Genomic DNA, 144,179 nt, shown 5'->3' with positions numbered 1-144,179 from the left:
CACTCTGCCAATTTTCCTCCCAATTTTTCTTTTTCAAAAATATTAATTTTAACACACACTAAAATTTTTATTTTCGAAAACTATTTAACAAAACTATACTGCCGAAATTAAATTCTTTAACACTTTAAAATTTTTCTAACTATTATCTTTTTTTACAATTTTCCAATTTACAATCCTTATTCTGGGCTTGCCAGTTTAAAAGTGAACGCCAGAAATTTTTCTTCCTGGACGATCCTTTTTCGCTCCCATACCCCCAGTGCTTTCGGCCAATCCGGAGCAGCCGATTCCGATCACGTCATTCAGCAACTCTCAGCTCATTGGCTGCAGAGCGCCCATGTCTGAATCAAATGGTCCTACCTACTCGCACTCTCGTTCTCCCATGGTTTTGCGTAATTATCATGGAATTCGCCGGCAGCTGAATCGTTTCCAGTGGCGGGAATTCCATGAACGCATTCAGCCATTCATCGCCATTTTTTTTTTACAAGATAAAAAGAAAGAAAAGAATTAAAGTTAAAACAATCTAATTTCGGCTAACAAAATGCATTTGTCCCCACCAGGATTACTAATGAGAAAAACTTGGCAAAGATGGCACCCAACCCCATTCATTTTTTTCTTTTGTAGGAAAGTTGGCAATCATTTGTTTTTCACCGCGATTCTAAAATTAATACCAGTGGACTTTTGTTAGATTTGGGGGAATAGAAAAATAACCTTAGCGTTCCATCTTTTACAAAATTATATATAGATATGTTGGGCCCTCGGCCATACTCAAATTTGAGTGTCTTCAGTAATCGGGAACTAAGTGTAACCCGTGCTTTTGCTCGTATACCAATAAACTTTTATGTCGACCATCTTTTGGTCAGTCTTCTGCATCAACCAGTTTTTGTTAGGCCATCTGTGGGCGGTTTTAATTATGTGTTTGGTTTGACCCCCTCTGGGCCGATTTTTGAAGTTAAGGCACGACCATCTGTCGGCATATTTACATAATTAAGGCTCGACCACCTGTCGGCAGAGTGCACTTCGTCGATTCGCACACCAATCCAATTTAGGTGTTAAGATCAAGTTTATTGTTTCTACAAATTTACTGAAAGGGATTACCAATGGCTGATGACCCATGGCTGCCCTTGTCTCTCTCAGTAAATCGAAGGAAACACCTGCAAAGCAAACGGGAAGAAAGGGACAGAACCCGAGTCGAACATTTGGCACTATTTAAAACATATTTTAATCCCAAACATTCTCTATTAATATTAAATAGACCATAAATATCACTTAATTTCTAAAGAAAATAACCTCTACTTTAGACTTCAAATAGTGGGTTATCGAAAAAAATTTCATTTTGGGTAGTTATTTAGGACAAAAAAAATATAATTAAACCCTTATTAGAACCTTAATATAATACAAAATCTCATTTGGTCCTATGTATTCTACTTGTTTCCCAAAAATTCTATAGTCCTTATTGTTCTCACTAGGGACTAGATGTAATAACTATGTCCTACAAATTCTAATTTAGCTATAATAGCTGTGTTTTATTTTGCTCGTGATATAGATCAATGCATTTATTTGCAAAACAATAACAAAACAAAATCTTGCTTTTGTTGTAAAGCTAATAAAAACATTGATCTGATCTAGATCACGAGTAAAATAAAACACAGCTAATAATTAATGCTCAGGTTAAATAAATTGAATATTTTATATGCATTAATATGATATTATTATGAAAAAATGAAAGACTGCTCACTTAATAATTTTGTCATTGACTTTTTATTAAAAAAAAATGCGATTTCATTGCTAGAATCCATCGGCGGCTGGCGCTACAGACATAGTAACATAAATTCACAGGTCAGTTTTAAGACGTTATCAATGAAAAACAAAAGGATTAATTCTGGTTAATCCAATAATGTGCCACTTAATTGTATCCTGATACAACTTCGGAATGTTTTAAATTATTTTACGCAAGTCCATTCATGTAAAAACAAATAAAATGCACGACTGGGTCGCACGTACTAGCAGCATCACCATAATAAATTAAATCAAAAAAATTAGAGCCGTTTTCTCTCTAAAGGAGATATTACAAAAAAAAAATCACCATTTCGCAAATTAAAAAAATCTCCCGCTCCAATTTTAAAGAAAATTCGTCCACTCGTTTAGTCTTCAGCTTCTTGTTTAGAAGAACTCACGAAGGGACGCACTGACACGATCCGACCGCAATCTCCTCACAGACCGACAAAAGTCATGACGAAAAATTTTCATTCACTGTCACTTCCACTTTCTTTTTGTATTTTTTCACAAAAAGAATTTTTTTTCACATTTTCCTTTTTTTTTTTTCAAAAATCAAAAGAAAATTTTAACTGAAACCGATCCGATCCGCACACGCCGAAAGACAATGACGAATGAATTGCACGTACCAATGACCATGCCCAAGATCCTGTCTGAACTTGTATTATTAGGACTTAACTAGTATTTATAGTTCAAATAGCCTCAACCTAGATTTAAGAGTACAAATTGAGAGGTTAAACATTTTCGACACATGAAGAATATTTATGACTTCAAAAGTGTTTGGTGTCTTAGTAGTCTGGACCTAGCTTAAATAGTGTTAATAGTTTCTATCAAGCTTAAAAAGCCTTACAAGTACATAGTAGGGTCCTAAATTTTGGACACAAATAGAATATTTAGGATTAAGCTAGTGTTTTCAGTTTTAAAAGTCGTTATTTATCAGTTCTGCAAGTTTCTCAGGAGATACTAAGCTTGATAAGTAGAAAAAGTTCATATTTAGGTTCATTTTAAAATGAAAAGTACTTGAATAGAATCTATTTAGTATTCTGAATACTAAATTCGTACATAAAGTTCGACTCGGGAAAGACCAGTCATTGTTGCGGTAAATTTTACCGTAACAAATCCCACCCTTTCCTCCTTGGAAATGAGCTTAATTTTGAGAAAAATTAAGCCATTTCCTGCGGATGAAATTGGAGAACAACACGACAAATGAAAGGAATTCATCAGGCCAAATATGGCAGTCTTCTCAACCAAACTAAGAATTTAAGTATATAAAAAAAGTAAAATTATAACATACGAAGCAATCAAAAAAAATTTAAAAAGAAAATGACAAAAAAAATATCGTTACTCTACTTTGAAAAGGGGCTTAGACTTAATCATTTTCAGATAGTGAAGTAAAAGGTTTCAGATCTTTTGTGTACCAAAAGCCACGATCTTTTCCAGTGTCATCTTCGAGAACATAGGTCCAAGGAGAGTTTTTTCATTATTCTAAAAGGGCCCACAAATTTTGGTGCCAACTTTGCTGCATAATAATTGGCAGCGTCCGAAAGAACAAAGTTCCTGCGCCATACAATATCGTTTGGAAGATATTCAGCCCTATTCTGCTGTTCCCGTGAATCTCAGATCCGATTCACACATTCGGTTCACTTTAACTCTACCTTGCCATCCTGCTATCCATCGGGTAAACTGCATTATCATCCCTCAATTTGACGTCCAGGTGAACGTCAAATTAAAAAAAAAATGGCGACGAAGTAAATTGAAAGGAAAAAAAAATTTTTTGTTTGTGTTTATTTGCATAGAAAAAATAAAAGCAGCCGATTAAATTTTAAGAAATAATTAAAAATTTATGAAAAGTGGCATTTTGCTTAATTTCAACGATGGTGCATTTATTTTTACAAACAAAAGTGACAGATCCGCAACATTTTTTATGCGGATTGCAAATGTATGGAGCAAGTTCATTCACGTGATTAGTGGAATACTGAACAACATTACCGATATTACCGAAGTGAGTTTGGATTCCCCCCGATGAATAGCAGAATGGTAATTGGTGAATATTTAGCGATTTTTCCCTCCGATGGATAGCAGAATAGGGCTGTATATGCTTCTGCTGATTTCTTTGATGCTGCTCGAATTTTAACAGCGATATCGGCCCTTAGTTTTCTAAACTTTTCCCCTGTGTCCCCTACTGATTTTTCACTACTATCCCTATCCAAAACTCCATCACTAATTCTTATTTCATCCCTCCCACTTGTACACATATCCCTTCCAAAATTAGCATAATACGGTGTAACTCCTAAAACTTCATGCTGCGATGTGCGGATGGCACAAGCAACTTTCGCAAGTTGAGAATCCCAAATTCGATGATTTTCCGAAACATAAGCCCTCAATGTTGTTTTTATAATCTGATTGATCCTCTCCGCAGGATTTTCCTGAGGATGATAATGCGATGTAAATCTTATCTTCGACGAATATCCCTCACAGAGTGCCCTAAGTTCCCTACTCTTAAATTGTGGTCCATTGTCGCAAATGACAACTTTTGGAACTCCAAACAAAAGAAAAACCCCATCTTCTAACTCCTTGCACACAGCCTTTGCCGTGGCAGACCTTAAAGGAAACAATAACGGAAATTTGGTTAAATAATCTACTACTGTTAGAATGTACATAAAACCTTTATTTGATTTGGGCAGAGGGCCCACTAAGTCGACACTAATCATCTCCCACGGAGCGGATGCTCCTACTCTCTCCATCATAAGACCGGCTGGCTTGTCTTTAATAGGTTTCACTTGTTGACATTATACTACATTTCCTAACATATTTTGTTATGTCTGACCTCATCTTAGGCCAGTAATATTTTGCTGCTACTCTCGCGAACGTTTTTCTTACCCCCATATAAGCAGCTAATGGACTATAGTGACATTCTTTTAAAATATTAATCCTATCCTTTTTCCCCACAACTAACTTCCACTCATCATTGTTTTCATGAACGACTACATGAGTTGATTTAACAAACTTATATAGTCGGCCATTCTCCACCCTCCAAGCTGGATAACCTAACGGATTCGATTCGACGGATTCGATCATTCTCTTCACCCACGGGTCTATATCCTCTTCTGCGATCCCAGCCACTGCTGGAACTCCGCGAGATAACATGTCTCGAACGACATGATCTTTCCCTTTACGATGAATGATTTTAAAATCAAACTGCTGAAGCCTAACTGCCCAGCGAGCGGGACTTCTCTGCGGATCCTTTAGATTACTAAGCCAAACTAATGAGTAGTGATCGGTTATGACAGTAAATCGAACACCTTCGATATACGGCCTTAACTTCTCAATTGCCCACAAAACTCCCAAGCACTCCTTCTCTGTAGTGGAGTAGTTCCTTTCGTTTCTGTTTAAAGACCTACTTAAATAACATATTACTTTTTCTCCTTCCTCAAAAGTCTGTGTGAGTACGGCCCCAATACCGTCGTCGGACGCGTCGGTTTGGACAACAAATGGAAGATTAAAATCCGGGCATGTCAAAATGGGAGCAGTAATTAAGCACTCTTTGGCTTTCCTAAAACTATCTTCGCATTCTTGTGTCCATGAAAACTTTTTGTTCTTTTTCAGCAAATCTGTTAAGGGCCTGACAAGTGTTGCAAAATTTGGTACGAAACTTCTGTACCTACAAAACTTCTAACCTCTTTTGAATTTTTAGGTGCAGGTATCCTAATCATACTATCCACTTTTTCCGGATCAACATGTAACCCGTTACGATCAACTACATATCCCAAAAATTTTAAAGACGGTCTGCAAAAGTTGCATTTCTCCCTACCTACTTTAAGCCCTGCCTCCCGTAATCTCCTAAAAACTTCGTTAAGAATTTCGAGATGCTTCTCGAATGTATCCGTAACAATAATAATATCGTCCAGATACACAAAAACGTATGGCTCTAACTCAGCTCCCAACACACTATCTATAAATCGTTGCCACGTTGCTGGTGCATTGTGCAACCCGAATGGCATTCTTTTAAAATGGAATAATCCCCTCCCCGGTACTGTAAAGACCGTAAACTTTCGAGATTCCTGCGACATCGGAATCTGCCAATAAGCCGACTTGATATCAAGCGACATTAAAAATTTCGCGTTCCTAAGCTTGTCTAAAATTGCTGAAATAATCGGAAGTGGATATGCATCACGCTCAGTGACCAAATAAAGTTTCCTATAGTCGACGTAAAACCTATAAGTTCCATCTTTCTTCTTAATTAAAACTATTGGGGAAGCCCATGGACTGTTTGATTTCTCAATTACACCCTCTTCCAACATTTCCTTCAACGCCTTGTCTATATGTACCTGGAATGCAGGTGAAACGGGATAGTACCTCTGCTTTATAGGTTCGGCCGACGCACAGTGTGGTAATTCACCAATCTGACTGGACAAAATAGAAAAAAAAAGTTTAGCCACATGATTTTAAATCATGAGTTGAGCTTCTCAATACAATGGGAAACTGTAATTCATGTTTTGTTTTTTTGTTTTCATCTTGGATTAGCGTAAGCTAAGCTTGAAAGTTGGTTCTTGTCAACAGTTGGATGGAGATAATACAAAGTATTCTATTTTACGCTTGAGTTTGGTTGCCGATTAAAAACGCCGTGGTACTTTTTTTGTTGTAATTGTTTTTTTTTTTACTGTCAATCTACATTTGGAGGTAAAGTATTATAATTTTTATTTATTAATTACCATTTCAACTATTTAAAAAAAAAATAAATTCTGTAAGAAGGCTAGGAAGTGCAAAAAAAAATATCTTTGTTTTTCAAATAGAGGTAAAGTTTATTTTTCCGCATTTTTCCGGTCTGAAATTAATTAATTAATGTTTTGTGGAGTGTTGTCATTAAGATTAGTTAGTTACATGTCTCGCGTTTTCTCGACCGCAATACAACTTTTCAAAATGAAGTCAAGATTTTCAAAAAAACAAATTTTCGAAAAATTTGTCAAAACTGCCAAATAAGATCGAAAAGACAGTTTTTTTGAACTTTTAATGAGCAGGTATCATCTTTGGAACATTTTTGACGATAAACAAAAATTAAAAACATATATAAAAGTTTTGTGCTTCAAGTTAAGCGAACACGAATTTCATTTTACTTGACCAATATTATGTGGTAACTAAACAAACAAATACAGTAGATAGTGAAACAAAAGTAGAAAAGAATTTTTAAAAATTAAAAAACGGGAAAAATATAACAAACGGAAGGTTAAAAGTCTCCTAAGTGCACCTATCCATAAGGAAATAGTTAAAATCAGTAGAATCGCTCTCCGCAAAAATGAAAAAGCATATTCCAATAAAACCGATAAGGATTTATCGAAATTTTCTTTGAGTGAAGGATCAAAATGTATAAAAGATTAAGTTCTGATCATATGGAACCACTAAACAACTGGAATTTTCAACTTATGAGGCATTATCATTGATGAATGATGCTTTTCTGTCGGAACATCTTAAACAAGTTCAATGCAAAAAGCAAGCAAGTGTAAAAGGCCAGAAATAGGGTCACGAAGAAATTCAGAGAATTATTAGCTTGAAAAACATCGAAAATATAAACACAGCTGTTTTTAATAGGCCCTTATGTTTCAAGTTTGCATTGCACAAAAAGGAGTTACTTTTTTAAATTATCTGCAGATATTTTTAAAGGTGATGCCATTTTGTATGATTGTGAAACATTTAATTAAAATCATTGCTAAAATTTTAATTTAAAGCATGATATTGAGAAAATAAAACATGTATGTCACCTGTCAAAAACGTGTGTAAAAGTTCTATTTCTTAATACAAACTAATTATTCTGCCTCTCTTTTTTCGTGAATAGCAATAGAGTTTTTATTTATTGAGATTTTTCAAGCGTTTTTTAAAATAATTAAGTATGTAAAATCATAGAATATGTTTATGGAAACATAAGTTCAAATACTATAAAAATGCGTTTTCTTCATCACTATTTTGACCCACTTTTTGCAGAAATTATAGATTTCTTTTTCAAAAATCTTTCTTTTTATAGAATTTTATCTATTCACATTCATTTGTTTAAAACTGTTTAGAAAAAAAGTCGATTTAACGCGAGTTATTAATTTTGTCCAGCTAGATTCGTGATTGGCCACACTGTGCGACGTCCTAATAATGTGCTCTACCATTGTTGTCACCCCCAGCCCTTCTGGCATATCTCTGAACAAATGCTCAATTAAACCGTTTAGTTTACCCCTCTGATCCTCGTCTAACTCAGCCTCCTCTGTGATAGACGTAGTTTCTATCGAAGCCACCATATCCTGACTCGAAAAACTCCACATACGTGAACGAAGATCCGGAACTATTCCCGACAGTGCCCAAAAATCTGCACCAAGTATCATCGCATGCGGTAGGGTAGGTATCACCAAACACTCCATTAAAACTGACTTGCCCTCGACAACAATTGGTAGATTTATAACCCCCAAAACTCCTACTCCTACACCATCTGCTAACTGAACCTGCCTAGTATTTGATTTATCTAATTTTAGATCTAAATCTTTAAAAACCCTCCAAGCGTCCCTACAAATTATCGTTCGCGATGCCCCGGAATCTAATAATCCCAAAAACCTAATCCCATAAATATTTACCCCTAAATATGGACGTCTATCGTCCCCACTACTATCCAATGTGAAACCCAATTTTACATTTTCTGCCAGCTGGTCGTCAGCAGGCGACCTAACTAATTCCGACGACGGTGCTCTTGTCCTGCTGGCCCAAGAGACCGTTGACCGTTTCCCGAGCAACGCCTACAGTTACTCCGGGTTACACCAATAGCCCCACATCCAAAACAACGCCTAGGAGCGGAACAGGTATCTGAAAAATGTCCTTCCCTATTGCAGTTAAAGCAGCGAAAGCCTGGTACGAAAGCCTTCTACCCAACGCAACAAGTTCGCTGACTGACTTAATATCAGCCAACCCCAATTGCGTTTGGTAAATGGGAGCTATATTCTTCATGAGAATAGTCAACTTCCTATTCTCACTCAGTGGCTCAGAGAATCTTTTAAAAAGAGTCTGCATGAGAGCGATGTACATCCCCATCGTCTCATCTCTACCCTGGGTACGCCGCCTGACCTCGTCCAACAAGAGGTCGTCATAGTTGGAGGGCAAAAACTCCAACTTTAATTCCCTAACCAATTCTTTCCATGTTGTAATCGTATCCCTAACCGACCTAAACCAAAGAAGACCCTTCCCAGTAAATAAATCCACCGCTGACCTGAAAACCCTAGCCTCCGAAACTCCGCGCGATTCCCTAAGTTCTTCAACCCTTTCAATAAAAGAATTCACTGATGAGCCAGACTGCTCACCAGAGAATTTCACATTCCACTTTTCAATACGCTCAGAATTCCGGTCACAGGGCTCACCCTGTATTTGAAATTCTGAGCTCGCACGTTGGCCGACCTGTGCAGCTGGTAACGCACCCACGACTGCTGTCGACTGTTGATTGTTGTTGTTGTTGTTATTATTATTGTTTGTATTTGAAACCCCACTATTTTTACTAGAACCTTTAGGTGGCTCCTCGGCCCCTTCAACCAACGTTGCCATTAACAGAAGAAGCTCCCCCCTTATATCGGCCACATCATTCACCTCCTCAGAGGATTCTGCCTTTGCCCTAGTAATCCTACCTAACGACCATTCAATTTTGGTTTGAATCTTCAAATATTCTAACGATTTCGGATCTTTCGGAGGAATTTTTAACAAATCCTTAATTTCAACTATTTTGGCTTGAACTGCCTTAAAATCCTCGCCAAAAGAAAAAGGGTAGTGAGGATATTCCGATGGAATGGAACCCGCGCGCTCAAGAATCCTTGAAGACCTTAACGTGGTCCTCATGCTGTCGACGGTGCTCTCTTTCAGTCCACGAGCCTTCAACTCATACGAGAGTTCCTCTTTATTTAATTTATTAATATCCAAGTAAAACTAATTTAATTTAATTGACCTTATAAAAAACCGAAATAATAAAAAAAAATTATGTTAATATTAAAAAAAAAACCGAAAGTTAAAAATAATTTAATTTAAAATTAAAAAAAAATAATTAAACAACCCGAAAATAATTTAATTTAATTAAAAAAAATATAAAAAAGTGTATCCAACTAGACGCACCACAGTGTAAATCTCAATTGAAAATCTTATTTAAATTTAAAAACAAATATAAAAAAAATTATTTATTAAAAAAAAATCTATTAATTTAAAAAAAAATATATGGATCTAATTTTAGTCACCAGACTGTAAATAAACTTCTCTTTTAATTAAAATTTAATTAGGTACAAGTAAAAACAAACCAAAAATAAATCCAAATAAAACTTCTATTGAAATAATAATAAAAAAATTTAAATAAAAGTGGTTCTAATTTTTAGCACTGGAGTGTAAGTAAACTTCTATTGTGGTTTGAATTAAATATTCACTTCAAAACAAAAAAAAAATAAAGAACAAAAAATTAAATTAACTTGCCCAAAAAAAAAATAATTAAAAATGAGGTCTAGTTTTAAGCACCGGAGTGTAAATAAATTTATCAAACGATTTGTATTGCGTACTTAATTCGTACCCAAAATATAAACAAAAATCAAATAAAATTCCCTACAAAAAAAAATAATTAAAAAAAATTGACCAAATGTTCGCACCTGACTGTAAATGCAACACGAAATTAATTCCAAATATCGATTCAAGGCCGACAATGTAAACAACTGATTCTTATCAGTTGTAAGCAAGAAAAAAAAAACAATTTGATCTTATAATGACTTCTGATCATTAACAAGTAAAAAAAAATTGAAGGCGAAATGCTACGTAATTTAAACGACACGAAGTATGCAATATGTTAGACAGGGACAAATGTATCCTATCAATATGTAAAGTACCGATGTGAATATTAGAAAAGGTATGTGAATATTGGTATGTAAAAACACAAGAAATAATAAAAAAAACAATCAAAACACCGTAATGGATTATAAAAAAAAATTAAATTGAATTTTGGTGTAATTTGTATAAAAAATGAATATGTAGGTAAAATGATTTTATTTAAATTTTCAGAATAAAAATTTTCAGAATAAAAAAAAAGAAAAAGAAAAAAAAACTTACATGGACTCCCGGTGTGTGTTATACCTTTTGTTTCGATAAACCAAATTTTCTGCTCACAATTTTATCAAATTTGATATCCAATCAAATAAAACGAAGAAAAAAGAAACACCACTCAATTTATTTTGAATTCAGTTTTCAAAGCTATATTGCACTGGGGAAAAAGAGAAAAACAAAATATAATTAAAAAAACAAGATGAAAGGGTTATTTTTTTTAAATTTTCCTAAAACAAATTATATGCTATATATTTTTTTTTTTTTTTTAATTTTCCACAATTAACAATGAAATTTATTACAACTTCCAAAATTCAAATGCCCCACGTTGGGCGCCAATTTGTTACACTTTTTCCCGACGATATTATTTAAAAAAAATAATTAGGTAGATTTTATAACGCGAGGGACAACTATGATGACGATGAGCTGAATTTGTTCAGCGAATTCAAAGAAACAAAAAAAAGTGTAACACACACAGCAAATTTATATGCTGCCACCACGGCTAAATCAGCAAGGGATGGGTTCAGCGAATATTATGATTTGATGATTATAATTTAATGAGCGAATTAAAATAAAAAAAAAGGTAATAATAAAATTTTTGAATTCCAACTTACTTTCACCAGGAGCGTCGCAAGCTGAAATTTAAAAATGAAAAGGGCGCCAGCAATTTTTTTTGGAAAGGAAATTACAAACCTTTTGGAGCGAAAAACGACGATTTAAAATTAAAAATAAAAAAAAGAACGAATTTACTTTCTCTTGAAAGCTTTTATTTGTTTGGGAAACCTTGCAATTAAGTAGGGCAAAAACCCAAAATCTTTTCAACCAATTCAACAAAGAGTTTTAACTTATTAAAATGGAACGCTAAGTTCAGTTTTTCGAACTGTTAAAAATTGAAACTAACTGGGTCGTGTGTCCCGCAATTTCGGGAAAATAAACCGAAACAAAAGCCAACGGATTTTTATGAAAAGGTTATCAAAATTCACCAACAATAAAACGAGTTATAATACCAAATATATATTCAAATTCTACTTATCTTTTTTTTTTCCTGGATTGCCAACGATCCTATGTAACTTTTCAACCCCAATTTCACCCTTGACCACTCTGCCAATTTTCCTCCCAATTTTTCTCTTTCAAAAATATTAATTTTAACACACACTAAAATTTTTATTTTCGAAAACTATTTAACAAAACTATACTGCCGAAATTAAATTCTTTACCACTTTAAAATTTTTCTAACTATTATCTTTTTTTACAATTTTCCAATTTACAATCTTTATTCTGGGCTTGCCAGTTTAAAAGTGAACGCCAGAAATTTTTCTTCCTGCACGATCCTTTTTCGCTCTCATACCCCCAGTGCTTTCGGCCAATCTGGAGCAGCCGATTCCGATCACGTCATTCAGCAACTCTCAGCTCATTGGCTGCAGAGCGCCCATGTCGGAATCAAATGGTCCTACCTACTCGCACTCTCGTTCTCCCATGGTTTTGCGTAATCATCATGGAATTCGCCGGCAGCTGAATCGTTTCCAGTGGCGGAAATTCCATGAACGCATTCAGCCATTCATAGCCAGAACAGAACAGAACAGAACAGAACAGAACAGAACAGAACAGAACAGAACAGAACAGAACAGAACAGAACAGAACAGAACAGAACAGAACAGAACAGAACAGAACAGAACAGAACAGAACAGAACAGAACAGAACAGAACAGAACAGAACAGAACAGAACAGAACAGAACAGAACAGAACAGAACAGAACAGAACAGAACAGAACAGAACAGAACAGAACAGAACAGAACAGAACAGAACAGAACAGAACAGAACAGAACAGAACAGAACAGAACAGAACAGAACAGAACAGAACAGAACAGAACAGAACAGAACAGAACAGAACAGAACAGAACAGAACAGAACAGAACAGAACAGAACAGAACAGAACAGAACAGAACAGAACAGAACAGAACAGAACAGAACAGAACAGAACAGAACAGAACAGAACAGAACAGAACAGAACAGAACAGAACAGAACAGAACAGAACAGAACAGAACAGAACAGAACAGAACAGAACAGAACAGAACAGAACAGAACAGAACAGAACAGAACAGAACAGAACAGAACAGAACAGAACAGAACAGAACAGAACAGAACAGAACAGAACAGAACAGAACAGAACAGAACAGAACAGAACAGAACAGAACAGAACAGAACAGAACAGAACAGAACAGAACAGAACAGAACAGAACAGAACAGAACAGAACAGAACAGAACAGAACAGAACAGAACAGAACAGAACAGAACAGAACAGAACAGAACAGAACAGAACAGAACAGAACAGAACAGAACAGAACAGAACAGAACAGAACAGAACAGAACAGAACAGAACAGAACAGAACAGAACAGAACAGAACAGAACAGAACAGACAGACAGACAGACAGACAGACAGACTAGTCGTGGTACCCCATATCACGTACCACCCGAAAAATTTGGGTTTCTGATAATTTGTAGGGGATGCGACATCTTTGTATTCTATAATCTTTGGTGGTATTCACCTCTACATTATTACCTATCAAATAAGTCATAGATGATTTTTGTACCTCCAATAATTTATTTTTAATTGCAAAATAACCTAAGTGCTAAGATAATCGCCTAAGATCATGAAAAAATATTTAATGCAACATTTTTCGACAACATTTGTTTTAGGCCGTGTGTGAATTGCGTTAAATAGTTAACACCGTGTAAAATTTTTGACCCTATTGAGGTGAATACAAAATTTTCAGCCGTTAAAAATTTATTGGGCTCTGGGACCTGGTTAAATTTGAGTTAAATTTTTTTTTGTAGATGGTTTTGTTTTGTTTTTTTTTTATTAAAAAAGAGTTTTATGGCAGAAAAGAGGAAGAGAAAAATATTAAGCAATAAGCTATACAGCTGAAATTTTTTTGTTCACCTCAAAATTTTACATGGTGTTAACTATTTAACGCAATTCACACACGGCCTTAATGCAAAATATTTTCAGTTGCAATAAAAACTTTATTTTCAATGCAAATATTCTTCAGTTGCAATATTTTTTTTAATGCAAAATGTTTTTGGTTGCAATAAATTTTTTTTAAATTTCAAATGCATTTTTTTTAATAGAAATCTTTCAATATCAATACATTACCTACCTCACTAAAGAAAATACCTAACAACAAACCAAGAATGATCATTTTTATCACTACCTACCACTTGTTTGAATTTCGTTTTCAACCAAAATAAAATGAACTACATTTTTTAAGGACGATTGTTCTCGCAAAGGAAAAAAAAATCCTTATTATGTGTGTAAACTGTAAACCTAGAAGCAATGCGCCTGTGCCTTGCGATTATTTAAAAAGAGAAACAAATATAGAAATAGAAAACCACCCTCGTTTTAAAAAAAAATATACCTAAATATCTAATAGTCCAGTGCATTTATGATGTTCATATATGGGCGACCCAGCAGTTTGTACCACTCCCAATTTTTTTTTGCTCATTTGATAGAGCATTGGCTGAATATCATTACCCTGATTTTTCGCACTCGCGAAATTCACCTTTCGGCCACCATCTTGGATTTTAGTTTTTGTTGTATATCTCGATTTCTATTTATCTTACATAAAAGTTATGTATATTGCCTACGTTTCTTGTATACAAAACTTTTATGTAGGATAAATAGAAATCGAGATATTCAACAAAAACTAAAATCCAAGATGGCGGCCGAAAGGTGAATTTCGCGAGTGCCAAAAATCATTGTAATGATTTTCAGCCAATGCTCTATCGAATGAGCAAAAAAAAATTGGGGGTGGTACAAACTGCTGGGTCAAATTATAAATGCACTGCACTATAACTACCATCGAAAAAAAAATTTAAAACCAAAAAAAAACTATCAACCTGCTTCTGCTTACACATACCTACCCATGTCAAGCACACCAGTCGCTTTTCTTCTTTTTTCATCAATCTTTAAAACTAGCCATCTGTTGCTAAAAAAATCTATACCAGCATGGCAAAACGATTCTTTTTGTTTTCATTTCATTTTCATTTGTTCCTATTCAACTTACACCTCAGTCCTTCGCACTTAAGAAATGTATTTAAAATTAACTCTCTCTTTCCCACTCATTAGAAGAACTTTTTGAAATGTTGCAAAGGATTTTTCGTTGTTATGATTTGGAGTGTACCGTCGACAAACTATACCAAGACTGGAAACATAAACAAAAAATACCAAGACTGGAACATTTCGTACGTCTTCCCCCCCAAAACCCCTTTGTGTTCAGTGTTGTCTGTGAATATATGTGAAAGCCACCACGTTGGTAAATGACGTTAACACGCACACATTTATAGATTCACGACATTCACCACTATCAGGGTTCGGACTTCAGTTTCAAAATTTCGAAGCAACTTTGAAAAAAAAGTGAAGTAGATCCAAAATTTCGGAAGCAGATCTCAAAATTAAACTTTCAGAACATTTATTTACAAAAATTTATTCTAAAAAAAATTATTTTCAACAAAATTATCTTTCTTATCTTTTTTTTATTATGTTCTCTTCCTAAAAAACCTCCCTCATCTAGTGGTTGCAACGGTACTGTGGGGTAAAACGGTTAGTTCAGCATAATCTAACAAATTTTTTATCAGGAATTCTTCAAAGTTAGTCAAAATTATTTTGATACACTTTATTTACCTATATCTTGAATTCGAATAATAAATTGACCTCCATTCAGCTTTTGATATTTCAGTGGAACTTTATTTCTTAATGCCTCAACTAGATTCAAAATTGAAGTTATATCCCTTTCTCTAATTTCTCTAAATTTATTGTTTGAAAAATATTTTTCAATCAAGAAATAGAAGTAGTTCTTGAAAAAGTGATGTAGGGAAATTGATTTTATTTTTTTTCCTAAAATCGAAGTAAATCTACTTCGATCGAAGTAAGGTCCGAGCCCTGCCACACATTCAACATGAACACAACACAACACATTTTCGCAGGAGCCTTCTAAAAATATGTTTTTTTTTTTTCGTCCCACCAACAAAAAATCTCTGAGCGCTCAATGTCATTTTGAAAGAGAGAAAAATAATTTTGTTAAACAAGTTCCTCATATGAATTCAATTTTTTTTTCAACTGCAACTTCACACAATTGCAACTTTTCTTTAAATATTATTGCGATACAAAATTATTTCAAAATAAGTTATTTCGTGAAGTGAGCTCAAAATAATAATATTTTCTTTAAATTTTCATTAAAATTTTCATGTTTTTAGCACTTTTATAACTACACACCACCAAAAAAAAACATCAAAACAATAACAAAAAAAATTAAAGAAAGAGAAAGAAAACTGAGAAATTGAATACAAAAAATTTTCGTCTCAAAAATCTCAGAAAAAAAAGTGAGCGCTCAGCTGAGATTTTTTGTCTTACCGAAAAAATCTCTGAGCGCTCAGAGATCTCACTTGGAGGGACACACCTATTGTTATATGTGAACTAGAAAATTTTTTGGTCTAAAAAAAAAATGTATATACTCTTTTTCACAAAAAACTTGCGCATTACAAATGGAAATGGAAAGATTAATTTCACAAATTGGCGCCCGGCGCACAGTGGGGCAGCCCCATATAGTGTGGTGATATAAAGGTTATTTTTTAAGCTAAAGCTATGGGAAAAAAGATCACGAGTTCTTAACTTAACAGTGAAATTGATAAGATGAGCATATTTGTTTTGTTAAAAGTCTTTGATTTGAAGTCGAGAGTTTAAGAGCAAAAATTCAGTTAAATAAGTAATAAAAAAGGTGTTCTTTTGTTTTTTTGTTTAAACTCAAAATTATTTGAGAAAAAATTTTTTTAAATTTCTTATATTTAAAAATTGAATGAGAAAATAATGAATTTTTTGAAACGCATCTTAAAGTTTTTTCTCAAAATCTTCTGTTTAGGCAAATATTTAGCAAGTCTAAAAATGGAGAAAGTATGATAAGTAATTACTCTATAAGTCCATATAAACACTTTTGCTAAATATTTGCCTAAAATATTTTTAATGAAATTTTTAACTTCAAAAAACGGTTTTTGTAAAAGAAAGTGCTTTTTTGTTTTTATTAAAATATATTACCAAATCATTCTTTTCTGACAATAATGCATTGATTACTTATAAACATTTTTTTTTCTTTTTAAAAGTTATTTTTTTTTTTATTTTATTATAAGAAGTTTCGTGAAACAGATTTGATATATAAAGTTAGTGCTTTTGTTTTTTACTTTTTTTTTATTAAAATATTTTTTAATTAAATTTATTATTAATTTTTTTCCAATTAAAATTGATGCGGCTATAAGGTTTTAAAAAAAAAGTCCTACCTTTCAAAGCAAATTAAAAAAAAAAAAACTTGAACACCAAATTTGACAATTTTTTTCAAAGTTTTGACTTTGAAATTTTATTTCACAACAAGTATTCGCAAAAACTTCTTAAATAAAAAAGCATTTGAAGAATGCAAAATAAGCTTTCAAAAAAGCTATTGCACAGTATTCTATGTCTTTTTCTTGATTTTATGTATTTTTTTTATTTAAGGTTAAATTTTCAGAAAATTGCCCCTCCCACCGGAACGAGGGGTGATACAGCCCCCTTCCCATACAATTTTTTTCTTATGTTAAACTGAAGAACTATTTCTTAAAATAAAGTTCACTTTTTAAACAAAAAAAAAAAAAAAAAAAATCAAAATTATAGGTTTTTCAAATGTATTTATATTTAAAGTTATATGTATTTCCAAAATAAATGTAAAATATTTGGTTTTATTATTTTACAATTGAAATTTTTGTCGTAAAAAAAAAATAATAACAAACAGTTAATCCTTGTGAAAGTTCTTTGCAGAAGAGTAAATTTTCATATGTCGCCGCTAAAGAAGTGTAAAGGCTTGGCCACAAGGAAGGATGCGGTAGCGGAACTGGTAATTGTATGAAAAAAATTCCAAACTGACACATCAACGTTCAGATGTGGAATTTTTTTCAAACAATTACCCGTACCGATACCGCAAATACCCTTCGGTGTGGCCAAGCCTTAAAGGCTTCACCACATCGGAAGGTATTTGGTAGCGGTACGGGTAGCGGTAACGATATTTTTGCATTAAAAAAAATTCCACATCTGAACGTTGATGTGTCAGTTTGGATTGGAAGTTTTTTCATATAAGTATCCGTACCGTCAAGCCGACTTTTCACGAGTCGATTTTAGCCGCACGATATGTCGGTCGACTAGGATTTTTCTATGGGGAATGTCACTTTATTCGCCTGCGACTTACGTTCACATGAGTCGAAAAGCTTCGCAGCACGGCAAAAATCGACTCGTGAAAAGTCCCCATTACCCGTACCGCTACCGCGTACCTTCTGGTGTGACCAAGTCTTAATTACGAAAAGATTATTTGAATCACCCTATGTGTAGTTACTACCTTGCTGAAAATTTTTTTGTTTTGATTTCATGTGATTAGAGCACCGTTAATCCCTTTCACATTCTTGTCAAAAAAGAAATTTTTACTCAAACACAAGAAGTTATAACTTCAAAAATTAATTCATAACTCGAAGAGAAGTGTACCTACCTACATTTTTCTTTTCCTTGTTGGTATCAACATCAACAGTACAGATACAAACACAAGAGGTGAGTCACTTTTTGAATTTATTATTAAAAACAATATGGTGATACACAACAGAGGTAATGAACCCACCTTCATTACAAAAATCAGAAAAGAAGTACTAGACGTGACACTTTCCACGAACTCTAACTCTATTGAGATAAGTAACTGGAATGTGTCAAGTAATGTTACATTCTCAGACCATAGAATGTTAACATTCCAAATAAGGCATGATGCTGTAAGCCCCAAACCCCTTAGAAATCCTAGGAAAACTAACTGGGAAGCCTATAATAGTAAAATTAAGGCCTCATCGTTGGGCCAATATGTTAGTCAACCTCTGTTAGACAGCTCAGCTATAGAAAAACTTGTAATTGAATTTACATCAGACATAATTAAAGCGTACGAAAGCTCTTGCCCCTTGCCCAAAGCTAAAAGAAAGCTCAACCCCGTATGGTGGTCAAACGAACTTTCCATTTTGAGGCTACATTCTAGGAGGCTTTACAATAGAGCTAAAAACAGTAACAATCCAGCCGATTGGGATCTCTTCAAAATCAGCAAAAACGCATATAAAAACCGAACTACCTATGCCAAAAGAGCAGCCTGGCGGCAATTCTGCACCGACATCGAGTCCACAAACGATGCAGCTAGGCTTAGAAAAGTTATGTCAAAGGTCTATTCCCCTCCGGGCTTCCTAAAATGCCCAGATGAAACCTGGACAGAATCTAGCTCTGAAACTATCGAATTACTTATGCGCACTCATTTCCCAGGCTGTGACAAGGTCACAACTCTTGATGAAAATGGTCCCAATATAATAAACAACAATATAGGTACCCAAATAGTAGACAATAGAAAAGTGGCATGGGCCATTGATTCTTTCTCAGCTTTCAAGTCTCCAGGGCCTGATGGAATAATTCCAATCATGTTACAAAGCTCTAAAGACTTGTTAGTCCCAATCCTTACGGACATTTTTAGAGGTTGTTTAAACACAACTTATGTTCCCTCTAGTTGGAGAGAAGTTAAAGTAATCTTCATTCCCAAAGCTGGTAAGCCTTCCCACACGGAACCTAAAGACTTCAGGCCGATTAGCCTATCTTCCTTTCTTTTAAAGACCTTAGAAAGACTAATTGAAACGCACATTCGGTTTAAAATCGACGACAATGTTCTCTCACAGGCCCAACATGCATATATGAAGGGCAAATCTGTTGAGACGGCATTACATGAAGTTGTGGGTACGATTGAACATTCAATCCACCACAAAGAATTCACTCTGGGAGCATTCCTGGACATTGAAGGGGCCTTCAACAATGTTGAAAATGCAGCCATACGGCAAGCCCTAGACACCAGCGGTGTCGATTCAAATCTGTCAAACTGGATTGATTCGATGCTTCAAACTAGACTTGTAAATGCAGAAATGGGTAGCAGCAAGCTGAAGGTAAGAACTTGTAGGGGAACTCCACAAGGAGGAGTCCTATCACCCCTACTCTGGCTCTTAGTTGTTAACCAGATCTTAACCAAGCTTAGCCAAAACGGTGTTAAAGTTGTGGCTTATGCCGACGACATTATCATCATGGCCTCGGGCAAATTTGTTCCGACCCTGCGAGATCTTCTTCAAACAGCCCTTAACAAGCTCAACAACTGGGCCTCAGGCTGCGGTCTCAATGTAAACCCACTTAAAACAGAACTAGTATTATTTACTAGGAAAAGAAATATCCCAAATATTAACCCTCCCACAATAAATGGGACTCCTCTCACCATTACTGGTAAAGCCAAATATCTTGGGTTGATAATTGATAGAAAACTTAATTGGAAAGAAAATATAAAGGAACGTGAAAAGAAAGCTTCTATTGCCTTTTACACCTGTAGTAGAATTTTTGGTAAAAAATGGGGGCTCGATCCCAAAACGATTCATTGGATGTATACAGCCATTATAAGGCCAATTCTGACGTATGCATGCCTGGTCTGGTGGCCAGCCCTAGATAAAACAGTCAACCTTAAAATTATGACCAAAATTCAAAGACTCGCGTGTATAGGTACCACTAGTGCCATGAGAACTACACCCACATCAGCCCTAGAAACATTCCTTTCACTTGCCCCGATCGACCTTTTTACAAAAGAATCGGCGGCCATAAGTGCCCTTCGTTTGAAGGAGGGCAAGAACTGGAAAGGGGGCCTCTTGGGTCATAAAACAATATTGAACTATGTTGCAAGTAACATTCAAACTGATTATAATCTTCCATTCAATGATTTCAACCCAGTAGCGCTGACAGACTTCCCTACAAGGGAACTCTGGGAGTCAAACAGGGTCATTATTACAGATCATGTCTCGGTTTTCACTGACGGGTCTAAAACAGACCTAGGCGTAGGGTCAGGCATCTTTTCAGATAACCCTCCCATAAACAAATCACTGAAACTCCCTGACTTCTGTAGTGTTTTTCAAGCCAACGACATCCCGAACCCAGATACCTTAGTGCTTTGGATATTCTGGATGAGCACATAATCCCAACCGACAACGAGGAAGTAGTTTACTTTTACGCCGATACGCAATCGGCCTACTACCGCGGCTAAATGCCATACCACCCAACCCACCATTATCAATACCACAACTGGACAACCGGGACGGAACACCCCGAGGATAACCTAGTCAGCAGACTTGTAAAATTAAGCCTATTCATGTACTATATTTATATATATTTTATCTTTTATCCATTGTATAAGGTTAGGCCCCATATGTGCCAACAAATTTTATATCAATCAATGTATCTTATTAGAAATAAGTTAAGCTTAAGTCAATTGTATATAGTATGTTCAATAAAACAAAATTGAAATTGAATTGAAGCGGAAGTTTTTGCAGTTTGCGAAGCAGCAAACATACTCTCCGCACTCAATTTAATGAACAAAAATATTGATATCTTTATAGACAGCCAGGCAGCAATTAAAGCCATTTCCTCTATTGTCACGAAGTCCAAACTAGTTGACCAGTGTCGTAAGGCACTAAGGTCCCTAAACATAACGAACATAGTTACCCTTCGATGGGTCCCAGGACATCGTGATATACAGGGGAATGAAAGGGCAGATGAATTGGCCAAAACAGGATCAACACTTGATCCGTGCCAAACCGCTTCATGGGTGCTTATGCCAATGGAACACGAAAAAAGCAGAATAAAGCAAAGCTTCTTGAACTCTGCAAACGATAGATGGTCAGCTCTTGAAACCTGTCGTGTTTCAAGAAATCTATGGCCGACCTTTCTAAGAACAAAACTGAAACCATACTTAAGCTAAGCAGGCCTCAGTTGTCCCTATTGATTAGTATCCTTACAGGTCACAACTCAATGGGAAACCACATGAGTAGAATGGGTATTGTCTCATCAGACTTATGTAGAGGGTGTCAAGACGAAGAGGCGGAGGAGGGCTCATACCACTTCCTTTGTGAATGCCCCAGCTTAGCAAAAAGTAGGAAAACAACTCTCGGAAATTACTTCTTCGATGAGTTAGATGACGTCTCGTCCTTGCCACTGAAAAACATAATGAAATTTATCCAAATTTCAGGATGGTTCAGGGAGGCCCACAACACTAACTCCAACCCGTAATTCCCTAAACCCTTCCCTTACCCATCCTCACTCCTGCCCACCCTAACCCTGGGGATCACAATGGATCCATCGAGATCCGAGTGGGATAACTCGACTTGTCGGATTATTACCCCGTTCAACCTAACCTAACCTATCAACATTTAAATACTATCTCGCTCTCTCCCATTCAATGCATTCCATCCATCTATAAAAATCAACCCTCTCTTTTCTGCTTCATAATGAAAGAATTTTAAAATGTTGATAAGCACAGAATTTTGTTCTACGGCCGTGTGTGAATTGCGTTAAATAGTTAACACCGTGTAAAATTTTTGACACTATTGAGGTGAACAAAAAAAATTCAGCTGTATGGCTTATTGTTTAATATTTTTATCTGCCTCTTTTCTGTCATAAAACATTTTTTACTATGGGAGGGTGGTCTATATCACCCCCCTTAGGAGGGAGGGGTAATTTTCTAAAAAAATATTAAAATAAAAAAAAAATGATTAAAACTAACGGCAACACTTACAGTTTTAAATGATACCATTTCCGAAAGACAGAATTGTACATTTAATTCTAATTTTTAAATCAATATATTTCAACCAACTGTTTTTGAAATAATCGATTTCAAAGTTAAAAATGGACAAAAAAAAATTTTTTAACTCATTAATTACTATTTTTTTCCAGACTGTGAATTTTAATAAAAAATTGATCCATGGAGAAAACTGCCTCAATTGATTCCTTATCGAATAGTGAAAATTATATGTTTCTATGCCTTCTAGGTTTTGAGAAAATTGAAAAATAGTTTTATCAGATTTGTTCTTTTTTCAAATTATTTTTAAAAACTTTTTTTTTATTTTTCAATTTTCTCAGGTTTCTTTGGTGGTTTACCTATTAAAAAAACTTACTTCCAAAATAATTTAAAATAAAATGCACGACTGGGGTCGCACGTACTTGCTCTTATGCTTAAAGTAACTCTAATGCTAAAGCTTTTTTTTTCAAGAATATTAGGAAAAATTTGATATTTTCAAGAAATTTCTTAGGTAGTGTAAAAAAATAAAATCTGTTTTTATAATTACCTAATTAAACACCGTTTTAAATGATGTTTAAAAAAAACCAAGTATGCCATTTTATTACTTGTATAATAAGGTATTTTTAGAAAAAAAATTCGAAAATCGTAGGAGCCGTTTTTTTAAAAAATAATTTTTTATACATATATACAAAATTTCTAACATTTTTCAACAAAATAATTGGTATGCCATTTTGAAGAAATAATTAATTTACAGATAAAAACTAAATTTCAAAATTTTTCATTAATCCGTTTTCAAAAAATTGATTTTCAAAAAAAAAATTTTGAAATATTTTTTAAAAATACAAAAATGCGTTTTTTGAAAATTTTCTAAAATTTGCAAAATATTGCCTTTACTTAAACACTTTTGTATAAAAATTTTTATTAAAATCGGGTTAATGTTGTACGAGATATTCAGAAACGAAAAAAACCGTTCTATGACAGGTACCGTTAATAACGGTACAAAAATTTTTTTTTTTTATTTTAAAAGTTGGCTCTTATGTGTAATACTACAAACAAAAATTTTAATCAAAATCGTTAGAGCCGTTTTTGAAAAAATTAACTTTTGTATTTCCGTTATATGGCAGGTACCGTTAGTTTTGGTCATAAAAAAAAATTTCAATTTCCCCTCTAGGGAATCACCGAAAACTGCTTACTACCAAGTTTGAACAAAATAACTTCACTTGTTTAGGCTGTAGCTCCAGATAGAGACAGACACACAGACAGACAGAATTGCCGGACCCACTTTTTTGGCATTCTCCATCATCGTAATGTCATGTAAAATTGTTATCTCAAGTTCGATTTTTTTTCCTAAACTTGCCCTATAGTACCTATATCGCAAGTAAAAAATGGTCAAGTGCTCAAAATAGATGCTAAATTTTAGCTAACATAAAAAATTATATCCAAAATCTTATATCAAATGCATTTTCGAGAGGATTTTGTTTCGGAGCTTAAATTAAGCTAAATTTTTGACAATACATTTTTTTAGAAAAAAGTATTCAGCTGTCAAACATTTACCTTGCTCTGGGACCCGGTTAAACTTTTATCTTCAGAGTAAAAATTGTTTGCAGAAGGATTGATGTATTTTTTTAATAAATAATCAAAAACTGAAAATAAAAAAAGAAAATTGGGAAAGTAATGCCGACTTTTCACGAGTCGATTTAAGCCGCACGATAGATTACAATAATAGCAGGATTTTGTTTTGTTATTGTTTCGCAAATAAATACAATGATCTGATCTGGATCACTAGAAAAATAAAACACAGCTTTAATTGATGATGAAAAAAATTTTAAGTGAATGTAAATGCAAAAATAAAATTCACAGGTCAACGCTTGTTTCTTTCAATCAACGTTGACCATACTATATTTTATTGTTGCAATCTTGTATTGCCTATATTTTACATTGCGATTGCAGTTGATTGTTTTTATCAAAATCGCAGGGACCGGTTTGGAGAAAATTACCTATATTTTTACAAAATTCTTACGTGGAAGGTACCTTAATTTATGGTTCAACTGTACTAAAAGTACGAATACAATTTTCTTCCACATTCGTGTTTTGGGTAGAACTCGCCTGGTGTGCTTCACTTAAAAAAAAAAACCGATGTTTCGATTACATCGATGTTTCCAAGAGTGATGTTTTCAGCATCATTATTTTATTGCGGAAACATCAAACCATAAATATTTTTTTCTATAAAAAAGTATCGAGTAAAAATAGTATAATTATAACTATGTTTAATAAGCATTTTAAGAAATGTGATCTCTGAAAGCAAAAGTTAGCATTAAAAAGAAAAAAAAAATGTACATATTAAAAAATACATAGGTATGTTTAGGATGAAATAAATTTCCTCCACACAGATTTGTTACAAAGAAAAGCGTATATCTTCTTAAACCTAAATATCAAATTAAGTTATTGCGATTAGTTATGATAAGGGCCCGGATTTGAATGCCCTAAAAAATACGAAATATGCGCCTAAAATATGCGCTTAAAATTACTAAATATGCCATCAAAAATCTAAAATATGCCTTAATAAATCCAAAATACGCTGCAAAATACTCAAAAAGTAAACAAAAAAAAATTTAAATAAAATAAAAAATAATTCAATCTTTTATTAATGAAAAGTTTTCACAGCAAATAGTAAATAAAATTAACATTAAATTCATGTAGGTTTAATAAAAAATATATCATTTATATAATATCTTAGTACATTAGTTTCGTAAATAGGTTTTGTTAGCATGAATCATGAAATATTTCCTGAAGTTTCCAAAACTTAACCAAAACTTAATCAAAACTTATAATCCAGTCAAATAAGGGTTTAACTGTTACACATGCCTCCAATAAAAATATCATTTAATAAACAAGTTCATTGCACTTTGCAACGAACTACATATTAATGTTACAAATATCAATTATTCCTAGAATTTTGCATTTTATTTTCCATTCACACAATTTATAATAATTATTCTAAGAAATATTTTATTTCAACATGTGAATGCAATCTTGCACATTGTTAATGCAAGCTTGCATATCACACGTTGAAAACCGAAGTATAACGAACAATAAAATTAAATACAAATGTTAGTCTTAAGATAGATTCCGAATTGAACAAATAAAAATTATTTTTTTAAATTTCAATTTTGATAAAATTATTACTTTTAACCTCGGAATGAATGTTAGTAGACATTTTTTTTGCTCAATATCTTCCTTTTGCCATTCTATAACATATCTCAAAAGTCTAGAAAAAAATATATATACCTACGAAATAATGGTTTTTTTTATGGAGGGGCAAATTTTAGGATATGCACTAAAGAAGATTCTTGTTCATCTTAGGAATAAGTGCTAATAGGCTAATTTTTTCATTTTAATCTTTGTTTGGATATTCTTTAACTACCCTCAAAAATCTAAAAAAATCTCATGTCCGCAAGTCCTACTTTTCTTGGTTTGAAGATAAGTTGCAGATTTAAAAAAATTGAAAAACTACACTTCAGATATTTGTGTCAGATCAACATGAATAAGGTGCATTACTTTTCAAGGATGGTCAGGTTGACTTGTTTGTGAGTTTTATTGGAATAAGTGTTAAAGAATACCTTTATATCATGTCGCTTATGTTGGTATACATATAAAAATTTAAACTTTTCTTATTAATTTTTTAAAATCTGCACCTTATTTTCAAACCAAGAAAATTAGGACTTGTGGACATGAGATGTTTTTAGATTTTTGAGGTAATTTTGAAAATCTCCATTTCGCGATTTGACCTTGAAATAGCGACAAGCGGACATGAGATTTTTCTAGACTTTTGAGATATGTTATAGAATGGCAAAAGGAAGATATTGAGCAAAAAAAATTTCTACTAACATTCATTCCGAGATTTACCCCTTTTTTCTCCTTATTTGACTGTATTATTAACCCTAGACAAAATCTCTAGCGTAGCTAGACATTTTGTCTAGGGTGGGCCCGATGATATCGTTCACCTGAAGCCATGCATTTTTTTTTTACTTTGCTCCCTACAATGGCAAATTATTCGCCCAGCTCTGTTGTTTTAAATAATTTAAAATTTGTCAAAATTAATGGTTGTGTAACTCAATTTTTTTGAAAAAAGGTGTTTTTTGATTAATGGTATCGTATTTTGTTAATATCATTCAATATAAAGAGGTATCAACTCCAATTACGCAATATATCTTTAATAGTTACTGTTTTTTGTTTTTATATTGTGTGGTGTTATGTATATGGAATTCCTTTTTTTAAAAGCTTGTTATCTCGAAATGCAATTGGATGGAGTTACAGCACTTTTATTTTGATGGACACACATGTTGAATTCATTCAAAATATATGACAGCGATTGGCTTTAAAAACTGCTTTATATTTTTACTTAAGGTGCTCTTGAAACCTAAACCGAAATGTAGGAAATTAAATTTTGGACATTGGGTTGAGTTAGGAAATTTGAATGTCTGGTTAGTAAAAAAATTATCTTTGGCTTAATTTACCTGTGTGAATTTAAATAAAGTTTTAACGTAGATATATTTTTTTTTTCTGCAAAACAAAAGAATTAATGATGTTTAATTAATTTATAAATATTAACATAAGCTTCACAGAGAAAAATATGACCCGCTAAAAACTAACAGATTGCCATATTGTTTTACCGTCCATACATTTCATAAGGAAATCTTATTAAAATCAACGATTAATAAGGTTTTTTTAAGGAGATTTCTTATTATTTCTTATTTTTTTTTGCAACTTAGCACTAGAACAAAAATCGCGATCAATATTTTCATGGCAGGTTGGTTCAGGTGGTAAGGTGGGCGACTAATGATTTGAAGTCTCCAGTTCGATTCCCAGCCTGGTTATCGTTTTTTTATTTTTTTTGCAGATTTTAAAACAATAAGGAAAACCCGATTGTTTTAATAAGGTTTCCTTCTTGGATGAAATCTATAGAGAAATCTTATTGTTTTTGTTCTATTTTATGTGGTCTATTTTTCTCTGTGTTCCAACACACATTGTCCTGTGAATTTTATTTTTGTGTTGCCATTCACTAACAATTCATCAATAAAATAAAATATGTATATTGAAAAATATTAATTTTCCCTAATACACACTCATAATGTTTCTTTCTTTATTTTCAGTTCTTGATTAGATATTGAAAAAAATACACAAAATATTCTGCAAAATATTTCACCTCTGAAGATAAAAATTAAAATTTAAGCAAGATAAATTTTTGACAACTGAAATTATCTTTTCACCTCAAAAGTGTCAAAAATATATTCTCGTCTAAATATTTTACCCGATTCACACACGGCCTAAATATCAAAATAAAGCCTTGTGCCAAAATTTTAAGTTGAAAAAGCTAATTATTGAATCCGGCCTTTGAGGGCCAGTTGTACAAATATTTAATCCATGGTTCAGCAACTTTTATCTTCTGAATTCGGTGGTAAATTTGACTTTTAGCACTGGTTCTAAGTCCATATAGGTTGAAAGAGCTAGATCCATTCTTTAAATAAAGTTGATCCACTGCTAATCCGCCGAAATCGGCGAGTTAAATTCCTGATCCGAAGCTGACCCACATTTGTACAACTGGCCCCGAGTCTGCTCATATAAACGAGGTATGTACTTACTTATACTATAGCAAACAACCTTATAATTCTCAGCAAGCGATATTATGAAAAAAAAACTGTTAGTGGGAGCTAATACCAGACTAAAGCCAGAACTATAATTGTCGGATGAACATGAAACGGACGGCAACAGCGCTCGCAACCGCACTCGACGGATGAAAACTTATCAAAAAGACAAAGAAAACAACAACAAAAACGTGAATTCGACATAAGCTTCCGACTGCTTCCTCCAATTATAGTTCTGGCTTAAAAGTTCCATAGTACTGTCAATTTTTCTAGAGTGGGCCATGGATTTTCTAGGGTGGGCCTGGCCCACCCAGGACCCCCCTTCCTACGCACATGGTTGGGATTTGGTCTTAATAAACTTTTATACATTTAAGATGACTTCTCCAAGTCCACAGACGTTAGTGGAGCATTTATTAAAGAGCTAATCTGATTTATAGAATATTGACTATCCAGGCACTCTTCATTTTCATTTAGGGATAACATGGTGGAGAAATTCTTCATTTTTATGTATCCTTCGTTTTTTTTTTTAAGAACATTTTATATTTTTTTTACAAATAAACTGACCCATTGAAGACTCTACTGCATTTATTTTCAAAATTGCTTCCTTCATTAAACTTACTTGTTTACTAAGCGAGTTCCAACCCTCTAGTTTTACTATAGTCGCACTGAGAAACCCATATAGTTTAAACTTATGAAAGTCAGCTGGAATTGTGTGTAGTGCTGCCAAGTTCTCAACAGTATTCTTTTCCAGATGAAGATAGAAATGTTTTGTCGGAGAAATTAGTTTAAGGTCCTTAAAATTTATTTTTCTTAAAATATGCTCGAAAAATATGCATTTATTGTGAAAATATGGTCACTGAGCCAGAATATGCATTTATACTATCTAACTATCTAAACTATCTAAAACTATCTGATTCATTTGTTTCTAAGGCTGTCCAAAAAAAAATATGCATTTGTATAAAAATCCGGGCCCTGGTATGATATAGTGTTCGTGGATCGGAATACATGTAATCATGTAATAGTTATTATATCATGGAAAATTATATAATTTTTCAGGTTTTAAAAGTTTTCATTAAAAAAATGTGTAAGTAATCAAAAGTTTTTTTTCATGGCCTCATTATATTTACAACTAAAAACGACTTCTTGCTAATATGCCCATGAATCATTTCCTAAAGCATAGTCATAACAATAAAGAAACCCTTGTTATGGTTTAAAAGCTCGTTTCCACCTTTTTGCCTTATGATTTTCTGTTTTTCATCTGAGGTTTTGGGGACTATTCACAAATAGTCCGGTCAAATTAGACATCCGAGGTTACATTAATTCCCAGCAAGTTGAAAATTGGTAGGATTGTTGGAAACACCATCATAAATTAAATCTAAAAAGTCCTCATCGATCCGAGGCCTGGAAAAAAATTTACGGGGGGCCAAAGGTAACAAAAACTGGTTTTTCACGATTTTCAGCAAAACGGTTAGTCTTATCAAAAAAATTTCAATCCAAGAATTGTAGACCCGATTATTATGTATAAAAAGTGTCATGTCACTTTTTTTCCTAAGACCCACCGTTTCTTAGGTATAACGATTCAAAAAGTTGAAGTTGAGTTGTAATCGTCATAATCAGGCCTATAACTGAAAAGTGCCTGAAATTTCATTATTTTTACTTGCGATATAGGTACTATAGGGCAAGTTTAGGATTCGTAAAAAAAATCGAACTCGAGATAACAATTTTACATGACATTACGATGATGGAGAATGCCAAAAAAGTGGGTCCGGCAATTCTGTCTGTCTGTCTGTCTGTCTGTCTCTATCTGGAGCTGCAGCCTAAACGAGTGAAGTGATTTTCTTCAAACTTGGTAGTTAGCAGTTTTTGGTGATTCCCTAGAGGGGAAATTGAAATTTTTTTTTATGACCAAAACTAACGGTACCTGCCATATAACGGAAATAGAAAAGTTAATTTTTTTCAAAAACGGCTCTAACGATTTTGATTAAAATTTTTGTGGGTAGTACAACACATAAGAGCCAACTTTTTAAATAAAAAAAATATTTTTTGTACTGTTATTAACGGTACCTGTCATAGAACGGTTTTTTTCGTTTCTGAATATCTCGTACAACATTAACCCGATTCAAATGAAAATTTTTATACAAAAGTGTGTAAGTAAAGATAATATTAAAATTTTAGAAAATTTTCAAAAAACGCATTTTTGGTTTTTTAAAAAATATTTCAAATTTTTTTTTTGAAAAATCAATTTTTTGAAAACGGATTAATGAAAAATTTTGAAATTTAGTTTTAATGTGTAAATTAATTATTTCTTCAAAATGGCATCCCAACTTTTTTTTTGAAAAATGTTAAAAAATTTTTATATTTAAAAAACTATTTTTTTAAAAAACGGCTCCTACAATTTTCGAAAATTTTTTTCTAAAAATACCTTTTTATACAAGAAATAAAATGGCATATTTGTTTTTTTTTTTAAGATAATTTAAAACGGAGTTTAATTAATTATAAAAACAGATTTAATTTTTTTATACTACTTATGAAATTTCTTCAAAATATCAAATTTTTAATTTCTTGAAAAAAAAAGCTTTAGCATTAGAGTTACTTTAAGCATAAGAACAAGTACGTGCGACCCCAGTCGTGCAATTTATTTTAGCTTGAATTTCGTTCTTCTATGGTTAAGAATATAAGTCTAAGATCCCGCCATAGGACGACCTACCCTCATCGTTATACCAGTTGAGAGTTATATTTTCTGAAAGCTAGTGTCTAAGGAAATAAATTGCACATGGGTTGCCTAGCGATATCCTGTCAAGACATAGGGTTGCCAGGCCTTAAAGTTTATTTTTGCGTATTTTTGAATACGTGACCCTGCTTATATGGCAACCCTAAGAGTTATAAAAAAAATATTATGTCATAGGAAATTTAATTTAAAAATTTTAATTTTCAGGATTTTTGAAAATTTGAGGTTTGAGTAGGGTAAACAAAGGTGAATTTAGAAAAAGGGCAAAAATCTATTATCTAAACAAAACGTGATAAAAATAAAATTGAAATTGGAATCGATGATATTATAAATATATGAAAGCCACACATATGTATAAATAAAATATGTAAAAAATCTAAAACTCGAGATATAGTCTTTTTAGAGGCATTACGCTCAAATTTGATATTTGAGAAATAATTCACCAAAAATCAGAGTAAAAGTTTTTTTAAATAATTTTTATTTGATAAGTTAGGAAAAATAAAATAATTTGACACGTATCTGTCAAATTTTTAATATTACTTACCGTTTTTGCGGAGGGATTTTTTTAAAAAGTACTTATTTTCGTATTTCAACATATTGAAGGAAAAAATCCCGTCATAGGACGACCTATCCACGTCGTTATACCAGTTGAGAGTTATATTTTCTAAAAGATAGTGACTACGGAAATAATTTGCACATGGGTTGCCTAGCGATATCCTGTCAAGGCATAGGGCTGCCACGCTTTAAAGTTCATTTTTTGAGTTTTTTCGAAAAATTATCGTCAAATTATTTTGTTTTTGCTCTCTAATAACATAAACATTATTTCAAATACCTTTCGTGCTGATTTTTGGTGAATTATTTCTCAAACATCGAATTTCACGGTTTTGACTTTTAAACGTCTAAATCTCGAGTAGCAGATTTTTTACATTTTTGGTTTGTATGTGTGACTTTTATAACTTCACAATATCTATCGATTCCAGTATAATCTTTTTTTATCACTCTTTGTTAAGGAAATAGCTTTTTCACCTTTTTTTAAATTTACCTCAGTTTTCCCTTCTTATATGTCAAATTTCTAAAAATTCTGAATATTAAAATTTTTAAATGTAATTTTCTCTGACATAATTTTTTTTACACCTCTAACACTTACCATATAAACAGGGTGGTGCGGTCGATTGCCCCTATAATAATGAATTAGGAAAGAGAAGGGAAACGGACAGAATCCCGAAATTAAAAATCCAGAAAGCCCAAAATCCAGAAAACCCTAAATTCCGAAAACCCAAAAACACAAAATCCCGAAAACCCACAATCCCAAAATCCCGAAAACCCAAAATCCAGAAATGCCAAAAATTGACAGCTTCTCCATTTCTCATAAAAACTACGTTTGTGTGTGAGAATAAAAAAATAGGTCTGTTCGTTGTTCCCCCCTCCAGGGCACTCTAAGTCATTTCAATTAACTGTCAAAAAAATCAGAGTTTCTCGGGTTTTCATTTTACATCGAACACCTCAAAGACTTAGTTTCATCAGCGAACATCGAACACAGAAGAAATAACTCTGTTTGAAAAAGGAGCTACAAAAAACGCTTGACAACGAATTCGGAGCGACCCAGAGTGCCCTAGAGCTCACAACGAACAAACCTTATACTTATAAAGGTATGTTGTTTTCGATTGGCCGTCCGAAAGCGCGTGGAATCATTAAGAAGCGTGCTGCAAGTTTTTTATTCTCCTAGTGAAAAAACAAAAACAAAATATTTGATTTTTCACCAATACAGATATTAAATTTTAGAATTGGGTGGAAGCGATTCAAAGTTTTTTATTGGATTTCAGAATGAGTGAATCATTGAGTGATTCCAATCGAAAACGACATTAATGTACCTAGTTGAAAAGTTTTTTGAAAAAATGTTGTTCAAATAAAACCAACTGTACCTAATCTTTAAATGTGTTTAAACAAAAAAGTCAGAGATAAGGGTAGTCTTGTCAATTGAGCCTAAATGACATGAATAATTAATTTTTTTTTCAGTTAACCTTTTTAAGTTATTACACTGCACATTTTTAATAAATGCATTAACAAGTATATGAGAGGTAAGACATAATCTGCTATTGCTTTTTTTCGTGATTTAAAAAAATTGTTTTTAGATGAATTTTTTTTTAGAGGTGCCACGTGCAATCTTGCCAAGGGGCGCCGGTAGTGCTTAAACCGGCACTGCATATGTATGTTATTGAATTTGATTTCGTATAATTATTGTACTCACTAAAAAATGTCTTGAAATATTATTTGGTTCAAATAAACAAGTATTAGTCGGACATAATATCGTGTGAACTACTAATGTGTTTGTAAAGTTCTTGTTTTATGAAATTAAATAATTGATAAAAGCCTTAACTACATTGACCAAAAAAGTGAAAAAGTTGGAAATTTACAAAAGTAAACATTTTTTATTTCTCTCTAGCGCTATTTGTTTGGAAAAAACAACAAAAATTGTTTTTTAAACCAAAGCATAAGCTTTCTGCATCATTTTTTTTAGTAAGTAAGTAAGTAAGTAAAGAATTCGTTTATTTACAATTTACAATATTTTGTTACAAAAGATATTTGAATTTATAAGCTTTGGCTTTGCCGTCAGCTCGACTAGCAACCTCAATAATAATTTAGTGTTTTAATTACACTGTGCAAGTCGAAATTCTTGACAGGCGCGCGAATAACTGTTTCGCCCTATTTCGGACCCGAGAAATCCATTGGCATCATTAGTTTTTCGATTTATCGGTACGACTTCGCACAAAATTTTTTATGAAAGTTTTTTCAATTATTTTGAGAGTTTCCCACTGTTTTTAGTCATTTTTCAACCAAAAACAATATTTATATTGCTAATAATTCTGCTCAAACGTTATTTGCTACCAGTAGAAAGAAATTATAAACAATTTTGAACAATTTATTTGAAAATTTAGTGATTTTTTTTGAAAAAATTTAAAAAAATCGAAATATTTTACATTGTTAATCGTTTTTTCGCTGTTTTTGTTCTCTTTTGCACAAATACATAGCATGTTTTCCATTAAAAATTAATTTAACTGTTAATTTAGCGTTGGTTAAACTTCGACAGTCTATCGATAGCATCGATAACAAAAAATATCGAGTATATCGATACTTCACAAAACTATCGATAGTTTCAATACTTCCAAATTATTTTACCACAAGGCTACTGATATTATCGATAGCTTTGAAATTAATTAAACACAATTTGAACTACAAGTTGAGTTTTCGTTTGACATTGGATAAAAACAACGAATTAACATAGTGTTTGGTAGATATCGATAGTTTCCATTATCGATTGTATCGATAGTTTTGAGAAAAAACTATCGATAATATCGGTAATCTTGTGGTAAAGTAATTTGGAAGTATTGAAACTATCGATAGTTTTGTGAAGTATCGATATACTCGATATTTTTTGGTTATCAATGCTATCGATACACTGTCGAAGTTTAACCAACACAAAATTAACAGTTAAATTAATTTTTAATGGAAAACATGCAATGTATTTGTGCAAAAGAGAACAAAAACAGCGAAAAAACGATTAACAATGTAAAAAATTTCAATTTTTTTAAATTTTTTCAAAAAATAACACTAAATTTTCAAATAAATTGTTCAAAATGTTTATAATGTCTTTCTACTGGTAGCAAATAACGTTTGAGCAGAATTATTAACAATATAAATATTGTTTTTGGATGAAAAATGACTAAAAAAAGCGGAAAATTCTCAAAATAATTGAAAATCTTTCAAACAAAATTTTGTTCGAAGTCGTACCGATAAATCGAAAAACTAATGACGCCAATCGATTTCTCGGGTCCGAAATAGGGCGAAACAGTTAATCGCGCACCTGTCTCAAAAAAATTTTTCAAAAAACTTGCACAGTGTTATTATACATTATTTAAAAAAAAAAAAACAGTTACAATTTGTATTTACATATATTAACTTAAATATCAAATAAGAGATTATGCATATTCCGACATTATTAGTTTTCTGAATTTTTCGATTTTCTTTAAGTGGTTGATAAGTTTTTTCCAGTCTGATCCATTTAGTAATTGAACTGTCTCTTGCATCGAAAGTGAACTTTTTCCAAAGTACGCGATTCTCTGGTGTTTCAAAATTGGACTTATGAAATGGAAACAGTCTTCTTTGGATTTATTGTTACATAGTGAGCAAAACTGGTCAAAACTACCATTATAAGGTTTACCATTTAAATTTAATAACTCGCATCTTGTTTTGAAAACTAAAGATATTTCCTTGGCGTCAAAAGAATCGCAGAAATTGTTGTTAGTACAAAGATTATATTGTAGTTGGCTGTATATGATTCTACTTTCAGATTTGATGGCTTCTTCTATAAAAGCATCACGAACGGAATCTTCTTTTTTTTTGGATAATACGATAAAGTTGATCCTTTTAACTGTTTATACTATTTATATTTTTTTGAAGATTTTCGCCGAATGAAGCACCCATATTCTGCCATTTACCAAACCACCAGTCTTTGTTTCTTATTTCATAGAGCAGCATCTTTTTGGTTAATCGATCTTCTTCAAATCCTAAGGCTTTAATTAAGTAATCAGCTTGCAACTTGAGTGTATAAGTGAACAACTTTGGTAAACCCGTTTCCAAATAAATCGCATAATTTGGCGTATTTATGTATGGGTAAAAAGAATACTTTTTTTATAAAATTCCTTTGGATTTTTTCCATATCTTCGTTCTCATCCATTCCCCAAACTTATGCCGCATAGCATAGTGTAGACTTTACAACAGAGTTAAAAATTTGATATTTTGAAGATAAACTTATTTTGTTATTTTTGAAAATCTTTCTCCAGGTCATGTTTATGAGACTTTGGGCTGCTTTCGATTTTTCACTGAGGTGTTTTTTGAAGTCCAATGTTGAATTAAGTTTGACTCCCAGATACTTGTATTCTTTTACCACTTCCAAACGTCTTCCATTCAACAAGTAATTGGTTGTGGTTTCCGATCGATTGGATCTGGAAAATACAACAACTTTTGACTTTTCGATACTTACTTCAAGTCCCCATTGTCTACAGTAAGCAGTCAGACGGTTTATCATCAGCTGTAAATTGGCTTCTGATTCTGATAGTATGACAAGATCATCAGCGTATAGTAGAACATTGATTTGAATTTCTGCTATTCGTATTCCTCCAGGAAGATGGTGAACTATGTCATTTATGAACAGTGAGAATAATAAAGCACTAAGCGGACATCCTTGTTTTACACCTGTGTCAGTTTTAAACCACTCCGAGAAAGATGATCTGTCCCAAACTTTTGCCTCTGTGTTTGTATACATATTTTGAATAACATGGAGAAATTTGGTCGAGACACCTAGTTGAGACAGTTTGTAAATCAATGCATTCCTATTAACAGAATCAAATGCAGCTTTGAAATCTACAAACAACGTATACACCTTCTTGTTCCTGGCCTGAAACGCTTTCACAATCGATGTTAGTGAAAAAATTTGATCAACCGTTGAATATTTCAAAATTGAGTTTCTTTGAAAGGCAAAGATTCTTATATTCAGTGTTTGATTGTATGTACCATTTTTTCAAATCCTCATTGTATGACTTACGCAATGCTTTTAACAATGCAAACGATTTATTTCTTGCTCTCATACATTCATTATCAAACTATTTTTTGTTGAATGTTTTAGAATTGTTGGAGTTTTTCTTGGTTGCAGAATTCCGTACGCATTCAATTATACCAAAGCATCAGTGGATTCAATGGTCTCTGGTAATCTTGAAAGTAAAACATTTAAATTCGATTGGTAAAATTCAGCATCTTCGTTACTCCAGTAGACGAGGTATAAGTTTCATGTTTATTCGTTCCAAATCGGGTTCAGTTCTCCAGTGCACTGCAATTGGCATATGATCGGAAAATGTTTCGCTTAAAACTTCAAATTTATTTATAAGGTCAACCCAATCGTTATTGACCATACAGTAATCAATAACTGAGTTTCCTTGTCCTCCCAAAAACGTATACTGACCCTCCTTTCTCCTTCTGAACAACCATTTAAAACAATAAAATCGTACATTTGCATAGTTTCGAGAAGATCAAGTCCATTTGTATTTGATACGGTGTCTTTTGATGTTCTAACGTCGATATTTATATGTGAATTGTTTATATTTCGTAAGGTAGTGACTTGGTTGTTACTAGTTCTGGCATTAAAATCTCCCAATAATAGTACGCTTTTGTTTGAGAAGAATGATAAACTATTGTTTAATTTTTCAAAATCTTCATTCCATTTGTTACAATTTAAGTAAAGTGGCATAATGAACATATCATTTCGATCTAAAAGTTTAACTACGGTAGTTCCTTGAACCTCCATAAAATCGTACAAATTAAGATAAGAAGTTTTAATTCTATACAGGGAACCTCCGCTTGCACGTCCTTTGGTATTAGATTTAGTTGCAGGAATCCAGAAAAGTTTGAAGCCATTAAAATATTTTGAGAATTTACTTGTATTTTCTAAGGTTATATAAGTTTCAGAAAGAAAGAAAATATCAAATGTCTTTACAAAGTTGAAAAAATCTACGAACATTAATTTATTACTGAGACCAGATACATTTTACTCTAATATTTTACAAAAATAATTATATAATGAGCTGACGGCGTTTAACTTTCAATTACTAATACTACTTTGTTCTTGATAAAGTGGTAGCACTGGTTGCCAAGAAGTTGATGTTGATGCTGATCTATTACAATCTTTCTGACGTCTGTTTGACATAAAAGTATTGTTTACATTTCCAAATCCATTTGACCATACATGTGTTGCAGTTCTTGTTCGCCATCATTATCATTAAATATAAGTTTATTATTATAATTTAAATAAAAAATTTTCTCATCAATAAGAAGAGTGTTGTTTTTAATATGTACCATAGCTTTTGGTCTATTTAGCTTCATTATTTTTCTATATTGCAAAAGGATTCTTCGTTTTAATTGCATTTGTTTAGATAGATCTCGCTGAATGTAAATACCTGTGTTCTTTAGGTTGGCAGAATTTCTCTGAGCCAGTGTTGAGTTTCATTTTTGTAAACTGTTGTTTTTACTTATTTGAATGGCATTTGACATTTCTGGTATATCTGAGTCGCCCAAAAGGAGACGAGTAATGCATCGCACTTTTTCTTCAGGATTTTCATTTTCAGATGGAATAGAAAGAATTATATTTTTGCCTTTAAGCTCACGGCTTTGGGTTTCAAGTTCTTGCTCTAACAAATTGCAACGAGCTTCAAATATTTGAACTTTCTCTGCCAAGTCATGATTTTGCTTTCTCAAGAAGGTTAACTCGGAGTTTAGCTTATCGAAATCTTCTTTGGAGGCTAGTTTTGCAGTTGCTGTTGCAAGTTCGGTATGCAGAGAATCTTCGATAATGTTTTTAATCTTTTGCAAGTCTGAGTCGGATATAGGCATTTCTGAGTTCGTTTTAAAGATTTTACAGGATCTATTGTTATTATCTGCGTATTGATGAGAAGAGCCGTCGGGTGAGGTTTGACAGCTTTTGCGTTTGTTGTCGCTCATGTGATTTGTATCGCAGGCTTAATGATATTTCTCTTTTTATGTTTTTAATCTGTTGTTACCTGTTAATCGGCAGCTTTTTATTAAAAACAAAAAAGGAGAATTCAGTTTAACTACAAACGTTTTCCAGTAAATATTTCAATCTTTAACTGATTAAAAAATAAAATTAATTTCAAGAGCAATAAAAAAACACAACCTTTCACTTTCACAGCAGCGTTGCCAGCATTATTTTTAGTTTATTTTTAGTATTGTGGTCGGAAAAACTGTCACAAAATGAGTTTGAAAACTTTCACTTTTTGAATTTTTGCAAAAAGTGGCCTCTTTTTTGCAACCTTACTGCGCTAGTTGAAAAAATACTTTTGCATAAAGTGGCTAATCTAGTTAAGGCTTAACTTAAACAAGCGGACTTTTTGAAAGGGGCACAAAAATAATTTTGGCTGCGGTAACCTTTTTGGCTAGCTTTTGGTTTTTTTTCTTGAACATGGTTTTATTCCTCAGTTCTACATCTGTATATTTCTCTTGCCTGTGGTACTACTCTCTCTCTCTCTGAATAAATTGATGTATTTATTTTCGCAAAAACATACATATACTGGATTTAAGCAAAGAGTAACAAAGTAACACAGCGGTGAAAAATCCCTTACCAAACAAACGTTGTAATGGACCAAAAATTTGATGTTTCCCTTACAAAAACTTCATCGACATTTCTTTAACGATACAAAATTGGTAGAGACTTTAATGGAGATTTTCACATAGGTAATAAAATAAAATCACTAAAATACACAAACAAACCATTTAGTGCTGCACATATTACACTTCTATTTGTTTGTTATATATCTTTTGATTTTCTAAACAAAATTTCGGGGGGAGGGGTTAAAGCCACTCCCTAAATACTGCTATGGTTACATGTAGATTTATTAATATGTAAAGGGATGCATAAATAGCTAAGCAACGTCAAATATGTTTATTCAATATCTACTGATACTCTGTCATTAACATCATCACTCAAAAAAGTGTTTAAGAGTTTATAGATAAAAAGAAAGATTATTAAGTGGTTAAAGTAGATTCAAGTTATGATTAATTCATTGAAATATTTGCTGAAACAAGATAAGGAGCAGGAACTATTACAAAGTTTTGTAAGAGTAGAACCCGAGAAAGAAAATATACCCAAAGGCAAACAGTATGTTTTTCAAGCAAAACTCAATTCTAGACACATTGGATTTACTGATGATGTAAAACTCGAAAGTAAAGTATCAAATACGAAAAAAGATTCTGAAATGAAACAAAAGCGAAAAACAAAGGCAATTTTTAATGATACATATACAGACAAAGATCGAGCAGCTGCTGTTAGCGCTGGATCTTATGATATCAAACAGAGTTTGCAACTAAAAAAACAACGAGATCAAAATGAAGTTTTGCAACTTACTGATGAAGCAGATGTCAGTTCCTTAATATCTCTTGGATTAAAAGAAATCAAAAATGCAAATGCTGCTAATGCAATTGTTTGCTTCTCTAAGGTCAATCAGTTTTTTTTCAATTTCAATCCTTATTTATTCGATATAACTCATGAAATGTGTTTGTGTTGTATACTTGTTCATAAAAATCAATTTGTTGGGATAATAAGATGTCGGCAGAACCCACCATATTGGAAAAGAGGTTGGTACCGTTTTTTCTAATAGCTCCATTTTTATTCATTTTAACCAAAATAACCAATGAAAGACTTATTTGCAATCAAATTATCTAAAAAATGATATATAAACGAATTCCGTGAGTTAATTCAATTCAATTCTGTAAAGTCAGCCAAAGGTTTGTCTCGCAAGGTAGGGGCAAAATGACATTTTTCCATATATCTCACAAACTTTTCGTTTATTCTTCAAGAATTAATTACACTGGTCAACAAAATTAAACTTTTTTTTGTTACAGAAACCAAGGTATACTTTTCTATAGATTTTTTGTTGTGCTGAGCTCGAATCCGAAGCCAAAAAAATTCTATCACATCACGTAGATAATCCCGTTAGAAAATCGAAAATGCCGCTTTTAACCATTTTTCGATGTTATTTCTCAGCGTTTGGTTATTTGTTATAAATAAATTTGTAACGGTTTCTAAAAGAACTAAATCTTGTCTTTCTAATTCTTAAGTTGAAATCAACGTGTTTGGTATATCTCATGTTTATTTGCTTTTAATAGCAAATCTCGAAAAGTTCTTTGCTAATCGCTTTCAAATTTTGACACAAGGTTTCATTTACATTCCTGTAAGTTCTTATATTGTTTTTAACAAAAAAAGTTATATTTTTCTCAATATTATTTAGTATAACTATCTGACACGATCACGCTTTGATGTATCTCACCGCGATTCACCACCTTCGCAAATGTAAAAACTTGCGAGATTCTAAATGGAACGTTGTGTCAAAATTTGAAAGCGATTGGCAAACAACTTTTCGAGATTTGCTATATTAAAAGCAAATAAACATGAGATATACCAAAAACGTTGATTTCAACTTAAGATTTAGAAAGACAAGATTTAGTTCTTTTAGAAACCGTTACAAATTTATTTATAACAAATAACCAAACGCTGAGAAATAACCTCGAAAACTGGTTAAAAGCGGCATTTTCGATTTTCTAACGGGATTATCTACGTGATGTGATAGAATTTTTTTGGCTTCGGATTCGAGCTCAGCACAACAAAAAACCTATAGAAAAGTATACCTTGGTTTCTGTAACAAAAAAAAGTTTAATTTTGTTGACCAGTGTAATTAATTCTTGAAGAATAAACGAAAAGTTTGTGAGATATTCGAAGATTTCTCGAAGAAGAAAAGAGATATTTAAGAGATTTAAACGGATTTAGAAAGACAAGATTTAGTTCTTTTAGAAACCGTTACAAATTTATTTAAAACAAATAACAAAAGCTAATAAATAATCTCGAAAAGTGGTAAAAAGCGGCATTTTCGATTTTCTAACGGCATTATCTCAAAAACGTAATGTGATTGAATTGTCCTGACTTCGGATTCGAGCTCAGCACCCAAAAAACCTATAGAAAAGTAGGTATATCGTGGTGTCTGTAACAAAAACCTTGTTGACCAGTGCTATATTACTTTTAACTATTGTATATATTAAATGAGTCTTAATCGTTATTGTTACCATCATGGTGTAACGTCGAAGTTAGACGGGGTTTTCAATAATTCAAATCAACAAAAGAAAATTAAACATTTAAACGATACCAAACTCTTCTCCAAGATGGCGACTGCTCCCGACATCCTAACATCCCAACAAATTGATTTTTATGATGAGGACATAGGTATACCCGAACACAAAGCGAGAATCGCTTTTCTAGACCAACTGAATCCAAAGAGGCAATGGCAAAAAGTGAAAACTATTTATTCGTTTCACTTATTCACAGAACAGGCCCCCAGGGGCCTTTTCATTTTAGTACTTTTTGGAACAAGGGAACATATTCATATATTCATATATATTTATTGGTATAGAGTATTAGACTTATATCGCAGACAATTATATACAGATATCGCATCCCATAGAAAAACATGTCATCAAAATTTTTTCCAGCCGACACGTTTCAGCCGACAAGAGCTTTTTAAATTGAAATCAAAAAGGAGAAGAGAATTTTTCAGCCGATAAAAAAACTTTTTTTTAATTTAAAAAGAGAACAATAAGAAAGGATCTCTTACGACCATGACCTTACTCACTCTCCCGCGAAAATAAAATAAAATGCACGACTGGGGCCGCACGTACTTGCTCTTGCAGTTCAAAGCACTTTTATGTTAGCTTACTTGTAGATTATAAGAGCTGCCTCTATATAATTTTTTAAGAAATTTGGTTGATGTAGGGGAAGAGCCGGCATGGAGGCCAAATGTTAGTTAAGAAAATTTTTTTTTTTTATTTGACTTGACTTTTTTGAGAAAAACTAAAAACGCAGTTTTACTGCAATTACTTTGAATATTAAGTATGCAAAATTTAATCAAAATCATAAGAGCCATTTTTGAGAAAATTGCAATAACTCCATAATGATGTACGGGAAGAGCCGACATCCGCGATTTAAAAAAATGTAAAGACCATATTTCCACTATCCGTATTTTTTGAGGAAAACTAAAAACGCAGTTATGTTAAAACTATGTATAGCATTACGTGTTTTAAATTTAATCAAAATCGTTAGAGCCGTTTTCGAGAAAATTGAAATACCTCGAAAAGTTTGTATGGGAGGTATACGTTCTAGGTGAGATATTAAAAAACAAAAAAAAAACCAACCTTGGAAATTATGAAAAAACTATCTGTACCAAATTTCACGAAAATCTGTCGAGCCGTTTAGGCTGCAGCTACTTGTACAGATGGACGCACGGACGCACGGACGCACAGACCGACGGACGTCATGACGAAACCCACTTTTTTGGACTTCTCGACTATCGTAATGTTAGTTTTGATTAAAACCTCGAAATTTTTTTTTGAGACGAAACCAATACTTGCCCTATAGAGCAAGTAAAAAAGGAGTGCAAGTGGGTAGATCATAAACAGGGCCGGTTTTAGAGGGGGGCAGCCTGGGCCTTTTACAAAAGTTATATAAATAACGAAGTCTTTCCAATCGATGTTTTATTTATTTTTACTTTCACAAAGGCACCCAATTTTTTTATATTTAATCTCGAAAACCTAAAATCCCGAAAACCCAGAATCCCGAAAACCCGAAATCCCGAAAACCCAGAATCCCGAAAAACCAAAACTGGAAAACCCAACATCCCGAAAATAATATAGAAAAAATAAAAAACTTTTCAAAATTGTGTTTCACTATAATTTTAACTGAAACATAAAATTAAAACCAATTAAATAACAATTTCAACATACAATTATTACCAGTTAAATATTAAAATTCATAATTCTTTTGATTTTAGTTCAACGATTTTTCCAACTTAACTCAATCACAAAAAAACACTGCTGAAAGCGCAATAAAAACTTGAAATCATGTAAAAAAGAGATATTAACCGAATCATACACTTATATTGTTTTTTACGTGTTAACACCTTAATTACACACTATTTGTTTTCGAAACCGAAATTCCGAAAGAATGTTCGGGATTTCGGGATCCCATTCTGGATCTTGGGCTTGTTCGTTGTGTTCGTGTCTGATGTGTGGTGAATGTCTTGAATCTATAAATGTGTGCGTGTTAACGTCATTTACCAACGTTGTAACTTTCACATATATTCACAGACAACACTGTACACGAAAGGGTTTTGGAGGGAAAGACGTACGAAAGTTTCCAGTCTTGGTATTTTTTGTTTATGGGGTAGATAGAAGTGATTTCAATTCGTCTTTGACTTTCTAAGCCATCAGGTGCTGTGAAATATTTCAAATAGGTATATATAGACGGCGTAAAGCAAAATTGTTCTAAGTACATAGGATTTCTTAAGGACTTAGACAATTCTGCTTTATACCGACGATATGTATACATAAACTGTATGTAATTGAAAATATTTCATAAGAGAGTGTCGGCTGATTTTGAGATTTCATGGGCACTGGCCACCGATCAGATTGTTCAATTGTGTGTAGACATCTAGACATAGGTACATATAAGGTGCAGAGTGTTGGTGAAATATGAACTCGAGCATGTATACATTAAGCCGATGTCGTTGGGCGACATGATGTCTGGGTGCATAAGGCGGCCCATAAACAAGACACTTGTGTGTTCGCTCCGGTGTGCACAAAATTGTGGTGTCTGGTGTGTATGTGTATGGGTCGCTTAAATCTGTGAAAATTTGGGTAGATGGATAGGTAGGTAAGCAGGTTCTTAGATAGAGTAGAGTAGAGTGAATGATTCTATTCATGTTTTTGTTTTCATTTGAATTGCATTCAAACAGGTGAACTTTATTTTTTTGATGGAAGCAAGAAATAAAAAAAATAAACTAGGGTTGTCAAAAATCTTTTTTAAAACAAATATTTACTGCAACTTGATAATGTTTTGCATTAAAAAAATACTATTCCACCATCTTTATTGACAAAAACAATATTTTGCCTTAAAAAAAATTGTGCCTTATTGCAAATTAAAAAAATTCTCCATAGAAAAAACAAATCAATGCAAAGTGTGGGGGTGTGGGCAATAAATAGTTCATTTTTAATATTCGTCGAACTTCTTACAATTTTAGTTGCAATAATTATTTTTTTTTGTAATGCAAATATTTTTCAGTTGTACCTAATACAATTTTTTTTCAGTTGCAATAAACGTTTTTTTTTTTTAATTAAATTTGTTTTTTTCCAAAAAAACATTCTTTTAAATTTCAAATTCATTTTTACTTGCGATATAGGTACTATATATCAAGTTATGCATTCGTACAAAAAAAAAAAAGTTGTGATAACATTTTTCCATGACATTACGATGGTAGACAATGCCAAAAAAGTGGGTCCCGGAAGTCCGTCTGTCTGTCTGTCTGTCAGTCTGTCAGTCTGTCAGTCTGTCAGTCTGTCAGTCTGTCAGTCTGTCAGTCTGTCAGTCTGTCAGTCTGTCAGTCTGTCAGTCTGTCAGTCTGTCAGTCTGTCAGTCTGTCAGTCTGTCAGTCTGTCAGTCTGTCAGTCTGTCAGTCTGTCAGTCTGTCAGTCTGTCAGTCTGTCAGTCTGTCAGTCTGTCTGTCTGTAAACGAAGCTACAGCCTAAACGGATGGGTCGATTGATGCCAAACTTGGTATGTAGCGTTATTTGGCGACTGTCCAGAGGGGTTTTTGGAATTAATTTTTTTGGACCAAAAATAACGGTACTTGTCATATACCGATTTTAGTAGAATTGAAATATCTTGACAACGGCTCCAACGATTTTGTTTAAAAAATTCAAATGTTAGTTTTAAGCTAAGGTCTATCGTTTTATGGAAAAATTTTTTTTTTGAAAATCATCATTAACGGTACCTGCCATAGAACCGTTTGTCTCAAATCCGATTATCTCCGAAACTGCATATTCGATTTCAACGAAACTTTTGCTGAAGAAGCATTTATACAATTTAAATATAAACCAAAAATAAAATTTTCAAAAAAATAATTTTTGGATTTTTAAAAAAATTTTGAAAATTTTTTTTTGAAAAATCAAATTTTCGAAAACGGGACATTGAATTTTTTTGAAATTTTGTTCTTAGATGTTGATTAGTGATTTCTACAAAATGGCATACCAATTTTATTTTAAAACTTTTTTTCCAAAAAAATATTTATAAAAAATTAGTTTTTTAAAAAACGGCTCTAACGATTTTGAAAATTTTTTTTCTAAAAATGCATGTTAATATATCAATCAAAACTGCATACTTGTTTTGACAGGCAATTCAATTTCAGATCTTATTTTATTTTTTTTTTTAACGAATTTTATTTTTTTTCCAAATTTCTATATAAAAAGTCTTAAAAATTTAAGCAACTTTAACTCTAAGAGCAAGTTCGTGCGACCCAGTCGTGCATTTTATTTACTTGCGTTTTATGATTTACGGACAAGTTAAGGATTCGTAAAAAAATCGAACGAGATAACAAAAAGCGAAAAATTGGGTCTCGCAATAATTTTGTCTGTCTGCCTCTATCTCGATATGTAGCGATTTTCCTACTTAAAAATTGGTAACTTAGAGTTTTTCGTGATTCCGTAGAGGGAAAATCAATTCGTTTTAGGACCAAAATGAACCTTTTATAGAAAAGGTGGGTTTCTCAAAAATGGCTCTAACAATTTTGCTAAAAAAATCATGTAATTTGGCAAACGAGGTCGTAAATATCAAATAAAAAAATATACTTTAAACAGTTTATTATTATATTTATATTTGTGCAAAAACCTTTTAGGATCTCTTATATAAAAAATAGGGAAAATTTTCCAAATATAATTTTTGGATTTTTATAAAAGTTCAATTTTTGTTCATGTATAAAAAAATTGTCTAAAAAACGTCTCGATTTTCAAACATTTTTTCTAAAAATTCTTTGTTTTACAAGAAATTAAATGGCATACTTGGTTTGGTGCTGAAAACCATTTTAACGAGTTATTTTTGTAACCTTAAACGAACTTTTATTATTTTTTTTAAGTTTTTTTTTTATTTCTTAGGAATTGATAGAGAATTGTGTTTTGTTTTTTGCACTACCAACTTGATTTATGAATGAAAACAACCAAATTTATTTAAAATGTATGTAGGATGTGCCTACTCAATACCCCTAATCCGTACTTTATCATAATCACGCCAATATCATACCATCCAGTTAACGCCAATATCATACTTCATACCATCCTGTTAATCATTGGTGGCGTTAACAAAACATTCGATACTTACCAAACAACGATCAACGAGTAATAGCTTCGAGAGAGAAAGAACAGAACGATCACGACCACGCAACGGCTACGACATCGCAACGCATCGACCCAGTCAAATTACATATTTGCTTAATTATACTTACATTTTTAAATTGAAGTATTCCTATTTGAATTATCTACCTAAATCTAAATTAACTTAAATTGTAACTTAATTTTGTTATTATTAAATAAAACTTTTAATCAGTTTTTACTGAATAAATCAGTGTGTTGTCGGCGCACCCCTCCCACATGGTGTCAGAAGTGTTAAGATCCCCTTGCCTTTACTCTCTATAAATTCGGTTTCGGATTGTGATTGAACTTAATTGATTTAGAAAAAAGAATATATTAGTGAATTTTGTGTTGCATGCCAATGAAAAAATTGTGAATTGAATGTTGCATGCGAAAGGAAAAAATTAACCTGTGAAAGTGCTATGTGAATTGTGAAGTGCTTAAAAAAAAAAAATCATTCCCACGAAAAAAAAGTTATTCTCTATGAATGCAGTGTGCACAAATCAATAACGGATAAGAGAAAGATTAAAACCGATAATTATAATTTTTTATATATTGAACGGGAATTAATTTATTAGATATGAAAATGATAGGTCGGTATTTATTTTAATTAGTGAAAGATCAAATTTGTATATTCGCATTCAATGAAGTTAGATGAGCTTTCTACTAAAAAGCTTCAATCTCTTTTTAAAGACCGTGGACTATCAAGTTATAGATTAAAGAAAGAATTGATAGAAAGGTTAAGAAAAGCTTTGATGTCTGAAATTGAAGAAACGTTATCCAATACAGGCAGTGTCGATAACGGGGAAGACGAAAACGAAAAACAAATAAATCAAATTGAAATCGATTTTACTAATAACGGTATTGACTTTTTTCCGAAAAATAAAAAAGAGAGCGAATCGGTAAAAATGGCTCAAAGCAATCATTTTGTATTTAAAGATGTAGAAGACTCTCTTGAAACTTTTAATGGCGAAACGGGAAAACAAATTACAGATTGGTTAAAAGAATTTGATGATATTGCAAGTGTATGTGTGTGGAATGATATGCAGCGCTATTTGTATGGAAGAAGACTTATGAGGGGTGCCGCGAAGTTAGCCATAGAATCAGAAACGGGTGTACATAGTTGGACCGATTTGCAGAAAATGTTAACGAAGGAGTTTGGTCAGACGACGTCTAGTTTGACCACACATCGCGATTAAGATGCGCGAAAGAAACGCAACGACGAAACGTACCTTGAATATATGTTTCAGATGAAACAGATAGCAAGTAGGGGAAAAGTTGATGATGAGTCATTATTGTCTTATATAGTAGGTGGGATACCTGACAGTATTCTAAATAAAACCATTTTATTTGAGGCAAAAACTTTTGATGAACTAAAATTAAAATTTAAAATTTATCAGGAAATGAAAGTACAAAGGCAACGAAACCGGGGTGATGAGCGCGCGCAAGTTCAGCCGGTAAAAACAATCGCGAAAGACCAAGAACCAAATAAACAGCGCTGTGTCAATTCTGGGGCGAAAATCCATAACACAAATGTTTGTCCTTACAAAGAAAAAGGTTCACGATGTTTCAATTGTGGTGATTTTGGGCATTTATCGAGGAACTGTCCAAAAAAAATATCGAAAGTAAATCGAATTACCACGCCGACAATATTAGTGGAATTAAAAATCAAAAATTTTTCGCATAGTGCACTTATCGATACAGGAAGTCAGTTGTCACTGGTTAAGAAGTCCGTATTTGATCGTTTAGGCGAAAAAATTGAAAACTCGGGTACTCTTCTTGCGGGTTTGGGGCAAGACATTCGACAATCGATTGGTTCTTTAAAATTATCGGTTGTGATTCAGGAAACGACTTATTCGCTTATTTTTGATATCATTAGCGATGAATGGTTATCAGAAGATATATTAATTGGTACAGAGATTTTGAAATACGCAAATTTAAACATTGAAAACGGACAAGCTAAATTAACCCCTATGTTCTCAAAGTCATGTGTCGACGAACTTAACGAAAACGATATTTTTAAAATAGAAGCTAACTTTATGAATTGTGAAGAAATTTGTGACTTTGATGGCATTCAAAATAGTGAATTAAAAGATTGTCTGAAAAATGCCATTAAAACTTATAGACCCCAAAAACCAGAAAAGTCGTGTGTTCAAATGAATATTGAAAAGAAAAAAAAAAAGAAAAAGAAGTCGTCCAGCTAGAAATCGCAAAATGGTTAGACGATGGTGTTATTGTTCCAAGTAACTCTGATTTTGCAAGCCCCTTAGTTCTCGCGAAGAAAAAATATGGTACTTATCGCGTTTGCATCGATTATAGAAGACTCAATACGAAAATTATTAAAATACGGTATCCGCTTCCACTTATGGAAGATGTTCTCGATGAACTTAACAACGCCCATGTATTTACTACATTAGACTTGAAAAATGGTTTCTTTCATGTTGACATTGCTCCCGAGAGTAGAAAGTATACATCTTTTTTAACACCTGATGCGCAGTATGAATTTTGTAAAGTGCCTTTTGGTCTCTGTATATCTCCTTCCGTTTTTCAGGAATATATAAATAAAATTTTTAAAGACCTCATTCTAAGAAAACTAGTGCGTATTTACGTTGATGATTTTATAATCGCATCGAAAGATGAACACGAAAATTTCCATACGTTAATGTTAGTTTTAGACGTCGCGTCTAAAAACGGTCTTCAATTTAATTGGAAAAAATGCAAATATATGTTACGATCCATAGAATTTTTGGGACATATTGTCGAACACGGTACGGTAAATCCCTCGATTGAAAAAACCAAAGCAGTGAGAAACTCCCCTGAACCAAAAAACTTTAAACAAATGCAAAGCTTTCTCGGGTTAACGGGATTTTTCCAAAAATTCATACCCAATTATTCAAGAATCGCGAAGCCTCTATCAGATATGACTAGAGACACTACGACTGTTTATCGCTTTGGAAACGACCAAAGATCCGCGTTTGAAAAATTAAAAGATCTTCTGTGTAATGACCCTGTATTAAAAATTTTTAATCCGAATTTACAAACCGAATTGCATACTGATGCAAGCAAGATAGGCTTTGGAGCAGTGTTACTCCAGCTTCACGATGACGCTTTACACTCAGTTTTTTATTTGAGTTTTAAAACTAAGCCTGCAGAAGAAAAATACAGCAGCTACGAGCTCGAAGTGCTTGCTGTTGTTAGATCTTTAAGTAAACTACGCGTTTACCTAATGGGACTACGGTTTAAAGTGTACACCGACTGTTTAGCGTTTCATATGACTATGAAAAAAAAAAAGAATTATGTTCACGGGTAGCGAGGTGGGCTCTACAACTAGAAGAATACGATTGTGAGGTTTTGCATAGACCAGGTACTGCTATGAAACATGTAGACGCTCTTAGCAGAGTTCTTACGATAACCAACGTCGAAATGGGAATTTTACATCGAGTAAAAAACGCGCAAAGCAAAGATGAAACTTGTAAGTTGATTTCAAATGTACTGCAACGAAATAGCTACGAAGATTATGTAAACCGATCTGGTGTTTTATACAAGTTTGTTAAAGGTTTCTACTTACTTGTTGTGCCAAAAAACATGCAAAAACAAACTATTCAAAACGTTCACGAACAAGGTCACATCAACGCTCAAAAGGTAGAAAAGATAATAAGGCAGGAATATTACTTCCCTTCTATTCAGAAAAAAGTTTTAGACGTTATTTCGAATTGTGTGTCTTGCATTCTTGCAGTCAAGAAAAGAGGGAAACAAGAAGGTTTTCTAAGCCCTATAGAAAAAGTAGATATACCGCTTCACACTTACCATATAGACCACCTTGGCCCAATGCCCTCAACGGCTAAAAACTATAAGTATATTTTCGCTGTCATGGATGGTTTCACTAAGTTCGTGTGGATCTTTCCGGTCAAGACAACAACAACGGATGAAGTTCTGAAAAAGATGGGTTTCCTTGAGGACATATTTGGAAACCCACATCGAATTGTCTCCGATAAAGGCACTGCCTTTACCTCGACAGCATTTAAAGAGTATTGCGATCAAAGACGAATTCAAAACATTCAAATAATGATTGGAGTTCCTCGGGGTAGTGGTCCAGTGGAACGCATGAACCGTATCATCATAGAAATGCTCACAAAATTATCGATTGAAAACCCACTCAAATGGTATCAACATGTTTCACGACTTCAACGTACGATTAACACAACAGTTTCCAGAGCTACAAAAAAAACTCCATTTGAACTTTTGATCGGTGTGCCCATGAGAAACGAAGAAGATAAGAGACTTTTGGACATGATGGAAGAGGAGATACGAAATGAATTTGAAGCGAGTAGAGTTGAGCTACGACAAAATGCAAAACTACAAATAGAAAGTTTACAAACAGAAAACAGAAAAAGCTACGACAAAAACCGAAAACCACCACACAAATATGCCGTACACGACCTTGTGGCAATACAACGTACGCAATTTGGACAAGGACTTAAATTTCATCCCAAGTACCTTGGTCCGTATGAAGTCACAAAAATCAAACGCAACGATCGCTACGAACTAGGTAAAATTGGAAACCACGAAGGTCCCAATAAAACGTCATCTGCTGCAGATCTTATGAAACGATTGATAAGTGAAGATGATGATGATGATGACGATGACGAATCAGATTCATCCGAGACGGATTCAGCACAGGATGCCGGATGTAGGATGTGCCTACTCAATACCCCTAATCCGTACTTTATCATAATCACGCCAATATCATACCATCCAGTTAACGCCAATATCATACCATCTTGTTAATCCTTGGTCCTTCGTGGCGTTAACAAAACATTCGATATATACCAAAAAACAATCAACGAGTAATAGCTTACGAGAGAGAAAGAACAGAACGATCACGACCACGCAACGGCTACGACATCGCATCGCAACGCATCGACCCAGTCAAATTACATATTTGCTTAATTATACTTACATTTTTAAATTGAAGTATTCCTATTTGAATTATCTACCTAAATCTAAATTAACTTAAATTGTAACTTAATTTTGTTATTATTAAATTAAACTTTTAATCAGTTTTTACTGAATAAATCAGTGTTTTGTCGGCGCACCCCTCCCACATGTATTTATTCTTTTTCTTACAATTGTTTTTAAGGAGGAAGTAAGAACTTTTGCCTTTTACAACAATCCATAAAAAACTTAGAATTAACTAAATTATAAGTGCATTTAATTTTGTATGTTATACCAAAGATTATAGAATACAAAGATGTCGCATCCCATACAAATTATCGGAACCCCAAATTTTTCGGGTGGTACGTGATATTGCTATAGGAAAATGTTGCGAGAGCGAGGGAATTCCTTAAAAAATTGGAATCTCTTAAAAAAATTACTTTGACGTTTGACCTTCTTCGGTTTATTTCTTTTTTTGTTCTTATGTGTTGTTTTATGAAGAAGCGAATGCTCCTTGTGGCACAGTTGATGGTATTTTTTTGTCTTTTTTCTGTTCTTCTGCTGAAGTATTTCCTATTCTAGGGATTTTATTTATTTTGTAGTTTTTTCCCTTGTTTTGATTTTTTTGTAAACTTTGCGTTGAAGACTTTTTACAAAAGTCGAGGGTAGTTTTGATTTTTATTTACAATTTTGTTTTCTCTTTCTGTATGATCGTGATGCACAGGCGCATCGCTTTCAGGTGTACACACATAATACGTAGGTATTTTTTTTTCGTTTGCTACGGCAATCGTCCTTGGAATTGCAAGTTGAATTTTTTTGTTGAAATAGGTATACATATTTTCTTGGTTTGTTGTGAGCTTTGGTATTTTTACTTTGGAAGGGAAGAAAAGGTATTGAAGGAGTTATTTAGTGCGGATCGTAAGGGTAGGAAAGGTTTAAAAAAGTATTTAGTGCGGGTGGTATGGGTAGGAAAGGTATTAAAAAGTTTTTAAGTGCTGGTGGTAAGGGTAGGAAAGGTATCAAAAATTATTTAATGTACCTAGGTAGGTACCAAAATGGAAATTTTTCTTTGATTTTTTTGTGAAAGTAGTAGTAAATTTTGAAAACAAAAAACTACTCAATAAAAATTTTCAAATTCGATTTGCTTTTCAAGTTTTAGGCAAGAACAAAAAAAGTAACAAAAACAGCCGAAAATATTGATCTTTTCAAAAATGTCCTTATAACTTATCCATAGATTTTGAAGAAAATTATCTTGTTACAATAATACAAAATTTAAAACTATCAGAATTCGAAAGATTTTGATTTAACTTTGGTGTTACTTTGATTTTTAATCTTTTTTTCCAAATTAGATCAATTGAATTTTAATTTTTAATTGAAATTTTTGTCGCACTGCTAAAAATTGCAAGTGGAACCGGAGAAAATGGCGTCACTTTTTCGTGGTAGCTACAAGTTTGAAACAAAAAGAATCTTGAAGCTAAATAAATAGCCTTTGTAAAATAAATCATCATTTTATCAGAAAACAAATCCCCCATTTTTTAGAGATAAATAAAATTAAAAAAATGTAAAATTTTGGTTTTTGAACAGTTAAAATGATTAAGCTATGTGAGACATACGTACATTTACAGAAATCTATGAATTGAAAAAGGTTTCAGTTTGATTTTGTAGTGTTTTTCCTTTTGTTAATTTTTTGTGTGTTTCTTATAACTTTTTTGAAGAAATGGGTTAAGACAACATAGTTATATAAGTTTACTTACTTATTTGACGTTTTTGGAGATTTGTTTCTGTTTTATTCGTCCGTCTCACTGTTCGTCTTAGGCTATCTCACTGATCACACCCTTTGCAAACAGTGAGACATTTTGACATTTTCTACATTTTAGTTTAATGTGATGCTCTCATTCATATAATGATAAAATATGTCTTAAAATGTCTTCAAAGTTTGGTTAAGATAGCTTAGAAGCTTTCTGAAACATAACAATTTAAAAAAAAGTGTCTGACTGTTCGCACCTTTCCGCTACTTTTTTATCATAAATTTTAACCATAAAATTCAATGCAAGACATATCGTCGCCCTAGTATTGAAGTGCCGTATACACCATTTTCACATTTTTGGGAAATCGCATTTAAATGTTCGGAAGATAATTGCGAAAGAACTAACCGCTGGTATTTTTTGATATTTTAGTATGATATACCTATAATTAAAATGTGTCTTTAATATATACATATTATTGGACATCTGCAATTCGTTTAGTTTTCAAAATATTTAAATTTTTGTCCAAAATGAGTTTGCCGTATACGCCATGAAAATCAGAAGTTTCTTTTATTCATATACACGTACGTCAAAAAAAACATAAAGTACGTCAAAACAATTCTCAAAATTTTCTTGCATTGCATGAAAAATTTGACGTAAATGCCAAAACTTCTTGTTTTTGTCAAAACAATAGTGAATATCTCGGCAACGAAAAAAGATAGAAAAAAAACGGATAGCAGATTTGAAACTTCGAAAACATACGACTGCATACCTAGTTCAAAAAATGCAATTTGGCGTATACGGCACTCCAATATAGACCGAGAGCCAGCGACCTAAAGTTTGCAGGTAATTGCTTAGTATTCACCCCTATGAAATATGTTTAAGGACATCCCCAGGCATGTTACTGCAAAAGAAAAAATCTCGTGAGACGTGGCAAAAACAGTCTGCCAAGCACTTGAATGTGAAAAAAATTTTAAATTAAGAACTCGACCTTAAATCAAAAAAAAAATATTTAAAGAGAACGGCAACACTTACAAAACTAAACGATACCTTTTTTTAAAGGTAAAAAGGTATACTACTTTTTGGTTTTTATATAAATGTTTTTTGATGAATAGTTTTTGAAACAAAAAATTTCAAACTCAAAATTTTGAAAAAAAATTCAAAAAAAGTTCAAACAGTTTTTTTTTTCATAAAATTTACCCAATCAAGTATTATTTTTTTTTGTTTTAATTTCTCTTATATATTTTGAGTCAAACACCGAAAACTAGAAGTCAAAATCTCTTTTACTTTTCGAGAAAACTGAAAATTACCAAACCTTCTATTTTTTCACCAACGCCAAAATTACGGCTATTAATTATGTCTTTCAGAAAGGAAGTAAGATGTTCACGGGTTTTATTGCAGGAATCGTTCAATGGGTTATAAAAAAGATAAAACCGCGGAGTGCTATTAAATGAGAGGGTGGGAACTGGAGATAGGGGTGCAAAAGCCCCCTTTTTGGTTTTTTCAATATATCTCGTAAACAAAGCATAATTTTGAGATATTGTTCTTAACAAATTTTGTAGAGAATTAAATTTCCTATAATAATAATGTTTTTTAAAAATTTATAAAAAAATTTCCTTACCAAAACAGTCAAAACAAACAAAAAAAAAAATTTTTTTAAATTAATTTTTTTTAGTTTTTTTACTTTTTTGGTTGTGTATTAAGTCATATGAAATATGTTTAAGGACATCCCCAGGCATGTAACTGCAAAAAAAAAGTCTAGTCAGCCGTGGCAAAAACGGTCTGCCAAGCACTTGAATGTGAAAAAAATTTTAAATTAAGAACTCTACCTTAAATCAAAAAAAAAAATATTTAAAGAGAACGGCAACACTTTCAAAACTAAACGATACCTTTTTTTAAAGGAAAAAGGTATACCACTTTCTGGTTTTTATATAAATGTTTTTTGATGAATAGTTTTTGAAACAAAAAATTTCAAACACAAAATTTTGAAAAAAAATTAAAAAACAGTTCAAACAGTTTTTATTCCAAAAAATCTACCCAATTAAGTACTAACTTTTTTTCCAATTCTTATTTCACTTATATATTTTGAGTCAAACACCGAAAACTAGAAGTCAAAATCTCTTTTACTTTTTGAAAAAAAAAAACTAAAAATATCGAAAACTGTGTTTTTTTGTTCGGGATCAGTATTCTCAGGGATTTTTTCTGAATTGTTTTTTGACTTTTGGCTTTTTTTAGCACAGGCCATTCCATTTAAAGGGAAAGAAAGTCTTAAGTACACTTGTCATTCCACAATGTAAATATTTTGTACCCTAATCCAGTTAAAGTCTTCATATTTATTATTGGCATGTATCAATAGCGTTACAAAACTTACCTTAATCAATATCTAATCCCTCTAACGTTATGGAAATGCCAAAATTTTTAACAAGCTCCTGGATATTCATATAAAAATTGCAATATATCGAGAACAAGGTACATATTGAAAAATTCATCAAATACAATAAAATATTTTATTAAAAAGGACAAGTTTTATGCAATTAAAAGAAGGCAGAAACAAAAAACAAAACAAATGCAAGTAGCTATGTATGTTTATAAAAGTATTAAAAAAGATGATTTATTCTATATCTGATGCAAAGTCATCATTTATTGAATCATCCGTACCATATTCATCTGAAACAAGGAAAACCAAAGAAATATATAAGTGAAATAAGAATTGGAAAAAAAGTTAGTACTTAATTGGGTAGATTTTTTGGAATAAAAACTGTTTGAACTGTTTTTGAATTTTTTTTCAAAATTTTGTGTTTGAAATTTTTTGTTTCAAAAACTATTCATCAAAAAACATTTATATAAAAACCAGAAAGTGGTATACCTTTTTCCTTTAAAAAAAGGTATCGTTTAGTTTTGAAAGTGTTGCCGTTCTCTTTAAATATTTTTTTTTTTGATTTAAGGTAGAGTTCTTAATTTAAAATTTTTTTCACATTCAAGTGCTTGGCAGACCGTTTTTGCCACGGCTGACTAGACTTTTTTTTTGCAGTTACATGCCTGGGGATGTCCTTAAACATATTTCATATGACTTAATACACAACCAAAAAAGTAAAAAAACTAAAAAAAATTAATTTAAAAAAATTTTTTTTTTTGTTTGTTTTGACTGTTTTGGTAAGGAAATTTTTTTATAAATTTTTAAAAAACATTATTATTATAGGAAATTTAATTCTCTACAAAATTTGTTAAGAACAATATCTCAAAATTATGCTTTGTTTACGAGATATATTGAAAAAACCAAAAAGGGGGCTTTTGCACCCCTATCTCCAGTTCCCACCCTCTCATTTAATAGCACTCCGCGGTTTTATCTTTTTTATAACCCATTGAACGATTCCTGCAATAAAACCCATGAACATCTTACTTCCTTTCTGAAAGACATAATTAATAGCCGTAATTTTGGCGTTGGTGAAAAAATAGAAGGTTTGGTAATTTTCAGTTTTCTCGAAAAGTAAAAGAGAGTTTGACTTCTAGTTTTCGGTGTTTGACTCAAAATATATAAGAGAAATTAAAACAAAAAAAAAAATAATACTTGATTGGGTAAATTTTATGAAAAAAAAAAACTGTTTGAACTTTTTTTGAATTTTTTTTCAAAATTTTGAGTTTGAAATTTTTTGTTTCAAAAACTATTCATCAAAAAACATTTATATAAAAACCAAAAAGTAGTATACCTTTTTACCTTTAAAAAAAGGTATCGTTTAGTTTTGTAAGTGTTGCCGTTCTCTTTAAATATTTTTTTTTTGATTTAAGGTCGAGTTCTTAATTTAAAATTTTTTTCACATTCAAGTGCTTGGCAGACTGTTTTTGCCACGTGTCACGAGATTTTTTCTTTTGCAGTAACATGCCTGGGGATGTCCTTAAACATATTTCATAGGGGTGAATACTAAGCAATTACCTGCAAACTTTAGGTCGCTGGCTCTTAGACTAATACTAGGGCGACGATATTTATAAAAATAAAAATAAAATATTAAATTTATTAAAACAAACATTATCTAAATCTATTTTAATTTTAAATATTTAATAAATATGATGATATGTATTCGACAAAAATTTTTTTTCAGTATATTTTTGACCTTCCTTTTGTCCGCGAAAAAACACCCTTCCACCCAACTTTTTTTTATAGACTTTTGTTTGTCCTTGGTCCTTATCCCAAAAGCAAACTTTTTGCCAAGTTTCATGAGTGTAACAATTTTTTTTAAAGCCTATTTTACCTGTAATAGTAATAAATCATTTTATAAATAAAAATTTTCACACTTTCTTAAAAAAAAAAAAAACAAAAAAAATTGAAAAATTTTGGTTTTTACACAGATTTAGCTTTGATTTAACCAAAGATTATAGAATACAAAGATATCGCATCCCATAGAAGTTATCGAAACCAAAAATTTGAAGTGCCGTATGTGATCAACATGTTGCTAGCTGCAAAATGTTGCGAGAGCGAGGGAATTCCTTAAAAAAATGGAATCTCTTTCGTTTTCTTTCTTCTGTTTTTTTTTTTTTTTTTATTTTGTTTTGCTTCTTACGGCAACGGTGCCGATGACGATCACTGTGATGGAGATTTTTTTTCTTACTTTTTGCCAGTTCGTCTACCCAGATCTTTCCTCTTGTGAAAGGATTTTTTGCATTCCCGTTTTTTCCTTTTTTTAGATTATTTTATTTAATATTTTATAGAATATTTTTTAGCCGAGGGTGGTGTCTGCTTTTTAATTTTTTGTTCTCTTTTTTATAGGATGACAACGCACAGGTGCATTGGTTTCAGGTGTGTCTGTGTATGTATCTTTTTTTCGTTTGCTACGGCAATCGTCCTTGAAATTGTTGTTTTTTTGTGGTGGAGGATAATTATATAAATTTTTGTTCTTGTTTGATTGCGTCCGGCAAAATCTTTTCTTTTGTAAGGATTTTCTTCATTCCAGTTTTTTTTTCCTTTTTTAGATAGGTATTTGTATATTTTTCGTGTTGAAGATTTTGTGGAATATTTTTTTGCCAAGGGTAGGTTTTGTTTTTATGTTTTGAGCTCTTTTAGTGCTATTGCACAGATGCATTGCTTTCAGGTGTACACACATAGACTAGCCCAAAAAATTAAAGGAACAACAAAAAAATCTGTGATTTTTTAGTGATTTTCGATAGGCTGTATTTCAGTAAAAAATTATTGTATTATGACAAAACAAAAACATGTGAAAGCTATATTCTTCTTGTTTAGGGATTTTTGTACCCACCAAATGTTTTATTTCAAAAGGTAAATAGCTAAATCTGTGTAAAAACCAAAATTTTTCAATTTTTTTTGTTTTTTTTTTTTTTAAGAAAGTGTGAAAATTTTTATTTATAAAATGTATAAATAATACAGGTAAAATAGGCTTTAAAAAAAATTGTTACACTCATGAAACTTGGCAAAAAGTTTGCTTTTGGGATAAGGACCAAGGACAAAAAAAAAGTCTATAAAAAAAAAGTTGGGTGGAAGGGTGTTTTTTCGCGGACAAAAGGAAGGTCAAAAATATACTGAAAAAAAAATTTTGTCGAATACATATCATCATATTTATTAAATATTTAAAATTAAAATAGATTTAGGGCCATTTTTTTCACTCATTTGTTTTAATAAATTTAATATTTTATTTTTATTTTTATAAATATCGTCGCCCTAGTATTGGAGTGCCGTATACGCCAAATTGCATTTTTTGAACTAGGTATGCAGTCGTATGTTTTCGAAGTTTCAAATCTGCTATCCGTTTTTTTCTATCTTTTTTCGTTGCCGAGATATTCACTATTGTTTTGACAAAAACAAGAAGTTTTGGCATTTACGTCAAATTTTTCATGCAATGCAAGAAAATTTTGAGAATTGTTTTGACGTACTTTATGTTTTTTTTTTGACGTACGTGTATATGAATAAAAGAAACTTCTGATTTTCATGGCGTATACGGCAAACTCATTTTGGACAAAAATTTAAATATTTTGAAAACTAAACGAATTGCAGATGTCCAATAATATGTATATATTAAAGACACATTTTTTCTTTGATTTTTTTGTGAAAGTAGTAGTAAATTTTGAAAACAAAAAACTACTCAATAAAAATTTTCAAATTCGATTTGCTTTTCAAGTTTTAGGCAAGAACAAAAAAAGTAACAAAAACAGCCGAAAATATTGATCTTTTCAAAAATGTCCTTATAACTTATCCATAGATTTTGAAGAAAATTATCTTGTTACAATAATACAAAATTTAAAACTATCAGAATTCGAAAGATTTTGATTTAACTTTGGTGTTACTTTGATTTTTAATCTTTTTTTCCAAATTAGATCAATTGAATTTTAATTTTTAATTGAAATTTTTGTCGCACTGCTAAAAATTGCAAGTGGAACCGGAGAAAATGGCGTCACTTTTTCGTGGTAGCTACAAGTTTGAAACAAAAAGAATCTTGAAGCTAAATAAATAGCCTTTGTAAAATAAATCATCATTTTATCAGAAAACAAATCCCCCATTTTTTAGAGATAAATAAAATTAAAAAAATGTAAAATTTTGGTTTTTGAACAGTTAAAATGATTAAGCTATGTGAGACATACGTACATTTACAGAAATCTATGAATTGAAAAAGGTTTCAGTTTGATTTTGTAGTGTTTTTCCTTTTGTTAATTTTTTGTGTGTTTCTTATAACTTTTTTGAAGAAATGGGTTAAGACAACATAGTTATATAAGTTTACTTACTTATTTGACGTTTTTGGAGATTTGTTTCTGTTTTATTCGTCCGTCTCACTGTTCGTCTTAGGCTATCTCACTGATCACACCCTTTGCAAACAGTGAGACATTTTGACATTTTCTACATTTTAGTTTAATGTGATGCTCTCATTCATATAATGATAAAATATGTCTTAAAATGTCTTCAAAGTTTGGTTAAGATAGCTTAGAAGCTTTCTGAAACATAACAATTTAAAAAAAAGTGTCTGACTGTTCGCACCTTTCCGCTACTTTTTTATCATAAATTTTAACCATAAAATTCAATGCAAGACATATCGTCGCCCTAGTATTGAAGTGCCGTATACTGTATACACCATTTTTACATTTTTGGGAAATCGCATTTAAATGTTCGGAAGATAATTGCGAAAGAACTAACCGCTGGTATTTTTTGATATTTTAGTATGATATACCTATAATTAAAATGTGTCTTTAATATATACATATTATTGGACATCTGCAATTCGTTTAGTTTTCAAAATATTTAAATTTTTGTCCAAAATGAGTTTGCCGTATACGCCATGAAAATCAGAAGTTTCTTTTATTCATATACACGTACGTCAAAAAAAACATAAAGTACGTCAAAACAATTCTCAAAATTTTCTTGCATTGCATGAAAAATTTGACGTAAATGCCAAAACTTCTTGTTTTTGTCAAAACAATAGTGAATATCTCGGCAACGAAAAAAGATAGAAAAAAAACGGATAGCAGATTTGAAACTTCGAAAACATACGACTGCATACCTAGTTCAAAAAATGCAATTTGGCGTATACGGCACTCCAATACTAGGGCGACGATATTTATAAAAATAAAAATAAAATATTAAATTTATTAAAACAAACATTATCTAAATCTATTTTAATTTTAAATATTTAATAAATATGATGATATGTATTCGACAAAAATTTTTTTTCAGTATATTTTTGACCTTCCTTTTGTCCGCGAAAAAACACCCTTCCACCCAACTTTTTTTTATAGACTTTTGTTTGTCCTTGGTCCTTATCCCAAAAGCAAACTTTTTGCCAAGTTTCATGAGTGTAACAATTTTTTTTAAAGCCTATTTTACCTGTAATAGTAATAAATCATTTTATAAATAAAAATTTTCACACTTTCTTAAAAAAAAAAAAACAAAAAAAATTGTTGCTAGCTGCAAAATGTTGCGAGAGCGAGGGAATTCCTTAAAAAAATGGAATCTCTTTCGTTTTCTTTCTTCTGTTTTTTTTTTTTTTTTATTTTGTTTTGCTTTGCTTCTTACGGCAACGGTGCCGATGACGATCACTGTGATGGAGATTTTTTTTCTTACTTTTTGCCAGTTCGTCTACCCAGATCTTTCCTCTTGTGAAAGGATTTTTTGCATTCCCGTTTTTTCCTTTTTTTAGATTATTTTATTTAATATTTTATAGAATATTTTTTAGCCGAGGGTGGTGTCTGCTTTTTAATTTTTTGTTCTCTTTTTTATAGGATGACAACGCACAGGTGCATTGGTTTCAGGTGTGTCTGTGTATGTATCTTTTTTTCGTTTGCTACGGCAATCGTCCTTGAAATTGTTGTTTTTTTGTGGTGGAGGATAATTATATAAATTTTTGTTCTTGTTTGATTGCGTCCGGCAAAATCTTTTCTTTTGTAAGGATTTTCTTCATTCCAGTTTTTTTTCCTTTTTTAGATAGGTATTTGTATATTTTTCGTGTTGAAGATTTTGTGGAATATTTTTTTGCCAAGGGTAGGTTTTGTTTTTATGTTTTGAGCTCTTTTAGTGCTATTGCACAGATGCATTGCTTTCAGGTGTACACACATAGACTAGCCCAAAAAATTAAAGGAACAACAAAAAAATCTGTGATTTTTTAGTGATTTTCGATAGGCTGTATTTCAGTAAAAAATTATTGTATTATGACAAAACAAAAACATGTGAAAGCTATATTCTTCTTGTTTAGGGATTTTTGTACCCACCAAATGTTTTATTTCAAAAGGTAAATAGCTAAATCTGTGTAAAAACCAAAATTTTTCAATTTTTTTTGTTTTTTTTTTTTTTAAGAAAGTGTGAAAATTTTTATTTATAAAATGTATAAATAATACAGGTAAAATAGGCTTTAAAAAAAATTGTTACACTCATGAAATTTGGCAAAAAGTTTGCTTTTGGGATAAGGACCAAGGACAAAAAAAAAGTCTATAAAAAAAAAGTTGGGTGGAAGGGTGTTTTTTCGCGGACAAAAGGAAGGTCAAAAATATACTGAAAAAAAAATTTTGTCGAATACATATCATCATATTTATTAAATATTTAAAATTAAAATAGATTTAGGGCCATTTTTTTCACTCATTTGTTTTAATAAATTTAATATTTTATTTTTATTTTTATAAATATCGTCGCCCTAGTATTGGAGTGCCGTATACGCCAAATTGCATTTTTTGAACTAGGTATGCAGTCGTATGTTTTCGAAGTTTCAAATCTGCTATCCGTTTTTTTCTATCTTTTTTCGTTGCCGAGATATTCACTATTGTTTTGACAAAAACAAGAAGTTTTGGCATTTACGTCAAATTTTTCATGCAATGCAAGAAAATTTTGAGAATTGTTTTGACGTACTTTATGTTTTTTTTTGACGTACGTGTATATGAATAAAAGAAACTTCTGATTTTCATGGCGTATACGGCAAACTCATTTTGGACAAAAATTTAAATATTTTGAAAACTAAACGAATTGCAGATGTCCAATAATATGTATATATTAAAGACACATTTTAATTATAGGTATATCATACTAAAATATCAAAAAATACCAGCGGTTAGTTCTTTCGCAATTATCTTCCGAACATTTAAATGCGATTTCCCAAAAATGTAAAAATGGTGTATACGGCACTTCAATACTAGGGCGACGATGTCTTGCATTGAATTTTATGGTTAAAATTTATGATAAAAAAGTAGCGGAAAGGTGCGAACAGTCAGACACTTTTTTTTAAATTGTTATGTTTCAGAAAGCTTCTAAGCTATCTTAACCAAACTTTGAAGACATTTTAAGACATATTTTATCATTATATTGCAACGAAAGTTATAATTATAGAATGAATGAGAGCATCACATTAAACTAAAATGTAGAAAAGGTCAAAACGTCTCACTGTTTGCAAAGGGTGTGATCAGTGAGATAGCCTAAGACGAACAGTGAGACGGACGAATAAAACAGAAACAAATCTCCAAAAACGTCAAATAAGTAAGTAAACTTATATAACTATGTTGTCTTAACCCATTTCTTCAAAAAAGTTACAAGAAACACACAAAAAATTAACAAAAGGAAAAACACTACAAAATCAAACTGAAACCTTTTTCAATTCATAGATTTCTGTAAATGTACATATGTCTCACATAGCTTAATCATTTTAACTGTTCAAAAACCAAAATTTTACATTTTTTTTATTTTATTTATCTCTTAAAAATGGGGGATTTGTTTTCTGATAAAATGATGATTAATTTTACAAAGACTATTTATTTAGCTTCAAGATTCTTTTTGTTTCAAACTTGTAGCTACCACGAAAAAGTGACGCCATTTTCTCCGGTTCCACTTGCAATTTTTAGCAGTGCGACAAAAATTTCAATTAAAAATTAAAATTCAATTGATCTAATTTGGAAAAAAAGATTAAAAATCAAAGTAACACCAAAGTTAAATCAAAATCTTTCGAATTCTCATAGTTTTAAATTTTGTATTATTGTTACAAGATAATTTTCTTCAAAATCTATGGATAAGTTATAAGGACATTTTTGAAACGATCAATATTTTCGACTGTTTTTGTTACTTTTTTTGTTCTTGCCTAAAACTTGAAAAGCAAATCGAATTTGAAAATTTTTATTGAGTAGTTTTTTGTTTTCAAAATTTACTACTACTTTCACAAAAAAATCAAAGAAAAATTTCCATTTTGGTACCTACCTACGTACATTAAATAATTTTTGATACTTTTCCTACCCTTACCACCAGCACTTAAAAACTTTTTAATACCTTTCCTACCCATACCACCCGCACTAAATACTTTTTTATACCTTTCCTACCCATACGATCCGCACTAAATAACTCCTTCAATACCTTTTCTTCCCTTCCAAAGTAAAAATACCAAAGCTCACAACAAACCAAGAAAATATGTATACCTATTTCAACAAAAAAATTCAACTTGCAATTCCAAGGACGATTGCCGTAGCAAACGAAATAAAAATACCTACGTATTATGTGTGTACACCCAGGGGCGGACTGGCCCACTGGGCAACCGGGATTTTTCCCGGTAGGCCCTCGGGCAAGAAGAAAATTTTTAAAAGTAGGTACTTGAAGTTCTATTTTGTAAAACAAAACTTTCTCATAAAATACTCGGTTGCTAGTCAATATAAACATATTGTGGCCTCCTATAAATCTTTCGAGGTCCACAGAATTATTTTTGTGGCCCTTTTATTAAATGTAGGCCCCCTACAGATCTTTGAAGGCCCACCGAATTTTGTTTGTTGCCCTTTCATTAAATGTAGGCCCCCTATAGATCTTTGAAGGCCCACCGAATTTTGTTTGTGGCCCTTTAGTCAATGTAGGCCTCCTTTCGATCTTTCAAGGTTCACAGAATTATGCTTGTGGCCGTTTTAGTAAATGTAGGCCCCTAAAAGATCTTTGAAGGCCCACCGAATTTTGTTTGTGGCCCTTTAGTCAATGTAGGCCCTCTTTCGATCTTTCAAGGTTCACAGAATTATGCTTGTGGCCGTTTTAGTAAATGTAGGCCCCCTATAGATCTTTGAAGGACCACCGAATTTTGTTTGTTGCCCTTTCATTAAATGTAGGCCCCCTATAGATCTTTGAAGGCCCACCGAATTTTGTTTGTGGCCCTTTTGTCAATGTAGGCCCTCTTTCGATCTTTCAAGGTTCACAGAATTATGCTTGTGGCCGTTTTAGTAAATGTAGGCCCCCTATAGATCTTTGAAGGCCCACCGAATTTTGTTTGTGGCCCTTTAGTCAATGTAGGTCTCCTTTCGATCTTTCAAGGTTCACAGAATTATGCTTGTGGCCGTTTTAGTAAATGTAGGCCCCCTATAGATCTTTGAAGGCCCACCGAATTTTGTTTGTGGCCCTTTAGTCAATGTAGGTCTCCTTTCGATCTTTCAAGGTTCACAGAATTATGCTTGTGGCCGTTTTAGTAAATGTAGGCCCCCTATAGATCTTTGAAGGCCCACCGAATTTTGTTTGTGGCCCTTTAGTCAATGTAGGCCTCCTATGGATCTTTCGAGGTCCACAGAATTATATTTGTGGCCCTTTTATTCAATGTAGATCTCCTATGGATCTTTTACAATAATAATTTGCATTAGATACTCCGCTTTAAAGTTCCTATCGATATGCATCCTTTTGAAATTTTTTAAATTAAAATATTGTAAAAAAACTTATAGTATCGTTAACAACTGTAAGTGCTGCCGTTGTTTTTTAATAATTTTTTTTTATTTAAAGTATTTTTTTAAAAAATTGCCGTTCCCGCCTAAAAGGGGGCAGATAGACCCTCCCCCCTTTCCATAATAAACAATCACTGTATTAAGCGGCCCAAAGACAATATTTATGTCTTACTCAGCCCAAAAAAGAGATACAACCAAAATAACAAAAAAAAACTAAAAAAAATTGAAATTTTTGATTTTCTTTAGTGTTTTTTTTTCGACTGTTTAGATACCCAATTTTTTTTCTGAATTTAAAAAAAATATTATTCTTATACAAAAAAAAAACATTATTCTTATAGGAAATTTAATTCTCTACAAAAAAGTTTTAAATGCGATACATAAAAATTTTGCTTTGTTTGGTGATATATTGAGAACCTCAAAAATGTGGCTTTTGCACCCCTATCTTCAATTTTCACCCTCTCATTTAATAGAACTACGCGGTTTTATCTTTAGAAAATAGTTTCGGGATTTAGGATAAACAATATCATATGAGATCGTTTTTTTTATAAAATAATGCTTTAAATTGATAAAAATATGCTACTTGTAAAATTTGTTAAAGAAAAATGGCTTAAAAAGATCAAAAACAGTAGATTTTCAAAGTCCATATTTTATCCAATTTTAGCCGTATTTAATTTTTGTGACAATTATGTTGAAAGATAACGTAGTATTCTCTTTTCTCCTTTATATCTAAAAATGCTCAAAAGATACAAAAAAAAACTATTAGTAAAAACATCAAAAATGTCGTTTTTTTTCCCTTTTTCAATAGTTTTTTCTTAAGTTTTTTTCAATTTTTTAATTTGAAAAAAAAAATTTTAAAGGATACATATCGATATAAAATTTGATTATCTTCAAAATATTATTTAATAAAAATTTTCAAATTCAGCTTGGTTTTCAAGTTATAGACAAAATTTTAATTTGTTCTTTCAGTAAGAAATTTTGTGTGTCAAAAATTTACTTTAAAAATCTTTTTATACATTGCTCTTAAACATCTGGAGTGACCCAAAAAAATATTTTAGTGTTTGTTGCTTATTTATTCAGCTATCAGGGCCGGTTTTTCTGTGCAGATTGATCGTTTATTACTTAAGATATTGCCCGAATGGGTACTAACTATGCTGGGAAAAAACAACGACAAAAAACTGAGAAATTATGTCTCGAAAACGTATCCATCGTAATTTTTTGTAATGTAATTTCCGAGACCCTTAGGTCAAAGCACGTAAGAAAATAAAATGCACGACTGGGTCGCACTTACTTGCTCTTGTAGTTAAAAGTATATTTATCTTAAATATCTATTGGAAATTTAAGATTTTGTTAAGTTTCGAGAAAAAAAAAAATTTAAAAAAAATATAAAGTTAAAAAATTTAATTTAAAATAGAAACTTTTTTAAAATTTTGTTTTGCATTTTACACTTTAAAATGATAAGAATTACCTGCCTTAAAATTTTGATTTAAATTGGCTTATGGTTTGATGAATTATAGAAACCTAAAAAATATGAGAATTTTTGCAAAAACGACAACGCCATATTTCCGTTTTCCGAATTTTTTGAGAAAAAACTAAAAATGCAGTTTTGTTAGAATCCAAAAGACTATTACGTAGACAAAATTTCGAGAGCCGTTTTCGAGAAAATTGCAATACCTCCAAAACGGTATATTGAAAAAAAAACGGGTCTTTGGAACTAGGTAAAAATTAGTTTTGGATTTTGTTTTTCCGGAAAATTAGTTAATGTTATTGTTGCAATCTTGTATTGCCTCCAAAATTTTCCGAAATAAAACTCAATTGTTTTTTTGTTTCGATCAATATATTTCGGCGGCAAGTGCCATCTTCATATAAAAATAAAACAAGAAGATTTGACAGGAGTAGCTATCCTTATTAATCAATCGAGGAAACTTCAACCCAAAGAACTGTTGAACCAGCTAAAATCTATTCATCAATATCTTATGTTCCAGGGCTTATTATTACAAGAATAGATCGATAGCGTCCCACCGGCTCTTTTTCGATGATTGGGACTTTCCAATCGTGAGTGGGCAGAGAAGGATTACTGAATTGAATCAGTCGGAGAACCATCTCTGGTGACGTGTGTAAGGCCGGGACCAGAATGCGAGCTCTCGGCCTGCAGGGGATTTCCTCCCTTGCCACAACCTCCAGCTTGGCACCTGGCCAGATCTCACCCAAACCACCCACAGCAAGCTTATAGAGATGTAACGATCCTGATCCTCGCAAACGATGAGTTTGACCCTGTTTTGGTGCCATCCTCCGTCACTTTTGGAAGAGGTCCTGGGTTCTCCTCAAGAACAGGGATAAATCTGAACCCGAGGTGAGCCCTGACGTCCACCCAATGATCAGGTGTAAATTTTTCGTCTTCAACGCAAAATCATTCCGAAAAATAGTTGAATCAAGGTGGTTTTCGTTAATTTTAAGTTGTTTTTTCCCTCAGTGTAGACGGCATCAAAATGTAATTTTAGGAATGTTTATTGCTTCTTTTAATTGGTATTTCAATTTGGCTCCGAGACTTGAAAAAACCAAGCTAGATACAGGAAGATAACTTAAAGTTTAGATTAAGTTTAGTTTCTGTTTGGCTTATTGACTGAAACTTAAAATATCTCAAGTAATAAAAGAGTTATCGGGAAAATTTAAACAGTTTCTGAAAAAAGAATATCTGTCCTTATAATCACCCTTAAAAATTTGTTTATAATTAACTACCCCACATAAAAACAGAACCTCTGTTTTTCTCATTCCGGTTAACTTTTTTTGATTGTTTTTATTTAAATTAAATGGTTGAGTTCAGAACATTCTCCGCCCCGGTGAACGATGTCCTCAATTAGTAGTATTAGTACTTTTATGTACCGGAGCCGGACCCTGGTAAGTACGATCATTCCATTTAACATAGCACCACAAATAATTATATACAGATGTCTCATCTTCATAGAAAAAAGTGACATATGAAACTGAAAATTACCACTTTGAAGAGCTTTTAAAAAAGCTCTTTTCAATGAAAAATTTGAGAAAATTTAAAATGCTTTATTTCTCTTTGGAATTTTGATTCTTTATTCTCTGATTCTCTTTTACGTGGTCTTTGAGATTGAATATCATGTCATCATGTGTTTTCAGGGCTCTCGCTCAGACAGAGCGAGAAGATCTTTTTTTATGGATAGAAAAGAAAAAAAAAATCATGGACAAAACGGTCTTGAGTTGGAATCGTTATTTTTCTGTATCTTTGATTTTTTTTCTTGTATTCTTGCTGTGTTTTTTTGCATTATAAAAATCCTGTTTTAACTGTTTCTTTTTTAAGGCGGGATTTTTGGAAGAAAAATAGAGCTGTGTGTGTGCAGATGGATTGTGGACGTATTTAAAAAAACAACCTGAACAATAAATGCATTTTTTTCTCTAATATTTTTTTTCATAAGGTAGGTTGGGATGAGGAATCAAAATATGAGCATGAGGTGATCTGTGGTGTTGCAATATTGTTTGTCAATTAAAAAAATGGAAAGGCAAACAGAAAATCGTCGTTTTGAAGTAAAAGAGCACCAAAGAAAATAGAACTCAGATACGATTACCACTCATGACCGTTGTGCACTTTTTTTTTTTCTTTCTGTCCATAGAAATAGACCTTGTGGCTCGAGTATCGAGTCTTCCTGGCGCACGTTTTTTGTTTCTTTCTATCTCTTTCTTTCAAAAGAAAATACGGTTGATGCTGGTCAGTCTGGCTCAACGAGAACGGTCCATGAAAAAAAACAACAAAAAAACTTACTCAGTAGTTCAGTACCTAACCTACTCACAAAAGATTTCTATTAGAAGAGAAAGAAAGAATAAGGAATATGTACCTACTTGTACATATTTGGGTTAGTTTTTTGTTTTTGTTTGTTTTTTTTTTTTGCAATTTAGTTTTGTTTTTGTTTCCTTGGATGGCGGGATTGAGTAATAGTGTGTAGGTATGCAAAAGGATTGTGAATGCATTTTAAGCAAAGTAGCAGGTACCTGGGGTGGAATCGGCTATTGTGATTTGTGATCGGTGATAATCACAAAAGGCCAATTTGATCTGAGAAATATGATTTTCGCAGTACAAATTTGGTTCTTGTGACTATCACCGATCACAAATCACAATAGCCGATTCCACCCCTGATCAATGAATGAAATTTTGTTCTTTAATATTTTTTCATAGGATAGGTTAGGGTTAGAATATAAACAAATGAGATCTGGTTTTGGGATATTTTTTGTAAATCAAGGAAAAAAGAATGCATGCAATTTTGATCAAGTTAAGTTAGTAGGTAGGTACATCGTACATACCTATGTTGATCAAATAGTAACTATGTACAAACGTTACTTAAAGTAGGTAGAACACAGGTATACTTAGGGCCAATTTTTCAATAGTTAGTTAAACAGTCAGTTAGCACTTATTCCTCAAATAGAGAAAAAATCAATTTTTCAACAGCCGGATATAGCTTATTCCTTTAATAAAACATTTATTAGAGGAATAAATCTATCTGCTTCTTTCAGAGACGAATAAAAATTATTCTAAGGAATAATCTCAACACAAATAGTGTGTCAATTGTCAAAGCTGTTTTAAAGAAAATATTGATGAAATGGATTTTTTTGAGATTATAAATTATTAAGATTAAAATTAAAGACCACGTTTAAAAAATATAAGGGAACACAAGAAAACAAAAATAATTATGAACAAAAATGACGTTTAATTTTGAATATTTTTGAATTTGACATTTTTACTTGCTCTATAGGGCAAGTATTGGTTTCGTGTAGAAAAAAAAAATCGAGGTTTTAATCAAAACCAACATTACGATGATGGAGAAGATCAAAAAAGTGGTTTTCGTCATGCCGTCCGTCGGTCTGTGCGTCTGTGCGTCCATCTGTACATCGAGCTAGGGCCTAAACGGATAGATGGATTCGCTTGAAACTTGGTACAGATGATTTTTACGTAATTCCCTAGGTCGGTTTTTTTTATTTTTTTAATATCTCCAATTTAACGCATATCTCCCATATAACGTTTTCGAGGTATTTCAAATTTCTCGAAAACGGCTCTAACGATTTCGTTTAAATTTTGTGTGCGCAGTACTCTTATTGATTCTAACAAAACTGCGTTTTTAGTTTTTCTCAAAAAATGCCGAGAGCGGAAATATGGCGTTGCCGTTTTTCAAAAATTGACATGTTTTTTAAGTTCATATATTTCATCAAAGCATAAGTCAATTTTTTCAAAATTTACAGACATCATAGGTATTGAAGTGTAAAATGTTAAAAAAAAATTAAAAAAAAAAGTTTTTCAAAAAATATTTAAAAAATTGAATTTTTTTAACTTTCGATTTTTTTTTTTGTTTTTGTTTTTTTTTTTCTCCACAAAATATTAAATTTCCAATAGATATTTAAGATAAAGATGCTTTGAACTACAAGAGCAAGTACGTGCGACCCAGTCGTGCATTTTATTTTGTTATTCTGTAGAATAGAGTTTTTTTAATTGAAAAATTCAATTTTGTTATCTGATTGTTTATGAGCCTAATAACTTTATTCGTCGAACAATTAACTGACTGTTTATTAGAAGATTGAAAAATCGGCTCTTACACAAATAAACTCATTTAAACCGTAGTCAGTCAGATATGTTTGTAATTATATTATGTATGTAGCAAATACTACGTACCTCATTGTTGTAGGTACATTATAATAGGCAGGTTTATGAAATTAAACTAGTTTTATCAACTTTAAATTTTGTTCAACTACCTACGATTTTTATTCACAAAACAGAACATACAAATTTATTTTACAAAAGAAATTATTATAAATTGTATGAACAAAATAACAACACAGGGATTTTTTGGGTTCCGTAGCCAGAATCATGCAGAGACAAATAATATTTGAAAATAGGTAGGTAGGTAAACATAAAAATGTTTAAATTGAAATACCTACCTAGCTGCATTAAAAATACCATTAGGTATGTATTAATGTATAAATATGCTAACAAAGGAGAATGGGCAAATTTGTATGGAATGTGGACGTTGAGCGGCCATTGATGAATTTGTTATTTTATGGTGTTATTAGGTCTTATTTTATGGTGTTATTAGGTCTTATTTTTTTTACTCAATTTTTTTTTAGCTTTACGGAATATTTATTATTATTTTAACAATATTATGCAAAAATATCAAATTTTACCAATATACCTGCATAAAAGCTCACTCAATTGATATTTTCTCACAAAAAAAAAAGTAATTTTACTGTCTCCAACAAAATTCTTTGGAGACGGTAAAAATATTTTTTTTTTGGTGAGAAAATATCAATTGAGTGAGCTTATTTGCAGGTATATTGGTAAAATTTGATATTTTTGCATAATATTGTTAAAATAATAATAAATATTACTTTGAAATTTTGAAAAAAAAAATTCAAAGTATTTTTTTTCAAAATTTCATGTAATTAAGTACTAATTTAGTTTTTTAAATTCGTTGCTCTTATTCATTTTTAAACAAAAACAAAAAACCAAATTGAAAAATATTTTGTGATTTTCGAAAAATTAACAAAAAACCAAAACTACTTTTTTCTAAGAAACCTCTTTATTTTTTGTTTTTACATGGCTGGACTTGTTGATAAATTAATTTATGAAACATTAACCATTCGTCAACTATTTTTTAAACATTTAGACTTAATTAAGGATACAAGGAAGGAATTAAGTGATACCGTATTGAATTAACCCTGAATTGATCAACTTTTTTCATTGATAACACCTGAAAACTTACCTGAGAATTTTTCTTACTATGTCTGGGGTGCCCGCTGCTCATGGATTTATTTATTTATTTTTATTTATGTATTTATTTATTTCATGATAAACCTATACACATTAAGACATATTGTCTTATAACTTAGGTAAGGGCTACAATTAAACATTTAAAGAAAGCTAGGATTTGACAATTTTGCTACTTAAATACATTCAAAAGAAAAAAAAATTATACAAACAAAATTAAAACAAGAAAGAAAAAAAGAAAAAAAGAGGAAGAGAGGAAAAAACTAGAAATTTGTTATTAGTAATTTGATAATTAATAAATTATTGTGAAAAGTGAAACTTTATTTTGGTCTGTAGTTTCAAAACATCGGATTCTAGATTGTAATTAATGTAGTAGCTGATGCAGAATCAATAAATGTTATGTATTAAATTATCATCTGAATTAAATTGATTAGTGAAGTAACTAAATCATTTTTTATGGTTTAGGTATCTTATAATAATTTTCATAATTTTATGGGTTTAAATTTCACTGTAATTGCTCACTACGTGACCGTTCTTCTATACCTACTAAATATAAAAAGAAATGAAAGATAAGTTCAAAATTCTGAGTTTGGGGACCAGTTTCTCAAATACACTGCTTTCAATTTCCGTATACTTGATTTTGAAATTTGTCAATTTGTTAGAAAATTGCTTCTGCCGCTTTAATAATGTCTTCAAATAACTCAGGCAATCTTTTCATATCATTTAGGAATTTTTTTTTTGAAAAAAAAAACCAACAAAACACAAATTAAAGTCTTAAGTAAATTAAATTTTAAAAGCAAAACGGAAGCAGTGCAATTTTTCAAGCAATTTTTCATAGAGATAAGAGTATTTTTAAATTACCGACGTTTGTAAGAAAAGATCATGAATATCGGATCTGTTTCCGCCCTTTACAACATTTTTTAGCTTCAGTTACTCCACTAAATAATTTTATTGTTAAATTAGAGATTTTCTTAACTCTACACAAACGAAACAACAACAAAATTAGAATGTTTAATTCCTTTCGTTTATCTACAAGACATGAAAAATAAAAGAACTAAATAAAGGAGGAATTTATTTCCTTTTTTTTCCAATTAAGTAGGGAGTAAGGTATTTAATTTGGTTCTGCAGTATGGATCAAAGACAAACCAGACATTTGAATATTTTCCGTTTCCGCTGTTCTTGATTTATAGATAACACTGGTCAACAAGGTTTTTGTTACAGACACCAAGATATACTTTTCTATAGGTTTTTTTGGGTGCTGAGCTCGAATCCGAAGTCAAAAAAATTTTATCACATCAAGTTTTTGAGATAATCCCGTTAGAATATCGAAAATGCCGCTTTTTATCAGTTTTCGAGGTTATTTCTTAGCATTTGTTTATTTATTATAAATAAATTTGTAACGGTTTCTAAAAGAACTAAATCTTGTCTTTCTAAATCCGTTAAATCTCTTAAATATCTCTTTTCTTTTTCGAGAAATGTTTGTAGTATTGTAATTTTTTTTGTATGCAGCGGTGCCCCTTTTTCGTTTTGCCACCCGGGCCCTTTTGCCCCAGCCCGACTTGTTTCACCTACCTAATTAGATACTCATGATTTCATACCCCAGTTCAACAAGACAAAAAAAAAACACAAACCAAATCAATGCGCAAAGAAATAAAACGGTGCATGCATTCTTTTTTCCTTGATTTCCAAAAAATATCCCAAAACCAGATCTCATTTGTATATTCCTTACCCTAACTTATCCTATGAAAAAATATTAAAGAACAAAATTTCATTCATTGATCAGGTAGGTAGTACAAGGTACCTACCTACTTTCTTAAAATGCATTCACAATCCTTTTGCATACCTACACACAATTACTCAATCGCGCCATCCAAGGAAACAAAAACAAAACTAAATTGCAAAAAAAAAAACAAACAAACAAAAACAAAAAACCAACCCAAATATGTATGTAGATACTAGTACATATTCCTTATTCTTTCTTTCTCTTCTAATAGATCTTTTGTGAGAAGAACCAAACGAGTCGAGTATTCTTTACGAACATCGAGTACTTACTCGAAAAAAAACGATCTCGAACAAACAGAATCAACACAACTGAAATATGTTCGAGCTTTCCGATTTAGGAGTATGATGACTCGTAAGTAACCCTACATTTCAAACGAGTTCAAACGATCATTTTTCTTTTCGAGTATAATCGAGTAAAATGATCGTGAACAAAATTTGTATGATCAATGTGATCGAAATTACTCGAACTGGAAAGGAAATGTTCAAAGTGTTCGAGGGTGGTTTTTCTTGTAGCATAAATAAAAGAGAATCAGTTTGGTACACAAAAGCAAGTTACATTTGTTTTATTTAAATTAATTAATTTGACAAGATAATGAAATGAAGAAAAACATATTAGAATAAAATTAAAGTAAATACAGAAAAAAAGAAAAATTAAATAAAACTTAATGCTAGATACAAAAAATTGAATAAATTAAATTAAGTTAAAAATTATGACACTTGTATTTATGAAAAAAAAATATTTATATTGGATTTATCTTTAAGTTTGAATTCGCAATCATCAAATTATTTACAGTTTCTGGGTTCAACCTCGATCGTTGTTCTGTAATTATATTTCCAGCCTGTGAAAATGCTCGTTCTGATGCTGCTGATGTTGCGGGAATACAATTCAAGTTTTTATGTGCTTCATAAAGGTTTTTGAATTGGCCTTTATTTTCACACCACCATTGAAGAATATCCACAGGGCCTTTCGAATTAAACTGAATGTATCTTTCTATTTGTAATTGATTTGTAATTTCCCCAATATACCTACCCGAAAAAATAGTAATTTGTTTTAAAAACAATCATCCCAAATCGCATTATTGCATATTTTTTAGGGATATGTTTCTACTACGCACCTACCTGCACAAATTAACTGGGCATTCCCCACTACCCCATTTGTATTGTTACCTAACGACTAACTACTTTTTTATTTACTCAGTCATTCCTTTTCACCACAATTATAAAATTAAAATAACCTGCTTTAATTGCAGTTGTACCGCAAACAACCAACCCTCAAAACCTAAATAAAAAAAATATGCAAAATATTGAGGATCGAGTATACTCATGAGTTCAAACAATTTGTGTGGTTTTGTTTGTGAGTATTTTTGTTTATGAGTAAGATGATTTACGAGTATAGAGAGAAAACGATCGAGCACGAACGATCATTTTAAAAAATTGAAATTGTTCGAACAGGTTCGAACATACTCATTTGGATCTCTGGTAGGTACTGAACTACTGAGTAAGTATTTTGTGTTGTTTTTTTAATGAATCGTTCTCGTTGAGGCAGACTGACCAGCATCAACCGTACTTTCTTTTGATAGAAAGAAACAAAAAACGTGCGCCAGGACGACTCGATACTCGAGCTACAAGTTCTACTTCTATGGACAGAAAAAAAACACATATGTGCACAACGGTCTTGAGTTGTAATCGTATCCGAGTACCTACTATTTTCTTTTGTGCTCTTATACTTCAAATACGACGATTTTCTGTTTGCCTTTCCATTTTTTTAATTGACAAACAATATTGCAACACCACAGATCACCTCATATTTTTATTCCTCATCTCAACCTGAACCTAGCTTATGAAAAAAATATTAGAGAGAAAAATGCATATATTGCTCAGGTTTTTATTTTTAAATACGTCCACAATCCATCTGCACACACACAGCTCTATTTTTCTTCCAAAAATCCCGCCTTAAAAAAGAAACAGTTAAAGCGCGATTTTGCAATGCAAAAACACAACAAGAATACAAGAACAAATATCAGAGATACAGAAAAATAACGATTCCAATTTCCAACTCAAGAGTCAAGACCGTTATGATCATGATTTTTTTTCTTTTCTATCCATACAAAAAGATCTTCTCGCTCTGTCTGAGGCAGAGCCGAGAAAACACATGATCAGAGATACCCAAAGGAGATGGGAAACTTTCGTACGTTTTACCCCCCAAAACCCATTTGTTTATTTCGTGTTGTTGTAATCTCTTTTGTATTCGTGAATAAATGTGAAAAACACACATAGTGTAGCCACGGTGTTTTTACGCACACCTAAGCAAAAATGTACGATTTTTCACGCATACTTAGCCAAAAATGTATATTTTTTCACGCATACTTATCCAAAAATGTCTAAAGCAGCTTGTAGGCAAACCCGTATGACGTCAGAAGTTTCTCATCTCTTTTGGGTATCTCTGCACATGATACCAGCGTTGCCAACCCGTTCAGTCAAAATTATGCCTCACTTGAAAAAAAATTATGCCTTTTCAAATAAATTATGCCTCAATTTAAATTTCTTAGTTTATGCTTAAAAATTATATACAAAAAGTACACAAGTACACAAAACGAAATGTTTATTTAATCAATTTATACATTAAGGGCCAATTTTTCAATATTCAGATAAACCTCAGATAGAGATTATTCCTAGGAATAAATTTTTTTATGTTGAAATTTATTCTTCTGATAGTCTAACTGACGATTGAAAAGGCAGCTTATTTGTCACGTAACGGAAACTTTTTTTCTTCGAAAGGAATATTTCAAGACGTTGCTTCATATAATTGAAAGAAACAAGCGGTCAATTTTTTTCACAAATAAAAAATATTAGCCTATTTGCAAGCGTTTTAGACCTTCTTACAGCAACAAAATTAGATTCTTTTCTAGTAAAAGTGATTAGTGTGAACAAAATTCTTCGAAAAATTAAACACTACCAATAGTTAAATGTTAAAAACAAATTCTGTATATAAAATTTCGAACAACCTTTATTTAAATGATATAGAAAATATAAGTTTTTACTCTTTTTAACAATGTATTTAAAAAATTATAAGAAAGTTTTAAAATATAAATCAAGAGTAGAAAGAAAAAAATTATGCCTTTTTGGCAAAAAATAAGCCTCAATGCCTTAGCTAATAAAATTATGCCTAAAAGGCATAATTATGCCTCAGTTGGCATTGCTGCATGATACTCACTCTCAAAGACCACGTAAAAGAGAATCAGAGAATAAATAATCAAAATTCCAAAGAGAAATAAAAGCATTTTAAAATTTCTCAAATTTTTCATTGGAAAGAGCTTTTTTAAAAGCTCTTCAAAGTGGTGATTTTCAGTTTCATATGTCACTTTTTTCTATGAAGATGAGATATCTATATATAATTATTTGTGGTATGATCTTGTCATTCATTAGTTATTGTTCAGATTTCGTTGATGTCGTTTAGTGGTCGAGTGTGTCGTGCGGTTGTTTTCTTTAATGCAAATTATTGGTAGTGCGGGTACCAAATTTGATTTGCATAATTTTTAAACCGAATTGTGAAGTGTTTTTAGTTCTTTTAAAATTAGTGCAAATAATATAAAGTTTAAATTATTTAATTATTAAATTATTTATAATTAAAAATTTTAAAGTCATGATTTCTGCAATGATGTTGGTGTTTTTTTTTTATTGCCGCTGCTGCTGCTGGATGTTGCTGCCGTTGATGATGTTGCTCCTGCTGATGATGCTGCTGATGATGATGATGTTGCTGATGATGCTGCTGTGTTGTTTTTGTTAAATCCGCATACAGCGCGGAATGGAACGGTTTGATTTAAGTTAATTTTTAATTATATATACAAATTTTTATATTTTATCAGATTTTTATTTATTGTTTTTTTATTATTGGTTATTTTTTTTTTATTATTGGTTCTTTTTTTTTTAATTTTTTGGTTTTTTTTGTATGTATTTGTGTGCATTTTGATCGTTTCGGTTTCGCGGTTTGCTCGGATTCGAATATATGTTTGAGTGTGTGTATGTGTGTGCATGATGGGCTTTTCATACTTGCAAGTAATTGCAAATGTCGGTTCATTTTGATTTTGATTTCGATTTTTTTTTTAATTTAAAATTTTGAGTTTTATTGAATTTTTCGGGTTGTATTCAATAAATAGACAATTGAGTTTTGTGATGTGTAGTGATTTCAAATTGTGTGAAATTTTCAAAAGTGCATTTTGAAAGTGTTTTTTTTATAGTGTGAATTTTTAGTGATATTATAATTTGTGAAAAGTGAAATGCCGACGGCTAATTAATCCAGTATGTTTTGCCGACGGGTTGCAATTTTACAAAAATTATATTTATATTTTTGTTGAATTGAATTTAATAAATATTCTGTATGTTGATCATTTTAATATTAATATTCTTTAATTTATTATTTCATAGATTTTAATTTAAGTTTGATTTTAATTCATTATGTAGATATTTTATAAAATGATGATTGCGAATAAAATTATATTCAAAAAATAGTTTCGAGTTGCAATTTTAAATTATTGTTTTGATATTTCAGGATATTTTGTTTTTGGTGGAGTTTCGAAAGTGGACTGTATTTTTGTTGAGTAATTGAAATTTATTTTTTTTAATTTTTTAAATGTGTTGTGTGGTGTTGTGTTGTATAGGGTAGGCAATTTAGAAATTTTGATTTTTTATTTGGTTTTAAATGAAGTGTATGCGATTTAAGGGTGTTGTGATGAGTTTTGTGTTGAGTTGTGTGTTGTGTTGGGTTAATTTAAATTCATATAAGCGTCTCTAAATCGGTTACTTGGAAGGTAGCATATTTTTGCAATAGGGCGTTTCATGATTCCAGTTTTTGTTTTCAGGGTTACGACTCGGACTAGGTCATCGGCTCCAGGATGTGTTTCGGTGATTCTGGCTAGCAACCATTGAGATGGTGGTAGCCTTTCATCTTTTACTAAGACCAGACCTCCGATTTTAGGTTCGGCTTCTCTTCTTGTCCATCTAGGCCGTTGTTGTAGCCTAGAAAGATATTCTCCGTTCCATTTACGCCAAAAGGAATCGACAAATGCTTGAGTTACGTCCATCTGTCTAGGTAACTCATTTTTTCTGGGTTTGATATGTGCCCTTGAGGTATACTTAGCAGGGGTTCTCCAATTAGGAAATGTCCTGGGTTTAAGACATCTAGGTCATCAGTACTATCCGACAGAGGGCACAGAGGTCTGGAATTCAAACATGCTTCTATCTGTGTAAGAAGGGTGTAGAGTTCCTCGAACGTTAACCTCTCATCTCGTCCGGTTCTTTTAAGGTGATATTTTACGGATTTCACACCAGCTTCCCAGAGACCACCAAAGTGAGGAGAAGCTGGTGGAATAAAATTCCAGTTGGTTCCTGAATTGGCTACAATACCTGCTATTTCGTTCCAATCATGTTTAGCTTGTGCCAGCATGCGAGCTAATTCACGGTTAGCTCTTACGAAATTTGTGCCGCAGTCACTATAAATTTGAGCACAAAAACCTCGCCGTGCAGTGAAGTGACGAAGAGCTGCCAAGAATGCTTGAGTTGTCAAGTCTGATACTGTTTCCAAATGAATGGCCTTTGTGGACAAGCATATAAAAATTGCAAAGTATCCTTTGAAGGTCTTGGCTCCCCGTCCTTTCCATGCTTTAATTTCTATATAGGACCTGCATAATCCACTCCAGTGTGAGTGAATGGCCGGGACATTCGTACTCGTGGGGCTGGGAGGCTTCCCATGAGCTGTTGAAGATTTTTTCTGCTGTGTCGGAAGCATGTTGGACATTTGTGAATGTGTATTTTCAGGCTCCGTGAAGCCAGAACTGCGACCTCAAAATTTTTGAACCAAATTTGTCTAATTCGTTTGTTCACCGTTTGTCCATGTTTGTCCACCCAAAATTTTCGTTTGTCCACCCTTCAAAAAAATTTTAGAGCAAATTCTTTTTTTTTATAGGAAGTCTGAAAAATGAAAAATCGTCTAAAACGCTCAAATTTTGAGATAGACGTATAAGACCCTGCGTTGTCCACCTCGAGTTCTGTATACATACCAAATATTATCGTTTTTCCACCCCCCGTTTAGGAACAATTTAAAAAACAAATTTTGCACTGAAAAACTAAAACTCCCCTAAAATCCCCAAAACTCAATTTTTATCAAAAATTCAAACTGCTGTCGTTTGTCCACCTCGAGTTCTATACGTATACCAAAAATCATCGTTTGTCCACCCTCTGTTTAGGAGATATTCCAAAAAACAAAATTTGTACTGAAAATTTCAAAGTCCCAAAAAATCTCCAAAAATTACTTTTTTTCAAAATTTCTGTCGTTTGTCCTCCTCGAGTTCTATACGTATACCAAAAATCGTTTGTCCACCCTACGTTTAAAAGATATTCAAAAAACAAAATTTGTACTGAAAATTTCAAAGTCCCATAAAATCTCCAAAATTTGACTTTTTTCAAAATTTCAAATTTCTGTCGTTTGTCCACCTCGAGTTCTATACGTATACCAAAAATTGTCGTTTGTCCACCTTACTTTCAGAAGATATTTAAAAAAAAAAACAAATAATTCAAGGTCCCATAAAATCCCCTAAAAATTTTTGTTTCAAAAATGTTACCGCTTATTCTTATTCAAATAACTAAGCACTCTCTCAGTACTAGGTTCACTTTATCTAATTATATGAAAAAAAGTATCCAAAAATGGTATGAAAAGCCAAAAATTTGTTTGACAATTTTTAATTTTGCAGTAAGAAAATTTTTTTTTATTAACTTACTTTTTTTTGAAAATTAAATGATTAGGTATTTCAAATGTATCCTTTCATTTTTTATAAAGTGATCCGTTGTTGAGGTATGAATAGTTTAAATCAAGAGTATGAATATTTGTTTGAAGACTGAAAATGAAGTCTTTAAAAACAAATAAGCTAAATGAATAGCCTTTCAAAAAATAATAAATGACTTTATCAAAAAAAAATTTCTCACTTAGTTAAGAGAAAATAATACAGTTCTATTTCTATTTCACCATTTTAAATAAAATCTTTACTTCTAAAATTCTAAAACCAGAAAAATGAAGCTTTCACATGCTTTTTGTTTTGTCATGATACGATTATTTTTCATTGAGAAACAGCTTATCAAAAATCACTAAAAAAAGAATCACGAATTTTGTTTGTTCCTAAGATTTTTTTTGGGTTACTGTATTTAGTTCATATAAAAAGTTTAAGTTAGTATAGTAAATTAAAGTGCTATGTTATTTGAATAAGAATTAGTGCTAAAATTATTGTAAAAAAATTTTTTGGGGTTTTTGTTATTTTTAATAAGGAATGTATGCGTATTTTCTTGAGAGTTGCTATAGAAAAATTTATTTTTAGTATACGTGTAGAACTGGAGGTGGACAAACGACAGAATTTTGAAATTTTGAAAAAAGTCAAATTTTGGAGATTTTATGGGACTTTGAAATTTTCAGTACAAAATTTGTTTTTTGAATATCTCCTAAACGTAGGGTGGACAAACGACGATTTTTCGTTGGTATCCATTTCTCGAGGTGGACAAACGATTGCCGTTTGAATTTTTGAAAAAAAGGTAATTTTTGAGGAATTTGAAATTTTCACTCTGGTGTATGCGTAATATTTTTTTTCGATTTCTCAGTACAAATTTTGTTTTTTGAATATCTTCTAAACGTAGGGTGGACAAACGACGATTTTTGGCATACGTGTAGAACTCAAGGTGGACAAACGACAGAATTTTGAAATTTTGAAAAAAGTCAAATTTTGGAGATTTTATGGGACTTTGAATTTTTCAGTACAAAATTTGTTTTTTGAATATCTTTTAAACGTAGGGTGGACAAACGACGATTTTTGGCATACGTGTAGAACTCAAGGTGGACAAACGACAGAAATTTGAAATTTTGAAAAAAGTCAATTTTTGGAGATTTTTTGGGACTTTGAATTTTTCAGTACAAATTTTGTTTTTTGAATATCTCCTAAACGTAGGACAAACGATGATTTTTTGTTTGTATACATTTCTCGAGGTGGACAAACGATTGCCGTTTGAATTTTTGAAAAATAATAATTTTTGAGGACTTTTTAATTTTCAGTAGAGGTACACTGTGGTGTATGCGTACTTTTTTTTAAGTTGCTATAAAAAAATTAGAAATTTTGAAAAAAGTCAAATTTTGAAGATTTTATGGGACTTTGAATTTTTCAGTACAAAATTTGTTTTTTGAATATCTTTTAAACGTAGGGTGGACAAACGACGATTTTTGGCATACGTGTAGAACTCAAGGTGGACAAACGACAGAAATTTGAAATTTTGAAAAAAGTCAATTTTTGGAGATTTTTTGGGACTTTGAATTTTTCAGTACAAATTTTGTTTTTTGAATATCTCCTAAACGTAGGACAAACGATGATTTTTTGTTTGTATACATTTCTCGAGGTGGACAAACGATTGCCGTTTGAATTTTTGAAAAATAATAATTTTTGAGGACTTTTTAATTTTCAGTAGATGTACACTGTGGTGTATGCGTACTTTTTTTTAAGTTGCTATAAAAAAATTAGAAATTTTGAAAAAAGTCAAATTTTGGAGATTTTATGGGACTTTGAAATTTTCAGTACAAAATTTGTTTTTTGAATATCTTTTAAACGTAGGGTGGACAAACGACGATTTTTGGCATACGTGTAGAACTCGAGGTGGACAAACGACAGAAATTTGAAATTTTGAAAAAAGTCAATTTTTGGAGATTTTTTGGGACTTTGAAATTTTCAGTACAAAATTTGTTTTTTGAATATCTTTTAAACGTAGGGTGGACAAACGACGATTTTTGGCATACGTGTAGAACTCAAGGTGGACAAACGACAGAAATTTGAAATTTTGAAAAAAGTCAGTTTTTGGAGATTTTTTGGGACTTTGAATTTTTCAGTACAAATTTTGTTTTTTGAATATCTCCTAAACGTAGGACAAACGATGATTTTTTGTTTGTATACATTTCTCGAGGTGGACAAACGATTGCCGTTTGAATTTTTGAAAAATAATAATTTTTGAGGACTTTTTAATTTTCAGTAGAGGTACACTGTGGTGTATGCGTACTTTTTTTTAAGTTGCTATAAAAAAATTAGAAATTTTGAAAAAAGTCAAATTTTGGAGATTTTATGGGACTTTGAAATTTTCAGTACAAAATTTGTTTTTTGAATATCTTTTAAACGTAGGGTGGACAAACGACGATTTTTGGCATACGTGTAGAACTCGAGGTGGACAAACGACAGAAATTTGAAATTTTGAAAAAAGTCAATTTTTGGAGATTTTTTGGGACTTTGAAATTTTCAGTACAAAATTTGTTTTTTGAATATCTTTTAAACGTAGGGTGGACAAACGACGATTTTTGGCATACGTGTAGAACTCAAGGTGGACAAACGACAGAAATTTGAAATTTTGAAAAAAGTCAATTTTTGGAGATTTTTTGGGACTTTGAATTTTTCAGTACAAATTTTGTTTTTTGAATATCTCCTAAACGTAGGGTAAACGATGATTTTTTGTTTGTATACATTTCTCGAGGTGGACAAACGATTGCCGTTTGAATTTTTGAAAAATAATAATTTTTGAGGACTTTTTAATTTTCAGTAGAGGTACACTGTGGTGTATGCGTACTTTTTTTTAAGTTGCTATAAAAAAATTCTTTTTGGAATATCTCCTAAACAGGGGGTGGACAAACGATGGTATACGTAAAGAACTCGAGGTGGACAAACGACAGCAGTTTGAATTTTTGATGAAAATTGATTTTTGGGGATTTTAGGGGGGTTTTAATTTTTCAGTGCAAAATTTGTTTTTTAAAGTGCTCCTAAACGGGGTTTGGAAAAACGATAATATTTGGTATGTATATATAACTCGAGGTGGACTAACGATTGCAGTTGGTTTTATACGCCTATCTCAAAATGAGCGTTTTAGACGATTTTTCATTTTTCAGACTTCTTATATAAAAAAAAAAATTTGCTCAAAAATTTTTTTGAAGTGTGGACAAACGAAAATTTTGGGTGGACAAACATGGACAAACGAATTAGACAAATTTGGTTCAAAAATTTTGAGGTCGCAGTTCTGGCTTCACGGAGACGAGTATATCTCTTTTCGTTTAAAGTAAAATCTTAAGACGAAAATGTGTTTTCCACTATGATTTGAGTCGCTGGGACGTCAAGCACAACCAATGCTATTTCGAATATTTCAGGAGACCGATGTTCTAATATCTAGGTCAAAGTGTTCAGCTTCCAGAAGCGTTTTCGACCGCCCAACTTCAAACGGCTATATCTCGGAATTTTGAAAAAAGGGTACCTGGGACTCTAACCTACATTTGGGTACAACTCCCGTCCCTGTAGGTGCACGCGTTCTCAAACCAGGAGAACTTAAAGGTAAAAAAAAAGTTAAGCCCGATTCTGAAAAAATTAGGCATGATGTGGTAGTTTAATATGGAAGATGATTTTTTAAAAATCTGACAATGTGCAAAGCATAGGCCCATGACACAAGCTATCATTCTCAAAAATTGCTCTCAAGCGGTTTAGCTTCCAGGAGCGTTCAATGATTCGGGGATTTTTCGAAAAAAAATTTGACCCCAACTTTCAAACGCGATTTTCTCGGAATTTTGAAAAAAAAAAAATCCAAAACCCGATTATACCACTATCGGGTAGCTGAGAATATAAGCTTTTATATGGCACCACTCCCATGTCTCTAGGAATTGATACATTTGCAGATGAGATTTATTTTTTTCTCTCAGTGATAAATCTCACTGGTTGACCGAAACATAAAAAATAAAAAATAAAGGTTTCTCTCAGACCTTGACCGAAATTTTTCTTTTTAAAAATAAAGGTTAATTTATGACCTTTATTGAAAATGGCGACAAATAAGAGTTATTAAGGAACCTTTCAAAAGGTTGAGATTTATTTCTGATATCTGGTTTAAACTGCAATAAAATGAAAACGTAATAGATTATTTCGTTAAATGACAGTAACTCAAAAATACATTTATACATACATTAAATGAAATGTACTTATGTACAAGATTTTCTTGTTAATAATAAATAAATCAAAATAGTTCGAATAGTTAGATTAAACTAGAAAAATGTAATTGTTGTATTTGTTAAAATATAAAGGTGTAGGTGACCAGATTTTCGTCCTTGATGTTTGTGGGTGTGACTACACACTGATTAGTTTTTTGAAACTTAGCTAAGAAAGTGGTAAATTATTAATATGTATTTGCATTTAAATGTTTTGATAACATATCTTTTGGACCTAATCCAACCATGACGTATAGTTAAGGTATACCAATATGGTGAGTTGTGTCTTCATGGCTCTATTTTTGCGTTCAAGTGATGTTAGGAGTCTGATCCAATGTTCATCATATGACTCCCCCTGGACTACAAATGCCCCAAAAGCGTTATTGCTGGCATCTGTACTCAAAATGAAAGGTTGGCCATCGCAGGCTTGTTTGAGGATAAAACGCTTTTAAGCAGCTTTTAATGCATCAAATGAGGATTGTTCTTCTTTGTCCCATTTCTACAAGGCATTTCTTTGAGTTAGGTCAATTATTGATTTTTGATATTTTTGAAAACTTTCCATGAAATCCTGGTAACAAGAACACGTTTGCAAAAATGAAAGAACTTGTTTAAAGTTCTTAGAATCTGGACGGTTTTCGAAGGCGAAAACTTCATTTTGAATCGACTTTAATACGATGGTTAGTGAAAAAACATAGGTATTTGACCCATGGATAGTAAAATTTTGACTTCCTTCTATTGAATTTTAGTTTGAAGAGCTCAGGCCGCTCAAATGGTGTCCATCATCCTTCAGAAAGTAGCTGGAGCGTCAAATAGCAATCGCTTGAAACGAAACATTTCAAATGGTCTGATAAATGCCGTTTTCCACACAGTGCGAGGATATGGTTAAGCTTTTCTCGGTCAATTTGGTTCAAATCAACGGCTTCATCGGATCGAAACTTGATGTCAAACTTGGGAACAGGTTTTGGTTTTTTAGGTTTGCGATCTGGAATTATATATGTGGTTCTCAAAGAGTCATCAAAAATCTTTTGAATGGAGTAATTATTTCTTTTTGTAGGCAGAATCAGTATAGGCCAGACAAAAATGCAAGTGCCTTTTTCATCAACTTCAGTGATTGGTCTTAGTTTTGCTCGGCGAAATAGGTTTGAGCTTTTTGAAGTTTTTAAATTTTTATTCGGGAAATCTTGAAAAGGCTTGAGCAGAACTTTTGTAAGAGCTGTGTCAAAGAAGTCAGAAGCTTTTCTGGTTGATCAGTAAAGTACCACATTCTTTGTCCTAGGTCCAAGAATATGCCATTAGTTAATATAAAAATTTTCTGTAGACGCTTCTCCATCAGCAAGAGTAATGGTGGTGTCAACTTTATGAAATTTCGAAACGTTTCAGGGGAGATGCAAGAATAGTTCTTTTCCAGCAACGTTTGTTCTGATTTTCTGGTTGTCTAGTGCTGCTGATTCATGCACAGTTTCTTCTTCAGAGATTGAAAGTTCAGCCGCCCTTATGCCTTTGATAAAAATTCCTTAAAAGTTGTGATGCTTCCCCGGAATATACCGTCTCTGAATTGAAGACTGAGTAGACCATACACTATAGATCAATAATTATTCGTTCTTTTGGGACTGTATTTTATAATTTGAAACTGATCCACTAGTTGGGCGGCAATTGTAGGACCAGATTTTCGTCCTTGATGTTTGTGGGTGTGACTACACACTATTGTGTAGTATCAGTTCTCAAATTATCTGTCACAAATCTAGAAATCGCAGCTTTGTTTATTTATTCCGAGGCGCTTATACTGTCCGAAGACCGCAGTAAACGTTGAACAGATAAACGATCAAAGGTATTAAACAAAAGAAAATTGAATCAACAACAAATATAAATGAAAAGACGTTTTGTTGTATTTTCAAATATATATACAAACAATTTTATTAATAAAATAATTGAGTAATTAAAATTACGTTAAATGAAGTGAGTTGGCAACCATAAACTTCGTTGAACTATTTTTTATAAAATTATCTAGGCGCTTTGAAGAAAACGTCGTAAATAATAAAAAAATAATTAAACGATTCAAGGTTGGCTTACAATCAAAGCAACTCCCCCTGGTGTGATACTTTTTTGTGAACGTTAGCGCTAGGCAACCTTTGCTCAACGAAATATCAAACAAGAGTGATTTGTTTTGAATCAAGCTCTGCCTTTTATATGATTTTTGAAATAATTTTAAATCAATGAAATATATGATTACAAACATAAATTATTTTAAAGTGATTAAACATGAAGTATTAATTTAGAATATTGAACATTGAAATGAGAATTATATGAATTAACAGTAAATGGATGTAGTGTACCTTAAACATCGATAGTTGAAGATTCCGATAGTATCGATAGTTTTCTAAAAAACAATCGATTAATCGATAAACAATCGATAGTCTTATGTAGGGCCTTTACAAAATGAAATTCACAAATAACTTTTATTTTTTATCATTTTTTATTGCAGGTAGGTATATATTAATTGATGCGATCACAGCACAAATTTTAATTCACCTTTGGGTGTTTACCTTTTACATATTTTATTAACATTAAACAAATCATAATTTTGATGAATAAATATTAATGATCAAAATCAATTAGCAATAGCAATTAGCAAACGACAAACATCAAAGATCAAACACAAACGCTACGCAGAACCAACCAATGTCATATCCAGGGATAGGATGTTGTGGAATTTGCCTTTTTTTCTTGCTCAATCGTACAACATTATAGATTAAAAACGAACACGTTTCACGTCCCCCTCGTGCCAAATATATGTATTTTATTTTGCCTTTTTTTTTGCCTTTTCTTTCGTTATTGCCTTTTTTTGCCTTTTCTCTTGTTATTGCCTTTTTTTTGCCTTTTTTATGTTTTTTATATTTTTACCGTCTTTAAAGTAATGCCTACACACAAAACACTCAAATACAAACAAAAAGCTAACTAACTCAATGTATCTATATGTACCTATTAAGGATTCGAGTGAAAAGATCTACCTATGCTACTTGCGCGGCCGGCAACCGACACGCATCAGTGCTCAAAAGCTAACTTACTCAATTTACAAAATTCGATTGGAGAAGTTCTCCAGATTTTAACAATCAAGAGAGATTTGGAAGCAGCGAAAGGGGCAGTCGCAAAAGAAGTTGTTGAGAAGTACAAATCAGTTTTTTTTTGGGCAATAAGGAACTTGAGAGAGTTGAACAAGTAAATTGAGTAATAAATGGGGGCACAAATCAAGAGCACCCGGCAAATGTTGAAGTGGGTGATGTCGAGTGCTTTAATTAATTAATTTAATCCTTAAAGCACTTTTATGCCGACTTTTCAGGATTCGATTTTAGCCGCGCGATATATCACACGACTTGCAGCTTACGTTCACACGAGTTGAAAAGCTTCGCTACACGGCAAAAATCGACTCGTGAAAAGTCCCCATTCAAGGACAATCGCAGGCGCTTGTGACCTGAAAATTAAAAAAAAAAACTCATGATTGTTCAAAATTATTACTACTTCAAGGCAATAAATGCCATTTTATGCCTTTTTGGGAGTTTTATTTTGCATTTTTTGAAGTTTTTAGGTCCACAAGATCCTATCCCTGGTCATATCTATTTCATCTCATAAAAAATTTGTAATTGCGAAACATGGGACTTCCCCTGAATCAAAGAATATGAAACAAAGATCCACCATGAAAACTGTTCTGTCAAAGCCAAAGATCAAAACTAAGGCCGTGTGTGAATTGCGTTAAATAGTTAACACCGTGTTAAATTTTTGACACTATTGGGGTGAATAAAAATATTTCAAATTGTTTAATATTTTTCTCTGCCTCTTTTCTGCCATGGAATTCCTTTTTGATAAAAAAAAAACAAACAAAACAAAACCATCTGCAAACAAAATTTAACTCAAATTTAACCAGGTCCCAGAGCTCAGTAAATTTTTAACAGCTGAAAAATTCTTATTCACCTGAATAGTGTCAAAAATTTTACACGGTGTTAACTATTTAACGCAATTCACACACGGCCTAAAGATACGAAAGCTAGCTGCTGTATCGATTCGCGCGTAAGCTCACACTCACACATAGAAACAAATGAGGCGATTCTTCATAGTAGGCATGCACACGTAGACAAAAATGAGGTGATTCACCACAGCTTGCAGCTTATAGGAAAAATCGATTTGACAGCTCGGTTTTTGATCCTCTTAATGAATCTTCTCTCTAAAAATGGTTGTTGTTTTCTTAAATAGACAAACATAACTATTCTTACAAACTTGGTGAAATCGCATTCCGAATTGTGTCTATAGATACGTCTACTTGGGTAAGACCGACTATCGATGTTTTCTCCAGACTATCGATAGTTTCAAACTATCGATTAATCGATTAAACTATCGATGTTTAAGCTACACTAAATGGATGTCTTATAAAGGTATATGTTGATTGATGTTATTCAGTTCGTTACACAATGACATTGTCGGGTTCCGTTCAAGAGGACGCTAATTAACGCACTTAAAACTCAATTGGGTAGTTTTGATGATAAATTGGTTACAAAGTTAACTCTAGTGGTACTAAAAGTACTTCCGAAATTAATTACAATGTGTATATGTTTATAAATTTCGAAACCAATATCACCGCCTAATATTGAAATGATATTTTTTTCAAAATTATATTTTCAGGCACTGGAACTAAACAACACAGATGTGAATGCCTTGGTTGCACGTAGCAAATGCTATCTCCTGCTGGGAGAACCTTCCAAAGCTCTCGAAGATGCTGAAATGGCTTTAATTGAAGATGCTAACAACATGAGAGCAATATATCAAAAAGCTGAATCGCTTTATTATTTGGGACAATTCGAGCAAAGTTTAATGTTCTTTCATCGTGTTCTACGAGCTAGACCAGAGCTAGACCTAATTCGTTTAGGTGTCCAAAAGACTCAAGAAGCAGTTCAAAATACACTTGGTACTTCAAGACACGTTAAACCATGTAAAGAATTTGTTGAAAATCCATCAAAATCAAAGCAAAGAGGCAAGGGTATTCAGATAAAAAAGGAAATGGGGAAAAAAGTTGGAAGAAAATTATTAGAAGAACTTAGAGTTGATAAAGATTATCTTGAAAACCTTCTTAAACATCCAGATCTCAAAAAAGAAAATCTATCAACAGAAAATGTTTTAAATTTGGCAACGGAGGCCGTCACATTTTTGGATAAACGTGAAGAGTTCTGGCGTCAACAAAGGTCATGTTCCCTTCTTTTAAGTTACAGAAACATTCCTCAAGATGCCGTACCATTTTGGTTTTGATAAAAATTTGTATTTTATGTAATTGAATAATATCGTAATACAACTTTTTTCGTTTAATTAATTTCCACCATTTATCCCCATTTACATCTGAGTACCGTAGGATAAGTCAGCCCATTCTTAATTTTTTTTTACACTTTCAAGGTCATATATATATATGATGTGCACCGCTGAGGTCTGCCAGACCAAAATATTTTTACTTAGCATGCTAAAAATGACCACTGTAAGAATTGTTAGCCTTACAAGACCTACCTTAGTCAAATGTGCCACTAGCTCTTGGACTACTAGTTGGCAATTCCATTTTGTGTTGGATCTGAGAGTCATACACGTCGTAAGACTGTTAATCCATCTTACTTCTTAAGCTCTGGAAAGATTTTCTCACACTAACCTGACTATTTGAACGCCTTACTCTCTTTCGTTATCTGCTGCAAACTTTGGTCATTCCAGCAAAATCCTTCCCAAAAGGTCGATAGTAAATTGCCGCAATGGTTGTGGGCTAGGAATATTGGAATTGAAGGACATGAGACCGGGGCTAGGAGAACGACTAATTTATGACGACTTGACAAGCAACTTTGGATTGCATCAAGCAAAATTTGCAGAAAATCCTGACCGAGTTCCAGAATGGGTGGGTAAGGAGCCTACCTGTAACAAGCACAGGGTTTTAAAGGTGTGGTAAGGTGATGTTATTTATTGTGGCAGTGAGTTAGCCATGATACATATATATGATAAGAGATGAGTTCAGCATGAGGAAGCAAGGTTAATGTACATGGAGGATTTGAGTGGTTGGGTTTCTAGATGAAGGAAGGTTTACTAAAAAGTAAGATCTTATTGGATTATTTCGACGAGAAAACATCCAATAAGATCTTACTACTTCGTAAACCTTCCTTAAGATCCCTTATAGGCGTCTTAATGGGACATAACCTACTAGGATACCACAAAGAGAAAATGGGGCTTAGTACGGATGTTCTATGTAGAGGCTGCGGCTATGAGGACGAACAGGAAAACACTGTTCACTTCCTCTGTCACTGCCCAGCACTCTGCCGCACTAGGAAAAAATTCTTAGGAAACTACTTCTTTAATGAATTAGAAGAACTATCAGAACTCTCAGGCAACTGCCTACTGAACTTTGACAAGTCCTCCAAATGGCTCGACCAACCATAGCATTCATAGGTTAACACTTTTTCATGAAGTTACAATACTTCAGGGTATCACAAGAGATCTACGTTGATCTAAGTGTGACGGTAACAAAATCAACTGTCAGCCCGTATAACCTAACTTAACCTAGATGAAGTCTGGACTTACAGTCCTGTGCCTTTGACATAGAGCATCGGCAGAGCGCAGAGGTCGCTTAGTGTAGTGCCGGACACTCTTTTTCGGGAAAACTTAGATGGTTTGGCTCTTGAACAGGTTGACAAACTCAGCATTTTAATTTCTTAAGAGTAACCAAGAATTAACCATTATTTTATTTGTTTTTAACAAACAAACTGGAACCTCAATTGACATTTGATCGCAAACTTGAAATAATAAAAAAAAATATTAAATGTGTACAATACCAGACCTTATTGACTTTTTCGTAGCTAAAGGAATCAAACGAAATCACATTAGTGTCGAAGGTAATTATGACTTGTCATCAGATCATACTCCAGTGATTCTAACACTAAGTGAATCGGAAGTAATAGAAAAAAGTAATACAAAGCTTGTAAATAAGAAAACAAACTGGAGTGATTTTAGAGAAAGGCTTTTAAGTTTTATAAATTTAAGATCTCCCATGGATACAATCGAGCAAATTGACCATGAAGTGGAACAATTTATTGCTGATGTGCAACAGGCCGCTGAAGAAAGTACTCCAACATTTTCTAATAGAAGACAAAATGAAATAAAATATCCTTTAGAGATAAGAGAGTTGAATAGAGAAAAGAAGAGCTCGAAGAAAATGGCAAAATACTAGATTTCCAGATGATAAAACAACGTTTAACCGTATAAGCAACAATCTTAAAAAACAAATTTATAAATTCAAAAATGATTCACTGAGTACATTCCTAAAGAATTTAACGACTGATGTTTCAACCGATTTTTCGCTATGGAAAGCAGCCAAGCGCCTGAAAAGACCGCAGTTACTAAACTCTCCCTTGAAATCTCAAGATGGGAAATGGATCGGTAACCCAAAAGAAAAAGCTAACCTTTTCGCGGAGCACCTTGCGAATGTTTTTAAGCCATACCCAACAAACGCGGCTGAAAATAGCTTACAGCTTGTTGATAAGATAGATGAAAGTGAAATACCGATTGTAAGATTAAAAGAAATAAAAAGTATGTGTTTACATCAATTATCAAATAAAAAATCACCAGGTTACGATCTTATTTAGTTTAGTTTAGTGTTTATTTCATCAAACAAAGTTACAATGCTTTAGTGATTACTCGATAACAAAATAATAATAATATACGTACAAAATCAATAATGAATAAAAAACAATAAATAAATAAATAAATATATATTAAACATTTCCACCATTAAGGTTTCTCAAAATAACGAGTAAATTGTTTTTAAATGAAAATCTACCAAGACAAAAGTCGATCATATCGCAAACAGAATTGGATTCTTTTAAGCACCTGGTCAATGGTTCATTAGCAGCATAATTTGTTCTGTGGAATGGAATGTTAAACAAATTTTGGTTTCTAAGCATCCTCGCAGGAACATTGAAGTTAATTAAGCTCAAAATTTCCGAACAATCAATATGATTAGTTAAAACATCACGAATAAACATAACTCCCGAGAACTTTCTACGAATATTAAGAGGCAAGATTCCAAATAATTTACACCTTGTTTCATAGGAAGGCATATCAATGTTCCAATGAAGCCTTTTTTACTAATACCCTTGTAAAGCGTTTTTGAATTTTCTCAATTCTAAAAGAGTGAACTTCGTACAAAGGGCTCCAAATAGTATTGCAATACTCAAGAGTAGATCTAACAAACGCAAAAAAAGACATTTCAATGTGTGAGGATCACAAAATTCCTTTGAATTGCGCAATATAAATCCTAACATAGAATTACCTTTGGAAACTAAAAAGTCTACATGTTTTAAGAAATCAAGTTTTTGATCAAAAATAACCCCTAGATCTTTTTTAAAGGTTACTATAGATAAAAAGATATTATTTATACTATAGGAAAAATTAATTGATGTCCGTTTTCGGCAAAACGTTATACTTTGACATTTAGCAATATTAAGGTGTAAGGAGTTAATCCAACACCAATTTGATAATTTTTGAAGATCTTCTTGCAGCAATATGCAATCTTGTTCAGATTTTATACACCGAAAGATTTTCAAATCATCTGCGTACATTAGACATCTAGAATTTAAAAAAACATTGGGAATGTCATTGATAAATAACAAGAAAAAAAGCGGACCAAGATGGCTTCCTTGTGGAACGCCCGAGGTTACATTGATAGGCGATGAAAGAAAATTATTAATACGAACAAACTGAATACGACCCTTTAAATATGTCCGTATCCAGTTCAGCAAATTAGAATGAAAACCAATTTTATTCAACTTCATAAGTAATATATCATGGTTCACCCTATCAAAAGCTTTGAAAAAATCTGTGTATACAACATCGAATTGGAACCCTTTTTCGAGCCCGTTTAAAATGGTGTTTGAAAAAATTGTTAGGTTGGTGCTGGTAGATCTACCAGCGAGAAACCCATGTTGACAGGGAGAGATAACATGTTTTACCATTGTAGTTAATTTTTCATAAACCAATTTTTCAAAAATTTTTGGAACAGTAGAGATCTTGCAAATAGGGCGATAGTTTGAAACTTCCTGCCTATTTCCTGATTTATAAATTGGTGTAATGATAGAACGCTTCCATGTACTTAAAAATTCACCACTTTCAAGAGATCGATTAAAAATTATTTGTAAAGGAACAGCAAATACTATTGAACATTTCTGTAAAATAATAGGTGCAATTCCATCTATATCAAGTCTTGTGTCTACTTTGATCGTTGATAAAGCTTTTTCAATTTCCTCAATTGAAAAATGTAAACTTCCAATATTCAGACAACTATCAATGCCATTAAATTGATTATCGAGATTTATGTTTGGATTTGTATTACTATCTAAATAAACGGATTTAAAATGTTTACCAAAAAAGTTACAAACTACTTTAAGATCCGAAGATGATATGCCATCGTGACGCATTAGATTAGGAATGCCATTTGATTGTCTTTTCGTATTTATAAATTTCCAAAAACTTTTACTATTAGATTTTAAATCACTTTCTACAGATAAAAGATATTGATTGTAAAGAAATTTATTCAAAGTATCAAAATTCTTTTGCAATAATCGATATTGTTTGTAAAGATCACGGTCATTGTTTGATTTGCGAAAATGCTTATAAACCTTATTTTTTTTATTATTAAGATTTATTAATCTTTTATTAAACCAAACTGGTTTTGAAAAGCTTTTTATTTTAATTTTAGGTGTGTACAATGCAATTGCATCATGCACAATTTTTAAAAATGAATCGTAGCACTTCTCAAAATTTGCACCAACAAATAATGCATGCCAATCATTTTCATTGAGAAGATTATTTATTGAATCATAATTTGATTTAGCAAAATTATATTTAAATTTAGAACCGAGAGTTTCAGCTGAAAAATACTCATAAAATTCTACATGCAAACTGAATGCGACATGATGAATTGTGTTAGGAAAAAGAGAAACCATACAGTTGTTTATACTAACGCACAAATCTGAATCAACGAAAACCAAATCAAGCACATTGTTAAAAGAATTATGAAAATGATTTAGTTGCCTAAGATCAAATTGCGCAAAAGTATCCACAACTTCACAATCATGATTAAATATAACATTAAAAGGAACAAGTATTTTATCATCAGGATCAAAAATCCACTTTACATTCGGCAAATTAAAATCACCTACAATAATAACTTTTTGATTTTCTTTTCGGTTTTTTAGAATAAATTTACAGTTTTCAATGTGAGCTTTATATAAATCAAATGAGCTACTTGGTGGAATGTAAGAAACAATAAGAAAAAGTTCATTTATACAATTTAATTTAATATTTACTATTAATTGATCGACATCGAGAGAATTATCAGATGACGGCAACTCAACTTTAGTGCAGTGAAAAATAGAGCGCACAGCAACAAGAACTCCCCCACCTCTCTCACAACCAAGTAAATCATAATTTCGATCTTTGCGAAAAACAGCATACTGATTACACTGGTTAACAAGGGTTCTGTTGCCGGAACAAAAATATACTTTTCTGAAGGTTTTCGGTGTGCTGAACTTGAATCCGAAGTCAAAAAAATTCTAGCAGCTCCCGTTTTTGAGATATTACCGTTAGAAAATGCAAAAAAACGTTTTTTTGAGTTTTTCGGACCTTATTCTATTGTATAAGGAAAATTGTTTGAGCATATTTAGTAACGGTTTCTATAAGAACTATTTCCCATCTTTCGATACCTGTTTAAATCTTTTCAATATCTTATGTATTGCCCGAGATATCTTAAACTGAAGTCAGTGGGTTTGGCTTCATATATCATAAAGAAGATAATGACATTATAAAATTTTTAAAAGTATCAAACAACTGAGGATATCTCGGGAAGTAAAAAAGATATCGGAGAGATTTAAACAGATTTAAAAAGGTGGTAAATAGTTCTTATAAAAACCGTTACTAAATATGCTCAAACAATTTTCCTTATATAAAAGAATAAGGTCCGAAGTGCTGCACTTTCTAACGGTAATATCTCAAAAACGGGAGCTGCTAGAATTTTTTTGACTTCGGATTCAAGTTCAGCACACCGAAAACCTTCAGAAAAGTATATTTTTGTTCCGGCAACAAAAAAAAAGTTTAATTTTGTAAACCAGTGTTATCATTAAACATCTCGGCATCGTGGTGATTGTTATTAAGCCAGGTTTCAGTAAGAGCGATTATGTCGTATTGCGAAGAAGAAGAAAAGAGAAGTATTTGTTGCAATTTAGTACGAAGTCCACCAGAATTTTGATAATATAATAGAAAATCATTCGAAGAGATTAGATCTGATTTTGATGGTGATGATGGTTGTTTTGATGTTTGTGGGTATGATAAGGCAGAGACAACCGGTTTTTGGGAGAGCGATGCATAGGTTGAGTGCATTGATGGCAATGGTGGTGAATTTGTTGATGGCGGGTGGTTTTGTAGGTGGAGGTGCATTTGCATTTATTGTTGTTTGGGTTGGGTTTGGGTTCTCTATTTTTTTATGTGTGATGAATTCTTTTACTTGCACAAAGGAACCCCATACAGATGGGTCAAGAACTAGAGAAAGTTTATGTGTAGGTACACTCAGTTTAAAAGTTAAGAATTTAAGAGTCGATAAATCTGCATCTTTTTTAATGAGAGCATAAAATTTTAACTCTTCCTTTGGAATATTAGTTTTTTGGGAAATACTGTCAACAATGTCACTAGATTTTGTATTCTTATCGAATCTTGACAAATGAAGCCATTTTATATTTGGGAGAGCACAAAGTGAAGAAGGGTCATTACCAACAATTTTTTTAATTCTTGACACACTTTTGTTGTTTTTTAGTACATTAATGTTGAAATATGGAGAACTCTCCTTGATAGGTAAAAGAGTAGGTAGAAAGGCACTTGATGGATTTGTTATGGTTGACGATGATGAAGGAGGTAACGACGACGATAGTGATGAGGATGATGATGACGACGATGAAGTTGATGATGATGGTAATGATGAGGATGTTGATGAAGATGTTGATGGATGTAATCGAGCAGCAGAAGCAGCAGCAGCAGCAGCAGAATACGAAAGAGGCAATGTTGGAATTGAGATTGAATCAGTTAATTGAGTATAAGGAATCTCATTGTTTTCAGTTGTTGCACTTATACTACTTAATTCTGATTTTTTTGCCGTTTTACGGGGAGGGGAACTGCTATTTAGAAGTAGTTTAAGAGAGGAAAGTTCATTTTTTATATCAAGAACAGTCTTAGAGAGATCACTGAAATTATTGAGAAATGATGACAAATTCAAATTTGCGCACGAATCGCATTTCCAAAAGAAGTTTTGATTTGATAATGATTTAAAATCACTATCGGAAATAGCGACACAGTTTTTATGGAATACACGGCCACAGAATAAGGCACACTCAATAATTTCGATGTTTTTAGCTCTTTTATTTATTGAAATATTACAAGTAGCGCAAGTTTGGACATTTCAATAGAGAATTAAACCGACTGCTCTATAGAGTAGTTAGTCGCAGACTGAAAGAAATGAAAGAAATGCCTTTGAAAGCCTTCATAAAACTCCAATATATAATAAATGCATGCCTTAAGCAACGGTATGTCCCACACCATTGGAAAATTGCTGAAGTTATTGTCATACCCAAGCAAAGTAAGCCACCTACAGAAGTGACGTCTTACAGACCAATATCGCTTATACCAATTATGGCAAAAGTTTTTGAAAAACTGCTTCTGAAGAGACTTAGCAAAATTATAGAAGAAAGAAGGTTAATCCCAAATCATCAGTTTGGCTTTAGAAATAAACATTCCACGATAGACCAAGTTCATAGAATAACGGATGTAATAGAAAAAGCATTAGAAGAAAAACAAGTCTGTTCAGCTATTTTCTTAGATGTTGCTCAAGCCTTTGACAAGGTTTGGCATGAGGAACTTGAGTACTTCTTCCCAGACAGTACTATGAAATATTAAAATCGTACATCTCAGACCGATTGTTTAGAGTAAGGTACGATCAAGAATATTCGGAATTGAAGAAAATAGAAGCCGGTGTACCACAAGGAAGTGTCCTAGGTCCTACCCTGTATTTACTATACACAAGGGATATCCCAGTTGGGAATCACACCATAATGGCTACTTTTGCAGATGATACCGCAATTTTGGTACCCGACAAATGTGTCTCTAGGGGAGCAGTAAAGCTGCAATATGCCGTCGACACAGTCAGAGATTGGACCGAAAAATGGCGTATCAAACTCAATGAAACAAAATCTTCACATATAAACTTTACAAATAAAAAGGTAACAATATTCCAATATTCATTAATAATCAAGCTGTACCTTACGCCAATACGGCCAAATACCTTGGAATGACTTTGGATGCAAAGCTAAAGTGGAAAAAGCACATCAAAAAGAAAAGAGAAGAACTAAACTTGAAATATAGAAAAATGTACTGGTTACTTGGTAACAACTCTGATTTATCAACCCAAAACAAAATAATGCTGTATAATCAAGTACTAAAGCCTGTTTGGACCTATGGTATCCAATTATAGGGCTGTACAAAGAAAACAAATACCGAAATCATCCAAAAATTCCAAAACAAAGTCCTTCGTGGAATAGTTAATGCACCTTGGTACATAAGAAATAGCGATCTACATCGTGACTTACAAATAGAAACGGTTACAGAAGTTGTTAAAAAATACGCTGTATCCCATAATCAGAGACTGCAATGTCATACCAATTCTGAAATGGTGTCCGTCTTGAATACTAGAAACCATGTTCGGAGATTAAGAAGAACCAAGCCTCATGAGCTTATGGTCTAAAATAACATGGGAAAGTATTAAAAGTGTACGAACGTATGGAAAACGTGAGCTACTAAGCTATTGTCCAAACGTTAAAGTTTTGGCCTGAACTTATAGACGATTATCGTCTTCCGTGAAGCAAAACAAAAAATTATCGATAACATGATCGTCCAAACGATTGACGTTTTCAATTTTCCTTGAAGCAATTCTATGGTCCAAACGTTATCGTCTGACGATAATCGAGTTACGGAGTGACCCCCAGGATTTGGGAAGTTATTTTCCGCATAAAAAAACAATCAACCTCAACAGAGAATTAGCCACTCTAAATGATTATTTTAGAGTTGCCGAAAACCATCGTAGATTTAGCCTATAAAGGAGTTTATATAGTTTATAGATCAGCTGATAACTCATTATTGATGAGAACTCCTAGATTACGAATTTCCTTAAGTATAGGAACTATATCACTGAAGTCCTACGAAGATTAAGAGACTACAATTTATCTGGTTTGTATATTAGTAGGTTTTGTCTGGCCCAAATCAAAATACTTTCGAGGTCCTCATTCAATCTACTCACCGCATCCGTTAAGGTAGAACTATAGTTAACGCGTTGAACGAAACAGAGGGGAACAGCGCTCGCAACCGCGCTTGGCGGATGAAAACTTAGACGGATAAAATCAAAGAAATCAACAACAAAAACGTAGGATTTGACATTAGCTTCCGACTGCTTCCTCCAATTAGGTGAAGTTCTATAATAGTTCTTCCCATCCAGTTGGACTTCTATATTAAAGAAGTCAAACTGGGTGCAAAATATCAATTTAGACATCATCAGCATGCATGGGTATACTAGAAACCAAATACAAAAGGAAAGCAATCTTTTGAAATTATTGAGATTGTCACTTTAAAAAAGCCAGAACATAAGAATCAATCCAATGAGTTACACTAGATAAAATAAATGAAACCGTATAACTTTTAAAGCTTTCGCGGATTCTTACAGACATAATTTTAAGATATTTCTTGAGTAGCCGCGTTTTTGATTTAACTCTTTTTCGGAATGATTTTGCGTTGAAAACAGCGTTACCGTTGTAAATTTTTGAAAGGTCGCTAAAAAAGTCGCTTTCAGAAAAAAAGGTCGCTAATCTGAAAAATTGAAAAAAGTGGCTTTTATGTCGAAAAAGTCGCTATTTGAAAAAAAAAGTCGCTAAACCGTTTTCATAATGTTTTTATATAGCAAAAAACACAGGTTGTCTAGAAACAAAGTTTTTATTAACAACAAAAAATAACAAAATTAGAAACTAAAAAAGACAGTCTTCATTTTAGGAACTTAAGGGGTAATAACACCTTGTGAACCATGAAATCGAGCGTTATTTTCATCAGCTTATAAAACAAAGAAGAAATATTATTTTCTTTCTAAACTTTAATTAATTATATTAATAGGTAACAGAATAGGCTAATTTTAAATTTTTTTGTGATGTGAAATTTTTTAAATGGTAGTGTAGTTCAAGATAATAGCAAAATCCTGTGCTTCCATCGGGCGACCAACTAACTCCTACAGTTTTGAAGAGTACGTCAAAATACTCTTTTTTAATTAAAGCTGAGTGTACCACCACACAAACATAAGCATCTTAACGTTTACAAATTGGTGGATAACTTTCATATTTCTAAAGATAGAATTGAATGAAAAAAAAACGAGGCTTAAAATTTTCGACCTTATAATTTCTAAATTTGTACAATTGTAATTTTGAGAGTAAAAAACACTATAATTTTTGTCGTTGTTTTAGTACGACCTATTTGTTTTGTTTGTGTCTTAGTCAAACTTAAAATTTAATTTTTTTACTAAAATTTTAATTTTTTTTTATTCAAATTTTGTTCTCTATTTTTTGTTAAGACCTTAAAATATTCGATTTTTCTTGTAAAAAATCAAGGTATTAAAAATTGAGTTAACCTTCTTATATATTTTTATTTCGATGAACTGTTGTTCATATTATTTGCTTCCCCCCACCAGCGGTAAGGGGCAATAATCGAATCTATAAACATAGGAAAAGTATTGGTCACATTGTTGCTTCCCCCCACCAGTGGTAAGGGGCAATAATCAAATCCTCGAAATATACATAGGTACGAAGAACCTTTTGTATAGTCTACGGTCTGGTCAAGGTTTATGTACCCTGACCAGCAAGTCGGTACAAACTAGTGCCGACTCTAAACATTGGTGACCCCGACGTGATATTTTCATGCTAACCAGTTACGAGTTCCTGTGTTCCTGAGTGCCAGATCCGAGGTACTTTCTGCTAGTGCTCCATACGAGTTCCTGTGTTCCTGAGTTCCAGAACCGAAGTACTTTCTGCTAGTGCTTCAATACGAGTTCCTGAGTTCCAGATCCGTAGCGCCTTCTGCTAGTGCTTCAATACGAGTTCCTGTGTTCCTGAGTTCCAGATCCGTAGCGCTTTCTGCTAGTGCTTCAATACGAGTTCCTGAGTTCCAGATCCGTAGTACTTTCTGCTAGTGCTTCAATACGAGTTCCTGTGTTCCTGAGTTCCAGATCCGTAGCGCTTTCTGCTAGTGCTTCAATACGAGTTCCTGAGTTCCAGATCCGTAGTACTTTCTGCTAGTGTTTCAATACGAGTTCCTGAGTTCCAGATCCGCAGTACTTTCTGCTAGTGCTTCAATACGAGTTCCTGAGTTCCAGATCCGTAGCGCCTTCTGCTAGTGCTCCAATACGAGTTCCTGTATTCCTGAGTTCCAGATCCGTAGCAACTTCTGCTAGTGCTCCATACGAGTTCCTGTGTTCCTGAGTCCCAGATCCAAACGAGAAAATGGAGGAAATGCAAGTATTCACTATTGTAGCCAGGCAAAAAGCTATAACTGAGGAAGTACAGCGTCTCAAAACCAACATAAGTAAAGATGGTTCCGACCGAAAAACCGCAGAATACAAGACGAAAAAATTACGTGCGCTTGAAGAATTATGGGTAGAGTTCGCTACTAACCATGAAAAAATCAAAGCATACGTAAAGGCGGATACTCCGTATGTGCAGGCGAATACATACGAAAAGGTCAAAAATGCGTACATGGAACTAAAACGAACCATAGAATCGATTGAGCCTTCAGATGCTAAGAGTGATCCTGTAAAAACAGTTGTAGAACAGGCTACAAAAACATCTACTCCTGTAGATTCGGAAATCGACCCTCCTAAAAAATCAAACGGTTCCAACAAGAATCCTACTGAAAGGCAAGAAGAATTCAGTAGAATTATAAGAAGACACAACACCTCCGCACAGTCCTTACAGCGGTTGTTGGATTCTATCCAAACAACGCAGGAGGAGTGGAGTACAACATTTTGTAGTGTCAAGATAAGCTTGCTACAAAAGTACTGGGCTAAGCTGGAAGAAACACATCTCCTGGTGCATGAATTTGTGAATGATCCGAAACGAGCAGGCTATAAGTTGGAAGACTTCTACAAATTCGAAGATGACGTCCAGCAGTGTCTGATATCACTAACGGCCAGACTGGAACAGTCTTCCGCACTACCATCCTCTCCAAACATTCCTGTCGTAAGCGAACATAAGCCAACCCTCAAATTGCCAAAGATAACACTGCCAAAATTTGACGGGAACTATATCAAATGGAAGCAGTTTTGTGACTTATTCACGGAACTAGTCTATAAACAGGATATAGCAAATTGCCAAAAATTGTTTTACTTAAAAACAACATTAACTGGCGAAGCCGAAAACTTAATAAGGCACTTTTCTACATCCGACAACAACTACGATGCAGCATGGCAAGTTGTCAAGGATAGGTACGATAACCCACGGCTGCTAGTAACAGCTCATGTCCAGAAACTTTTGATGCAACCCGCGATCCAGGCAGAAACCGCAAAGGCAGTCAAAGGATTGCATGATACGACTCAAGAATGTATGCTGAGTCTAAAAGGTCTTAACATTGATACGAATAATTGGGATCCCCTTCTTATGACCATTCTAATCAAAAAGCTAGACCGAAACACTCTAACACTTTGGGAGCAGTCGCTGAAGCAGCCGAAGGCCTTGCCATCATTACACGAATTCCTGACATTTTTAGAACAACGATTTCAATCTCTAGAAGCCATGGGACCAAAAGTAGTAAGAACAAGTTCGGACGATCTTATTAAAAGAACACGAGTATCTCTTGCTTCGACCGACAGGACCAATAATTGTTCGATCTGCGAACAGAAAAGACATGCGATACCCGTTTGTCCAAAGTTTCTGCAACAGTCAACACAAGAGAGATTAACTACAGTTAAATCCCTCAAATGTTGTATTAACTGCTTACGTTTTGGACATCAATCTCCAAAATGTAAATCAATGCACTGTACAAAGTGCAATAAATACCATCATACATTGCTTCATGTAGCAATAGAAAATCAGCGACAGAAACATCCTGCAATCCACAACCGGGCTAGTACCTCAGCAGCGAGTAGTTCCACGGCAGATGCAGAACATTGTACCTCTGCGGCAGGAACCACTCCCACAATCAAGCAACAAAAAGCCGTGAGCGTAATACTTGGCACCGCTATTGTCCACATAATGGATCAATCGGGGCAAAAAATAGAATGTCGAGCATTATTAGATTCTGGTTCGCAGGTCAATTTCATAACCGACAAACTAGCCAGAGCATTAGGCCTCAAGGAAACATATGAGACGCTATGTGTTGAAGGCATAGGTCAAGGCAAACAAGCATCAAATCGGAGAATCAATCTCAAAGTAGACTCCACAATCAACAGATTTTCTGCCAGAATGGAAGCACATGTACTTCCAAAGATCATCTCAACACAACCTTCGATGCCCATCAATACAACCAATTGGAATATTCCAAACAACATTGTTCTAGCCGATTCACAATTTAATCGGCCAGGAACAATAGACTTGCTCATCGGTGCGGAGATTTTCTACTCGACCTTAGTTGTTGGGCAAATAAGCCTAGGAGACAATCTCCCAACCTTACAAAATACAGTGTTTGGGTGGATAGTTTCGGGCAAGGTATCACCCTCTACCTACACTTCTATGGTGGCATCGTGCGGAATTAGCGTCGAAGATGCAGCTCTCTATCAACAGATAGAAAGGTTTTGGCGATTAGAAGAAGTGACATCCATCACACACAATCTAACTCAGGCCGAGAGACGCTGTGAAAATCATTTTCTTCAAACTACTACCAGAGATTCCAATAGTCGTTTTGTCGTACGACTACCATTCAAAGAAGCGCCAACCTGCTTGGGAGAATCAAAAGACATAGCACGCCAGAGATTCTATGCCCTTGAACGCAGGCTTGCAAAAGATCCAGAGCTAAAGCTGTCTTACAGACAATTCATGAAAGAATACCAGGAGCTAGGGCACATGTCAGAAGTAAATATCCGAGAGATCAATGAGCCCTATTACTTTATGCCTCATCTATGTGTCCAAAAACCTGACAGTAGCACTACAAAACTTAGAGTGGTGTTTGATGCGTCGGCTAAAACCTCTGCAAACCTGTCACTTAATGATATCCTCCACACTGGACCAACAATTCAAGATGATGTATTCACGATGCTTCTACGTTTTCGCATTCCAAGGTATGTGTTTACTGCAGACATTGAGAAAATGTACCGACAAGTTTTGATAAATGAGGAGGACCAAAAGTACCAACTTATTTGGTGGAGATTTAACTCTAATGATCCACTTAAATGCTTTAAACTTCACACAGTGACCTATGGTACTAGCTCAGCATCATACCTAGCCACAAAATGCCTCCAAGCATTGGCACATGAAAACAAGCAACGATTCCCTCTGGGGTCAGCCGCACTAGCTCGAGATTTTTATGTCGATGACGTATTAACTGGGTCGGATAAAATCACTGAACTCCTGGCAACCCAATCAGAACTGCAAACGATATTATCATCTGGTGGCTTCAAATTAAGAAAATGGTGTGCAAACCATGCATCGCTTCTCAATGGCATCCCTCTTGAGGACAGAGAAACTGAGCTCGACTTTAGCGACAACATCGATGAACAAATCAAAACTGTGGGACTTACTTGGATGCCTAAATCTGATCAACTATGCGTCAAAACAACGTGGGCTCACAAGACTAGAACAACAAAACGAATAGCATCATCCGACATCGCGCATTTATTCGATCCATTGGGCATTATGGGGCCAGTAGTCGTCATTGCAAAAAATGTTTCTGCAAAAAATATGGGAACTTGGGCTTGACTGGGATGCTGCAGTACCACAAGAAATGCATTATTCGTGGTTAAAGTATCGAGAAGGTCTGCAATCACTCAACAACATAAGAATTGACAGACACGTATTCGCCCACAGAATTTACAAGGACGTACAGTTCCACGTGTTTGCTGACGCTTCTGAAAAGGCCTATGGAGCAGCGGTATATGTCCGTTCTGTCAGCAATGATAACATCGTAACGGTGCGGTTACTATGCGCAAAATCCAGAGTAGCGCCATCCAAACAATCAAGACAACAGGCGACTATTCCCCGCTTAGAACTTTGTGGCGCTTACCTTGCTACAGATTTGCTACTCCGGTTACAAAAAGATCTAGAGATAAGCACTCAAAAAACATTCCTATGGACAGACTCAGAAATAGTCCTTGCCTGGATTAATTCATCATCGTCCGCTAACCTACCAATTTTTGTTGCTAACCGAGTATCGCACATTCAACAAAACACGACACCGCAGCAGTGGCACCATGTGCCGTCGAGGGAGAATCCCGCCGATGTGCTATCACGTGGCATAGCGCCTGAAAAACTCCAGGACTGTCACATTTGGTTCTATGGACCAAAGTTTCTGCATGGCCCAGTATCAAATTGGCCACCTGCATACAAGCCAGCTGTAGTGAACCACTTATCTGCTGCAATTGCCATTCCAGATCCGCCCCCACCTGAAGATATATTGATGTGCATAAATCACAAAAACTCCTTCAAGAAGGCAGAAAGACTGGTCGCTTACATATTGAGGTATAAGCACAACCTCAAGCAAAAGGCCTTAATAGCAAGACTTGAAAGGAACAAAGATAAATTATCCGCCCAAGAATTGTTAAACAAATTGGCTGAAATCAAGCTGTGGAGTGGGCCATTAACAGTTGCTGAAATCAACAATGCAAAGAAGGCAATACTGAAGAAAATGCAGCAAAATAAATTCAAGGAAGAATTCAAAATTCTGAGAAATGGAGCTGAACTGCCTAAACATAATCAGTTTAACAGCCTCACACCGTTTCTAGATGAAGAGGGCCTGATACGAGTTGGAGGGCGCTTAGAGGCATCGTCACTACCGTATGATGCTAAGCATCCCATCCTCATACCGCATGATCATCCATTCAGTAAATTGCTACTGGCATCGATACACGAAGACAACAACCATGTCGGTCCACAAACATTGCTTTCCATAGCTAGGCAAAGCGTTTGGCCAGTTAAGGGAAAGATGCTTGCTCGATCAATCTTCCACAAATGTGTTCAATGTGCTCGCGCTTCACCAAAACTACTAACTCAGCAAATAGGAAATTTACCCACTCATAGAATTCAACCAGCAAGACCATTCATCAATACTGGTGTTGACTTTTGTGGTCCCGTTTCAACACATTACAAAATAAGAGGCAAGAAACCTCAAAAATCATACATTGCGATATTTTGTTGTTTTTCCACCAAAGCTTGCCATTTAGAACTTGTAACGGATTTGACTGCACAAGGGTTCATAGGAGCTCTTAAACGATTTATGGCTAAAAGAGGTCATTGCCGAAACATATATTGCGATAACGCAACTAATTTCGTTGGTGCGAAGAATCAACTACTGTCAGAACTAATGGCTTTTTTGGAATCCCCCAAAGAAAGGGAGAAAATATCCTCGTCCTGCGTAACGAAAGGTTGCGATTTCCACTTCATTCCACCACGTTCGCCTCATTTTGGGGGTCTATGGGAGGCAGCGGTCAAGTCATCCAAGCATCTACTACAGCACACTCTAGCAGGAGCTTCATTAACTTACGAAGAGCTAGAAACAGTAGCTACCCAGGTTGAGGCTATACTGAATTCAAGGCCCATTACTCCAATGTCCACCTCTCCAAATGACCTTACTGCTTTAACTCCTGGCCATTTTCTAATTGGAGAGCCGCTCGTCAACAACGTTGATCCTGCAGCTGTACCAAACAATACAGGGTTGCTCGCTCGATGGAACCTTGTAAACCATCTTAAAAACGAATTCTGGCGTCGCTGGTCTCGTGATTATTTAAATCAGCTTCAGCACAGGTATAGATGGAAAGAAAGATGTGAGAATGCTGAACCCGGTATGATGGTGTTAATCAAAGAAGATAACACCTCAAGCCTGAAATGGCCGATTGGACGCATCACAAACGTGATAACTGGTAATGATGGGTTAGTTCGAGTTGCTGATGTAAGAACGGCCAATGGGACATTCCGGCGTGCCATCCACAGATTGGCTCCCCTTCCAGTTTCAATTCCGGATGAGGAAAGGGAAACGGAGGATAACACAGCCCGTTGCTCATCAAATTCTGCACGCTCATCCAACAAACCTGAAGACGACCCAGTGCCAAAAAAGAGATTCAAGCCTACAATTGCATCCACAACCCTTGCTATACTTTTGGCATTTATATTTATACCAATGATGGCATGTAACCCAGTCAAAATTCAGCCGTTTCAATCACAGCCAGGTATTTACTTCGAAAACTTCGGAACCTCAGCTCTGACATCAAGCAATTGGAACATAGTCGCCTATTATGACATGGACCCATATTGGACCGAGTATAATTCGATTTAAACCATAGCAGAAAGTTAGGAGAAATATGCCAAATGTTACCAGATAAAAATGAAACTTGCAAGGGATCACTCCTTCAATTTGATCGACTAAATGCAGACATCAAAAGAGATAACGATCTCCTATCTACGACAACAACATCTTCGAGAGTACGTCGGGGAGCTTTAAATTTCGTAGGGAATGTGGCCAATGCATTATTTGGGGTTCTTGATGACGAATATGCCAACCACATGTCTACTACGATAAACACCATAAAACAAGATGAAGGTCACATAGTTACCCTTATTCGAAACCAGACATCAATAATTGACGCTACTATAAATATAATCAAAGCAAATGAGCAAGAGACAAGTTCTCGTTTTGATGCAATAAACGAAAACCTGAAACAATTCGCAGGAATCGTTAATGACATAAGACAACAATACCACAACGAAAGATTGCGTCAACTGTTCAATTCAATAGCACTGCAGCTTTTATTGGTTTCTTCACAGTTTCAAAGAACACAAGCCTCGTTAATAGACGTAATGATCGATACTCATCATGGGAGGATAAATCCTCAGCTCATTTCTCCTATTCAATTAAAGCAGGAGTTTACACGGATAAAGGCAAACCTACCTTCCTCAGTCAGACTTCCAGTATCTGCAGCGGAGGTCCCAAAACTTTATCACCTAATGAGCATTCATGGCAAGGCTCTGAAAGAACACATCATCTTTAAAATCGAATTACCACTACTAAGTCTTGATGAATTCGAGCTCTTCAAAGTAACTCCTGTTCCAGTTCTTGTCGGAAAGTCATTCTTTGCCATTCAACCTTCAACCGAGTACATAATGATCAACTTGCATCGTGACCAGTACTATCCTCTTTCAACATTAGAGTTTCACGGATGCTTCTCTATCACTGAAGAAAGACATTTATGCCATATGCAGCGTCCGATCTACAGACGTGGATCAGAAGTAAGCTCATGCGAAATCAATTTCTTAAACCATGTTCAGCAATCTCCTGCCTGCAAAGTGGTAAAAGCCAACGATGGCCCACACTGGGTCCAACTGCACAATCCAAATGAATGGATATACGCGTTAAGAGTCAAAACCACATTAAATATAGTATGTAATAGCACTTCAACACAAACTGTATTAGAGGGCTCTGGAATTCTACAAATTCAACCCGACTGCGTTTTAAAAGATGACTTCATAACATTGCGTGGGCACCTCATACAAAGAACGATCTCCAGAATGTCGCTCTCTCCAGCAATAAATCTATCTGAATACTCCTTACCAGACGATATGAGAAAAATCTCTTATGGGGATTTGCCGTACAAAAAGCATTTAAAGGAATTAAATGCACTAAAGCAAGAACTCATTAATATCACCAAAGTCTTGCCCTCTATAACTCATCATAATGATGTGCACCATTTCACGGTGGGCTACACCGGGTTGATCACGTCCATCATAATACTCATCTGCTTGATACGATGGTCATATTGTCACTACCGCAAACGCAACAATGTAGCTCCAAATGCCAAAACAAACACCAGTACAACATCCGCAAAAATCCAGGGCGACTACCCAAATCCAAGTACCATAACCTTCGAGATGATGGGATAGTTTCGAACACAGTTCAACGGGCGGAGAATGTATATTCTAATCCATCAGATTATTATATACCAGCAATTTGCATACGTACCCTACAATATGTAGCTTTTCAATTTGTTCTACTATATCATTTTCATTCTCACAATAGTCAGCACTTTGCTTGCATACCTGGCTACTGTATCATATTCCTTTCAATTCTTTACCTTCCTGTACATATCTCACATAATTATTTTAGCAAAGTAAGCATATTATTTGTATAAATAGTGTTGTAAGAAAATAAAAGGGATTCATTCTGAATCAAAGCACCAAACTGTTGTTCATATTATTTGCTTCCCCCCACCAGCGGTAAGGGGCAATAATCGAATCTATAAACATAGGAAAAGTATTGGTCACATTGTTGCTTCCCCCCACCAGTGGTAAGGGGCAATAATCAAATCCTCGAAATATACATAGGTACGAAGAACCTTTTGTATAGTCTACGGTCTGGTCAAGGTTTATGTACCCTGACCAGCAAGTTTTACAAACTAGTGCCGACTCTAAACACTTTTATTACATTTTCTTCACAAATAAACAATTAAAGTTCACAATTCATAAAATCGGATTTTTGGGCTTACCTCAAGAAAACTGGTCAAAACAGAAGAGTTCTATATCATTAGTTGCAAAAAATTAATCATTCGAATCAAACTTTGAATATTTCCATAATTATCAAAAAACCATTAGAATTTTTGGATACGTTGTTCGGTTCCTCAACCTACTAAAAGCTCGACTGTTAATAAGAAAATCTACATTGCCTATAAGTTCCGAACCTCTTAGCAAAACTTTGACCAGAGAAGAGTTAGAGAATGCATTTTTACGCATTGTTTGGAACATACAAAAAAACCATTTACAGGAGGAAATAGAGGATTTAAGAAAAAGAAGTAAGATTAGCCCAAAAAGTTCCATCAGTAATCTCAATCCCTTTCTTTCTGATGAGCATAACTTAAAACTTTTAAGAGTTGGTGGGCGTCTGCAGAATGCGGACATTCCCTTTTCCTCAAATATCCTTTACTTCTTCCTAAAAGTTCCCTCTTTGTTAAAAATATTGTTGTCAATTTACATTTTAAAAATTTTCATGCAGGTCCTTAGGCTCTATTAACAACTATGCGGCAACGCTATTGGGTAATAAACGGACGCAACCTTGCTTCAAAAGTATTACATGACCCAACTAACAATTTTACTTCCACAAGGGTCTAATGAAGCTGTTTCGATTTCAGAAATATTGCTTGTATACGACCATAGAGAAGCCCATCTGGCCCACCCGAGAAGCTTGATAGGCCTTAGAAGAGTCATATGCAAGTTGATTGGAGATACTCATAACAAAATTTGAAAATGTGTATTATTGTTGCAGGCTTTTATTTTTATTTAGAAACTCTGAGCAGACTTTTTGAAGGATTGTGAAAGTCTAAACGAGGTATATCCCAAAAAGAATAAAAAAAAATATTTTTTTTTCATTTTTATTTTTTTTTGTAGGTAGGTAATAGGTATTCATTTTGTTTTTTCATTTTCTTCTTTGTTTTCCATCCAGACAAGTTTTGCTTCTGAAATTAAATACAAACACATGTTTATTGAGAAAAAAACTTCTTACTTACTACTTGACGCATTTTGCGGGATTTGAACCTCGTACATCCTGATTGATAGTCCGGTACCTTACCCATCGAGCTACTCAGATATATAATAAGAGAGTTTCAAATTTGGACTAGTTGAAACCAAAGCTTCCTAAGGGCTTCAATTTAACTTCCTGATGAGTTGAACTATTTTAGAGAATATGGTGACCATTTGTGGTTTTTTCAAAGTTATTATTTTTGGTTATTTTCTGTTTTTTTTTTTTATCTTGTAAAAAAATTAATAAGACTCAATAACATTATTATACTGATTTTCAAACCATAACATTATTGAGAAGATGAAAGAGATTAACTTTTTACTCAAGAACAATTTTTTCTGGAGCAGAAAGAAATAATATCTGAAAAATTCGGTTTTTTAAGGGGTTGCTTAATCCGACGAGCAGAAAAAAAAATCGTAATTTTTTTGGGCTTTAGGCTTTTTCTTAAAAATTAGAGAATTAGCTTTGTTTTGAAGTGAAAAATATTGTTTTTTCTTGGACGTTTCTTAATCCGACGAGATTTTAGCCATCCTCCGCACATAGGGGTATTCAACTCCAAAACCCGCTCATATAACTTTTTTGCAAAATGTGGAGTTGAGAAGTGATTTTTTGTTTGGCTATTCTTAAATACCCACGGAATAATGTCCCATATTTTTTTTTTTGTTTTTATGCATGCACTTAGCCACAGCATCAGTTGAAAGTCATTGATTTTAATCCTTTAATGTGGTTCAGTTGTTTTGTGTGAAAAATTACATCGGCAATAATTAAATTTTTTTTTGTTTCTATTGTTTTACATAAAATTTTTGTTTTGGAAGTTTCAGTTGCAGGTGTGTACTTTATCTAAAAAATATATTTGTTGTACTTGAAGCTTTAATTTATTGTTAAATTAATTTATTTTAAATGTAAGTAAAAAAACAGTTATTTTTTTAATTTCTGCTTTTCAATGGACCTTTTGTTATATCATTCGGTGTTATTCGGTAACATTTTTGGTATCATATTAAAGAGGAAGATGTCAAAAAGCAAAAACAAAAAAAAAACGTCTGCCCGTTTTTGCCCCTCTAGCTTTTATCGTCTTTTATGTGAACCTAGGTTTGTGAAAACTATTGACTGTTTTAATTAAAAAAAAAATTTTTTTGACGAATTGATATTTTATTATCAATTAAACAAATATAACCGTGACATTTTAACTATCAAATATTTATTGATATTGAAAAATATCAGAATTCACTTTTTTTTTCAGTGTATCCAAATTTTTTTTTTATACCTAAATTCATTGGAAAAAAGCTCTTTTACTGTTAATTAGTGGTTTTAATCAAGTACAATGTCATTAAGCAAAAAAAATTCTCATGAGCGGTTTTTGAAGGTAAATACCCCTATGTGCTCCGATGGAATTCGACAATTATTGGCTTGACAGATAGAAAACAAAATATACTGTCCCGTCAGATGTATATTTTGTTCCAAATGTCACCCGGATGCCGTCAAACCGCATTTTTTTTTCTAATTAAAATTCCCACGCCTCTTTCTCCCCCAGATACCGCACGCGCTGGGGTCCATTTTCACCGAGTACGAATCATTTGCGAATGATTTTAAGTGTTGTTTTTTTTTTAAGGCAAAAATAAAATTATAAAGAACTTAACACAAACTAGAACTAAGAACAAACTTCGGTGTGTGATGTGCAACTGAGTGGACGTGTTTGATTAAGTGGCAATAATCTGAATAGTTTCAAACGTTTACTTAAGCGTACCAAGGTCTTACTCCACAAAAAAAAAAAAAAAAACTATTTTAAACACTTTACCCGTTAAACATTATAAAATTTGATTAAATCAAAATTGCAAATACTCTAAATTAATTTAAAAGTTCAATTTATCTTGCACAAATTTGATTTTTGATTTTGCACATGGTGGAAAATATTATCTCTTAAATTAAAGTGCGATCTTCTCTTTATCAAAAATTAACTCACACTTACGAAAATTTGACAAAAAGTGTACATGACTGGTAAAAGGCAGAGAAACAGCTCTCACAATCCCCTAGTCAGCAGCAGCCTCCATCTCCAGAACCTAAACAGGCAAAAAACACATACACTACATCAAACACCGACATGTCACACGAAGAAGCTCTTCGTAAGCAAAGTGAGTACATCCACTTCTTTCGTCAAAAATGGAAAAATTCGAAGAGAGAATAACGGCGAAAATTGACACCGACATATCAAAACTAAAGATTTCTATTGATGACGTTAATAATCGTATTAATAATATTGAAACCAAGTTAACCGAAATTGACGTCATCAAAGAAGAAAACAATTCACTTAAAGCACAACTGAAACAGCATGATAATGCTCTTCAAAAAATCATCACACGAATTGAAAAAAATGAAGAAATGAACCTCTATAAACAAACAGAGAGTGATGCTCTGGTTCATGGTCTTCCATTACTACAAAATGAAGATTTAAAATTAACTTTCAATCACTTATGCAAAACTTTAGAAATAAAGCCACTCATTATTCGAGACATTTTCCGAATTAAAACAAATAAATCTGCTTTAAATCCACCAGTCATAATTAAATTTCTTTCACCACGCGACAAAAGCACCTTACTACGATCGATATGCTACTACCGCACTAAATCAAAAACAAGCACTCACTCTTCGTGACTTTGGACATACTTCTGACCATACAATGCTGTATATATACATGAATGTCTTACGCAACGGAATCGATCACTTCTGCAAAGTGCAATTAAAATGAAGAATGAAGGGCAACTTTTCTCAGCCTTTACAATGCGTGGGTTTGTTTATGTTACAAAAGAACCGCAATGATAAAGCTATTTTCATGGAGAACAACGATATTCTAATGATTATGCCACCGAATCATCTATGAGAACTGAAACAGCTGCTTAAATAATAGACTTGAAGAAGAGAAAAAAGTAAACAACTATTTTTGTTTTTACTATTTCAATTTTTTGCTCTTATTATAAATATTTGGATTTTTCGCTCTTATTATTAGGAATATTCTTTTTTATTATTTTTTATAGTACCTAAGTAATAACAAATTGAATAAAAAATGAATATTTATATAGAAAAATATAAATTTGTCATTGTCGTTATCACTGTCATCGTAATCGTCGTCTTTCTATATTTGAAATTCTTTCATGATATGGTCGTGCAGCTTCTTAACTTATTTCGCTGGACTAGTTTGGGTCCTTGTTGCTTAAATATCTATATTGATGATTGATTCTAATAATCGTAACAGGTATTCGGTTTTCGAGGGTTCACATGATTCTACGCGTTCTTTGATTATCGTCAAGCCCCCCCCAAGCCTTCCAGATCATGTTATTTTTTACCTAATTTCATTGTAATACATATGCTTGACTGAAACTTGTTCGTAAATTTTATAGATTTAGAGGCAGCTCAGATGCTCGAGCCCCCTCCAAATTCTGAAACGGCTATTTGTGTTTGTTTGAGTAAGAGCTTTAGCTGTAGCTGGGGGTTGGGTGGTTTTTTCGGATTTAAGACCAATTCGAAATTCTTCAGATCACTTTTTAGTATAAAACGTACGTCAAATAACATCACCGTTTAATTTTGCAAAACTTCTTATGCAATCTCAATAAACACTTTTTTTCAAAAATTATATACTTCTCAAAGCTATTGGAAATAGAAATATTTGATATCTCAAAATCTTAGTGGTCATCATATGTAATTAATGGTTTCTTTCAGCAAATGCCAGTTTGGACTTCGAATTCGGATTAAAAAAGCAACATATTACGAAAAAATATATATTTCGAATTAAACATCTAAAATAATATAATGGAAAATTAGTTTCTAGACTTTCACTTTCTGCATTTTTCATTTAGATTTTCTGATCGAATTCAATTCACATTATTTCGGTTTCTTAATTTGGTGCCTTTTTCAATGAATCTATAATTTTTGGACAAAATATTATCATAACTTATTTGTGTCTCCTTATTTTTTCTTTTGAATTCTTCTTTTTTTCCATTAAAATTGCCGATAAAATGGCATCCAGCAGTAATAATTTAACTTCAGAAACAAAATTAAAAAGGATAATCCTTCAGCTATGACAGTTCAAAGCAATTTCGAAGTTTTTGAAATTGATCCAAATGAAGATCATATTCTTCATTTATTTTATTTCACGTGAAATTTAAAAGTGATTTCAATTAACTTCCGGTCGAATTGCGGAACATGGGCGTTTATATCGAAAATGGTGTTTGTCACACAAGAACTTTGAAATCAGGAGACAGTAGTACGAAGCTGTCGACGTCGAGAGCAGTTAAATGCTACTATACCACTTTCAGTACCGCAGCACAGAGCTTCACTCTCGATCAAAGGTGAATATATTAGAGAGAAAAATTTTTCGTACCCCTCTAAAAAATGTTTCAAAAACTTTCTAGCCCCCTCCAAATTTTTTTCTGGATACGCCACTGGTGGGTGGTGGTGTGGCGATTTTTACTCGCAGTGGCTTTAGCTGCAGGATAATTCGAAAGTCTCAACCAGGAAGTGGTGTCGAATATATATTTGCCGAGGTAAAATGTAACGACAACAAAATTTAGCTAGGTTCAGTTTATCGTCCAAATCGCAACATCGATTTAACACCGTTGTTCGCAATATTAGATGAGTTATCTTTGTGTCACCTTTTATCATTGTTGCGGGAGATTTTAATCATAATGTTCTAAGAAGCCCTGATCTTGTAGATAGAATGAGGTCTTTTAATCTATTTCCTACTAATGTTTCAACCCCAACTCACTTTACCAGGGAGAGTAGTACATTACTTGATATGTTTTTTGTAAGTCATTTACAAAAAGTTCTTCTTTATGACCAAATTTCCACTCCCTGTTTCTCTCATCATGATCTAATTTACCTTACTTTTCAATGTTCACCCCTGATATCTTCATTTACCTTCAGCTTCCGTGATTTTAAAAATGTCAACAGGCAGCAGTTGGAAGTTGATTTGAATTCACTTGATTTTCATCAATTAAGTGACATCTGTCGATGACCAGGTTTCATTTTTATAAAATAATATAAACCATCTCTATAACTTACATGTTCCTCTAGTTACAACTTGCAAGGCAATCTCGTTTTAAAGCTCATCCTTGGTTTAATAACCATATTAGGTCGCTTGTAACAGAACGTAATCGTGCATATAAGCGCTGGAAGACTTTCAGGATTGATGAATTGCATATTGAATACAAATCTTTGAGAAATAGAGTAGTCTTTTTAATCCGTGAAGCTAAACAACGATTTTATGCTCCAAAGCTTGACCCTTCCCTAGCTAAACAAAAACTATGGAAGAATCTGAGAGAGATAGGTGTAGGTAAAAAAATTAAGAACAAAATCGTATCTATCGATTGTGATGAGCTTAATACAAATTTTGTTACTCTTAATTCCTCTTTTTCTGAATCCCAAATTATTGAAACACAATCACAAGAAGATATTCTAAATGGCCATCTGTCTACAGGTGGTTTCTGTTTCTCACCTGTTAATGAGGTTGATGTTTTAGAAAGTGTTCTTTCTGTAAGATCCAACTGTGTTGGAATTGATGGTATCCATCCGGTGTTTTTAAAAGCTATACTGCCTTATGTTCTCAAATACATTACTTATGCATTCAATACTATTTTTATGACAAGCACATTCCCCTCTGCTTGGAAGCAAGCCAAGGTTATTCCTATACCTAAAAATCGCGATGCAGATGATTTTTGACCCATAGCCATATTACCATTTCTTTCTAAAGTTTTGGAAAGACTAATGAATCATCAAATCCGGACTTTTATAAACAGAAATAAATTACTATGAATCAACCAATCAGGATTCCGGCCTAAACATAGTTGTACTACTGCCTTAATTGACGTAACAGAAAATATAAGAAATGTTTTGGATGATGGAAAAATAACTGTACTTACACTTTTGGATTTCTCTAAGGCTTTTGATACAGTCAATCCCATATACTTTGTAAAAAGCTTTAAGATCAATTTCATTTCTCAACTCCTTCAGTAAAACTGATTCTTTCCTAATTAACCAGTAGATCTCAAGCATTTTCTGCAAACAACTCTATGTCATGTTTTCTTCCTATGTAGAGAGGTGTCCCTCAGGGCTCTATTTTGGGCCCATTGCTGTTTTCCATGTATATCAATGATCTACCATCTTGCCCATTGAGTTCATCTGTACACAACACATGTATGCAGATGATGTTCAATTGTATAATAGTTTTCCACTTGGTATGCTCGAGAACGGTGTGCATGAAGTTAATGAGGATTTGAAAGAAATCGTTATCTGGTCCCGTAAAAATGAAATCAAAGTGCTTAGTAATTTCCAGGACTGTAATCGACACTTCATATTTCCCTGACATCTATTTAAATAATACAGTTATTGAATTTGTTGATACTGCGAAAAACCTTGGTCTCACGTTTAATAAAACGCTCAGTTGGAATAACCATATTAGAATTTCGATAGGGAAAGTTTATGGAAATCTTCGAATGCTTTGGGCATCTCATCATATAACCCCATTAAAAACCCGACTAATATTGGCTTAAACCCTGATAATACTACAAATGCTTTACTGTTGTGAGATTTTTAGCAATTGTGATTATGTACACAAACGGAAACTTAATGTTGCCTACAATAGTACTGCGCGTTATGTTTTTGGTGTAAGAAGATATGATCACATCTCTAATTTCTCTAAATCAATCTATGGTATTACCCTATATAATTTATTTAAACTTAGAACACTAACTTTGTTTCACAATATTCTGCGAACCCATCAGCCGGAATACCTTTACAATAAAATTAACCATACACGATCTGTAAGATCTTGCAATCTCATCCCAATACGCTGCTCATTTTAAGTATCTGAACGCTAGTTTTATGTTTATGCCACTCGATTATGGAATTCCCTCCCTCAATCTTTAAAAATAATAAGCAGCTCGACCCTGTTTAGTAAGATGCTCAAAGAATTTTTTTCCTAATTATCTTGGTGATGTTGATGGTGATGATGACAATCAAATATATTTTTTTCTTTTTGTTTTGAATAAAATTTTCTTTTTAAGGATAAACTCATTAGGTTGTTTATATAAATTAATTTCGTTTATATATTTTTTTTTTAATTTTAAAATTTCAATTTAAATTTAACATTAAGAGAGCGAATGAATTAGCTTTTTCAATTTTCTATTGTATCTCAAAACCAGAAAAGCACAATGAATGTACAAATAGTATTACTATACTGATGTTTTACTCTAATTTATAAGGTATTGTATCTTACTGAGTAAATTTATGCAAATAAAAATAAATGAAATGAAATAAATAAGTAAAGAGAATGGTGATACGAATATCAAAGGAAGTTCAAAGATTGGGACTAAGCAGTACAAGCATTTATTATATCTATGCAAAATTAAAAAAAATAAAAAATGAACGAAAAAATAAATTTAACGTTTAATTTTCAGAAAGTGTCAAAATTTTAAAACAAAAATGTTTTGATAGCCAAGAGTGTTGAAAAAAAAAAAAATAATTCAATATGCATACATAAAAAGGTATAAAGACATTAAATGAGAAAAAAATCAGCAAACATTAAACATAAATACAAAAAAAAATTTATGAGCGTGGTACACTGGTTTTTAATATTTTTTTCAGACTAGTTTCATTAATATTAAAATCAAACAGATTAGTATTCAAATTTACAAGCTTACACATGCGAGTTAAGGGCACATGCATACCATAATTAGTACGGTGTTGGGGTAATTTTATTAAATCTAAGCTACGAAAGTTATAAGCACCTCTCCGGTAGTTAAAATTAATAGAATTAAGCAGGTCAGGCCCATCAATTACACCCGTTATAATTTGATGAATAAATGCAAGGTCGTTATTAACTCTCCTTTGAGACAAGGTTTGGATCTTCCTTCATAAGAAGGAAGGTTAAAAGGGTCCGTCCATGGTAAGCCTTTTGAGGCAAAACGAATAAAATTACGTTGGGCTGATTCTATTCTTTCTATATGGATGCTGTAAAAAGGTGTCCAAACTTGAGATGCGTATTCTAAGTGGGGGTGAATTAAGCAGTTGTAAAGAGCTAATGTAACGTAAGAGTACCTAAACTCTTTTGACCAACGCTTGACAAAACCTAACACAGAATTGGCCGGTTTATTTGCTCTGTGAAATAGAGGTTAGAGTTAAAGTAAACACCAAGGTCTTTAAAGCTATGCACACGGAGTAAAGTGTGATGAGATATCTTATAATCATACAGACTAGGAGTTTTTTCTTTGAAAAGGTCATCATCTAACACATAGTCGAGTTGAGATTTAAACCGTTCTTTGTACACCAAATAGCAAATCTATCAAGATCATGTTGCAAGGATATGCGGTCATTCACAGAGCTTATGCTTTAGTAAATTTTCATATCATCTGCGAAAATAAAATTTTTACTCTTACGTTAACATAACGGTACGCCATTAATAGCTAAAATAAAAAGAAGAGGTCCCAGGTGACTACCTTGCGGGACGCCCGATTTGGCAATGAAGGATTTTGAGAAGGTCTCTCTGAATTTCACCTGATATGACCTATTTTTAAGCTAAGAAGAAATCCAAGTGATAAAACTTATATATATAAAACCAAATATTTTTAATTTAAACTTTATGATGTCATAAGCGAAGGAGCAATTTTCCAAAAATGAAAGTAGATTCGTAACCGTTGATCTTCTTTGCATGAAACCATGTTGTTGATTACAAATAATATTTCTACAGTAGAACGTTAAACTATCACAAATATCTTGCTCAAAAAGCTTTGGAATACATGAAAGTTTAGATATTGGCCTATAGTTAGTTATATGGGCTTTATCTCCCTTTTTAAAAACAGAAGTAATATATGCGCTTTTCCATATGTTTGGAAATATACCCGATTTAAGAGATAATACGAAAATGTGTTGAAGAGGGAGAGCTAAAACGGATCTACAGTTTTTCAAAACTATCGGAGGGATTCCATCAGGTCCCAGAGAGCAATCATCATGAAGAAGTGAAAGACAGTGTGAGATCTTATCGAGCTCAACTGGATTACTGTTAAATGTAACTTGGGGGTAATCACGTACATAATGGAAGTATTCTATATCCATATCGATGGGGGTATCAATAAAAGATTGACTAAAGTTATTTGCAAACGCGTCAGAGATCTCAATAGTGCTTTTTAAGATATTATTGTTATAATTAAAGTTGACTGGATAGCCGTCAGACTTCTTTTTTGAATTGATGAATTTCCAAAAACTTTTAGGGTCTTGTTAGATAGAAACATTATTGGAGAGAGTCTTAAACTCATCAAAAAGAGAGATGTATAAATCATGATTTTCGGGGGACATATTTTTCAAATAATTTTTCCATACTTTATTTCTTTTGTTTTGGAGAATTTTAAGTTTTTTGGTATACCATGGATGGCATATGCTTGTTTATTTGGATCTTTTCAAGGGAACTATCTCCGCTATACAACTATTTAAAACGTTATAAAAATATGACACCGCGTTTTCAACGTCACACGAAACTGGAATATTTACAATACCAGATGCACTAAGTTTATCAGATAACTGATGAAAATTAGCTCTCCTAAAGTCAAATTCATATGAATTGTCTTGAGAATTACTATTTACAAGTAAATGACCTCCTAAGTCAAGAAATATGTCAAGTGGGGGATGGTAAGGGTCTATGTTAGATATAGCAGAGGAAGATTCTACCACTACTGTATTAACTGCGTCAGATGAGAAGACTAAATCGAGTAATCGATTTTTAAAATTTTGAATACAGCTGACTTGCTGTAAGTCTGTAGAGATAATATTATCCAAATTCTGGAGCTCCAGTTGAGATGAAGTTAAAGAAGCTTCGAAGTAGGACTCGTCTTCTGATGGCACCCAGTCAATGTTAGGAAGGTTAAAATCGCCTATCAGAATTATTGAACTATTGAGATCTGCAATTCCAATAACAAAGTCAAGTGCTTAGGAAAGTTCTGAAAAGGAAGAAGTCGGACTTTTTGTGGAGATGTAAGCTGTTAATACTAATAGATTTTTTGATCCCGTAGCTATTTTTACACATATTAATTCTATGGTAAGATCAAAAGGGAATGTAACAAGAGATGTGCAAAAATGATTTCGAACTGCGATAAGAACACCACCGCCTACAGGATTCTTAACGCCTACGTGACGATCTTTCCTGAAAACTAAGAACTCTTGGTCGAAAAGTTTAGTGTCCAAAATTGTGGCATTAAGCCAGGTTTCAGTAAATGCGATAGCATCGTATGGTAAAGCTTGAGAGTTTTTAAAGATTTGAGTGGTTTTACTTTGAAGCCCTCTTACGTTTTGGTAGTAGAGGGAGGACCTGCTAAGTTTTTTGAAATGTTTTTTAATATTTGACTTTCGTTTATTTTTTTGCCTAGACGGGGTAGTAAATTCTTTTACCAATGTATTAGGTTGCCAGTTACTAAAACATAATATGTTCTCAAAAATTGTACTTGGGGCAATTATTTTAAAGGATGATACAAAGCTAGAATGTTTACTAATTTTCAAACATTTGATGCATGAGGCGCCCGGAATGACTTTAGCAGCAATTCAGTATTCAACTATGTCTTGAGGTGTAGTTACAGGTAGCAGACGGGAGATAAATGCTGTTTTGGGTTTGGTTACAGATTCTAAACTTTTAACGTTAGTGTTCAATGAGTCACGAATGGGTTCTAAAGGTGTTGCACCCATTGAACTTTGAGGTGTAACAATTGAGACTTCAATGTTATCAGTCGCATTAACTAAAGGAGGACTATTCACTGTTATAAAATCGGGTGAAGGGTGACTATTATTTCCATTATTATTTCTAAAATTTTTTACATTTGATTTTTTGGGTGCGGGGCCTATGTTGTTCGATGATGCTGCACCTTCCCGTCCACGTTTTTTACTTGGTTTTGAATTAACGGAGAGCGGATTAACTATCTCAGAATTTTTGGGGTCTAAAAGAGTAAGTTCCGGTACTTCCAAATCATCTGTCGAGGGGGATTTTTCAGATAAAATATTTGGAGCTGGAAAATTATTCACAGAATTGAATAGATTTGTGAAATTATGGCTTAATTCCTCAAAACTCTTTGAAAATTTAATGATTTCGACTTTTAAGGCAGACATTTTAAAACTTAAATTTGACAAGGAGATTTTCCTGCAACCGGCACAATACCAGAAACCTATCTCAGACGCATTAGTTTTATCTATGAATGCATTGGTAGCACCAACACATTTGGCGTGGAACATTTTACCACAAGGGCCATAACAAGGATAAACAGGTGTTGTACTAGAATTACCAGAACAATTTTTGTTTGCGCAGTCCATTATTTGGGTACTAATTTGAATATTTAAAATATTTAAATCCAGATGAACGGAAGAAAGACCCTACAACCTACATTATATCTACTATGTGTTCTGTATAGATATAAAACCTAAATTTTAGAATAATTTAACAACTCATGTTTCTAGCTCAAATGAACAGGCTTGTATAGATATACCTTTATCATAATATTTTTTACTCGAGAGAACGCACATCATACTTACCTGCGAAGAGGTCTGAAACCGACTAAAGAAAGAAACATTTCAATGTGAAGGTATTGCAGATTTGGATAGTGTATTTTCATCAAAGTATGCTGTTGAGGACGGAGTCAAAATTAAAATCAACGCATACACACGCGATTATTCTTATGAAAATCAATCAACGTGTGATTTTTTTTATTTAGTATAGATACATACATTTTTTTTTCGTTGTTTAAAAAAAAGCAAGTAGCGACCTGATTGGCTGAAGAGCGTTGAGGTCTTTAGAAATGTTAGAGTGGTAGTAAACGAAATTAAATGAATGTGAAATGCATCTCTCCAAAATTAAGGCTATATAGAGATAGACTGTGATGGTTAAATTAGCCGACGGAAAAACAACATCAAAATGTTAGGATATCAATACACTATAGACAATTTGTAAAAGCTCTTAAAGGTTCTTCTAGGAGATTGAAGAAATTGCAACCATAATGCTTATTGTAATCATATTCCTATGTTTGAAAAAAACTGAGTGCTTAATTTTTAAAATTCAAATTCAAATTCAAATGTGGGATTGAGACCTTAACCCTTAGAAGAATAAAGTTGTTGCATAAGTAAAGTCAAATCAGGGAAATTTCCGTGTCTATGGAAGAAATCATTTCTTACTCCAATTTTTAAAAAAGGTGATAAGACATTAATTACCAACTATAGACCTATTTCCAAACTATCTTGCATTCCGAAGGTCTTTGAACAAGTTGTTTGTGAGAGTATCGCTTTTTTCAGTAAAAATCTTATATGTGAGCAGCAGCACGGGTTTGTAAGAAAAAGATCAACTGTAACAAACCTGCTCACCTTTCTTCATAAATGTTCAAATGCATTAGAGCAGGGAAGGGAAGTAGACTGCGTATACACAGACTTCTCAAAGGCATTTGATCAGCTTAGTCATAATGTCATCATTTTTAAACTTAAAGCTTTTGGGTTTCCGCCATTTTTCATAGCGTGGGTAGAATCATACCTTATTAATAGGTCCTATCAGGTAAAATTTAGAAACTGTCTTTCAGATTCTTTCATTGCTCACTCAGGTGTTCCTCAAGGAAGCCACCTGGGCCCTTTTTTATTCATTCTCGCTATAAATGATGTAACATCATGCATGCGTTCGAGTGAAATTTTAATATTTGCTGACGACATGAAGATATTCAAAATAATTAAATCTAACGATGATCACGTTCTTTTACAGAACGATATTAATAGTTTTAGTGTTTGGTGTGAAAAAAATGGTCTAACACTTAACCCAGTTAAATGCCAGACAATTACTTTTTCTAGGAAACGATTTCCGAGTGTTTTTGATTATTGCATTTTGCAACAGCAACTTTGTCGAGTTGACCGTTTCAGGGACTTGGGTGTTCACTTTAGCTCAAATTTAGAATTCACTGAACACATCAATTACATTATAAATAAAGCTAACTCTATGCTCGGTTTTATTAAACGTTGGGCAAAGGAATTTAATGACCCCTATGTTACACTTTCCTTATATAATTGTTACGTTCGACCCCATCTCGAATATGCTTCGCAAGTTTGGACTCCATTTTATGAAATTCACAAAAGCCGTATTGAATCAATTCAACATAATTTCATAAGATTTGCTCTAAAGGGACTTCCTTGGTCTGATCCTTATAACCTGCCTCCATATGAACAAAGGATCCTACTTCTTCAGATTCAAACTCTATATCAAAGACGAGTTAATAATGACCTAATATTTCTCCATCAACTTCTTAATGGATACATTGATGCTCCAACCTTGTTAGCCTGTATCGGGATTAATTATCGCGGAGGGTCTCACCACCTTCGAAGATTTGAACTTTTACACGTTGACTTTCATAGAACAAACTATGGCATACATGAACCTCTTAATCGTATGTGTAAACTTTTTAACTTAAACACATCTTATATCGACTTTAATATAAGTAGGGTGGGATTGAAAACAAGACCAGTGCACCACTATCGTAATTGTTTTTCAATGTATGTATTAATTTTATAATGTAATATATGTTAATTGTTAGTTTTGTATCGTAGTATATATTTTTGTGCATGTGTTATTTACTAACCACTAACACATGCACTTATGATGAGCCTCTGATTGTAGATTGCAGCTTGCTCTAAGCTCACTACATCGGAAATTTCTGAAGTGTAGTACCTACGAACTTTTGCGAATTTTTGAGTTTTACCTTATCACACTTTCTTTCTTCAATGAAGTGAGGTGGGTAATGAAAAATGTTAGGCTTGTGAAAGTAAAAAGTTAAGATTAGATATCTATTTGAAAGGTAGCTTTTTGAAGAGCATCAATCTAAGTTACAAATTGTTATTAAAAAAACATCAATTAGACTTCAAATTTCCATTTAAGTTATATAGTTACAGTATCAATATCATCTGTATAGGCAGGTACCTACTCAGATTTTGAAATTTATGTTGTGTTTTGTGGAGGTGACATATTTTTGTTAGTTAGGTACCTACGTAGTGGAACAATTTAGTATCTTAATTAGATCATTATTATATCAAGCATTAAATGAGCATCAAATTCCTGCATTATCAGATATTGTAGGTAATCTAATTTGTTGAGGTGCTAACTTTTCTTTTGTCGAAGTGACGTCACCAAAGACTAGTTTTTGGCCTATAAGACCGGAATGAATTGCGATATAAAGTTTTAATGTAACTTTTTGCAGAGTGTCACATCATATTTATTATTTGGCATTTTTAGTTTTTTGAAAAAGATTATAGATAAAAAGTCTCCAAAAAACTGCATCTGTTTCAGTCGATTTTATGGTCAAATCATGGAGCAACAAATTCAAGATTAGAGCAACTAATTAGCAACAAATTATCACTAAAATCCTGCATACTCAGATTTTGGAAATAAGGGGGTGTGGGTGCTATCTTGACGTCAAGATAGGACCTACACCGTTTTTTATAGTTTTTAGGGGCGAGAGTTGACTAGTTTTTGGACTATAAGACTGGAATGGAAAGTGATGGAAAATTTGTATGTTACTTTTTGCAGAGCATGAAATCATGTTTTTAATTTGGCATTTTTAGTTTTTTGAAAAAAATTATAGATAAAAAGTCTCCAAAAAACTGCATCTGTTTCAACCGATTTTATGGTCAAATCATGGAGCAACAAATTCAAGATTAGAGCAACTAATTAGCAACAAATTATCACTAAAATCCTGCATACTCAGATTTTGGGTAATAAGGGGGTGTGGGTGCTATCTTGACGTCAAGATAGCACCCACACCCTTTCTATCAATTTTGAGGGGGAAGGGGTGGAGCAACAAATTCAAGATTAGAGCAACTAAATTAGCAACAAATTAGCAACAAATTATTGCATCTTTTTTTTTTTTTTAATTTTTAGGTTTTCCTTGGTGTGGGTGCTATCTTGACGTTCTGATACCTATGTTCCACAAGTTCCACAATGCATTTTGGACATGAAGGATGTTGAATGAGACCTTTTTGAAAAGGTGTTGAGAGGCCCTTTAATTTGATACCATTTTCGTTGCTGTACGTTAAATTTTGGGGAACTTACCTTTTTTGAGAAAATTGTTGAAGTGCATTTCAAGGTCAAATCTTGGAGCAAAAAATTCAAGATTGGAGCAATTAATTAGCAACTAATTAGCAACAAATTACTGCGTACTCAGTTTTTTGAAATGTTGGGTTTTTAATGTGTGTGGGTGCTATCTTGACGTCAAGATAGCACCCACACCCTTTCCATCAATTTTAAGGGGGAAGGAGTGGAGCAACAAATTCGAGATTAGAGCAACTAATTAGCAACAAATTACTGCATACTCAGATTTTGGAAATTTGATGGTGTGGGTGCTATCTTGACGGACCTAAGATTATTGCTGTAAGTGGAACCTTATTGTTAATCTCAACAAATCCAAAACAATGGTCGTTCGAAGTGGAACTGGACGTTTGGCTGCAAATGAAAAATGGTTTTATAACGCAACTCTAATCGAAAATGTTAAAGAATACCAGTACCTTGGCTTCACTGTAACAAGTAACCTGCTTCCAAAAACGCTATTGGTACAGCATGACAAAATATCTACGGAAATACGAGTCTTCCATTTAGTGCCAAATACCAAGTTTTATCGCAACTTCTCAATCCATCAAGTTCTATGCTGCGGAATCGTGGGGCTGGCGTCAGTTGGAGACCACCGAAAAACACCTACGATTCTTTTTAAAGCGACAGTTTCGTCTACCCGACACAAAGCCAAATTACATGCTTCTTATCGAAACCGGATTGTCACCACTGTATCTAACATCACTAAAGATACATTTCAAACACATTGTCAAACTTGAACATGAACTGCCACAACGACAAAACTGCTAGGAAAATTGCAGTCAATATTATAAGGTCCCAAAGTTCTTGGTTTGACGAATGGAAAAATTAAGCAGACATGTGTGAAATAACGTTCCGTATTTAGGGGGGGTTACAGGGTTTAACCCCCCCCCCCCCCCCGAAATTTTTTTCAGAAAATCATATGATGAGAGTTTAAACAAATACAACCCTAATACAAACTTGTGTATACCTAGCTAGTATATGCAGAACTTGATGGATTGCTTTTATATTTTAGTGATAAATCGAAAATCTCCATTAAAGTCCATTCCAATTTCGTAGAGGTTAAGTTTCAAGAAGATTTGAACAAAATAAAATATATGAAAAAAGTATTTTCTTTTTTTATAAGAAGTCCTATACTAACTTGAATAACATTTTCAACCCTCTTATGAGTGGGAACCATAGCTCGTAACTACACAAAAATGGATAAACATAAATTGATTGTCTCTTCTTTTTAAGTATACAATTTGCTTTTGCTAAAAGAGCTCACTTTTGAAATAATCCGACATAAACACAAAAAAATTTCATTTGTGTTTTTTCTTGGGAACGCCATTCTTAAAGTTGTTTGTTAAATAATTTTTTTAGTCGAATTCAGAATCGTGCCCAACAACCCAGGGACTTTCAAATAGGGGGCGTAGCAACATCAATTATTATAGGGCACTTCTGATTATCGTAGAATCTTGAAATTTGGTAGAATGGTAGAGCTGGTGGTTTATATAAAGGAAAAAATTTTATATTTGAGAATTTTAGCCAGGGGGCGTGGTAACCGCCCATTTTCACTAAATTTTATCAAATTTTTTAGAGCACTTCTGATTACACTGGTCTGCAAAATTTAACTTTTTTTTTCTCCTTCAAATAATTTTTTGATATTATGAAAGATTAGACTTTCCTGAATCTAAATCTGGTATCAGAAAAATTCTATCAGGTACCATTTTTGTAAAAATGATTTTCGAAAAATGTGAGTAGTTTCTAAAAAAATCCCTCTTTTAGATTCATTTGAGCTTGTATATAATTAAAACTATTTGTCGCATTGAGCTCAAATTTGGAGGACTTATTCTTCATAATATGACCTATCGATTGACACCATATATTAATATGTTCTTTTACATTCATGTTTACTCATTTTTTTAAATACTGATTGACAATAAAAGCAGACATTTCGAAATCCTTCACTTTTTAGTAAATCCTACATGAACAAAAGCACCTTAATTAAGGAAAATGTAAAATATCAATGCCCATTATATTTAAAAAGTCAAATATGTAAAGAAAACTAAAATAAAAAACATTAAAAAAATTTTTACGTGTTTTGTAATTTTATATACTATTTTTTTATTTAGAAATATCTTATTTTTAATAAACTATTCGATAAACTGCCTTGTAAAGCTTCAGATTTGTTTCTCCTAGAAACAATAGCACACTTTTCTTATAGTTTTTGATATGCTGAGTTAGAATCCGAAGTCAAAAAAATTCTATCACGTCAGGATTTTAAGATATTCGCATTAAAGTATGAAAGTATCACAAAATCAAGTTTTTTTTAGAAAATCTCAAAAAAACTACTATATCTCGAAAACCAGAGCTAGCCGAAATTTTTTGAGCTCGGATTCAAAATCAGCACACTAAAGTCCATAAGAAAAGTATACTTTTGTTCTAGGGAGAAAGATATTAATTTTTAGAGATCAGTTTCTTTATGGTAAGATATGCCAAACCTTCTAAACTTACTTAAATTAAGATATCTGGGAGAAGAAAAGAGATATTGAGAAGATTGAATTTGAAAGAAAAAAATAAGTTCTTTCATAAACCGTATCAATTTCAATCGAAAAAGATTACATTATGCCAAATTATATCTTCGAAAACAGCAAAAAAATGGGTTTTTGAGATTTTCTAACGGGAATATTTTAAAAACTTGACGTGCTAGGTCAATTCTGATTCTTCGGATTCGGAATCAGCATACAAAAATCCTTTAGATAAGTATAGTTTTATTTAAAGGAAGATTTCCTTGCAGACCAGTGTTATCGTAGAATCATGAAACTTGGTAGAATGGTAAAGCTAGCAAGTTATACCAAATACAAAATTTAAAATTTGAGAATTTTGGAAAGGGAGCCCATTTCTGCTGAATTTTATAATATTATAGAGCATTTCTAACGGTCTTAGAACCTTAAAATTTGGTAGAATGGTAGACCTGGTAGTTTAAACAAAAGAAAAAATTTAAAATTTGAAAATTTTAGACAAGGGACGTGGTAACCGCCCATTTTCTGTTTCGGACTGTTCATCAATTATAGAGATTTTAAGTTCTACAGCAATACCTAGCAAAAAGTAGTGAAATCACAACAAAAACATTACTGTTAAAAAAAGAGCCAAGTTCTCCCATGTTGAAATTATGCTGGCACAAAAAGTACTGAAATGTAAAAGTGTACCAAGTTCTAAAGCTTGGCCTTAAAGATGATAAGTGTGCTCTTTAGCGAGAATTCTGTGGATGCAAGCGCTTCTTTGTATATCAGATAGATCATTGCAGATTCCATGATTCTCTTTTGGCTCTTCTAATCTCTGTATTGTAGTTGGTTAGTGAAGTGTGGTATGAGGTCCAGTCTCCGTTGCGCTTGGCTTTGTTAAATAACTTTCTGGTCAGCGTTCAAAGCTTAGAGAGCTTGGCATTCCACCATGGTGTTTTTTGTGTGCCTGATTTAGTTTTCTCTGGGCATGCGTTATGGTAGGCAGTGGTGATTGTTGCATTGAGACTGTTGCAGCTTATTTCGAGGCTGTCAATGTCTCTGATGCTGTTTGGACAGTTCCTGATCGTTTGCGAGATTTCTAGGCAAACGGTTGTTTAGGTTTCGGTTGTCTGTACGTTAAGGAGGGTTTTGGTTCTATGGAGACTATACAATACGTCCCACTTTTTTTGAATCTTCAATAAAACCAAAAAAATAAAGGAAAATAATAGTTTTTTTGTTAAATATGAAAAGTACAGTCTTTTTTCTTTGCGGCCGCAAATGTTGCAATCTGGTATGTATACATGATAAAAACTCATGCAAAGCCATATCGCAAGATGTGTGCTGAAAACTAAACTTCTTTAAAAGCGGTCTTGAAATAATTTTCGCTTTTGACCATAATGACCGCAGTGTCGTCCTTATGTAATTTCATGCAATTCTTAAGCATATAGATTATAGAAAATAAAAAAAAATGTGGATGAGTATTTTACTTCATAATTTACTGGGGCGGGCGTATTAAACTCACTGTTCGCGCATGCAAAAATATAGCAACCCAAACTGATTTCAAGGAATTACCAAAAAAGTACAAAGAAGCATATTTTTTTTCACTTTCTAAATATATAATATCGCGCTCTCCGCAATTTGTTTTGGTGCCAAATTTTTGTTTTGCAGTTTTTTTTTTCTTTTCAGAGCACACAGAATACTACAACTCAAAACACAATTGGCGTGCAACTTAAATTAATTTGAACAGTTTTCGTTTTGATTGCTTAACAATACCTGTGTGCGTACGAGGCTGGTGGGGCGTTTTGTAAACTGGGGCGTATTGTATAGTTTTACCCTACATACATCAAAGCGAATTTGCCTATGATCTGACATTGATTTTTCAGTCGAAACATTCCAGTTTTGAATAGCATTACCTATGGGTAGGGTAAGATCAAGGACTTCTTCCCTGATTCTGTTCATAAAAGTAGGGCTATTCCCATGGTTTTAGATTTCAAGATTATTTTTGAAAATGTATTCTAAAAGGTACTCACCCCTTTTGTTTATGCATGGAATAGGAATGGTTTTTATAGATTTATTAATCATTATGCAAGGTCTAGGTCTACCTTCACTACTAGAATCCTCACCTGATAGGCCTTTTATCTGGTCTTTCACTATGTGAGACTCCTGGATAAAGGCTATATCGAGGTGTTCCTTATTAAATCTGTGGCTTAGTACTGCCGAGGCAGCCTTAGCATGTTGCAGATTTATTTGGATACACCTCAATCCCATGGTTATTGTTGATCGGGATTGCTGCAGGAGCGCCAGCATCAGTTTCAGGTGCCGCGGTAGAGTTATCCCTAGAGGTATCATCGGTCCGAGATAAGTCTTCAGACGTCTTAGACTTCCTGGGGTTGGTAACTTCTACCGTTGACTCACTGATTACAGGAGCATCTTTGTTGGCTTCCTGTGGTGTTACAAGGCCCTTAGAGCTATCGGTCTTGTTGCTTCCTTGTGTGCTCGTGTTTTCCTGTCTTGAATTTCCCTTGATCCTAATTTGGAACTGAGAGAAGTTCAAGAACATTTTGCACTTGGTCTTCAGAATGGATTTCTCATCGACGGAGAAAGTGACGTGATAACCGCCGCTTTTTTCTTTGATGATCCTGAGGACTCTCCAGCCTTTGGTGTTTAAATCAGTGTTTTGTTTTCCAAGCCGATTTAAAAATATGTCTTTGGTGAGGTAATCGTCTTCCGGGACATATGTAACGCAAACATGTTGCTTGGGTATATCGTTGCCCTGAGTCACACGTAGTTTTGCGTCCTTCCATGGTTTTATTTTCTCTGCTGTAGACATGAGCCATTTTTTGGTCTCTGTGTCGTGACAAGTAAGCGGGAGCCATCCGTCTCTGTCCGAGACGGCTACAAATTTTATTGTTGGACAATTTTTATCTGTTTTTTTTCCATTTCTTACAGAACGCTATTTCTGACCAGTTTGGTGTCACGCTCAGTAAGTGTTTCCAATGGGTGGAGAAAGTGCATAATCGTGACCTTACATTGGGCTGTGGCATCCCAATAGGAGCCCCCTGATGTGCTTGGCCGTGATTGATGTTCCAAGGTTGGATCCAGATTTGGCGGCACTGCTGGGTTTGTCTTTACTAGTGCTTGGGCTGAATCTGATTCTTCTTCGAGGCTGCTCCTGCAGGGGAGTTGTCAGCTGACCGTTCCATTTTGCCCTTGCTTGTTGCCTGCACTGATACCCCTGCCTTTTTATCTGCTTGTACTTTAGCGCATCTAGCTTTTCCCTGCGCCTTGCTTCTTCGGGCTCAATGCCGTCCCTGATCTGCGCAGCTATACGTCGCGTAAGTAAGGGATGGTAAGTTTAGAAGGGAAAAGAGGGGAGGGGAGAGGAAGGGAGGGGAGAGGAAGGGAGAGGAGGGGATGACTGCACCTAGCTTCGTATCTCCTCAAAGGGAATGTTTAGTCCCAAGAGTCATTGACCTCTACTAAGCCTCTGCACCGCGACAAGGTGTACAGCCGCGCAAAAGTTTTGAAAACTAATTTTCCCATTTTTTTTTATTTTTTTAACTGGTTTGGAAAATGTTATATTTGAAAGTTTTTAAAGAAATTTGTAAAAACAAAATTAAATTTTGTAATTTGTTTTATCTTTTAAAAACACCTGAGTCCACTGGATCACGACTTTAGATACGTCAGTAAATTTCACCACATCAGTTAAGGGTTAAACATTTTTATGTTTTTGAAAATTAGTAAGTACCTACCCACCTACCTACTTATTTTCAAATATTTTTTTTTTCTACAGTCTACATGATTCTGGATCAAAATCAAAAGTTGATAAAAACTAGTTTAATTCCATTAAACTGCCTATTATAATGTACCTACAACAATGAGATACGTAGTATCTGCTACACATAATATCATTACAAACATATCTGACAAACTACGGTTTAAATGAATTTATTTGTGTATGTATATGTATACCTATGTTCTACCTACGTTAAGTAACGTTTGTACATAGTGACTATTCGATCGACATAGGTATGTACCTACTAACTCAAATTGATCAAAATTAAAAACAAAGTGTAGCAGATATGTTACTGTACGTAGGTACCGGTAGACGGACAGAATCCCGAAATCCAGAAAGACCAAAATCCAGAAAACCCTCAATCCCGAAAACCCAAAATCCCGAAAACCCAGAATCCTGAAAACTCAAAATCCCGAAAACCCAAAATCCCGAAAACCCAGAGTCCCGAAAAACCAAAATCCCGAAAACTCAAAATCCAGAAAGGCCAAAATCCCGAAAATAAAACAGAAAAAATAAAAAACTTGTGTTTCACTGAAATCTTAACTGAAATTTTAAATTAAAACCAATTATAAAACATTTAAAACATACAATTATTATAAGATAAACATTAAAACTCATAATTCTTTTGATTTTAGTTCAACGATTTTTCCAACTTTATCCAATCATAACAAAACACTGCTGAAAGAACAATAAGAACTTGAAAACATGTAAAAAAGAGATACTAAGGGAATCATACACTTATATGGTTTTTTACGTATTAACACCTTAATATCACACTTAGCATTGTTTTCGAAACCAAAACCCCGAAAAACTATATAAAATTAAAAATTTTTGCAAATTTTGCATTTTATATAATTTTTCGGGATCCCATTCGGGATTTCGGATTTTGGGGGTTCTGGGATTTGGGGATTCTGGGTTTTCGGGATTTTGGGTTTTAAGGATTCTTTGTTTTCGGGATTTCGGGTTTTCGGGTTTTTGGGTTTTCAGGATTTTGGGTTTTCGGGATTTCGGTTTTCGGGATGTTGGCCCCAATCCGTAAGTACCTACTTGTTTCACCTACCTACTTAGATACTCATGATTTCATACCCCAGTTCAACAAGACAAAAAAAAATTAATGCAAACCAAATCAATGCGCAAACAAATAAAACATGCATTCTTTTTTCCTTGATTTCCAAAAAATATCCCAAAACCAGATCTCATTTGTTTATTTCTAACCCTAACCTATCCCATGAAAAAATATTAAAGAACAAAATTTCATTCATTGATCAGGTACCTACCAGAGATCCAAATGAGTATGTTCGAACCTGTTCAACCAATTTCAATTTTTTAAAATGATCGTTCGTGCTCGATCGTTTTCTCTCTATACTCGTAAATCATCTTACTCATAAACAAAAATACTCACAAACAAAACCATACAAATTGTTTGAACTATTGAGTATACTCGATCCTCAATACCCACGGACAAAATTACTCGTAAACAGATCGACTGTTCATAAACACTAGGCTTTTTTTACACTTCAGAAATTTCCGATGTAGTGAGCTTAGAGCAAGCTACGATCTATAATCAGAGGCTCATCATAAGTGGATGTGTTAGTGGTAAGTAAATAACACATACACAAAAATATGTGCCCTTAATTATGAAAATGGACTAAGTCACTCCCAAAAATGGCTTCAAATCTAGCCTAAAAATAATTATTATTTAAGCGGTAAAGTTTATTTGAAAGCGAAATCGCAGTAAATAAACTTCTTTGTTACTCCTCTAGTGATTTCATAAAAGAAATATAATTAAATCGTTATAAGAAAATTATTATGTAAGGTTTTCTTCAAACAATGCAAAAAGTGACTTAGTCCACTTTCATAATCATGGGCACATATATACTACGATACAAAACTAACAATTAACATATATTACATTATAAAATTAATACAGACATTGAAAAACAATTATAAAATACTTGACAGTATCCTTTGTGTAGTGTGTATAAAAATATGAGTAGATGCGCAGAAGGATTGATTTTCAGGTTCTTGCTCACTTTTGAGTTGTTCTTCGTTGAGAAATTTTTTGTCTCGCACTCGCGCGTGCCGGCTGACATGAAAATGTATTTACATACAATATATTTAGGTTTAGGTTCTTATGTGTATGTTGTTTCAGGATGGACTCGAGATAAATCTTGAATGACATTATGATCATGGAGAATGCCGCAAAAAGTGTCTCCTGAACTGATTTTTTGAAACTTAGGCCTCATGCTGATTGGACTAAATATTAAGCCGAGAATAAATTTTGATAATTATGATTATGACTGTGTATAAAATGTAGCCTTGAATAAATATAGCTGTGTGAATTTGGATAGACCAAACAAACCAATATTATTACCTAATTATTATACTCGTAAATCATCTTACTCATAAACAAAAATACTCACAAACAAAACCATACAAATTGTTTGAACTATTGAGTATACTCGATCCTCAATACCCACGGACAAAATTACTCGTAAACAGATCGACTGTTCATAAACACTAGGCTTTTTTTTACACTTCAGAAATTTCCGATGTAGTGAGCTTAGAGCAAGCTACGATCTATAATCAGAGGCTCATCATAAGTGCATGTGTTAGTGGTAAGTAAATAACACATACACAAACTGGTTTGAAATTCAATATTTTCATGAAAGATTTCTGGAGTGTATACCTATTTATTTTTGAAATGAAAAAGAAACTTGTTTCCATGTTGCTGTTGTGGATGGCATTTGAGTTTTTTTTGTATCAGAGAAATTTTTTGCATTATAATAATAAAATTATAGTTGTTGTTCAGCAGAGAAGCAGTTAGAGGATGTGTTATGTGGGTGCATTGATATAAAATACTTGACAGTATCCTTTGTGTAGTGTGTATAAAAATATGAGTAGATGCGCAGAAGGATTGATTTTCAGGTTCTTGCTCACTTTTGAGTTGTTCTTCGTTGAGAAATTTTTTGTCTCGCACTCGCGCGTGCCGGCTGACATGAAAATGTATTTACATACAATATATTTAGGTTTAGGTTCTTATGTGTATGTTGTTTCAGGATGGACTCGACATAAATCTTGAATGACATTATGATCATGGAGAATGCCGCGAAAAGTGTCTCCTGAACTGATTTTTTGAAACTTAGGCCTCATGCTGATTGGACTAAATATTAAGCCGAGAATAAATTTTGATAATTATGATTATGACTGTGTATAAAATGTAGCCTTGAATAAATATAGCTGTGTGAATTTGGATAGACCAAACAAACCAATATTATTACCTAATTATTTTTATGCAAATATGTAGGTATATCAATCACACAATCACAATGTAAATCTCAATTTTATTTGATTGATTAGCTAAGCACTATAATCTCAATTATTTCTATTTCGTTTCAATTTACTTCAGAAAACTAGATCAAAACATAAAAAGCTTCTTCTTCATTCAAAAACGAAGAAGGCACTGAATTGAAAATCCATTGCAAAACTATTTCTATAAATACCATCAAGTGCATTCTAACCACAAACACACTTATATAACCCTTTACCCATTCCCCCGCGAAAATATAACTGTTATACCTAAAATGGCAAAAATTCTCTGTGGTGACCTACAAAAAAAAAACCGAATCCGCAACATACAAACAAAGACAATGAAAAACAAAAGCACATATTTATATTATATAACCCCACAGTACACATAAAAAGGTAATATATTCCGAACTGACATTGGTCGCCAGATTGTCAAAACATGACACTTTGGCGACCAATGTCAGCTACCGAATTCTTAATTGTTTAAAATACCGACGAAAAACGCACAAAAACCGATAAACAACGCACACCACTAATTTTTAAACAATTATTTACCATTTCCCGCGATGAAACACGAAGAAAATTTGTTATTTTTCAATTTATAATATTTCTAAATGACATTTTATAAATTAAAACAAAAACAAATTTCCTGTTTACTGCGATTGAAATATAAAAATTAAAGGCCGACCTGACAAATTGGTGTCCATTTTTGACAAACAAATTTTGACAACGTTCGGAATATATTACCTTATTGTGTGTACTGTGATATAACCCCGCACGCACGCGCGAGTGTAGTATAATAAGCCATACAACCCAGAAATCAACCTAAATATGGAAATCAATCATTGTGCACAAGCACATGTCAAATGTCAATACACATTTTTACACACAAACAAATACATACCACATATTTAATCCTTTACCTATATCTCCGCACGAGCGATGTGAATATTACACAATGCAAAGAATTTCGCTGACACAAAAAAAAAACCCAAAAGTGTCAACTCGCAAGCGCGGGTGCGATATTATAAACACGAAATGAATTGTTAGGAAAAACCCAAGACATAAACAAAAAATAACAAGACTGGAAACTCGGCGGTCAACTGACGTTTGCCTACAAGCTGCGAGGTGTGGTGAATGTCGTGAACTTATCGTTGTGTTCGTGTCCGATGTGTGGTGAATGTCGTGAATCTATATATGTGTTCGTGTTAACGTCACTTACCAACGCGATGGCTTTCACATATATTCACAGACAACACTGTACACAAAAGGGTTTTGGGGGGAAAGACGTACGAAAGTTTCCAGTCTTGGTATTTTTTGTTTATGACCCAAGAGTCAACAAGAACAAAACAACCCTTTTTGAAAACCAAAGATAATGATCTTGCAAAAAATATCTACTATCTACCTACTCTCTGCAGCATCTTCATAATTTCATGAATGATTTCTGCCTGCCTGAGTGAGGAAATAGGAAACAAAAAAAAAAGTATTATGTAAACACAAAAAAAAATATATATAACGAGAAAATGAGAGCGCAAGAGCAAGTTTTTTTTTTCAATAAATAGAAAAGAACAGAAGGAAAGAGTTCATCAGCGCCAGCTTACGCAGTGGCATTCTTTTGAACTAAATTTGCATGTGTGCGTGATTAATGGAATTTTCAAAGTAAAAAAAGCTAAAATAGACACTTTTTCAACAATTTATATTAAAAATACTGTGAGCAAAAATATATATATTTTTTTTTTGAAACTGATTTGAAATATAATGAAAAAAAAATAATAAAAATAAATTGTGGATGCTTTGACTGCCCCTTCTTCAAAAACAGAATGCAAATATTGGTTTATTAAAATCAAATTTTTAGTGTGTAAATAAAAAAAATATTTTTTTTTTGGCAAACTGGTTGCACGAACAACTTTATTAACTTCTCAATAAAAAATACAAAAACATTTTAAAAAATAATCACGCTTTGCCCCACGACTAAAATGCATTTTGACACCTGTCCTTCAAATTAACCGTTCAAACTAACTTCAAATTAAATTTTAAAAATTTTATTGGATTCTCCTTATTTCACTTTATTATTTTCTTTTTGGTTCATCTAAAAACACTAATAAACGGTAAAGTTATTCTAAGAAGAGTGAGTAAAAAACATGAAATTACAACAAATTAACGAAGCTTTTTTTCTAATAAAAACAAAAAAAAAAAAAAATCTGTTACACGTACTGCATGAAAACACATTTGATCATTATAAAACAAAAATAAAAAGTTTATAAACAACGGTGCCCCAACCAAAATTCTGATTCAATCTAAATTTGCAGGAAAAAAATCATTTTCGACCCTTATAAAAATCGCAAAAGAAATAAACTGCAAAAGTTATACAACAATTAGTCAACCATCTTCCATTAAAATGCTATGGAAACCCCCCTTTAAGAGGTTCATGTATGCCATAGTTTGTTCTACGAAAGTCAACGTGTAAAAATTCAAATCTTCATACCTATTTATTTTTGAAATGAAAAAGAAACTTGTTTCCATGTTGCTGTTGTGGATGGCATTTGAGTTTTTTTTGTATCAGAGAAATTTTTTGCATTATAATAATAAAATTATAGTTGTTGTTCAGCAGAGAAGCAGTTAGAGGATGTGTTATGTGGGTGCATTGATATAAAATACTTGACAGTATCCTTTGTGTAGTGTGTATAAAAATATGAGTAGATGCGCAGAAGGATTGATTTTCAGGTTCTTGCTCACTTTTGAGTTGTTCTTCGTTGAGAAATTTTTTGTCTCGCACTCGCACGTGCCGGCTGACATGAAAATGTATTTACATACAGTATATTTAGGTTTAGGTTCTTATGTGTATGTTGTTTCAGGATGGACTCGAGATAAATCTTGAATGACATTATGATCATGGAGAATGCCGCAAAAAGTGTCTCCTGAACTGATTTTTTGAAACTTAGGCCTCATGCTGATTGGACTAAATTATTAAGCCGAGAATAAATTTTGATAATTATGATTATGACTGTGTATAAAATGTAGCCTTGAATAAATATAGCTGTGTGAATTTGGATAGACCAAACAAACCAATATTATTACCTAATTATTATACTCGTAAATCATCTTACTCATAAACAAAAATACTCACAAACAAAACCATACAAATTGTTTGAACTATTGAGTATACTCGATCCTCAATACCCACGGACAAAATTACTCGTAAACAGATCGACTGTTCATAAACACTAGGCTTTTTTTTACACTTCAGAAATTTCCGATGTAGTGAGCTTAGAGCAAGCTACGATCTATAATCAGAGGCTCATCATAAGTGCATGTGTTAGTGGTAAGTAAATAACACATACACAAACTGGTTTGAAATTCAATATTTTCATGAAAGATTTCTGGAGTGTATACCTATTTATTTTTGAAATGAAAAAGAAACTTGTTTCCATGTTGCTGTTGTGGATGGCATTTGAGTTTTTTTTGTATCAGAGAAATTTTTTGCATTATAATAATAAAATTATAGTTGTTGTTCAGCAGAGAAGCAGTTAGAGGATGTGTTATGTGGGTGCATTGATATAAAATACTTGACAGTATCCTTTGTGTAGTGTGTATAAAAATATGAGTAGATGCGCAGAAGGATTGATTTTCAGGTTCTTGCTCACTTTTGAGTTGTTCTTCGTTGAGAAATTTTTTGTCTCGCACTCGCGCGTGCCGGCTGACATGAAAATGTATTTACATACAATATATTTAGGTTTAGGTTCTTATGTGTATGTTGTTTCAGGATGGACTCGACATAAATCTTGAATGACATTATGATCATGGAGAATGCCGCGAAAAGTGTCTCCTGAACTGATTTTTTGAAACTTAGGCCTCATGCTGATTGGACTAAATACAGTTAATCCCAAAATTGAGCGTACACCAACAAAACAACTACTGATTTCCATTTTTGAACAGTAAAAATGCAATGATTTTGGTAACTTCTTTTCAATTTCTTTTATGTTATTTATTAAGTTACATAAAATAATGAAAAAATTATCAAAAACAATAAACAAAACAGAATAACAATTAAAAAACTCAAAAGTTGTTTAAATACATGGCACAAAATTAAGCGTACACTTGAAGATAGACCCAAAAAAAAGTTAAATTGTGGTAACTTTTTTAAAGTTTAATATTTTGTAGGGCCACCTTTAGCCGCTATTACAGCCTGTAACCGCCGTGGCATCGAATCCACAAGTTTTTTTGTGAAGGAGGGGGGAATATTTTCCCAAATTTCTGTGACCTTCGCTTTTAATTGGTTTTTGTTGCTTGGGTTGCAGTTTTTGAGCCTTCGCTTGATTTCTTCCCACAAATGTTCAATGGGATTAATGTCCGGTGACTGAGGTGGGGTCTTAAGCTGATTTCGGGCATTATATAACAACCATTCCTTCACTACAAACGACGTGTGTTTTGGGTCGTTATCTTGTTGGAAGTAAAAGTCAGGTGGCAAATTAAGTTTTTCCGCGGATTGACGCATATTTCTTTTGAGAATGTCCAAAAATTTCCACTTGTCCATAATTGTTTCGATAAATTCGAATGTTCCCGTTCCACTTGCAGCCATAGACCCCCATAACATAACACTTCCTCCGCCATGTTTCACAGTAGGACGCAAATTCTCTTTTTTGAATTCCGTATTCGGCTTCCTCCAAACAATTTGCCTTCCGTCAGACCCAAATAAATTAATTTTGGTTTCGTCTGAAAACAAAACATTGTCCCAGAAACTTTGGGGTTTGCTAAGGTGCATCTTAGCGAACTCAAGACGCTTTCGCCTATTAATTTTCGAAATAAGAGGTTTTTTCCTAGCTACTCTACCATTAACATCATTCTTCCGAAGGACGCGTCGAACAGTTTCGGTTGAAACTGGTCTCTGGATACGTGTTGCCATCTCCGCCGTAAGTTTTGGTACACTCGTTTTGAAGTCTTCTTTGATTTTTCTCAAAATTACTCTTTCGTCTTGTTGAGTAAAAATTTTTTTTCGTCCCCTTCCTGCTTTGTTATGGATCGTTCCTTCATAACGATACTTATCAATAATTTTTTGGACCGTTGAATGTGTTCGCCCAACAATACCACCAATTTCGCGTAAGGAATTACCTTTCAAGTGCAATTTTAAAATAAGTTGTCTAGTACTAATATCAGTTTCTTTTCTTTTTTCTGCCATTTTTAAAAATAACTTTGAAGGGAATGAATTTTTTTGACATCAAACTCGCGATAGAAACTGCGATCAAATTCAGTTAAATAACAAGTAAAAGTAGCGGTAGATTTTGTTCTATTCGATTTAAAAAGTCATGTACACAGTGTGTACGCTCAATTTTGTGCCATGAAATTTTGCAATATTTGATGTTTTTTTAATAATACTGCATTTTGTTTATTGTTTAAGTAATTTTTCCTTTTGTATCTATACAAAAATATAATGAATAAGAGAATTTTAAGGGAATTTTCGAAAAGCGTCGCATCTTAATCGGTCAAAGCCACGAATTACTTATTTTTATATGAGTGTACGCTCAATTTTGGGACTAACTGTATTAAGCCGAGAATAAATTTTGATAATTATGATTATGACTGTGTATAAAATGTAGCCTTGAATAAATATAGCTGTGTGAATTTGGATAGACCAAACAAACCAATATTATTACCTAATTATTTTTATGCAAATATGTAGGTATATCAATCACACAATCACAATGTAAATCTCAATTTTATTTGATTGATTAGCTAAGCACTATAATCTCAATTATTTCTATTTCGTTTCAATTTACTTCAGAAAACTAGATCAAAACATAAAAAGCTTCTTCTTCATTCAAAAACGAAGAAGGCACTGAATTGAAAATCCATTGCAAAACTATTTCTATAAATACCATCAAGTGCATTCTAACCACAAACACACTTATATAACCCTTTACCCATTCCCCCGCGAAAATATAACTGTTATACCTAAAATGGCAAAAATTCTCTGTGGTGACCTACAAAAAAAAACCGAATCCGCAACATACAAACAAAGACAATGAAAAACAAAAGCACATATTTATATTATATAACCCCACAGTACACATAAAAAGGTAATATATTCCGAACTGACATTGGTCGCCAGATTGTCAAAACATGACACTTTGGCGACCAATGTCAGCTACCGAATTCTTAATTGTTTAAAATACCGACGAAAAACGCACAAAAACCGATAAACAACGCACACCACTAATTTTTAAACAATTATTTACCATTTCCCGCGATGAAACACGAAGAAAATTTGTTATTTTTCAATTTATAATATTTTTAAATGACATTTTATAAATTAAAACAAAAACAAATTTCCTGTTTACTGCGATTGAAATATAAAAATTAAAGGCCGACCTGACAGATTGGTGTCCATTTTTGACAAACAAATTTTGACAACGTTCGGAATATATTACCTTATTGTGTGTACTGTGATATAACCCCGCACGCACGCGCGAGTGTAGTATAATAAACCATACAACCCAGAAATCAACCTAAATATGGAAATCAATCATTGTGCACAAGCACATGTCAAATGTCAATACACATTTTTACACACAAAGAAATACATACCACATATTTAATCCTTTACCTATATCTCCGCACGAGCGATGTGAATATTACACAATGCAAAGAATTTCGCTGACACAAAAAAAAACCCAAAAGTGTCAACTCGCAAGCGCGGGTGCGATATTATAAACACGAAATGAATTGTTAGGAAAAACCCAAGACATAAACAAAAAATAACAAGACTGGAAACTCGGCGGTCAACTGACGTTTGCCTACAAGCTGCGAGGTGTGGTGAATGTCGTGAACTTATCGTTGTGTTCGTGTCCGATGTGTGGTGAATGTCGTGAATCTATATATGTGTTCGTGTTAACGTCACTTACCAACGCGATGGCTTTCACATATATTCACAGACAACACTGTACACAAAAGGGTTTTGGGGGGAAAGACGTACGAAAGTTTCCAGTCTTGGTATTTTTTGTTTATGACCCAAGAGTCAACAAGAACAAAACAACCCTTTTTGAAAACCAAAGATAATGATCTTGCAAAAAATATCTACTATCTACCTACTCTCTGCAGCATCTTCATAATTTCATGAATGATTTCTGCCTGCCTGAGTGAGGAAATAGGAAACAAAAAAAAAGTATTATGTAAACACAAAAAAAAATATATATAACGAGAAAATGAGAGCGCAAGAGCAAGTTTTTTTTTTTCAATAAATAGAAAAGAACAGAAGGAAAGAGTTCATCAGCGCCAGCTTACGCAGTGGCATTCTTTTGAACTAAATTTGCATGTGTGCGTGATTAATGGAATTTTCAAAGTAAAAAAAGCTAAAATAGACACTTTTTCAACAATTTATATTAAAAATACTGTGAGCAAAAATATATATATTTTTTTTTTGAAACTGATTTGAAATATAATGAAAAAAAAATAATAAAAATAAATTGTGGATGCTTTGACTGCCCCTTCCTCAAAAACAGAATGCAAATATTGGTTTATTAAAATCAAATTTTTAGTGTGTAAATAAAAAAAATATTTTTTTTTTGGCAAACTGGTTGCACGAACAACTTTATTAACTTCTCAATAAAAAATACAAAAACATTTTAAAAAATAATCACGCTTTGCCCCACGACTAAAATGCATTTTGACACCTTTCCTTCAAATTAACCGTTCAAACTAACTTCAAATTAAATTTTAAAAATTTTATTGGATTCTCCTTATTTCACTTTATTATTTTCTTTTTGGTTCATCTAAAAACACTAATAAACGGTAAAGTTATTCTAAGAAGAGTGAGTAAAAAACATGAAATTACAACAAATTAACGAAGCTTTTTTTCTAATAAAAACAAAAACAAAAAAAAATCTGTTACACGTACTGCATGAAAACACATTTGATCATTATAAAACAAAAATAAAAAGTTTATAAACAACGGTGCCCCAACCAAAATTCTGATTCAATCTAAATTTGCAGGAAAAAAATCATTTTCGACCCTTATAAAAATCGCAAAAGAAATAAACTGCAAAAGTTATACAACAATTAGTCAACCATCTTCCATTAAAATGCTATGGAAACCCCCCTTTAAGAGGTTCATGTATGCCATAGTTTGTTCTACGAAAGTCAACGTGTAAAAATTCAAATCTTCATACCTATTTATTTTTGAAATGAAAAAGAAACTTGTTTCCATGTTGCTGTTGTGGATGGCATTTGAGTTTTTTTTGTATCAGAGAAATTTTTTGCATTATAATAATAAAATTATAGTTGTTGTTCAGCAGAGAAGCAGTTAGAGGATGTGTTATGTGGGTGCATTGATATAAAATACTTGACAGTATCCTTTGTGTAGTGTGTATAAAAATATGAGTAGATGCGCAGAAGGATTGATTTTCAGGTTCTTGCTCACTTTTGAGTTGTTCTTCGTTGAGAAATTTTTTGTCTCGCAC

The 144,179-nt window shown here is 33.0% G+C and overlaps 4 protein-coding genes across 4 annotated transcripts; all 4 read left to right on the top strand.

Moving 5' to 3' along the window:
* Nucleotides 1–39,400: 39,400 nt before the first annotated feature.
* On the top strand, nt 39,401–90,522 carry LOC129917227 (outer dynein arm-docking complex subunit 4). Its single transcript, XM_055997644.1, has 2 exons — nt 39,401–39,975; nt 89,841–90,522. The coding sequence occupies exons 1-2, from the start codon at nt 39,532–39,534 to the stop codon at nt 90,459–90,461; spliced, it is 1,065 nt and encodes a 354-aa protein (XP_055853619.1). The 5' UTR covers nt 39,401–39,531; the 3' UTR covers nt 90,462–90,522.
* Nucleotides 90,523–101,806: 11,284 nt separating this feature from the next.
* LOC129908495 (uncharacterized) lies at nt 101,807–105,211 on the top strand. The gene has a single exon (XM_055985009.1). It carries the CDS (start codon nt 101,807–101,809, stop codon nt 105,209–105,211), a length of 3,405 nt encoding a protein of 1,134 aa, XP_055840984.1.
* A 25-nt stretch (nt 105,212–105,236) lies between these two features.
* LOC129908493 (uncharacterized) lies at nt 105,237–107,780 on the top strand. The gene has a single exon (XM_055984993.1). The coding sequence runs from the start codon at nt 105,237–105,239 to the stop codon at nt 107,778–107,780; it is 2,544 nt and encodes an 847-aa protein (XP_055840968.1).
* A 32-nt stretch (nt 107,781–107,812) lies between these two features.
* On the top strand, nt 107,813–109,381 carry LOC129908485 (uncharacterized). Its single transcript, XM_055984980.1, has one exon. It carries the CDS (start codon nt 107,813–107,815, stop codon nt 109,379–109,381), a length of 1,569 nt encoding a protein of 522 aa, XP_055840955.1.
* The last annotated feature ends 34,798 nt before the right edge of the window (nt 109,382–144,179 follow it).

This window comes from Episyrphus balteatus, chromosome 1 (assembly GCF_945859705.1).
Source record: "Episyrphus balteatus chromosome 1, idEpiBalt1.1, whole genome shotgun sequence".
NCBI classification, from domain to species: Eukaryota; Metazoa; Arthropoda; class Insecta; order Diptera; family Syrphidae; genus Episyrphus; species Episyrphus balteatus.
This window is presented reverse-complemented; position numbering and strand designations above follow the sequence as displayed.

What these genes read in the sequence shown, in the direction of transcription:
- LOC129917227 (XM_055997644.1), top strand. Translation starts at nt 39,532, where the DNA reads ATGATTAATTCATTGAAATATTTGCTGAAACAAGATAAGGAGCAGGAA. An exon ending in CAATTGTTTGCTTCTCTAAG is followed by an intron (nt 39,976 to 89,840) that starts GTCAATCAGTTT and finishes TTATATTTTCAG; the next exon opens with GCACTGGAACTAAACAACAC.
- LOC129908495 (XM_055985009.1), top strand. Translation starts at nt 101,807, where the DNA reads ATGGAGGAAATGCAAGTATTCACTATTGTAGCCAGGCAAAAAGCTATA.
- LOC129908493 (XM_055984993.1), top strand. Translation starts at nt 105,237, where the DNA reads ATGCATTATTCGTGGTTAAAGTATCGAGAAGGTCTGCAATCACTCAAC.
- LOC129908485 (XM_055984980.1), top strand. Translation starts at nt 107,813, where the DNA reads ATGTTACCAGATAAAAATGAAACTTGCAAGGGATCACTCCTTCAATTT.